The 144,179-nt window shown below is 43.7% G+C and overlaps 1 protein-coding gene, 1 long non-coding RNA gene and 1 pseudogene across 3 annotated transcripts; all 3 read left to right on the top strand.

The window, feature by feature from the left end:
- The first annotated feature begins 18,289 nt into the window (after positions 1-18,289).
- Positions 18,290-40,582, top strand: LOC110552108 (uncharacterized). Its single transcript, XR_009586794.1, has 3 exons — positions 18,290-18,562; positions 33,809-33,927; positions 35,203-40,582. It is a non-coding gene; the product is annotated as an uncharacterized LOC110552108 (long non-coding RNA).
- Positions 40,583-75,865: 35,283 nt separating this feature from the next.
- On the top strand, positions 75,866-86,566 carry LOC110552118 (large ribosomal subunit protein uL2-like; annotated as a pseudogene).
- Positions 86,567-108,527: 21,961 nt separating this feature from the next.
- On the top strand, positions 108,528-143,417 carry Adgrf1 (adhesion G protein-coupled receptor F1). Of its 2 annotated transcripts, XM_021643200.2 has the most exons (15): positions 108,528-108,659; positions 109,035-109,037; positions 111,418-111,475; positions 113,284-113,427; positions 114,799-114,972; positions 116,868-116,968; positions 118,649-118,707; positions 123,042-123,193; positions 125,647-125,810; positions 127,437-127,625; positions 129,687-131,060; positions 132,962-133,003; positions 134,181-134,240; positions 141,044-141,110; positions 143,286-143,417. In XM_021643200.2, exons 1-15 carry the CDS (start codon positions 108,591-108,593, stop codon positions 143,357-143,359), a joined length of 2,730 nt encoding a protein of 909 aa, XP_021498875.1. In that variant the 5' UTR covers positions 108,528-108,590; the 3' UTR covers positions 143,360-143,417. The 2 variants fall into 2 exon arrangements, with proteins under 2 accessions (XP_021498875.1, XP_060224921.1); XM_060368938.1 differs by lacking the exon at positions 109,035-109,037.
- Positions 143,418-144,179: the final 762 nt, after the last annotated feature.

Raw genomic sequence — 144,179 nt, 5'->3', positions numbered from 1 at the left:
CCACGACTGCTGAGTCCCTTTGTTTTTTGCTACAGCTGGGCTGTTTCTCATCCGTGAATCCCTTCTGTAGCTCTCTTTCTGTTCCACCTTTGTCTTCTAATCTTGTGATCTATATCCCCTGGCAAGCCACTGCTGGGGTTCTTTCTTAGGCCCACTCCCACACTCTCCCTTTGGATTTTCTGTGATGTTCAGTGTCCGCTCTTGAGGCAATGATGAACCTCCTTGAATTTTTTCCTCTCTTCTCTCACCTCTAATGATCCATAGACTTGACTTCCTACTCATTTGGGTTTCACGTCTCGCTCTCTCTTTTATACAGTTCAATTTGTATTTAGCATCCTAAGTGGGTGACCATAGACATGTCTTCTGAGCCCTTTTCAAAGTCTCTAGCAGAGATTGCATTGATCTTGCAGCAGGTAATCAGTTCTTGTTAAATCCACCCATGAATGAAACTCCTATGTATTTCCCAATCTTCTCTCTGCACCACTGACATGGAAATAACATAAACTATTCACAATTCCTGCAAAAGGGGAACTTCTACTAAGTACAAAATTTCCGAGATGTGAATTAGTAATCAGGGTCTGATGTAGCCCAACATTCCCAGAATCACCGCTTGGCGTTTCCACAAGGGTATGATTTTTTTTTTTTTTAAATATACAAATATGTGGGGCTTACAGGACAGGCAGAAAGGAAATATATTAGTTAATTTTCTATTGCTGTGATGAAACACCATGATCAAAGCAACTTACAGAAGAAAAAACTCACGTGGGATTATGGTACCAGAGGAGTAGAGACCATGACGTGGAATGGAGGCAGCAGCAGGCTGCAGGCAACTAGAGCAGGAAGTGAGGGCTGGCATCCCCAACCGCAAGCAAAGCAGGAAACAGAAAGAGTGTGAGGCATTAAATACCTCCCCAAACAGTGTCACCAAGTGGGGGCCACATATTCAAACATCGGAGCCTGTGCAGGACATACTCATGCAAACCGCCACGGAGAACTGTTTCATTCTGTACCTCGTCCCTGTGGATGAGGCTGACGAGTACCACTGTTTCCGCTCCCACACAGCGGGGCGGCCACAGATAATGTGGCCACACTCATTACCAGCTTGCCTTGTCTTCTGTGCCTCCCAGGACCACCTTCTCCCAGCCTGCAGTTTGCCCCTGTCCCTTGCTGTAAAACGGGGCTCTGTGGGGTTGGGCGCGGGTGAGGGTCTCACTGTGAATCAGGCTCAGTACTACGAGTGTCTCATCCTGAGTCACAGTGATCCTTCCTTGGCTCTCCTTCGCCCACGGTTGCAGGACTCACTGTATGGTGCCCATCCTCGCTTCGTCTTTCCAGAATATTCTCAGTCCTGCAGCCTCCAGCTGCCTTTGCCTTTCCTCCACATGCCTGCAGTGACAACTGCAGATGCCCCGGTGTTTTCCCACACCACCTCCCCTTGGGAAGACTCCGTCAAACCCAGCTCAGCCCCTGTAATTGAGACGAACCACTTAATTAACTGTAATTAGGTTCCCATCATTTCCAATAAATTTCTTTTCCAAAACACCACGCGGTGAGACACACAGCTTCCTATCAGTTGAAAACCTTCCTTTTTTTTCTTTTTCTTTTTTTCTATTTAGTTCCAGGAACTGAATTTACTCAGAGACGTCATTGCCCAACTTCATGTCCAAATGTTTTAGACTTAATCTTTTCAATCTGATGTGATGGGCTGCAGAACCAAGCCCCAGTTTCCCGTGTACTGAATGGAAGATGCTTTGTGAAAACAGCTTGCTTGGGCTCTGCCACAGTGGGAGAATTAGTAGCTGCACCTCATGGCCTCTACTTCTGGGATCAGGCCCTTTGCCACCAAGAGCTTTGCTGATTAGACTGGGCAACTTGAACTTGGAGATCTCAAACCGTTCATGGAAGCGTGCCATTTTGTCTCTTTAAAGCCAGGCAATGATGTCGGAATAATTTGGCCGTGAAATGACATTTAGCCCTCTGACTTACATAAGACAGAAAAGAAAACCAGGAGTTTCACGCTGCTGCTTTGGGGAGGACACATTCGTAAGAAATTATGGGAAAGAATAGTTCCATTTAGGAAGAATTTAAGTTTTTTGTTTTTTTTTAAACTCTGACACGTCATGCTTTAATATCAGTTATCCAATTTTCTTTGTGCTACTCTCAGAATTCTTTCTGAGAAATCAGCTTTAATCTTCTGCTTTGTTTCAAAGCCTGCACTAGATTAAACCTCTTTCTCTCTCTTTTGTTTCATTGGGGAGTGACTAATTAGCCAGCAGAAATCAAATTTAAAAACTAAACCTCTCTGCATACATCTTCTAAAGACCCCAGACCTGTGGATAGTATTCATGGCCTCCTACAGAGCCTTTGCCTCCCAGTGGGTTGTGTAGAGGGATGAAGGGCATTCAGGGCTGCATCAGCTTGAAGAGCAAGTTGGTTCCTTCCGGGAGAGACCGTACTGTTCTGAGGTTCAGAGTCTTGGAAAGAGGGTGAGAAATGTTCCCAGGCAGAGAACAAAGCGATGCGATAGGGGATACTGCTGATAACTGTAGAACTGAGGAATACACAGCTCCATCCAGGAATGCCTTCATTTCATTTTCTTTCTATTTATTGATTTATGTGTGTGTGTGTGGTATATATATATACATATATGGTATGTGCACACATACCATATATGTGTGTGACTGTATATTCATGTGTATAAATTAAAGTGTTCATGTTTTGTTCCACACATGTAGAGGTCAGAGGATAACCTTGGGTGTTGTGCATTGCCATTCATCTTTTTTTTTCTGTGTGTCTCTGTCTGTCTGTCTCTGACTCTGTCTCTGTCTCTGTCTCTCTCTCTCTCTCTCCCTCTTTCTCTCTTCCTGCTGTACACACCAGGCTAGTTTGCTGAGGACCTTCTGGGAATTCTCCTGTTTCTGCCTCCCCTATCACTGTGGAAACCTGGTGACACAGACAGGCCATTGCTGGCTTTGTGTGGGGTCTAGGGATGTGAGTTGGTGTCCTGATGTTTGCGTGGCAAGTGTTTCACCCACTGAGCCATTACCCCAGCCCATTTCACTTTAAAGAAGTGCCTGCAAGTCTGCTTCTGCTTCCCTGCTGAGCTTTCTACGGTGCACCCTCCTCCTGATGCAGGCTCTGGGATGTGTGATTAGGGCTCACCTAGCTAGTTCTGAAGGTCAGTTCACTACTCCTTCTTAGGAAGCATTCCAACCCAATGAATGGTTCTTTGTTTTCTGCCTTCTGTTTTCTTCCTACCTTTCCTTCGCCCTCTCCATCCCCCGCCCCCAACAGATTTTCTGTATTGAAAATGCTGATGTTTTTGCTACTTGGGGACAGCGCCCCCAACAGATTTTCTGTATTGAAAATGCTGATGTTTTTGCTGCTTGGGGACAGAGTACTTGCAGGACTGTGGTTCCAACTCCTCTCTGAATTTCTTCTCCAGATCTTTGCATTAAGTTCGGCAAGCATCTTTAGGGGCAAAGCCCGATGACTTACTGGAGAGAAAGGCCGCAATTCCTTAAAAGATGGTTAATGTCCACTCAAAGTTGGCGGTTTTTATTGTTTCAGCTGCAAAGCTTTAGAGCTTGTTAGGAGAAAGCAGCCAAGGCTATTGAGCCAATTTGACCTAGGTAACCTAAAGTAAATTTGGCTAATCAGAATTTGAACAGAGGCCCCAGAGGCCACACCAGGAAAGGAGATGACATCAGTACCTAACCCTTTGTTTCAGGACTCCGAGTCCTGGATTCTACTGTTCTCTGGGACACAGTTCAATCATAAACTGAGTCAAAAGGTTTCCCACTGCCTGGCAGTATAAGGCAATTAAACTATCGCAAGGCCATGGGGTGAACTAACTATCACAAAGGTCTGGAACAAGTAAACACAAACAGGTTGATAATACATGGGAAGAGCTCTCTAAAGGAGGTACTGGGATCTCTCCTTCCTGGAGGGTTTAGCTGAAGGGACAGGTTTGGAGGTATTCCCTAAATCCCACTAAAACCAGAAGACAGTTTGGCAATATGGATCGAAGACTTTAGCAAGCCATGAGTCACAGCTTCCCAGCAAAACTACTCAGCGGCTCTAAAGTTATTTTCTTTGTCTGTAAATAACAGGGTCTGAGGGAGGATTAAATGGTGCTTTGTAAAAGTGCCCGGCACAGGGCACATTCAGTAAATATTGCCAGGGATTTCAGAATAATGGTGATAATATTTCCCTTGTAAGAGGAAATAATGAGCACAAAGATATAGAAACAAAGATACCCTTTGTCGTATTTTTAAAAGTCATAGTGAAAGGTTAGAAGCAACTTGATATCCAGCAATAGGGAAGTGAAGAATAGGGTCGTCTGGTATTTATAGGTGCTAGATGATTAGATAGCCACGTAAAAGGACAAAAGGAAATACATATGTTATTGGCCAGCAAGATGGTCATGGGTTTTTGGTTTGTTTGTCTGTTTTAAAGACAGCTTTTCTCTGTGTAACCTGGCTGTCCTGGCTCTGTAGACCACACTGGCCTCAACTCAGAAATTCTCCTGCCTCTGCCTCCCCAGTGCTAGGGTTAAAGGTGTGCACCACCACTACTCAGCTATGAATTTTTAAAATATGGTTTTTTAAATTAATTCTTTGAGAATTTCAGACATGTGTTCGGTGTGCTTTGAGCGTATTCACCCTCTTCCTAACTCCTTTCAGACTCCCCCCACGTCCCCAGCTTTTACCAACTTTGTGTGCAGCGTAGTAACTTTTATATAATATACCAAGTCCAATTTGTACTGCCTGGGGAATTGTGTACAGGTCTGGAGCCAGGAACTGGAGTCTGGTTGACTTGCCAGGGGCCACACTCTTCAACAAAATGGACTCTCCCTGGTCAGACTTCCCCAACTGTCGATAGCTCCTCAGGGAGGCTTGGAGACTGGTGAACCCCGTTTCCCTCTAAGCAGGGACACTGACTTGGTCTTGGGCAGGCAGCCACAGCTGCCTGAGTACTGCGAGTGCCTGAGTACAGTGTGGGGGTGAGTAGACACCCCGTTTGTACCCGAGGGGTTCACAAATACTCATTCTCTGCACTTGGTCACGAGTTTCTAAACTTCAAAAACACCTGGAAAATATTAAATCCTTATTTTTCTTAAGTTTGTGCCTTTTTATTATTCAACACTTCCATTTTAATGTATATATATATACACATTATATATGGATATATATATATATATATATGTAGCTTTAAAAACCTGGAGATGAATTTGCAGCACTATGTCAACAAAACTGACCGTTCAAGGGAGAATTGGGAATTCTTTTTTTTTTTATTCTCTTCATTTAAACTATGCTAACAACAAAGGCAAACATCATGTAAAACAAAATTGTACTTATTTTTCAAATTTCTGGTTTTTTTGTTTCCTATTCTTTTCTTCAGGTCTGTGCTACAGAGCACCACAAACAGACACAATTCATTAAATAGTTGGCTAACAGCATTTTTTGAGTGTTGACTGTGGCCAAGGCCCCGGTCTAAAGCACTTGATGTACAGATAAGCTAGTTGGACAACAGTGTCCTTCAAAAGCTTAAATGTGGGGGCTGGAGAAATGGCCTAGCATTTAAGAGCACTGGCTGCTCTTGCAGAGAACCCAGGTTTGACTCCCAACACCCACACATTAGTTTACAGCCATCTGTAGTTCTAGGCCCAGGAGGTCTGACACCCTCATCTGGCCTCTGTGCGCATCAGGCACATATGGAATATGCAAACAAAAGCACATGTAATATTTTTTAACAGCTTAAATCTGAAGCTAGACAATATGGTCTTGAGATTCCAGGGTCAGGAGGATGGTGGTAACAGGTTCACCCCGGGCTACAGAGTAATATTCTCCTCTCTCTCTCTCATTTACTGACAACAACACACCACAGACACAAGAGAAGGAGAGCTATGCCCTCTTAACTGCTGATCACTCCCTCTCTGGTCCTCTAAGCACCTCTGCAGACTGACCTCCAGCGTCACCTATTTGGACAGAGGCTGCGTACCTGGCAAAGTTCACAGTCTGCTCAGAGGTCACCTGCCGTGTCAATATTGGTAATTTGCACTTCCGGGTGTGTCATTTCCAGACAGCAGCTTATCTACCCTTGAAGGGAAAGGGGCTGGGAGTGAAAGTGGGCTGAGGAAGAGACACAGGTGGAGGAGGCATCATGTTTCACAGCTTCCGGCCTCCACATAGCAGAGGGCAGGAATGTGGGCTGGGGTGGGCTGGAGCCCAGAATTGCCGCAGGCTCTCAAGTGGAGGTTAAGTAGAAAGCAGGGTCAGACTTCTCACGGTTTTCATTCTAGCTGGTTCTCCTAAGTCTGGAGACAAATGTTATGCTCTATCCTCTCCATTTTCTTTCCCTCTCCTCTGCCTCCCACCTCTGTAGTTCAGAAGCAAACTCATCTTTGAACGGTCATTTTACTGTGATCTCCGTCTTCAAGCTTGATCCTCCACACTCCATTTCATCCCCCAGTTGGGGACGTTCTCTGGGTTCTGACACTCCCATATCATGTCACATTTCTCTATGCTGTTCCTACGTGATGATTCATTCTTACTTTGTGCTGGAGCGTTCTACCTGTGTCACCAGAGCAGACGATCATTAAGGTCTGGTCTCTACCTGTGGGTCTTGGTATGGCTTTAAAATTCTATTCTATTCTGTTCTATTCTATACCTACTAGCAGCTAACAACTGTCTGTAATTCCATTTCCAGGGGACCCACTGACATGATCTGGCCTTTGTCAATACTGTACTCATGCAGTTCAGACATATGTACAGGCAAACACGTATACAGACACTATAATAAAATACAGAATTTGAAAAGATGTCCATTGGTCACATGGCCACTGTTTGGCTAACTTCAAGTGTTCAGTAAGTATCTGTTAGCGGAAGTAAGTGAATGACTAAGTGAAAGCTGGCTTCCCGCCGCTTGATCTCCTCCGGCTATCCACACAGATGGTCAAAAGAGGCAAACCAGATCCCCTTACATTGTGCTGACCCATTCCTGCTCTTCCCTCTGGGCCATCAGACTTGGGCAGAGGTGATGTCCTGGATCTGAAAAAAACTTGAGACACCGGGATTCAGTATTTAATTAAATAATAATAGAGGTTCGACTTGGTGATCAGACTGGCTGGGCCAGGTTGATGTTGTGATAATTGTATAATCCTCTTGTAGATAATCAAAATAGTCTTTGATTTCCTGAAGGAAGGGGAGAACAAGGAGAAAGAGAAATATGTATGGATGATAAATACTCCAGATACTGGCTGTTTACCAGTAAACCGAAGTCCATGTTTCACTCCATACTCCATAAAGTTGTTTCTCCCCAGACTCAACCATCTTTGAAGGCTCTGAACTCCAGCAGGGAGGTGGTTTTGAGCCTCTACCATGTCTATTTATAGAATAGAATACTAAATATATGAGAACTGCCATTATAATTGCTAAAGTATATTTTCTCACTTCCTATAACCAAAATAAACTTCACCCACTGTATGGGTTTTCTAATCCCTTCCTCATCCTTATTATTTCCACCACCCTTTCTTGTTTCCCTAGCAACTCTACACCATGGAGGGCAGGACAGAAGGCTAAAAGAGCAACAGTAAGCAAAGTGAGTAAGTGACAGCCTGGCGGGGGACTGCAAAGGGGTTAGCTCTGACTTCTTGAGTATTCCTCATTGTCTCTTCTAGTGTCCAGGGTTGTGAAGTCCTCACATCTATCTACAGTAAGCTGACAGAATGAACCCTGATAATATTTACATTTTTAGAAAGCTAGCCCAAAGAATAGGGCAAAGAGCTAAGACTATTCCTAAACCAGGAGATTTGACATAAATTATTTTTTAAGCAGTTTGTATTTGTTTTGTTTGTCTGTTTTTGTTATTTTAGGCACTATGCATTTGTATGCTGTTATTATCATTGTTTATTTCCTGCATTTTAGGAGTTCCAGCAAGAAGAGGCACCATTCAGAGAGAAGGTGGCAAATACCATCATCTAAAAAGGCCCGGTTCTAATATACCCCACCAAGGTGTGGTCTCCAATCAAAGAGAGCCGTTTAACCCCCTTTCAACCATTTTCTAACTCTGGAGAATGTTTTTCCTTTCTGGAACTTCTATTCTCATCAAGGCAGAATAAATTATAGGCTGCATACTTATGTAGTGCTACGTGGTGATTCACCTGTTTTGTTTCTTGACACGCAGGGTCTCACTATCTAGAGAAGGCTAGCTTTGAACTCACAGAGATGCACCTGCTTCTCTTAAGTGCTGGGAATTGAAAGTTGTACCCACTTGCCCGGCTTCATGTACTGATTTTTGATAATTACAAGGAAAGAAAGAAAGAAAGAAAGAAAGAAAGAAAGAAAGAAAGAAAGAAAGAAAGAAAGAAAGAAAGAGAAAAGCTTTTAGCTGTTTGGTATTTTGGTATCTGTTGTGCCCAGCACTGATCTAGGCTTTTGGAATACTTGAGCAAAGAGACGAGAATGCTGTGTCCTTTCTAGCTGGGTCTTCACCAGCAGCTGTATGGCTCAATGCGTATTTGGCCAGTTGCAAGTCTCACTGTTGATTTTGTGATAAAAACAAAAAGCAAAGCCCAGGAAGTTATTTGTAAAAAGATTATTCCTGACGCTTCTATGACTTACCTTATCATCTGTGTTTAAAGATTGGTGGGGACACACTGAGCTATTTGTACTTGGCCAGATCCCCAATTGTGAAAGCCGGGCTCTGGCTAGCCAGTTTTCCTCCTTCACCCTTTGCCAAGTGCTTGGTCCTGTAGACAATAATTTGTACCTTTTGGCCCCACCTATACTAAATACAAGTAAAGAGAAGAACATGTCATCTCAACATTTTCACTGACTCTGGAGGCATTGAAAGCTATTAAGAAATGTCTCAAGCAATCTGGACAACTCTATGCCTTGGTCACACAGTGGTCTCTTACTATCTAGCACTATTCACCCAAGAAGGGTGGAGGCGTGACACACTGCATCCTCTGAGCCTTGAGATGGAGGCTCTAAGATATTTGTCAATATTAAAAAAAAAAAAAAAACTGCTTCCTAACATTCTCTCCCCATTTCTTTAATGTGTGCATGCAGACACACACACACACACACACACACACGCATGCACGCACACGCACATGCAAAGCACACGCACATGCAAAGCACATGCACATGCAAAGCACACGCACATGCACACATGAGTGTCATTCCCCCAAAGGCCAAAAGATGGCATCGGACCTCCCTGGAGTGGGATTTGTAGATGGTTGTGAGCTACCCTTATGTAGGTGCTGAGAGCCTAATTCGGGTTCTCTGGAAGGGCAATACTCACTCTTAGCTGCTCAGTCATCTTTAAAAACTGTTTTTTGTTTGTTTATTTGTTATGTTTTATTTTCTCTTAGACAGAGTGCTGAGGCTTGCTGAGGAGGAGAGGCTATCTGGCTAGCAAGCCTCAGGAATGTAAGCAACACCAGGGCATCTGATTTCCCCTCTCTTTCTTTTTTCCCACGATGAAGTAAAGATGAGGATCATCACGGTCACTTCCTGCATTGTCCTGGGACAGAGGGACTCCCCCGTTATCCCTGCTCTGCTCTCAACCTTCTTATCCCAACGAAAGGAATGGACAGTTCCCTGCGTGCAGAGCTGTGCCACGCTTGTTGATCCTATTGCACAGAGAGCGAGAGGGGGCTAAGATGTTATCCATTTCCTGCATAAAAATAACCCCAGCGAGCTTCAAAGTGTTTGTCACTCAACCCAGAGAAACTACAAATGCTAACTACAGATCCTCAGAAGACAGACATATCCAGAGAGGACTTCCAATCACCTGTCCCACTCAGTAGCAATCCCAGAGGGAAGTTGTTTTTGTGTGTTTGTTTATTTTTCTCCTCAACCACGAGCTAGGCTTTTGTATTGTTCATTATGTTTTAGGTTGTGCTCTGCCTACCACACATAAGTGCAAAAGTGAATGAGCCTCTCCGTTCACTTCCCACAATACAAGAATTTCCCAAGCAAGGCAGGTACACCAAGCTCCTGATCATAGTGCCAAATCCCTTTCTGGGTGCTGCTTATTCTCCTTCAGATCTTCACAAGCCTCCCAGACACCACTCTGCCAGATCAGGTTGTTCAGGGGAGTTCTGCCCAACTCTGGTTCCCGCTGAGGCCCTACTTGACACTATTCGGTGTCGGGCAACACTTGACTCTTTTCTATCCGGGTCATTTGTGAAGAGCTTAAAAGGCTTCCTCTGAGGGGTTGCGGGGTTCTTAGGTTTGATCTGCCCCTTTTGGAAAAATGCTGCAGCTGCTGGACGTGGGGCAAGCCTTTGACTTCAGAGCTGTGTGTCTTGCCCTGTGTGTATGGAGCTACCCTTGCTCTCTCTCAGTTGTCTCACACTTGTATTGAATTTTCTCTTTGCCTAATCACCTGGGGAAAATTGCCCTCAACTTTTTTTTTTTTAATGTATTCCCTCAACTCTTTCTTTATTCTTTGCTTCATTTTCATTATTATTTTTTTTTCTCATTAAGGGAAACCAAAGAGCTGGCCGCGGTGGTGCACTCCTGTAATCCCAGCACTCTGGGAGGCAGACGCAGACAGATTTCTGTGAGTTCGAGGCCAGCCTGGTCTACAAAGTGAGTCCAGGACAGTCAACACCACACAGGAAAATCCTGTCTTAAAAAAACAAAAGGAAACCAAAGACTCACCTGTTTATTCATTTTCAGGCATAGTCCTTTGTGACTAAAGTATAATTAGGCTGTGTTCCCAAGAGCAAACTAACTGTTAGGGCTTCTGTCATCTTCCTCTTGTCTTGACTGGTCTGCTGGCAAAGTTTGAACTCTGACCCTAGAACGTGAGTGATTGCAGTTCCAGTGTTTACTGGTGAACTACTCCATTTGTTATTGGCTCAGCTTTCAGATTCCACAGCCCTCTAGTTTCCCTAACATAAAAACGTAAACATTATATGTATTTATGAAGCACCATATGGTGTTTCAATGGTATTTACACAGTTTGACCTCAGCTCGACCCTTGATCATTTTGGTACCCCCAAGTACAAAAGTGGAAGCTGCCCCTCTTTCAGTGGTCTTGACTGCGATAACAAAACGTCTCAGACTGGTACATTTGTGAAGAATAGAAATGGACACCGAGGATTCCAGGAGAGCCTCAGTAATATCAGTGAAGGAGAAAGGAACTTGTCCATGGTTTTTTGTCTGTTTTTGTTTTGTTTTTTTAAACTGGTTATTATGGGGAGGGGGTGTTTTCACTCTCAAAGGCATTGTTGATGCATTTCAGAGGCTACAGCTGCATTATAAGCACATCAGTGTGACGAGAGGGTGCCCTGCTCAGCCTTATTATAGCACTGGCATCCTACCCACTTTTTAGCTCCTGACATTCTTAGGAGCAGCAGCAGCAGCAACACGAGTGCCACTGAAGGAGGCCCAGTGTGGAGGGCTCTCTGCTCTCCTGACCACGACAGCCTGCACAGCTCCCATCTGTGGAGAATTCAATTAAGGTTCCATTTCTCCATGTCCTGACTGAGAACTATTACCCAGTAAAATATTACCAGTACACGTGGAAAAGGGAAACAAGGAAGAAGAGAACTCAACAGCACATAATCATATTGAGGGAATTGCACCCGTCAGAAGAAGACAAATGTCTTTTTTTTTTCGCCTCTTATTCGTGACTATAGATTTCATATAAACATAAAAATCATGTATGTATAAACAACATAATAGGAATTTATTCCTTAAAGCTCTGGAGGCCAGGAAGTCTAAGGTCAAAGTGTTAGCACAAGCAGTCAGTGTTTGGTTGGGCTGGCTAATGTTGGTTGTCAATTTAACACATGTGGGAAGAGGGAATCTCAGCTGACTCCATCAGATTGGCCTGTGAGCAAGTCTGTAGGGGCAGTTTCCTGCTAATTGATGGAGGAAGGCCCAGGGCACTGTGGACCATGCAATCCTCAGGAAGATAGGCCCGGGCTGTATAAGAAAAGTAGCTGAACAAGCCAAAAGGAACAAGTCAGTCAGCTAAGTGCCTCAGTGGTATTAAGTTCCTGCCTTGGCTTCTCTTGATGGACTATGAGCTCTTAAGATGAAATAAACCTTTTCCTCACAAGCTGCTTTTGGGTCATGGTCTTCATCACTGAAACAGGAAGCAAGTAAGAACCCAGCAAGTGTCAGTTCCTCATAAACGGCACAAGGTTCTGACATGGAAGAAGTCAACTGATAGAGCTGCGTTTGCTTAGGGAATTAGTCACATAGACGTCGTGGCCTAAGCTTCCAAACGCCCCCTAGTGATTAGGTCCCAGATCATGAATTTTGGAGAAACACTGATACTGGGCTTTGTCAAATAAAGTGTTAGTCTGCAGAGCAGATTTGGGCTGTTTTGCTGTTACTCAGAGCAGAAACTTACATCAACAACATGAATATAGATAGCTTCTTCTACGTGAGCGGTGTACTATATGGTGTGGTATAACTTTTCCGAGCTCCAACTAAATATACCTTGGGCTGGAGAAAGCCCTACAGGATCTCACTAGGGTCTTGCGCTTGCCCTCAACCTGCATGAAGTCAGATGAACCACTCACCCCTGTCTTGCAACCTGTAGGAGCTACAACTGGGATGCCATAGTTCGTGGTCTAGATGATAAAAAGGGATCTTATTAGAAGAGGGTTTTCATTTAAAAATATTTTCACATATTTTAAAAATTATGTACTTGAGTGTGCCTTAGTCAATGGCCTATCGTTGTGAAGAGACCCCATGACCTTGGCAATAATAATAATAGTAATAATAATAATAATAATAATAATAATAATAACAATAATAGTAAAACATTTAATTGGGGCTTGCTTACAGTGCAGAGCTTTAGTCCATTATCATTAGGGTGGGAAGCATGGTGACATGCAGGCAGACATGGTGATGGAGAGGAGCTGAGAGGTCTACATCTGGATCAGCAGGCAGCAGGAAGAGAGCAAAACACTGGGCCTGGCTTGAACATTTGAAACCCCAAAGCCCACCTCCAGTGACACACTTCCTCCAACAAGACCACACCTACTCCAACAAGGATACACCTCCTAATCCCTGTCAAGTAGCACTACTGCATTTTTGTGGGTGGATGCCCGTAAATCCAGAAAAGAAACAGAATTCCTTGGAGTTAGAGATACAAGCAGTTGTAGCCAACCATATTGGGTGCTGGGAACCAAACTCAGGACTTCCTCAAGAAGTATGTTCTAACAACTGAGCCGTTTTTCCAGCCCCAAGAGAGTTTTCATTTTTGTGAGAAAAATTGTTAGATTAAATTATGTTAATTACATTAAATGGCCATAGATTATTTATAAATAATATAAATCCTTACAAATTTGTAAAGAGAGCATGCCTGGGGTTGAAATAAATAGTTTCACAGGAGAAGAGGGTATTTCAATAGGAGACAATCACCATAAATCTTAGTTAAGAACCGAGTGCATTTGAATTTGTCAACAAGCTCCTGCTCAGTGAAATCAGCAGGAGAACCGTAGTTTAAGGTTATAATTAAAGAGTACATTTAAAACAGCAGGTTAGGTGTACAAAGAGGCTATGAGAATGCCAGAGCCCCACACAGCCTGTCCTTCGGTGAGACCTGAGAGTACACTGTATTGAAATGGCAAAGAGGCAGTGAGCATTGCATTTGTGACTACAGTATGAACCACGCAGGATAAAACTCCAAGTGAGGAGGGCTTTGTTTTTGGATCAAGCAGGCAAAGAGATGGAAGACCATGGCCAGTTGGGAAATGGAGAAAAGGCCAGAAAACTGGAAAGTCTGTAATTCTTCCTGAGCATACACAAGAAGAGATGTCACAGGGCAAAGTGCTACCCCTTAAATCAGAAAACAGATGGTGGGGGACTGGGAAAGTGACTCAAAGGACATACAACTCGATTGCAAGTTTGAGGGCCAGTTTGGATCCCCAGAACTTAGATAAACACGCAGGTAGGAGTGGGGACAACTGCCATCCTAGCACTTGTAGGGCAGAGACAGGGTGTCTCCGGGGCAAGTTCGTTAGCTGTTCCAGCCAGAATTGATGAGCTTCGGGTTCAGTGAGAGACCCTGGCTCAATTAGAAAAGTAGGGCTCATATGAAGAAGACATTAAGATACCTGTCTCCACACACATCCACAAATATGTGTGCCCCCCACATGCATTTGTGTCTACGCCCACATCTCTCTCTCACACACATGCATAAAGAGATGGAGAAAGAGAGAGACAGGTAGGGGTTAGATAATCCCAATATACCAGGACAGAAGCCTCCATGGCAGCTCCAGTAGGCAGCTGGGCAACCAAACGGCCTTCAGATCTTGCCAGGGAGGTCTGAGGAGGGCAGACTTAAACTCTAGTTGATAAATTGCTGGAGGCTGTGCTGACAGCTTCGTGGGTTGACCTCAGGGGACATACGGGGTTTCCACAGGTCTGTAAATATCGTTGTGTGTGTGTGTGTGTGTGTGTGTGTGTGTGTGTGTGTATGCGCACAGGTGACTTTGGAGGCCAGAAACAGCAGCACTCCTTAGAGAGGGAGTTACAGGAGACTGGTGTCCAACTTATGTGGGTGCCTGAAATAGAACTCTCATTCTCTGCAAGAGCAGTATGTATCCTAAACCACCAAGCCATCTCTCCTGCACATTTCTGTGGATTGTCCCTCTAGGATTTTAAACAGGTTCTCACAGTGAACTTTGGAGGAGTGTTCCCACATGTGTCTGCCAAGGTGAAGGGAAACGTTATCAATTGAAACGTTCTGATGTTAACAAGGACAGTTGTCAGGGAAACCACATAAACAGAGGCTAGCCTAGTGTGATTTTTACCAGTGTCTTACAGACCTACCAGAAGGGAAATCCCTGCCTCCAGCCCACTGTAGACATTCTGTCCCACTCAGAAGGGAAAACCTGAGGAAAACTTTCCCTAAAATTATTTTTATTCATATATATATATATATATATATATATATATATGATTTAAAAAGTTTACTGTCTGTTTTGTCTGCATGTGTATCTGCACCATGTGAGTTCAGTACCTGCAGAGGCCAGAAGGGGGCACCATGTCTCTGGGAACTGGAGTTGCAGAGAGTAGGGCACTGGCATGTGGATGCTAGGAATTGAAACCAGGTCCTCTGTAAGAGCAATCAGTGCTCTTAACTGTGGAGCCATCTCCCTAGCACCTTGAGGAGTACTTTCAAAGCTCACGTTCCAGAGGCACAGGCTCATTCAAAACTCAAGGCCTTATCATGGGACCCTAGAGCATGCCACCATCCTCAAACCTTGCCTCGCTAAAGGAAGGCCTGTTTTCAGGAATTTCCTTTGCCTCGGACCTCATGTTTGACTACCAGAATATTACATGGCATGCTAGAAGAGGGAGAAAAAAAATTATTACAGTTTGAAGAAATTGAACAAGTGTCAGAACCAGGTTCAGATGGACCAAGGATGCTGGAGTTATCAGGCCGGATTTAAAACTACAGTGATTTTAATATGACATTCTCCAGATCTGCCCACTGTCCAGAAAGGAAATCGGATGTCAGATGTATTTGTCCATTGATACATGTCTAGGCATTGTGCAATGTACCCATTGTGATGCAATGGGCACTGGTGTGAGGTGGGCCTCCCTCATATCTACCACGTGCAAACTTAGATGCCTTCAGGTATAAACAGCCAGACCACATGAGGCTTGCAATTTTTTAAGGAACATATCTGCTGACTGACATATTGGATGTATTAATTTACAGCCCAAGAAACAGTTTGTGACAGCCTTCCCTTCCATTGCTGGCTTTTAAGCATGTCTCTTTCCTGGTTTGTTTGGGTTTTTTTCGAGACAGTTCTCTGCATAGCCTTGGCTGTCCTGAACTCGCTTTGTAGAGCAGGCTGGCCTCTAACTCACAGATTTTTTTCGTATTGTTCTTTTCACTTCCATCACATTAATTCATGCCTTGGTCTTTATTATTGCCCTCAGCTTACTGATTTGGAGTTTGGCTTTTTCTTGATTCTCTAAGGCCTTGGGTACACCATTAAGTTATTTGTTTTTTATCACTCTGTTGTTTTTTTTTCCAATATAATTATAGCTCTAAAGGTCACTCTTATAATTGGTATTATTGTATCTCATAAGTTTTGGTATGTCTTGGCTTCATTTTCATCTGTTGTAGGAATTTTTATACTTCTCATTTCTTCAATGACCCATTTATCATTCAGCAGCATGTTATTCAATCTCCATGAGTTTGTACATTTTCTTACTGTTCATTACTAGTTCTATTTTACTGTAATCAAATAGAATACAAGAACTTATTTTGCTTTTATTGTATTTCCTAAGACTTGTTTTCTGTCCTAAATATATGGTTTGTTTTGGAGAAAATGTCCATGTGCTGTTGAGAATATCCTGTTGGATCAAATATTACTGTTTTACAAGATTGGGTGTGCAAATGTTTGAAATGTCCTTGATGAATTGTCTCTTGATCAATAAGAAGTAACTTAAAAAAAAAATCCTCTTCTGCCTTTGAAGTCAAGTTTTACTTGCTTGGAATGTCCTTTCCATTTTTACATCCTAATTCGTGTTTTCCAGTTAGTACATTCCTTGTTTGCAACAAATATATGTGCTTTGACTTTTATTTCAATGTGTTCTCCTGTGTCTTTTTTAAGGTTTATTTGTTATTTTAAACTATATGTATGTATGCAGATCTCTGTGTGGGTAGGGATACATGAGTGATGGTGTCTATGGAGGCTAGAGGCATTGTTCCTTAGAACAGGCAGTTATGTCCACCTGACACAGATGCTGAGAACCAAAGTTATGTCCCATGCAAGAGCATCCAGTACTTACCCATCTCTCCACCCTCAATTTTGGTCTTTTAATGATGTCTTCTAGATTTTTCATGTTCTTTTTATTCTTCCTGTCTATTATATTTTTATTGTGGTCTTCATTCATCTTATCCTCAATCTCTGATAGTCTATCTTCTACTTGATCCATTGTAGCAAGGAGACTTTGTACTGTGTCTGTTTGGTTGACTAAGCTTTTCCAAGTTTCAATTTGATTTTTCCAGTATTTCTATTTATTTATTCAATTTACCTTTCATATCCTGTATCATTTTTCTTATTTCCATTTCATTCAGGAAAATCTTAGCTACTTTTCTGTTGCTGTGGATAAAAACATCACGATGTAGGCAACTTACAAAAGAGACTTTATTTTAGCTTCCCATTCAGATAACAGAGGGAGAGCTGCAGGTAGGGAGGCATGGTGTTTGCAGAAAGCAGTTGAGAACTCACATCGTGAACCACAATCTACAGCAGACAGAACAAAGGAGAAGTGCTGGAAGCTCTTTTAATCTCAAAACCCTTCCTCAGTGATGCCTCCATCAAGGCCAAGCCACTTGAACCTCCCCAGACAGCACCAACTGAGGACGAAGTGATCAAATGACCAAGGCTTTGGGGGGGCATTTCTCATTCAGACCACCACAAACCCTCATTCAGGCGTTCATGTGTGTCTTCTCTGACCTCTTTGAACATTCTTACAACCATTTCTCTGACTTCTTCAGGATTTCACCTGCCATACTCTCATTAGAAGCCATTACTGTAGAAATGGCAGTTTGTTGGAGGGCTCACGCTGTCTTTTGTTGGTTTGTCTGTGTAATGTTTCTTGCTTCTGCATCTGGGATTGAGCTATTGGTTGGATTTGTTGAGATCATTGCTATTCTTTCAATTGAGGTATTTGCCTTGACCAGGCGGGCCTAAGATGCACCAGAGTTGAGGTGTAGCTCTTCCCTGCTAGACTAGGGGGAATCGCTCCGCACATGTGTTAAAGGTACATGACATGATCTTCAGCACCCCTCTTTCCAAAACACTATAATCCACAGTGAAAAAGGTTATCTCTTAGAAGGAAAAAACAAAACAAAACAAACAAACAAAAAAAACAGCTTTATTTTAGATATACACATAGCCTGAACTCTATCTAAGTCATCTCTCCCTGGATCAGGTTCATGGGCTGCATCTTACTCTATCAACAGCTTGCTACTATCTCCGCTCTTTTCTTGGGCTTCTTTAAAATTCCTCTGGGTTTCAGACTTGTGGCTTTATCCAGCCTCTGGCTCAAAGTTGTAACATTTTAACTTAATTGCCTTAGAGCCAAGCACATGTCATCTTGATGTCTTCAAGTTAAAGTTTACAAGGAAAGAATTCTAACAGTCAGCTCATTGTTATGCTGGATACAACTTCTGTGTTCACTATAACCCTAGGATTGGCCCTCTTGGGATCAGCGTTCCTCTAAGCCCACTGACTAGGGGCAGTAGAGCGAGTTGCTGGGTACAAAGTGTACTTCTTCAGTGTTATGGTTAGCATTGATTCAAAATGAATTTTCTCCTGAAACTAGAAAACACTGTTAAGGATTTCCCCCACAACTCCAACCTACTGGGAAGTATAGGTTAGTAATTAACCACAATGAGTCTTGAGTCCTGTCTCGGTCACTTGTCATCTATGTTGTCTTGGATAAACGACTTAATTTCTTAGACCTAATGCGGAAGCTGAGGCTGTTCAGTGTACTTACTCCTTGGATCGCAATATGATTAAGTGATCCATGAAATGCAAGATGACCAGCATATGGTAAGTACCCATAGAAAGCTCATCGTTAACTTTCCTTCTGCGTGGGAGAATTGGAGGCAGTTATGCCAGAGCACGGAGGATAGTCCATGGGCCAATTCATCCACATGCTTCTTTTTTCTCTTGTTTGTGGCTTTGCTTTATCCAGGACACCTTATTCCTAGGCCACTTTGTCCTCAGCCCTTCTATTTGCTTATATGGCTATTCTACATACAAGATATCTGTAGTGCTTCCTTGGGTCATGAGCACCAGACTGGTAACAGTTTTTCTATCTCTTTAACCTTCTTTCCCAGATCTTACACTTCCGTGTTTATCCCAAGTATTCTGCATCTTTTTCCTCTTCCAGTGGTAGGTCTCTTCTTCTTTTGTCCTCTTTCTTCCTCTTACCTGGAATACAGGGTAAACTACTGTGATGAGGACAGCCCAATATGCCATGGCTCAAAAGAGAGAGGTGTTTATTTTCTCTACGACCTTGAAATAGTTCAAGCAGAGACCCAAAGCTGGTGGAGTTTATCCCCAGAAGGCATTCTCAGAGTCATCTCTCTCCTGTCATTTTATTGTGCTCTCTCCTGGACAATTATAATTATCCATAGTCCCCTTGTTAAAACATGGTCCACATATTCTAGCCCACTGAGAGGGGAGAGGTGAAGTGGAGAGCAAACAAATCCCTTCAAAAATGTGTAATTTGGAAGCAGGAGTACCGGCCAAGACTCAGTCACAAGGCCATACTTTAGGGCAGGTGTGGATATGTGCTCATCCCAGACCAAGACTCGGAAGAGACCTAGAAGCAGCTGAAAAAGAAAGAGGTGGGCACTTCTTCTACAAACCCCAGGTCCATCTGTGGCATTCACAGGACATGGAATGGTTTCAGTGCCATGGTGAAAGTGCTCTTAATTCTCTCTGCCTGAAATGCTTTCCTTGGGCCTCCTCTTTATCCCCAAACAACACTTCTTCAGTATCATCTTCTTAACTTTAAAGGCAGAGTGGCACTGCATCTCCAAGCCTCCCATGGCACCTGTGAGTCCCCAGCTGATCATCTGCTTCTTCACTTCACTGTAGTGAGAAGGCCAATTTGTCTGTTAGCTCACTCTGCTGAGGGTTTCTTCAGAACAGGAACCTAGTCTTACTTGCCAATATACCCTTAGCACTTAGCTAAGTAGGAATGCAGAGATAAGATCCTGCTGCAGACAGATATCCAACAAAGGCAAAAATGGTAGTGAGGCATACGGCCAGACCAGCCTATATTAAGCCCTTTATGGGCTCTTTAAATGACCTAATTCACATGGCAAACTTAAAAGTAGACTTTTCTTTCACTTTGTTGTTAAAATATTTTTACATCTGTCTATCTATCTATCTATCTATCTATCTATCTATCTATCTATCTATCTATCTATCTATATCTGTCTGTCTGTCTATCTATCTATCTATCTATCTATCTATCTATCTATCTATCTATCTAGTATGGAAATGCAGCCAGGGAGTGAAGATAGAGGTTACAGAGCAACTTGCTGGAGTTGATTCTCTCCTTTGATCTTCTGGTCATGATGCTTTGTAGTAAACAGCTTTACCCAGCGAGCCAACTTACCAGCTTTCCTCTCTCACTGGGAAGTTAAGAAAAATTCTCTAGGGCACATGGCACTGGGATGCAGGCAACCCGGCCCAAAGTAGACTGATACTCACCGCATTAACCCACTTCTTCAGGGATGGCCCATGCTCAACTGGTCGAATGCTGAAACCTTGCCAAGAGGTCACTGCCTGAAATGGGCTCCACTCCCAGCCTTATGTTCTGAGTTTTGTGTTTTCGGTTTTCTCACTAATCTCAAAGCAAGTGGCCTCAGACACCCTTTCAGGGAAGAGGACCTTTGAAAAAGACCACTGGCCTGGAAAGGAAGATCATAGTGATGCACACATTGGTGTGTCAGCAAATCAAATCCTATGGTGGCACACAACCCTTTCCTCCCTTCTGCATGAACTTAGGCAGTACGGGTATATGTTAGGCTGGACATTGTAGAACTGGGGAATGGTTATTTATCTTTTAGGTCTGATTTCATAGTCAGGAATAAATCAAATTTAATTTACTTTTTACGATATATTAGCACTGCTCATGAAGTTTCATTGCTATCCCTGCTAGCTTTTCTAATCTCTAACTCAAAAAGCTTAACTTTTCCTTTTGTCCCTTTCATTGAATAGCAAATTCATAAGCACATTGCCCTGACACTCTGGACTTTCTCTCCCCCGACCCCTCTTTTTTTTGTGAGGATCTCTTTCCTCTCTTTTTTTTTTTTTTTTTAATTATTTTTTTTTTCAATGCAGTTTATTCAGGAACATTGAACAATCCTCGGACCCCGGGGAAAGCCAGCCCACAGCTTAAATAGCCTCTGGGTAGCCAACCCAGGCGTGCCACGGGGGCAATGCAGATAGGTCCACATACATGGAAGCAAGCCAGATCCTTGGCCTTAGCCAAATGTGGAGTTGTTCGTGACAGAGAGCACTCACCATCGGGAAGGTGGAAGGCGGAAACCAGCTCTATCTTTAAGGCATAGCATTCCGCAGCTCTCTACAGTTCCCCCTTTTTGTTTTAGACGCATCAGGCAAGAGTAGAGGTCTGATCTCTGATATTAGAAATAAATTGGGACTTTGTACAGATGTTCATTTAGGTGTCATCCACCCAAAGAGCATCAGACCCGTCCAATACCTTTTTCTCAGAGGCGGGACCTGGGGCATCAACCCGCATGCAATCAGACATGCTCTTCTCTGGGTCCAAAGCGGCTGACCCTGAGTGCAGTGCTTAGCCTCGCATCCTGAGCGTATCATTTTAGCTTTTTATGGTGTCCAACCATGCTTGGGGAGAATGTCCTGCTTCAATGGCTGTAAAGGCCTGAATGATCATGGCTGCATCACACTGTTGTGAGACTCTAATCTTGCATATATACCACAGGCAAACCAAGGAGACCAACACCAGAAGGCCTGCTAACGCTCCCATGCCCGCCCATTCCTTCAGATGATTCATGGCTGCAGCAATCCATGTTGATAATCCTGTGGCTAGTCCTGCGTCCACTCCGGTAGAATTTACTGTGACAATGGCCACTCTCAGCTGCTCCATCGTAGTATCGAATTCTCCAGTCCAATTACCTAAAATATAGCTCGACAATTGTTTAGACAGATTTGCAGCGCAGGAAAAATTCTCATGTTGTATGCTAGTGACACAAAGTCCAGCATACTTTCATTGACAGCCAGGTTGAGCGATTTGCCATAGGGTATCAATTTGCTCTTGCAAGAGGTCAATCCTCTGATTGAACACCATCAAGCTTCCTTTTAGTTGAGCATTAATTCCTTTATGTACAACTAAGGCATGAGCTACATTGGCTAAATGATTATTCAGGGTCTGAGCAGTGTGCCCAGTATGACTCATGGCTAATGCCCTGGTGGTAGCTCCAACAGCCGTCAATGAGATGGTAGTAACAATGGTGGCTGTAGTTCCAAGATCCCTTTTCTGTCTGAAGAGAGTCATAGCGTGAGGGGCATCAATGGGCATAGGCACCCAGTGAGGCATGCGAGTAACCAGGGCATACCTAACTTTACTAGCATTCCAGCATTGGGCAAAAAAGCAAGTATCATTACCACAATTACTTGGCTCTATCTGGCTAATAATAAATAAAAATGGGGGATATAGACAAACAGGTGTGGGCTTATAGGAAATATTATGAGAAGCCTTAACCCCTCGTTGGAACATCCTGCGTCAGTTCTAGAACTAGCAGTGGTGGTGTCCGAGGTCTGAGTAGGTTCAGGAGACCATTGCCCCCAGGGGCGAGACGTGCTCCATGCCAATTGACTAACTCCATGTTTTCCTCCAATTTTGAAAATTATTTAAGGTTCTTAAATTATTTTTTTCCCTTTTTTCTTAAATTTTTCATCAATTACACTTTATTCATTCTGCATCCCCCCATAAGCCCCTCCCTCCTCCCATCCCAATCCCACCCTCCCTCCTCCCTCTGCTTGCATGCTACTCCCCAAGTCCACTAATAGGGGATGTTCTCCTCTCCTTTCTGATCTTAGTCTGTCAGTTCACATCAAAAGTGGCTGTATTGTCCTCTACTGTGGCCTGGTAAGGCTGTTCCCCCCCCCCCCAGAGGGAGGTGATCAAAGAGCAGGCCAATCAGAGTATGTCAGAGGCAGTCCCTCTTCACATTACTATGTAACCCAATTGGACTCTGAACTGCCCTGGGCTACATCTGTGCAGGGGTTCTAGGTTATCTCCATGAATAGTCCTTGGTTGGAGTATGAGTCTCTGGGAGGTTCCCTATGTTCAAATTTTCTTGTTCTGTTGCTCTCCATGTGGAGACCCTGTCCTCTCCAGCTCTTACTATTTCCCAGTTCTTACCTAAAAGACCGTTCACTCTGCCCAACAGTTGCCCATCAGGCTCAGCATCTGCTTTGATAGTCTGAAGGGCAGAGGCTTTCAGAGGCCCTCTGTGGTAGGTTCCTAGGTTGTTTCCTGTTTTCTTCTTCTTCTGATGTCCATCCTCTTTGCCTTTCCGGATGGGGATTGGACATTTTAGTTAGGGTCCTCTCTCTTGCTTAGTTTCTTTAGATGCACAGGTTTTAGTGGGTTTGTCCTATGTTGTATGTCTATATGAGTGAGTATATACCATGTGTGTCTTTTTGCTTCTGAGACAACTCACTCAGGATGATCCTTTCCAGATCCCACCATTTACCTGCAAATTTCATGATTTCCTTATTTTTCATTGCTGAGTAATATTCCATTGTGTAGATGTACCACAATTTCTGCATCCATTCTTCAATTGAGGGGCATCTGGGTTGTTTCCAGCTTCTGGCTATTATAAATAAAGCTGCTACAAACATGGTTGAGCAAATGTCCTTTTTGTGTACTTGAGCCTCTTTTGGATATATGCCCAGTAGTGGTATGGCTGGATCTTGAGGAAGCGCTATTCCTAGTTGTCTGAGAAAGCGCCAGATTGATTTCCAGAGTGGTTGTACAAGTTTACATTCCCACCAGCAGTGGAGAAGGGTTCCCCTTTCTCCACAACCTCTCCAGCATGTGTTGTCACTTGAGTTTTTGATCTTGGCCATTCTCATGGGTGTAAGGTGAAATCTCAGGGTTGTTTTGATTTGCATTTCCCTAATGGCTAATGAGGTTGAGCATTTCTTTAAGTGCTTCTCTGCCATTCGGTATTCCTCTACAGAGAATTCTCTGTTTAGCTCTGTTCCCCATTTTTTAAGTGGATTACTTGGTTTGCTGCTTTTCAGCTTCTTTAGTTCTTTATATATACTGGATATGAGTCCTCTGTCAGATAAAGGGTTGGTGAAGATTCTTTCCCAATCTGTAGGTGGTCGTTTTGTTTTGATGACGGTGTCCTTTGCTTTACAGAAGCTTTTCAGTTTCATGAGGTCCCATTTATTGGTTGTTGCTCTTAGAGCCTGTGCTGTTGGTGTTCTGTTCAGGAAGTTTCCCCCTGTACCAATGAGTTCTAGGGTATTTCCCACTTTTTTTTCAAGCCGATTTAATGTGTCTGGTTTTATGTTGAGGTCTTTGATCCACTTGGACTTCAGTTTTGTGCAGGGTGACAAGTATGGATCTATTTTCATTTTTCTACATGTAGACATCCAGTTAGACCAGCACCATTTGTTGAAGATGCTATCTTTTTTCCATTGTATGGTTTTGGCGTCTTTGTCAAAGATCAGGTGTCCATAAGTGTGTGGGTTTATTTCTGGGTCCTCTGTTCGGTTCCATTGATCCACCATTCTGTTTCTATGCCAGTACCATGCAGTTTTTAAAACTGTTGCTCTATAGTACAACTTAAGATCAGGGATGGAGATACCTCCAGAAGATCTTTTATTGTAGAGGATTGTTTTAGCAATTCTGGGTTTCTTGTTATTCCATATGAAGTTGAGAATTTTCCTTTCCAGGTCTGTAAAGAATTGTGTTGGTAATTTGATGGGCATTGCATTGAATCTGTAGATTGCTTTTGGTAAGATGGCCATTTTTACTATGTTAATCCTATCAAGCCATGAGCATGGGAGATCTTTCCATCTTCTCATATCTTCTTCTAATTCTTTCTTCAGAGATTTGAAATTTTTTTCATACAAGTCTTTGACTTCCTTGGTTAGGGTTACTCCGAGGTACCTTATGTCATTTGTGGCTATTGTGAAGGGTGTTGTTTCCTTAATTTCTTTCTCAGCCCTTTTGTCTTTTGTATACAGGAGGGCTACTGATTTTTTTGAGTTAATTTTGTATCCTGCCACCTTGCTGAAGGTGTTTATCAGCTGTAGGAGTTCCCTGGTAGAGTTTTTGGGGTCACTCACGTATACTATCATATCATCTGCAAATAGTGATAATTTGACTTCTTCCTTTCCAATTTGTATCCCCTTGATCTCCTTCAACTGTCTTATTGCTCTAGCAAGGACTTCCAACACTATGTTGAAGAGATATGGAGAGAGTGGGCAGCCTTGTCTTGTCCCTGATTTCAGTGGGATTGCTTTAAGTTTCTCTCCATTCAGTTTGATGTTGGCTATAGGCTTGCTGTATATCACCTTTACTATGTTTAGATATGTGCCTTGTATCCCTGATCTCTCCAATACTTTGAACATGAATGGATGTTGAATTTTGTCAAAGGCTTTTTCAGCATCTAGGGAGATTATCATGTGGTTTTTTTCTTTCAGTTTGTTAATATGGTGGATCACATTGATGGATTTCCGTATATTGAACCACCCCTGCATACCTGGGATGAAGCCTACTTGGTCATAGTGGATAATATCTTTGATGTGTTCTTGGATTCGGTTTGCAAGTATTTTATTAAGTATTTTTGCATCAATGTTCATAAGGGAGATTGGCCGGAAATTCTCTTTCTTTGTTGAGTCTTTGTGAGGTTTAGGTACCAAGGTGACTGTGGCTTCATAGAATGAATTTGGTAATATTCCTTCTGTTTCTATTTTGTGGAATAGTTTGAAGAGAATTGGTGTTAGCTCTTCTTTGAAGGTCTGGTAGAATTCTGCGCTGAAGCCATCTGGTCCTGGGCTTTTTTTGGATGGGAGACTTTTGATGACCGCTTCTATTTCTTTGGGGGATATAGGTCTATTTAGTTGATTTACCTGGTCCTGGTTCAGCTTTGGTAAGTCAAATCGATCAAGAAAATTGTCCATTTCATTTAGATTTTCAAATTTTGTGGCATATAGACTTTTGAAGTAAGTCCTAATGATTGTTTGGATTTCCTCAGTGTCTGTAGTTATATCCCCCTTTTCATTTCTGATTTTGTTGATTTGGGTGGTGTCTTTCTGCCTTTTAGTTAGCCTGGCTAAGGGTTTGTCGATCTTGTTGATTTTCTCAAAGAACCAGCTCTTGGTTTCATTGATTCTTTGAATTGTTTTATTTGTTTCCAATTGATTGATTTCAGCCCTGAGTTTGATTATTTCCAGCCGTCTACTCCTTCTTGGTGTGTCTGCTTCTTCTTTTTCTAGGGTTTTTAAGTGAGCCATTAGGGTGCTTGAATAAGCTGTCTCGAATTTCTTCTTGAAGGCACTTAGTGCTATGAACTTTCCTCTTAGCACTGCTTTCATTGTGTCCCACAAGTTCGGGTATGTTGTGTCTTCATTTTCATTGATTTCTAGAAAGACTTTAATTTCTTTCTTTATTTCTTCCCTGACCCAGCTGTCATTTAGTAACAAGTTGTTCAGTTTCCATGTGTGTGTAGGCTTTTTGTTAGTTCTGTTATTGTTGAGGTCCAGCTTTATTCCATGGTGATCAGACAAGATACATGGGATTATTTCAATCTTCTTGTATCTGTTGAGGCTTGCTTTGTGACCCACTATGTGGTCTATTTTGGAGAAGGTTCCATGAGGTGCTGAGAAGAAGGTAAATTCTTTTGTGTTTGGGTGTAAAGTTCTGTAAATGTCTGTTAGGTCCATTTGATTCATGACCTCTGTCAGAGACATTGTTTCTTTGTTTAATTTCTGTTTGGTTGACCTGTCCTTTGTTGAGAGTGGGGTGTTGAAGTCTCCCACTATTAATGTGTGTGGATCTATATGTGCTTTAAATTTTATCAATGTTTCTTTCACAAATGTGGGTGCCCTTGTATTTGGGGCATAGATGTTCAGGATTGTGATGTCTTCCTGGTGGAATTTTCCCTTGATGAGTATGAAGTGTCCTTCCCCATCTCTTTTGATTAATTTTGGTTGAAAATCTATTTTATCAGATATTAGAATGGCTACTCCTGCTTGCTTCTTGGGTCCGTTTGCTTGGAAAGTCGTCTTCCAACCCTTTACCCTCAGGTAATGTCTATCTTTGTGTCTTAGATGTGTTTCTTGTATGCAACAGATTGCTGGGTTTTGTTTACGTATCCATTCTGTTAATCTGTGTCTTTTTATTGGAGAGTTGAGTCCATTGATGTTGAGAGAGATTAATGACCAGTGGCTGTTAGATCTCTTGATTTTGATGTTGGCTGTGGTCATCAGGTTGTGTGCTTGGTTGCTTTTTGTTTTACTGAAGTGAGGTTATTTATTTCCTGTGTTTTCTTGAATGTAGCTAGCTTTCTTGGGTTGTATTTTCCCTTCCAGTGTCTTCTGTAATGCTGGATTTGTTTGTAGGTATTGTTGAAATTTGTTTTTGTCATTGAATATCTTGTTTTCTCCATCTATGAGGACTGAGAGTTTTGCTGGGTATAGTAGCCTGGGCTGACATCTGTGTTCTCTTAGGGTCTGCATGATATCTGTCCAGGCCCTTCTGGCTTTCATAGTCTCTGTTGAAAAGTCAGGTGTGATTCTAATGGGTTTGCCATTATATGTTACTTGGCCTTTTTCCCTTGCAGCTTTTAGTATTTTTTCTTTGTTCTGTATACTTACTGTTTTGATTATTATGTGGCGGGAGGATTTTCTTTTCTGGTCAAATTTGCTGGGTGTTCTGTAGGCCTCATGTATTCTAATTGGCCTCTCCTTTAGCTTGGGGAAATTTTCTTCAATGATTTTGTTGAAAATATTTTCTGGGCCTTGGAGAAGGGAGTCTTCTTTTTCCTCTATACCTATTATTCTTAGGTTTTGTCTTTTCATATTGTCTTGCATTTCTTGGACGGTCTGTGTCAGGAATTTTTCAGATTTAACATTTTCTTTGACAGATACATTGATTTCTTCCATTGTATCTTCTACACCTGAGATTCTTTCTTCCATCTCTTGTAGTCTGTTGGTTATGCTTACCTCTGTAGTTCCTGTTTTCTTCCCTAGATTCTTCCTTTCCATTATTTCTTCCATTTGTGTTTTCTTTAATTTTTCCAATTCTATCTTCAGGTCTTGAGTTGTTTTGTTTACTTCCTTCACCTGTCTGATTGTACTTTCCTGTTTTTCTTTTAGTTCCTTCAACTCTGTTTCTTTCATTTCATTCAGTGTTTTAAGCATTTCCTTTCTAAAGGCCATAAACTGTTTGGCTGCAGCTTCCTCTATTTCTTTACGGATAGCAATATTCTGTTTGAGTTTATCTTCCTCTATGTCTTTACGAATCTTATTTGTTTCCTCTGTTATCATCTTCATGAGCATACTTGTTAGGTCATCTTCTTGGATTTCAGTTATGGTGGGGTGTCCAGGGCTACTTGCTCCTGGGTAACTGGGTTCTGGAGATGCCATATTGCTCTGTCTTTTGTTGCTTGAGCTTTTACGCTGGCCTCTACCCATTGTGTTATCTTAGGAGTTTGGGGTTATTTTCTGGTGGTTCCTGGGGATCCTGTGGTGGAGAGAATCCCCTTTGCAGAAAGCTGGATTTTTCTGAAGGATGTCTTCTCAGCTTTTTGGGTATAGTCCCTGGATGGCTGGTGTTTTTTCAGGAGTTGCTCACCTCAGGGATATAGACCTGAGTGGTAACTGTGGTCTTTGTTAGTCGAGAGGGTTCTCCTCTCACCCAGGGAAGTCCTGAGGGCAGCTGCCCTGTTTCTGGGTTTCTTGTTGCAAATTTAATGATCAGCTGCTGTGACCCAGTTGGACATCAGGCACGCCTCAACTGTTTGTGCTTGTGTCTGGAGCACAGCTGAGTGCTGGCGCCTCGGCCCCACTAGACTGCTAGACTTTTTCTAGGGAAGGATTGGGTGATTTAGATCAGTACAGTTTCCTTCCTTCCCCGTGGATTCTCTGGAGACATGGACTCCTAGTGTCTTTTTTTGCCCTGGTGCACACTGCTCAGTGTCCGCCAGCTGGCTGGCCACAGAAATTTGCCTGTGCCTGGAGCACAGCTGTGTGATGGCGGCTCAGTCTCTGCCAGCTGTCTGGTGCGCAGAAACTGCTGTGTCTGCCTTTGCGGCTTTTGGGAGCCTGAGTGCCTCCCTCAGATGGGTAATTTTCCGGGGACCTTTTCAGGTTGGGGGTGAGCTGAGTGCTCTGAGATCAGACCCGCCGTTTCTATCTCTGGCGGCGAATCAGGCGCGCAGGCAGGCAGGGCTCTGTGCCGGAACCTGGGTCCCCGGCTCTGGCTCCGGGCTGGCTCCTGGGGTGCCCGTGGAACCCGCCCGAGTCTTTTCCAGGGGATGTCTGGGTGACCTAAGGCCGGTCCCAATCGTTTCCTGTACCCTGGGGTTATCTCTCGACTGAAAATTCCAGTCTCTGATAGTGTGGTGCCCAAGGTTCAGTCTGGGACCGTGACCAGAGACACTGGCTTGTGGCTCTGGGCTGGGGCTGGGGCTGGCGGCCGGCAGCCAAGCGTCTGGCGGAACCGGGATCTCTTCCGCGGTTTAGCAGGGTGAGTTAAAAGCTGATTGAATCCCCCACCGTGGGGTATCCTCTCACCTGGGAAACACAATGACTGTGTTTTATGGCCGAGAGCTCTGATTGCTGTTCACTGTGCTGATCCTGCTGTGCTGCTGCTCAGAATGAGAGTCCTCCCGGCGCCACCATCTTGCCCCTCCCTCCTCTTTCCTCTCTTACAGTCAGCCTCAGTAGCCTAACATGCCTGCTTTCTTGGACCCTAATTAGAAAGGCTTGGCTTTCTCATTTCCACTCATCCACCCTTTTCCTCCAAGCAGCTGTCAAGCCTTATATCTTTTCTATTCTTTTCTTTCCTCTACCAAACACTAATAAAATAGTCTTTAAGCTCACCTCTGAGTTAGTTTTTAAATCTTTTATCAATGAGACCAAGAACCTGTCAAAGGAAATTCCAATCCTCCAGTAACTCTATCCTTATGTAAGCCTTTTAAAATACTAGGAACAAGATGGAAATAAGGCATAAGGTTATTGTGAAATTCAAATGCTGATTTCTATACCTTCCATATCTGGTTGTAATCCTTGAGACTCTCCTGTCTCAATGTTATGTAAACACTGCTTCCCAATTGTCCCCAAGTATGCCAATAAAACAGCTTACAGCCAATCACTGAGCAGGGGAGAGAATAGGGCTAGACTTCCTGCCAGTCAAGGGAGGAGGAAGTACAGGATTCAGCCAGGGGAGTTAACCTTGGGAGAGGTTGAAGTGAGATAAGGAGGGAAGCCAGAGCAGAAATTGCAGTTTGTATATAAGCTGGAAAGAAGCCATATTAATGTAGACTATTAAGAATATTAAGGTTAATAATGGAGTAGTAACTGCTCAGTTATTGTGTTGTGAAGCTTATTATTAAACAAGTTTAAAAGAGTCTTAATTATTTGTGTGATAACTGGGTTAAGAGAGAAACTGGGAAACAAACACTATTTTGTAAAAACAATATTAACACTTGGTGTCATTGGCTTATAATACCATCACTTGGGAAGTGAAAGAAGGAGGAACAGAAGTTTAAAGTCACCCTTTAGCTTAATAGTGAGCTCAAAGATAAACTAGGATGTATGGCACACTTTGTCTCAAAACACCAAAACAAACTAATAAACAAAAGCCAAAATTGTTAACCAACCATTAACAATACTCTATCAATGCTAGCTGGAAAGGGGAAACATTGTCTACATTACTGATACATTTGAATGTCTTATCACTCATACATTTCTGTGATATTTTCAATAGTTATAGGGCAACTTAACATCATAATCATATGAAGCTTAGAACAAAACCCACCAATTTTTTAAACATTCAGAACATGAAAAAATACAACTCCTCCAATGTAAATCTGTAATAGATAGATAATATATTGGGTGAACATTGATATGCTTGCAAAGCTTTTCCCTCAGCATGCTTAAAATCACAGTCTCAGTTACTCTGATCCCTTAGTTTGTGCTTAGTGAAAAACATGCTTATAAATGGGAACTTCTCCCTTAAATGTCACTTTAAGTACTCTGTGTTAAGACGCAGAATTACCTAATGATCCTAGCAAATCCAGTAGCTGTAATTCCTGAACTCAGGAGACTGAGACAGGCAGCTCTCCAGGAATCTGAGGTTTTCCTGGGCTACATATTTAGTTGAAGGCCAGGTTAGCCTACATAGAGAGTCTATGACCTAAAAAAAGAATCTTCCAATCAGAGCTTTAAAGGCCTGTGGAGTTTGACCACTAGCCGGCTAGCCCACAGTCAAAATCAATGCTTTGGAATCTAATCTCTTCTTTGAGTTTGAAACTTTTATCTACGCTACAAAGATACACCATTAAATCAAATAGAACCATAAGTAAAATGCTTTGTTTGTACACTTTTAATAGCATAAAATTTCTGTTAATAGTGAAATGTCTGCACATATAGCTTTGTAAACAAACAAATTTCATTTAGAGGACATTAGTATAATAGTTTACTTTCAGTTAGTTTTATCATGCTGTGCCTATTTTTTAAGTTGTTAATGAAGCATATATTAACATTATGACTCCAGTGGTTTGGATGAGAAATGTTTGAAGAAGTGATGTAGTGGTAATGGGAGAGGTACATCCCTGGGGATAGAACATGAGATTCTACAGTCACCCTACTTTCAGTTCATTCTCTGCTTCCTAGTTACAGTTGAAGTTAAAAACTTTCTGCTTCTCTCTCCTGACACCATGGCTGCCACTTGCTGTCCCACCTCCCCAGAACAATGGACGTATATCAGAGATCCCTCTCCAGTCATAACCCTTAAAGTTGCCCTGTTCATGGTATTTCATCACAGTAACCAAAAAATAACTAATACAGAAGTTGGCACCAGACAGTGGGCTATTGCTGTGAAGAAGCTGACTGCACTGGTCTTTGGAGAACTGTAATAATTTGGACTAGAAGAGTAGTTGAATGCTGTAAAGAGACTTTAAAGAACCATCTGAGTAGGAGCATGGATGACAGCTGTGCTGAGAGCAATGGGGGCGATAGGGGACAATATTGGCATCTGGGCTGGGACCCATTCATGTGTTGACAAAGAATCTGGCTGCCTTCTGACCATGTCCAGATGGTCAGAACCTTAATTTTATCTTGTCTGAAGTTAAACTAAAAAGCAGTGGACATTTTTGACAGAGGAAATAATGCTGGCTCCATGGTGTGGTTATTATTGATGACACTTATGCAGATTTAAAATGAAAGCGAGCGTGTGGAGCAGAAATAAATACAAAACATACAAGTCACAGAGAGAATGCGCACTAGGAAACTTAATGTTACCATTAAGATATGCACTGGAAGAAAGCTGCTAAAGAGATTCTGCCCGTAAGGAGAGACCTCAGGCTCCTAACTGGAATAGAGGGAAGAGTGCCTCAGGGTAAGGCCCTACCCAGATAAACTTCCAACTTGTTGAAAAACTTAAGTCATTTTTTTGTTCCTAGAAAGCAGTTGAATAAAATTATCACTGTTAATGTCATTCAAGGGACTAAGGTCCATCCCCAGCTGGCAGCTGAAATTGGTAGTGTCATCAGTATGTTTTTTGCAGTGGTTCTCAACCTGTGGGTCATGGCCTTGAATGACCCTTTCACAGGGGTTGCCTAAGAATCTGCATATCAGATATTTACATTGCAATTCCTAACAATCACAAATTCACAGTTATAAAGGAACAACAAAAATCATTTTATGGTTGGGGGTCTCCACAACATGAACAATTGTATTGAAGGGTTGTAGTACTAGGAAGGTTGAGAACCTCTGGTTTAGAGGCATGCAGCATGCAAGAGTGAAGAGCTTATAACTTCTTTCTCCTTAGTTTCAGAGAGCCACGGAAGTCAGGTAGCACATGGCAGGAGAGCCCCTGCATCAAAGCCTCAAGAAGGCAAGAGGCTGTGTAGCAAGTGAAACCTTGGTTTAGGTGGACTCCTTAAGATCCTAGAGATGCTAGAGCCAGTAGACATCTGGCAAGGAAAGCTGTGCCCAGGGAGAATAACTGTTATGCTCAGTTTCTGAGATCCCCCCCAAGACCACCAGGAATTGACTCCACTGCAAATATATGAGGATTTACTGTATACGAGCTCCAGCCTGGGTCGCAACAACTTCCTGCAGAATCAGGAAAGGAATCCTCCCCCCTTCCCCCTTGTCTAGGAGAACAAGGTTTTTAAAGGGAAAAAAAATGCAAACAGGGAGTTACATGCCTTGGTGTTACATGATTGGGTAAGAGAAATTGACGTTTGAAAAATGATTAGTTTACTTTAGGCTCCAAGACCACAAACAGTTCTGGCCTGGCCTTCTGGGCTGGGCTAGTTTCCTCGCAACTGTATCTTTAGTGGCCAGGGAGTGAATGCAGTAAGGCTGGTTCTTCCCCTCCGCAGGTGGCTGGACATGTCTCCACCTGGCTGACCTTTGTTCAGGCTTGTCCTTTAAACTTTAAACCAATACCCAAAATTCTTTGGTCTCTCATAACCAGCCAAGGAAAAAATGTATGTTACAGGTAGCAAAGTTGGAGGAACAAACCCATTGAAGCTCTTTGACACTAGGCATGGAGCTACAGGATTTGGTATTTTCCTGTCTGTTTTCTGGTCTTGATTTTATCCAGTACTTCACCACTATGCCCCCATTCCTTCCTTTTGCAGTGGTAATGTATATTCTGTGCCATTATAAGTTGGAAGTATGTAATTTGCCTTTTGATTTTTCAGGAAGTTAAAATTAAGAGATTGCCTTGAGTCTTGGAGCAGACTTTGGACTTTAAACAACACTGTGCTATAAAAGACAATGGAAACTTTTGAAGTTGGACTAACTACATTTTGCTTATGGGGTTAAGGGAATGGAATGAAGTGGCTTAAAAGGAAAATATCCCTTCTTGTCTTGAGTATTTGAAAACTTGGTCTCCAGCTGGCAATGCTGTTTAGGGAGGTTTAGAAGATGAGGTCTTACTGAAGGAAGGACACCCCAGTCCACTCACTGGGGTGGATTTTGAGAGAGTAAAGCTCACCCCACTTCAGTTTGCTCTTTGCTTCATGTTTGCAGTTAATGATGTGATCTCCCAGCTTCTGGATCCTGCCATCATAGCTGCTCCTTGCTGCCATGTGTCCCCTCCATGAAAGACTTTTATCCATCTGAAACCACAACCCAGAATAATCTTTTCTGTAAGTTACTCTGGTCATGGGGTTTTATCACAACCACAGAACAATAACTAATATAAAGACCCTGGAGAAGAGACCATTGGAGAAAGAGGAAAATGAAATGTTATCACAGTGGCTTTTGTTTGTCTTCAGTTCAACCCAATATTTAAATTGTTTGCATGTGTCTATGTAGTGTATAAATGCATGAATATATGTGTTTGTGTGTGGGTGTATACTCACCCATACAGATCCACGTGGAGGTCATAGATTGACATTAGGAGGTCACTCATTTTTTTTTCTCTCTACCATAGTTTTTTTTTTTTTGAGACAGAGTATCTTCCTGGCCCCTTACTGAACTTGAATCTTGTTGCTTGAGCTGTTCTGTCTGTTCCCTGAGTCCCTGAGACCCTTCAGTGCTGGGGTTACAGATGGACCCTGCAGTATCTGGCTTTTATGTGGGTCCTGGGGATCCGAACCCAGGTGCTCATGCTTGTGCAACAAGCCCCTTATCCACTGAACCAACACCTCAGTGTTCTTAATGAATGGTGGAGAGAAGTCTCAAGTGTTCTGTTTATTAATATACAAAGCTAAAAAGAATAGCTAAGAAGAAATCAGAGTCTATATTCTAACTGGGCTCAGTTAGATTAGCAAGCAGGTAAGGTCAACATGGTTATATCAAATATGGTTAAACTGGTTAGTCAGACAAGAATTAACATGAAAGAACCAAAGATATTGCATTGGTATAAGAAGCCTTTGAAAAAGGCAAACTGACATTTACTGACCAGGAAGGCAATACAAATCAGCTGTGATCTTTATACAGCTACAAAAAAAATTTTTTTTTCAATGTGTGGTTAGGTTCCACTAAATGAACAATGTGGTCAGTATAATATGGAATTTGCTGCACCAGATTGCATCTAGAAACTTTTCTAGTAGTCTAGATATTACATTTTCAGAGGGACTTGGATGAACTGAAGCATTCAGAGGGGAGTGAGTACTGAGTCCTTTGAGACCATCATGCTTGACGGATGCTTGATAGAACCAGGGTTGTTCTCCTAAAAAGGAGTTTTGGAGGAAAGTGTGCAAACTTATTCTCATGTACTGAGATCAGTTTCAAACTCAAAGATGACTTAGGAGAGAAAGCATCTCAGTTCTTTTCCAGTCACTTCTATAATGTCCTTTCCCTCTAGTTTTCGATAGAGATGGAAGAAAGTTGTCCTAGGCTACTTTTCATTGATGTGATAAACACCATAACCAAAAACAGCTTGGCAAAGAAATTATTTATTTGGTTTATATTTCCAGGTAGCAGTTCACCATAAGGAAACTCAGGACACCGTGGCAAGCAGGAACTGAAGCAGAGACTGAGAAGGAGCATTCCTTATTGGCTGGCTTCCTCTGGCTTACTCAGATGCTTTGCTTATATAACCCAGAACACCCGCCCAGGGGTAGTACCACCCACAGTGGGATGGATCCTCCCACAGAAACCTGAACCAAGAAGATGTCCCACAGACAGGGACAAAAGCAACCCAATATAACTCCTCAATTCATGTACCCTTTGGTCAGGTGACTCTAATTTAGGTCAAGATGACAAAAAAAAATATCTAAGCATTATACATATAAATACTCAATCATTTTTAGTGCTTTCTTGCTGGAAATCTTTCACATTCTTCTAGCTGTTTTCTGTGAAGATTTCTTCCTAGAAATCCCTTTCATGCCAAGTCTTTATAACTGATTATTTACTAAATGATGTTTATCCTTTCTGGATGCAAAACTAAGAGCTGAATAAATGCTCTCTACAATGTCTCCACGTCCTAGGAACCCATGAGCCCATTTTCTTGTCATCCCTCCATCCACTATAATCTTCTACTCTTTGACTTGATTATTCTGTTAGAGTCAACACACAGGTCATCAAGGTCTACACTCAGAGTGAACTTTAACTCATCTTCTCCTTCTTCCCTATGCTCATGAAGTCCTAGGATCTGAATTGCAACCATATTTTGTACATCACACAGTGGCCTAGCCATACTGAGGGATGTTGACTAGAATCTGGTGTTTCATGTCATGTGTTACAGTGCTGTGCTTCCACAAAAGCAAAGCAGAGATTCTACACATGTCACAGACACTGGGCAAAATCTAAGGAGTGATTCCTACCTTCTGACTGCATTCGAATATTCAACCCTTTAATCATTGAAAGCTCCTTGCTGGGAAAGGGCCTGAAAGATGTTCAAGAAATGCTAAATTTGAAATAATTAGAACCAAGTATAATGACAGGCAGATGAAAATATCACAATGTAAACCATTAACTTTGTATGTTAACAAAAAATTAATAATAAGAAGAAAGTAAATTTTGCAAAGCTTTGAATAGATCTCATAAATTGGTTATAGTTCTTAGGAGACAGGAAGATGACCTAGAATTTTCCACACTCTAAGAGATGTGCCTTGAGAAGCATTGTGTATCTCACATGAAATTGAAGGAGATGGAAATCAGACACGAAGCAAAATTCCTTGCTTTGCTGTTCTCGGTCCCCTGGGTTTTCAAGGCTCATGGTCAAAGTTTGAAGACTGAGAAATGAAGTGGAATGTCTGCAGTCCAGTTTATCCACATTGATGCTTAATCAGTTTCTAACATCTATATTGTGAAAACATTTTCTAGACTAAACTTGGGGGATGAGAGAGCAGCCAGAGTTCATTGTTCGCCTCATTGCTCCATCTAAGGGCTTAGGTGCATCAGAGAGCAATGGGTCAAGTAGAGGGTTACCTTCTGGTAACCAAGGTCTAAGTCTCTCCATTTCAGGTGATCTACCTTGACCATATCTCCCAACAGGTCATATTTCAACAGACCTGGTGCCCTTGGAAGCTTGTCCTGTGGTGCCTCTTCTGTGGTGTACAAAGAGTTCCTTGGCAGGCTTTCTCTGGGAACTTGAAGACATGTGTGACCAACTCATTGCTCCAAAATTCTGGTTTTAGGACATAGGGTCAAAGTTTGGGAGTCTGGGGACCTGGGTAGTGTTGTGAAACACAAACTTCAGTCTTATTCTCTTGCTATCGCCTCCGATTATCTGCTGCTGGGGCTCACTACGTAGGCCTGATGGAGGCAACTCCTCATCCCGTTTTTTGTTGCAGGGGTGTCTCAGAAGGTATGGAGCTGGCGGCCAGCTGCATCCAGAGATTCTCAGCATCTATTACAGAGTGTTCCTGGGCTGTGTCTTCATTTTGCAGGGCTTTCTCATAACTTTCAGTTCTAAGAGAGGCTGTTAATTGGGAGAAACTTGGCAGGACAGGATGTAAATATTTGCCTATTACATTGCTGGAGTCCTGGTTCTACAGGGTTGGGGCTTTGGAGGTGGACACTTGTGACAACAAAAACAATAAAAATACTAATTAAAATAAGGAAAACATTTGGAATGTGCTTTCCCAGGGTCCTGATGTATATAAGCTGCTTGCCATATTTATGTTATGAAATTCTTTGCAAAGATACTATAATAGGCTATACTCTAATTTGTTATTATTAACTTCATGTTTTTTTAATACAAAAATTTGATGCTTAGGCATGAGAATCCTTTCTACGGTCACACAGCTACACTATGGCGAAGGGTCAAAAGATAGGATCTTATGCTATCTTTCTTTCAATTACTGCTCTACTTAAAAGGTCTCTTGACATTGTCCTGGACCCTTAGCTGTGGCTCACCAGCTGTGTGTTAGGCACAAGATGCTTCAGATTTTTCTCATGCAATCAAAACCAGAAGTTTGAGAGTGAGTTGGGAGGTTGGGAGTAGAGGGAGTACAAATGATGTAAATACAGACTCGTGTGAAATTCTGCCACCCCACCACCAAAAAAAAAAAAAATCAAGTTATAAAAAAGAGAATCTCTCTCATCTCATAATTCATGGGAGAACATTTGAGGACATTAGAAAGAAAAAATTAGGAATGGTGGCTCATGCCTGTAATCAATTGCTGCCGTCAGGGGACTAAGGCAAAGAGTCGAAGACCTCCATAAGTATGCTGAGTATGTATAACCAATTTAGAAATTCCAATAGGGAGAGCAAGCAGCAGGTTGTAGGCTCTAAATTTTGAAAAAACAAAACAAACAAACAAAAAACAAACAAAAAACCCAAAACAACAACAACAACAAAAAAAGTGTGTGAAATAGGTAGGAAAGGAGGTCTCAGGATTCTGAAGGCTGGCCTCAACTGGTCCAAGACTGCTAACAGTTTACTGGGTTAGAAGAAGCTCTTCTAATTCCAGGCCCTGGAATGCAGGTAGAGCCTTAGAGAGAGCATTCACATTTGTAGCGTCTTTGTTTTTGTTCTAAGACAGGGTTTCAAGGCCCTCCCTGGCCTCGAAGGCTATTTAAGGGAAAATGACCCTGACCTCCTGACACTTTCCTATCCACTTCCCAAGTACTGGAATTCCAGGCATGTTCCATCTCCCCTGGTATTGAATTGGAGTCTTCTTTGTAATCTTTACAGCTCCACACTCCTGATCTGGTCACAAGGCAAAAACAAAGGGTATTGGTTGTGTTTCTGTCCATGAAAGAATTCCAATTGGAAAGAGCATGGTTATGGGAAACAAAGATAGGAAGGAAGACTGAGTTTGTGAACAAGAACTCCTGTAAAGAAGATGTATCTGCAGAGACTGGCACTGATTAGGACTTTAGTACTAAGGAGAGACTGGACCGCTGTGGGTCCAAAGGCTAGTAACCTTATCTTGGGTCCTTTCCTTGGCCCGTTCTGTATAGAACTAACAATTTGTGATGAGGAGACCTTTTAGAATCTATTAACTTAACAGACCAGAAGCTTCTACTCCTAACTAAAACTAAGAATCTTATCAGATACTCTCTTGGCCCTAGAGAAAAGCTGCCACATCTTGCTATAAGTGTCTTTTAAATGTACCCACCAGTGTATTGAAACTTGCCTTGATTTACGACTTTCTTATTGTTGTTGTTCTATGGAACTGTGAAACTGCTTGCATCTTGGAACGTGAAATTTGGGGTAGCCTAAATCTGTGTTCCTCATCCGTGGTCACTCAAAATGGCTCCAGAATAAACCATCTCTCATTCCCAGTAGGATAAGGCACAAGAGAAGCACAAAGAACTTGGTATCCAGCCCTTCGGCAATTGCCATTAGCATCCCTATGTGGGAGCAAGCAGAGGCAGGAACCAAGAGTAGAGGCTGAATTTTTCCTTTTTATCTATTTTGCTTATTTCTGAGCAACTTTCACCCCAGAGTCTAGACTTCAACAGGAAGATAGTTTTGGCATTTGATTGCCTTTCGTAGTTTGGGTTGTGAAATTTCCTGTGACAGACAGAACAACCCACCCTCTTCAATTTTTTTGCAGCTATAAACTTAATTCCACTTAAGAACAATTTTTTGAAAGCTCTTTTGTTTGATCTGTGGTAGAAAATTGTGGAAGTTTTTTGAGTTGAGAATAAAACTTTACTGTGACTTCAAAAGATATAATTAAGGGTGTGGGGCATAGTATTCTAACAAGCTTTGTCAAGCTGACACAGCTTAGAGATACCCGAGTGGAGAGCCTCTACTGGGGAATTGCCTAGATCAGAACAGCCTGTGACACGCCATCATCTTGATCATTAATTGACAATAGGAGAGTCCGGCTCACTATGGGAGGAAGGCACCATTCCCTAGGCAGGTGGTCTGGAACTCTATGAAAAGCTAGCTGAGTATAAGTCACTCTGCAAAACAGCTGGCAAGCAACATTCTCTCTGGTTCCTGCTGTGCTTCCTTGCCTCTGAGATCTTTGGTGAGGGTAATACTTTATGGAATAGAGAGCAGGTTGCCTTCAAGTTCCTGCCTTAACACCCTTAATGATGGACTGCGACTTGCAGTCACAAGCCAAAAAAACCTATTTTTTAGGTTGCTTTTGTTCAGAGTTTTTTTTTTTTATCACAGCAACAGAAATAAATCTAGAATATTATAGCAACACAAAGTAGGTAAAATTAGAAAAAGGGAAGGTGTATAAGCCTCAAAATGGCAAAAAATAAGGTTGTATTAGAGTAAGAGTCATGAGTTCAGTGTTGATGATCCATGGATTCATGTTTTTCAAACACCACTTAAAAAATGCAGTAGGAAATGATATAGTATATTGCATGTAAATAAACGGCATATTATTCCATGGACACTTCCCCCCAGTTATGGGCATTGTCAGCACACATGTATATCTGATGGACTTGCTAATGAAATTTAAAGTTATCCTCCTGGATTAAAATTTAAACGTTTCAAAGATGCTTCGTTGGCCATTGCAGTGTACAAACTAGTTTTCTTTTTTTTTTTTAATCTCATTTAGTAAACATTGGCAGCACAAAAATAACACCAGATATCTCTTGAGGAAATTTGTTGTAGTAGGATGCCGTTACGTTACATTGCGAGTGGTTTTTCCTTCCATCCCTTAACTCCCAGAACAATGACTCATGAGCCTCATTAAACATTATACAAATACCTAGGCCATATAGCTAGGCTCTTCTCTGACTAGGTCATAACTTAACAACCCATTCATACTAACCTACTTTCTGTCATATGGCTACCTGAGCTCAGGCACCATGCATCCATCTTCCTCACATCTTGCCAGATGAATCTTGCATGCCTGGCTCTATCCCAGAATCCTTTCTGCCTACTGGATGTTCCACCTTCTATGTCCTGCCTAAGCTACAGGTTATATAATATATATATGTATATATATATATATATTTTAATTGACAGGTGTTGCATCTGTAAAATACACAAGAAATTCCTTCTATAGTAATTACGGTCATAACATTTCCAGTACATGGACAACACACAAGATTGACCTCTGACCTCCATATGCATTTCTAGTTTAGCCAGAAAACAACCTTCATAATAATAATAGCAGCAGGGTGGAGGTGATTGCTCATATTTACAGCTCCCAAGGCAGAAAGATCAGGAGTTCAAGTTGGCTTTGTAGAAAATTCAGAGCCAATGTGGGCTATGTGGGATCCTATACCATAAAGCCATCTACAATCCCAACTATTACGTTTACAACCCAACCTCTATCCTGAAGGCTCAGGGGACATTGCAGAAGAGGGTTCAGAAAGCTCATAAAAACCACAGGACCACAATGTTTGCTGTGAGATAGTGTCTCCTAGACGTGACATGATTGCTGCTTCCATGAACTCTCAACAATATTGCTGCCTAAAAAAACCCGAACAATGACATCACCAGTTGATGTAACAGCATGGATGAAGGAAATCCTGTAAGGCTCCACCCCTAGATAAAGAATTATAGGACATTAATAGCTGCCGAGAAAGGGAGAATGAATATTCTCCAGGGACAAGTGCCCTGATAGGTTACCCAATCCCAAATGGTCAGCTCTAAACACATACATATGCAAAACACTAAGTAGCCTCAGTGAATTACGTATACATATGTACACACACATACTTAACAATATTTACAGAAGAAGGGGTCATGAGTTTGAGAGGGAATTAGGGGAGTCTGAGAGGAGGTGCCGTGGGGAAAGGGAAGGGTAGAAACAGTATTCAAAACTACACCACTAACAATGGAATCAAACCCCAAACCAAACAGCGATGATTGTTAGTGAAGGTTAATTGACCTAAAAGGCTTGGTGGACTGAGAAGCCCTGGACAGGAAAGTTGACTTTATGATGACACCTGTAGGCTGTTATGTTCTGGAAGCTTCTGATAAGATTAACATACCTCTCTGAGTGGTATCTGCTTCTTGGGAACTGCAAGGGAACCTTCCATCCCCAAAGTTTCCTCTTAAACCCCAAGAACCCCGTGCCACGTGCGCAGCGTCTCACTTCCACCAGGAGACTGTTACCCTTCAGCTGTTTTGATCAACAATTTGAAGAACCAGAACCAGTCTGCTCCTTTGGATGCTTGTTTTATTTCCAGGTCGACTGCATGGATCCTGATCTAACAGTCAGCTCTATTGAACACTGCCACAATCATGGATGCTCTGTGAGCACTATTAAGCCTTCTGGCCAACACAACTCTACACAGAGGCCTGTTTCCCGAGGAGACTGTGGAGGTTTCCTGAGGCTCCCCAGTGTATGGAACTCCAACACCTGACTGCCTGGTCCCAGAGCATTTCACCGCAGCTCTTCATCATTTTCCCTCTTGGAGAACTCCGTACCACACAGAACTGACGTCCTTTGGTGTCTAACTTTGTTGAAACATTGAATTTAGGGTTAGTGATGGGGTGGTAGGGTGTGGCCGTGCTGGAAGGTGGTGGGTAGACGGTATTTCCAGGACTCTGGGTATGGAGGGGGGAGGGGATAGTGGAGGCAGTCAGTGCCTCGTCTATACTTCAGGAGCCTAACCCTTCTGCCTCTTACAGATTCTGTCCCCAATCTTAATTTCTGAGGTGACTTCCTTTGCCTTTACCAGAGTTGTGAGGTCTCTGCTCTAAGCTCTTGTCTCCCAAGAATGCAGTTCCTAATCAGCCATGATGAACGATAAACACAAACAGAAACTCCACACTTGGGAGTCCCTGAAACTTCAAGGAATTTCTCTGGGTCAGAGATCAGCAATTTCCTTTTCTCTCCCCATGAAGGAACAGGTTGTAAATATTTCTGTCTTTTTGAAACACAGGGCCCTGGAACGAGCACGTGGGGCTTTGCTGTGAAAGGCAGGATCTCTGACATAGCATGGCTGGATTTGGCCTGTGGGTTGTGGCTTTCCAACCCTTCTTTCAAAGCCGGCAGCTGAGACTTCTGTATCAGCAGCAACAGAAGAGCATTGTGCTGTTTTAAAATTTCCTGTTCATCTCAAGTAAATTTTTTTTCTACTATGTGTTCTCACGCTCCAAAGCTATGAAAAGTTCTTGTCTGTCTCACTGAAATCTTTAGATGTTCCTTCCATCGATTTTGTTCTTTGGGTATGTAAAGAAGTGAGTTTACACTGTGCTAAGGCTCACCACTCACACAGGTGTTTTATCTCCCTCACACCTACCTTCATAGAACATACATTTACAGAAAACCTTTCTATAAATACATAATTTATCATAAAATGGTTGACTAGTCACATTACAATTACCAATTATGCTTGTTTTATTTTTTTGAGATGAAGTTTCTCTGCGTAGCCTTGGCCATCCTGGAACTTGCTCTGTACACCAGGCTGGCCTCAAACTCACAGAGATCCACTTGCCCCTGCCTCCTGAGTGCTGGGATTAAAGGTGTGCGCCACCACTCTGGCACGGTAGTTCTTTTCAATGCTCTTTTTGATGTGTGCATGCATTCAGAGGCCAGAGGCCAGTCGCCAGTCTCATGCGTTGTTTCTTAGGACACCATATACCTTTTTATTTTATTTTATTTTATTTTTTGAGAAGGGACCCAGAAATCACTGAGTGGAGGAGGTTGGTTGGACAGCGAGCCCCAGCAAGACTGTGTCACCTCAGCAGTGACACAGTATCAGAAGATGGCTTGTTTTATGTGGCTCCTAATACCTAACTGGGGCCCTCTGCCAGCAGAGTTATCTCTCTAGCCCTTAAAAATGTTAAAAATGTTTAAGAAATATTTTCCGAGCTGGGCAATGGTGGTGCATTCCTTAATCCCGGAACTCAGGATGCAGAGACAGAAAGATTTCGGAGTTTGAGGCCAGCCTAATCGCCATAGTGAATTCAAGGACAGCAAGGGCTACACAGAGAAACCCTTTCTCAACAAACAAACGAATAAATAAAAATCTAAAATTTGGGTAGAGAATGTGTACTAATTTTATCCTCAGGAAAAAATGAGAATAATCCTCCTTTCTGTGTTTTCTGTACTGGGAGGAGAAAGAATTTTGAGGAGCCTTGTGGGTTTGAGGAGAGGTGCTGGAAGAGAGATGGGTCTGGAATCTTCCCATACTGTTTTCTGAGGGAAGTTTGGGTGTACAAACTAGAAACACTTAATGATAGCATTGTGCTTCCTCTTCGGAGTTCCTCAAGGGAAAACACAGGGGTGGGAGCAGAAGTGTCAGGCTGACAAACGACCTTCCCATGTCCTGTGCTCACAAGAAAAAAAGATTGCTTGGAATATCTGAATGAAGGAAAATGAGATTTAAAAAGAACTCCTAGCTATCTATATATTCGTTTTATTTTTGTTTGTTTTTTTTTCTGTTAAAGAACTACTAATACTACTCCTTTTCCCTTAGCTCAGGCTGGTTTTAGCCTAATGTGCTAAGCCCCAAATCTGCATTTTCCAGGTTGTGAGAAATAGAAGAGAAGGAGGACCTGGGCTTCTTGGTGCATTTCAACCAATAGTTATTCTCTGCTTCCTCACAGAAGACCTCTGTTCATGAAACAGGCCAACCATAGATTAATTCAGAAATCCCATCCTTTGGAGCGTTGCCTACTCACTCTTTGGGAATATTATCTACTCTTCAGGAACGCTAACTACGCCTTGGGAAGACTATACCATGGGAGCACTATTTACCTTTTGGGAGTACAGTCTATCTCTTCAGAGCACTGCCTGTAGGAACATTATATACCCTTCATGGTCACGTTCTATCTTTTTGGAGTACTTTGCATCCTGAGAACACTGTCTATCTACTGGAGCTATCTATCTCAGCTTTTCGAACATTACCTCACACAGTGGTCTTCACCCTTGGCTGCACATGACCCTCACTGGGGAATCTCCTGGAAACTAGTGCTGCAGGCCCCCAGCCCCAACAACTGGCCTCAGATCTCAGGGGCAGAAGCTGAACATGATAGTTATCTTTAAAGCCAGTCAGGTGCATGCTAATACACAGTGGTGGCTAAGAATAGTCCAAAGGCAGAGGATCTACCAGTCATGACATGTCCACGTGCTGTGAGCTATGACAGGAATGCTTATTCTAGTCATGGCTAAGGAAGCAGAGCTCAGTCTTGCCTCTGGAAGGGATGTTCCCTGACAGAGTCACACTAGAAGGGATGCATGGGCTAAACCCCAAAGAACAAAGGTGGATAGTTGTTTACCAAGCAAGACAAAAGGGGGTGTGGCAGGGTAGCTTCCATCAAAGGAGTGAGCCATGATAAAGCAAGGTAGTGTGGAGTGTCAGGGTGGACCCTGAAACTGCGTTGGGAGGGATGGGCAGTTTTTCTGTCTGCTTGGGTGAACAAAACAAAACACCACAATGAGGTGACTCAAATACCACAAATCCATTATGTCATAGTTCTGGAGTTGGAATTTGTAGCTTAAGGTGTCTGGAAGGTTGGTCCTCTTGTGCAATGATGTTCTTGCTAAGTCTTCAGCCTTTCTGAAGCTACAGAAAGCTTCGGTGTCTTTAGTGGCCTGCTGGCATTTCTACCAGATGACCTTTATCATCTTCAACTCACTGTCCTAGTTTGCTTTCAGTTGCTTTATAAATAACCACCAAAAGCAATGTTTGGAGAAAAGGGTTTATTTCATCTTACACAGTCTATCAACTAGGGAAGTTAGAGCACTCACTCAAGGAACTTGGAGCAGAAACCATAGAGGAATGCTGTTTACTGGCTCACCCACAGCTTCAGGCTCAGCTAGCTTTCTTAAATAGCCTAGGCCCACCTTCCTACAATGCGCTGTGCCTTCCCATGTCACTCATCAATCTAGACAGTCTGTCACAGATGTGGTGTCTTAGTTACTACTGTTCTATTTCAGCGAACAGATACTACAACCAAGACAACTCTTATTAAAAAACAAACAACAGCAAGATTTGATTGTAGGCTTGCTTATAATTTCAGAGGTTACCATGATGGCATCATAGATGTATGCAGGCATGGTCGTGAAGCAGTGGTTGAGAGTTTTGCATCCTGATCCATAAGCAGCAAGAAAGAACCTGGGCCAGGCATTGGCTTTTGAAAACTTAAAGCCCACCTCAAGTGACACACTTCCTCCAACAAGGCCACACCTACGCCAATACAGCTACACCTCCTAATCCTTCTAATCCTTGCAAATAAAACCACTCTGTGGTGCATAATCATTCAAATATATGAGCCAATGGGAGCCAGTCTTATTCAAACCATCACATGTGGTTACAGAACAATCTGATCAAAGCAATTTTTCAACTGAGATTCTCTCTTCCTAGGTGACTATAGTATGCTGGCTAGTTTTATGTCAATTTGACACAAACTAGAGAGTTTTTTTTTTCTTTAATAACAGACCTCAATTTTCAAATAACAGACCTCAGCTGACAAAATGCTTCCATGATGGTGGCCTGAAGGCAAGTCTGTAGTGCATTTTCTTAATTGGTAATTGATGGACTTGTAGTCCTGCGTTGCATAGGAATTCTGGGTGAGCAAAGCTGCCTTCCTCAGTGGCTTTTGCTTCAGTTCCTGCCCTGACTTCCTGTGATGGTGGACTGTGATGTGAAAACTGTAACCTGAAATAAACATTTTCTTCCCAAAGTTGCTTTTGGTCATGATATCTTATTGCAGCAACAAAAAACCTTGACTAAGACATTCTATGTTGTGTCAAGTTGACAACCAAAACTAACCATGACAATCACCAAACCCAAAATAAGTTCCTCTGGACTGTAGATGTGTCCACTTGTATTTTAAACATTACTATTCTTGGCAAATCCCCTCCTTCCCGTCAGTGCACTTGGGCTAATTTTGGAGGCCACAATCCACGGTTTTTGGCTGCCTCTCCTGCATGAGAGAGTGGCTGGGACAATGGCTTACTTAAAGGCTGCCAGAGTATGAGAGACGGCAAGTGTATTGTCTTTGGGGATTTAGTGATCTGGGCTTTCATCAAGAGAACAGGTATGTAGTGGCTAAAGATGGCTCAGTCGTTATGAGTGCTTGCTGCTCTTTCAGAAGATGCAGGTTTGGTTTTCAGCACTCACATAAGATGGCTCATAACTTTCTGTAATGCCAGCTTCAGGGGACCTGACACCCTCTTTTGACCTCCATGGGCTCTTACATGCACATGGCACACTGACCTATACACAGACCCACATACGCACAAAGAGAAATATACAATTTTCCCTCTAAACACATTTTAACATTCTCCAGGAGGTCTCCCGAAGAGCCTAAGCACTGGAGACAGTGGGGACCCCTCTGAGCACAGCATGTTTTTGTGAACTCTTTAATGGGCTCCTATAAAAACTGGTGTTCCTTTGACCTTCTGACCGATCTGACTGAAAGCCCATGCCCCACAGGTCAATGAGCCAGGAAAGCCCCTTGAATGTCATACGGAAGAGGGTTGGAGTACGGTGAGAGTTGATTCTGACTCAGCTTCATAGCATTCAGAAAGTAACTTCACAGTCATGGAGAAAGGGGGTTCCCCAACCTGTTCCCTGGGGTGGGAGTGGGGCAGAAGACAACCTTGGTTGTCATTCCTCAAATATCTCAGATATCATCTACCTAGTTTTTTAACACAGACTCTCTCATTGGCCAGTTGCTCACTGATGTAAAAAAGATTGTTCTCCATCACTTCTGATTGGTTAATAAAAAGCTGAACAGCCTATGGTTGGGCAGGAGAGTTAGGGCAGAATTTTCGATGATCCCAGTGAGGGCGTCCTAGGTGGAAAGCAGAGAGAGGGGAAGTCGCCTTAAGGAGAACAGATGAACAAGGAGCAGTCAGAGCAAGACTAAGTGAGCAGGTAATGAGCCACATGGCTGGGAAGTAGTCTGGGCCAGCATTGACAATTTAGAATAGCTCAATATCTGCCCAGCTACAGGGCCTAAAGCTTTTAACAAATAAATATAAAGGTCTCCAGGTCATTATTTGGGAGCTTGGGTGGGCATTAGAAAGCCCTTAATTTTACCAGCTTGGCTCTCCAGAGAGCCTCAGAGACTCTCCCCTTTACCACCACACACCTGGGTTTGCTGTCTATTTTTTAAACGTGGGTTTGGGCGGTCAAACTTCCAAGAGCTTATGGATTAACCTAAGCCTGTTTCTTCACCTTCAGAGTAAGTTAGGCGATCTGACTTTAAAGGGCCTTTAAGCACTCCAATTCTGGTGTGTTTTTAAGGCCCGATTAAACCTCGGACCGAGAACATTCAATGGTCGAGCTGCCTGAAGTCGGCAGTCCAACCTGAAGCTGGTGTATTGACGACAGAAGAATGAACTGACTCCCTTTCTGCTGTTATTTTTTTCCCCCTCCACAGTCCCGCAGCCAGGGTTCCTCCCTGCTGTCTTTCTCCCCCTGATGTTTGTACAGGGAACTATACAGGCCGCAGATACCTGCCAGATGCAAGCAGCTTGCATCAGCTCAAGTTCTCAACAATTGAAATGAACAGTCTAAGGCTGTCGCCCCTTCTCAGCTGCTGTGGCCTCAAAGACAAACCTCCCCCACGGCAAAGGGGACTGTTTGCCAATTTGTGCAGACAGTCCGCTGTAGTTTTCCTTGGGAGTTCCACTGCTGTTTTCAGAGAGGGGCACATGTTGCGGAGGCTGGCCTTGAACTCCTGATATTCTTGCCCCCACAGGTATGCACCACCATGCCCAGCTTATTGTTCTTGTTGAATCAAACTATTTTGAGTCATTTGTTGGACGATGACTCTAGAAACGGGTGGAGCAGTGACTAAGAAAGGATTTCCTAGGGCCAACCAGATCTCCTGTCTGCTCTGAGAAGAATTTGTTTCTTCAGTTGCAGTTACCTTGTTTGACCATTGCTAAGGTAACCAAGCAGTGCTCATCACTTCGCTTCACTGCTGGAAGCATAGATTCTGAGAAAACAACAACAACAATAAAACTGTTCCAGGTTTTCTAAAGAGAAGCACAGCAATGAGAGGTCAAACAATGTGCTCAGAACACCGGAAGACCCGAGTTTGATCCCCGGCATCGATATAAAAACACAACAGATGCGGTAGTGTGCAGCTTGCCATCCCAAGCCAGAGACACTCTTCTCCTTGGGCACCTAAGTGTGAGCCTGTGGGTAACACTCCGATGCTTAGGCAGGGGATTCAGGAGAGACAGCATCTCTGAATCCTGGAATGAGCAGGAAACTTGAGAACCGCCGTGGTCACCTCGCTGTCCTGGGGCAGGAGTGCAAATACATTTAGTCAGTCGGGCTAATTTTAGAGATTGCAAGATCTGGCAATTCTGTGATTCCCTCAGAAGGGCACCGCAGGCCACCTCCGCCAGCCATTCTTTATTTCTTCATCCAGTCCAGGCGCCTTTGCTGAAGTTACAGACCCTCTAGTAAGCATCCAGTAATGCGGAGCGGTCCTCGGGTTTATTTTCGGAGTTGACCAGCACACACTTCTCAGTTTTATGTTCAGATCTTTGAAAACATTGTTTTTTTATACATTTAACAAATTATTGGTTTATTGCGGAGTCCTGGGATTTTCTTATTTTGTGCCATTTTTCCAGTTGAGTTCCCTCAAATGTGCCTCTCCAATGCTATATTTTATAGTAGGGGCTCACCGGCGCGTGCTTGTGATCCCAGGACCTGTGCGTCAAACGTGGGGGATTAGGAATGGGAGACCGTGCTGGGTTACAGGACAAGGTCTTATCTTAAAAAAAAAAAATAACTCCCAAACGAGGGGCTATGGAGATGAGTCAGCACTTAGGAATGTTTGCTACACAATTATGACTAGAGTTCCTGTCTCAGCACAGATATGGCGATCTAGATGTCTCATGTGGTTCTGCAACCCCAGCTCCCTGAGGAACAGAGAAATGAGGTGAGTAAAGAGAGAGAGAGAGAGAGAGAGAGAGAGAGAGAGAGAGAGAGAGAGAGAGAAGGAAGGACATGACTACTTCTAGCTATAATAGAGAAGACAGTTAATTGTAGATAAAAGAGAGAGCATAGCCAGAGGCAGCCTTCTGGGAGGATCGTGAGTGGATATGACCCTGAGCCAGGGAAAGGGGAGAGAGGGGAACAGGTGTAGGAGCTAAGAGAGCAAAACAGCTGGATTATATAGCTGAAGCACCTGTGGGGGAAGGGCAGCTTAAGTGTGTGTGTGTGTGTGTGTGTGTGTGTAGAGGGTGGGGTGTGCCAGCCACATCCTGTAATAGGTAGGGGCTGAGCTACCATATGCCCCAGGGTTTGAGACTGAACAGGAGGGTCACTGGGGCTTCCTAGCCAAGACAACACAAGCCCTAGAGTCAGGGAGAGAACTTGCCTCAAAAGAATGCCTAGAGAGTGATAGAGAAGGGTCTCTGAGATTCCCTTCTGGCCTGCCACCCCCAAACACAGGTGTGATTATGCAACGGAAGAGTTACGAAGTAGTATAAGCAGCAGGTCATGATTGGGAGCCAGGTATATTACATGAAAGCCCGGGTTATCAGCCGTTATGCGTTTTCCCGGGAAAACTCTTATCCTAGTCACTCTGGGTAACTTCTGGGTAACTTCAGGCTTGATTTCTTGTACAATATTTTATTAAATATTACATGTTTCCTCTTTATATCCAGGAGCCGCTTGGGCCTTGTCAAGAAACTCTGTTTTCTGCATTCATGCTTTGAGGATTAAGTACAGGGTTCCCCCCTCCCTTTTTTTCTATATTAAAAAAAAAAAGAAAAAGAAAGAAGAAGAAGAAGAAGAAGAAGAAGAAGAAGAAGAAGAAGAAGAAGAAGAAGAATGCAGCTAAGAACCATTGTGGCAGTTTGCTCTGGAATGAGGGTTTTTCCCAGGACATGGTTATTTTAATGTTAAGTCTAGGATGGATCCTGATGTAGCTGAAATGCCATGTTTTTAAAGCAGTCTAAATTTTATAATGAGAAAGCCAGACATTCTAGAACCACATTTTAAAAACATTAAATAAAAATTTAATACATTTTTAGAAAAAAATACACAAATGGTGAATAAAAACATTAAATATATCTTTCTTCATATCTTATGAACCTAGGACCTGGTTGCGATTATTCTCATGGTATCATAAAGAATAATTTTTGGCTCTTCCTTATGGCAATCTGAAGTACAGAAGTCACATGAAAAGACAGGAAATGGGAACTGGAAAATGATGGTTTGGTCCAGACAAGTGAGCGAGGCATCTGAAAATGACAAGTGATAAAGGCTGTCTCAACAAAGCCCAGGTCCTCATTTCCTTCAGTTTTAGTCCTAAGCGTGTGTCACTTGTCTCAACACAGATGGTGTTTATATCACTATGTTGCAAACTCTTATTTATGGTTTGTTTCCCTTGCTAGACAGAAAGATCACTGAGGACAGCATGCAGTGGTCTGGGGATTTAGAGCTGTTCCTATTCTGTGGTCCTAGCTCAGTGACTGTTTGAAAGCATCTTGGGCTACAGATGAGCTATGTTTTCTCCAGGTTTGTGTTTGAGCTTTCTAGATTTGGAACAGAATGTGGTTTTTGGAGCCATTTCTCAAGACGTCAGGTCCTCAAGTAGGCAAGGGGGAGGCATGACTCTTCACACTACAGTAGGGTTTCCTGTTCAGCAATTTCCAACCTCATCTGCCTCAGGTGCTCTCTCAGCTCTCCTCCCTCCATTGCTTCCCCAACTTCTTGATCTCATATAGCCTCAATTCATCCTTATTGTTTGACAGGATGTCAGATAAATATATATATATATATATATATATATTTGTGAGGAAGTAATTTTATTCAAATAAGTGATGAAGCTTCTGTAGAACACCCTCCAAGAGTTGGTGTCAGAACATGTGTCATGAAAAGTTGGTGAGAAGGGCCATGGGCCATACCTAACTTTACAATACGTTCCTGCTATGGGAAGCAAAGCATGTATTCCATGTCCAAAAGGATTCGTTCCACAGCTCGCTGTGACAGGATTAATGGCCGTTTCCAGGCATAGGTAAGGCTGAGGCATGCATGGTTGTATCATGTGCCTAAAGTCTGGACAGGAGGCAAGATCTCTGGAACTCTGAGACTGATGGCTTTGCCTAGCACGTGGTCCCGAAGCCTTGCAGCCTGCAAATGTCTGACTTCCAGGATGTCAGGCCTCTCTCATTTTTCTGATATTAACCACACACTAAGTGAGGAGTTTGGGGTTAGCTTCTAGCGAACGTCTCCCAGTGCCTGGAGACAGTGGCTGGGAAAGAAAAACACGACAAGCAGCATAAGGGACGGCTAGGGGTTTCTTGCTATCATTGGGGGAGAAGATACCCATTTCTAAGTGCTATTAAAGCCTGTGGTTAGATTTCACCAGTATAAATTATTCACGGAGAACTGCCGAGGGTTTTCCCTCCCTGCGGGGTGAACAGCTGGCATTCTGCAAGGCTCAGCCTTGAGAGTCTGGTGGGTTTTTTGAAGACCAGCGCCCTCTAGGGGTTGAAATGAGAAAAAACGAATCTATGTAATAAAAAAGGAAGAGTTTTTGCCCTTGCTTCCTCCTACCTAAGGACAAAAGCTGGGGGTCTTGGGAGAAAAAAAAATACTTCCTAGGGCTTACCCTGAATGTGAAGTGTCACGTGACCATGGGGATAGTGGCATTTGAGGCTGCTTAACTGTCTGGCCTCAGCAATAACACTTCACAGGGGGAGAATGTCCCATGGAAAGGTTTCCGGTGCATCTGGATAGCCAGGGTTACTTTCTGTGTTTTCTGTAGGGGATATGAGGAGCAAGAAGGCTCCAGACTAAGCTGAGTGTGGCACTGTGGGCCTGAAACATCTAGCACTTGGGAGGCTGAGGCAGGTGGATCACTGGGAGTTTGAGGCAAGCCTGGGCTGCATAGTAAATCCTACGATAGTCTAGGCTTCAGCGTGAGCTGCTGCCTCAAAATGAAAGATTTAAAGCTTGTCAAGAGGACACAGTGGGCCGTGGTGGTAAACGCCTTTAATCCCAGCACTTGGGAGGCAGAAACAGGAGGTTTTCCCTCAGTTTGAGGCTAGTTGGATCTGTATATCAAGTTCCAGGCCAGTCAGGGCTGCAAAGTGAAACCCTGTCCCCGAAGGATGAGGAAGAGGTGAAGCAAGAGAAAGAAGCAACATGAGAGGATGGCTGTATGGTTCCTGCTGAGGATCCCCGCAGGGGCTATGGAGGAAGTGGCCTATCATTTGTTAAGCACTCCCTCTATACAGGAGTCAGATTTATCTCACCGATTTCCTTAAGAAGAGGAATTCTGTCCCCTGGTTACTTTCAAGCCCTTGACTGAACTTACTGGTAAATTATCATGCGTCCCTGGTCTGTCACAGAAAGGGCAGCAATGGGGAAGAGGCGGCAGGGAGGAGATGAAGTGGTTGCTGTGACAAAGCCTGAGAAACTTCCTGCCCGTGGTTAACGCTGAGGACCCGGGAGAGGACCCGACAGGCTCAACGTCTCCTTTTAATTCTGCCTAATAGAGAATTCCTAAGCTTGGATTCACAGCGCGATCTATGGGGGCTTCGCTGCATCTTAGCATTTCTCAAACACCCGTTTGGGGAGCTGATTGTGTTCTGGAACCCCATTCATCTCGTTATATGTTCACAGTTCCAGCAGCTAGAACGTCACCCTTTTCCTGCCGCTGAGGTCTTGGCTTTGGTATTGAGGCAGATAGCCGTGGGCAGACCAACCGGGTTCTCTCCACCCACACCAAGACCGAGCTTGTTGGTTCAACTTCCAGCTGGTGGTATGTTTGCTGGCTTCCTCTGGAGGCATGAACCCTTTAGGGCCCTGGGAATTGTGGGCTAGTAGTTCTGTGCTAGTAGAGCATTCTTCAGTGGACCAGTGGCTTGTACCCCAGTAAGGACATCAGGTCTTGGGAGTTGGTATGGCCTTGAGCAAGATGCTCTAACATTCATTGTATGAACTCCATCTCAAGAGATACAAACTTCTGGGGTTCAGGAGTCTTTTGTCTCTTCCACTAGATCCTGGCACCTCGGAAGAGGTTTTGTAATCACGTCTCTCTGCTGGATCACAAACTGCTAACAAAGTCACCAACATCTCTCACAATGACTGTGGTCCAGAAGAAATTCAGGGGAGACCTTTCTGGGTGGGGGCTCAGTCCCAACAACGTTGTTATTGTGTCCTGGTCTTTGGAAGGCTTGGCTGGGGTATGGCTTCCCGGACTGCTTCATTACATGCCTGGTGATAGGAGAGATGTCATAGTGTGGCTCTTTGTGGAGCTGCTGAGGGTCCCTGTGGCCTTGCAGCCTATGTCCCTGAGGGTGAGTGATCTCAGGAATGCAGTCAGCAGCTGCAGTTACCTTTTCTGACCTGACCCCAGGAGCAGACTCTATCAACTGAACTGTCTCCTGCATGTGGCACGCACGTCAGTCCTGATTCAGCATGGATGCCAGGAAGGAATAAGGATCACCAGGGATAGTTCTGAAGCTGGGTTATTATGGGATTTTATGAATATTTTGTAACAGGTTTGGGGTGGGGTGCACTGAGATGGTTCAATGAATGAAAGTGCTTCTCATGTGAGCTTGATTGCTTGAATTCAGTCCTGAGAGCCCCCTGAAAACAAGAGAGAGAACCCCAAAACATAAGGTTGAAGAAAATAACTGATTCCTGAATATCATCCTATGATCTCCATATGTGTGCATGTAGACATTCAAGTACACACACACACACACACACACACACAAACACATACCAACACGCATACATACATACATACTAGCAAATAAAATAGGAAAAAGGAGGTTTTTAGGAACAAAATATATGGAACAACAGAACATTCAAATTGTACTGGGAAAGGCTATTGACTCTCAGGCTAGAGCTATTTAAAACAATTTTCTATTGTCTAATTCCCCATCATGCCATTTACCCCAGTAGCCAGTGGCCTGTACCCTTTAGGTCAATCATTTCACAGCCTGCAGTAAAGCTTTGCTCTGATGGAAACCCCTTAGCAACAGGTCCAGCAATCTGCAATTATAAAAACATCTTTGCTTCTCAGGAGGGACTCTGAGTCCTCAGGCAGCTGGCTCTCTGAGAGTTGGCGCAGAGTCAGGCCAGAGCTTGGTTGGAGTGTTGCTATAGGCAGCTGTTTTCTGGGGGGCAGGGTGTGGTTGTACAGAGGTACTCTTCGTTACACTCTGGGCAGGGGGATTCTGCTGGCCTGACAGTTACACGCTTGCTCTCTGGACAGGAAGATCCTACAGCTTGGTGGACAGATCTGTCCAAAACAAATATGCTTGGCGTGCCTCGAGCTCCTATTCAAGTTTCCCCTACAGAAATGAAATCATAAACAGAAAAACAGAGGATGCAGCACTGATCAAAAACAGAAAATGGAATGGTGAAATGGCATGGAGAGCCTTAGCAAGCAGCTATGGATATGACCCAGGATTTCTAGGCTTATCTTGTAGGAAAAAAAGTGTTTCTTTTTCACTTTCCTTTTATTTCTCTCTCTCTCTCTCTCTCTCTCTCTCTCTCTCTCTCTTTCTTTCTTTCTTTCTTCCTTTCTCTTTTTTTCTTTTCCTTCTTTTTTTCTTGTTATTTGGAAACAAATATCTGAACAGCATTATATGGTGTTTTATTACTCTAGTAGGTAATAGGGTTAAAATGTGTTATGACTACCTTTGAACTTTCTTGAAAGAACTCTCTGAAGTGACTAGTATCTGCCTCTGCCACTCTGCTGAAACATCACCGTATATAAGGAGTAGATTTTGCATCTGCTCCTTGGCATTATGTTTTTCCACATACTGGCCTGTGTGGTTGCTGATGGTTTACCCACCTGAAGCGTTAGCTCTGGCAGGCCTGAAGATTCACATTCATAATCCTGGACCTGGGAGGCTGAAGGAAGGAGGTTTCTTCAAGCTTGAGGCCAGCCTTGGCTATATGGTGAGTTCTAGGCCAACCTAAACTACCATGTGAGATTCTGTCTCAAAAAACAAAGTAAAAAAAACAAAAACAAAAACAAACGAATAAACAGTGGAGTCTATGCGAACGAATGGGCATTTTGGCTACTTCGATGTTTTTTACACCCACCTAAACCTAGAGAGAAAATGGATGCTATGTTTACTTAATAAATAACTGTAAAAAACAAAACAAAACAAACAAACAAGCAAAAACCTGTGCTGCAAGTCAGCTGTAGGGAGCTGAATCACTTCCCAAGTCTTTTGAGTCCAGATCTGACACACTTTTCATCATGCTGTCCTGCCTCTCTGCATCTTGCCCCAAAAGTTATGCTATTCAGAGGGCTGAGGCGGGTCACAGGTCCATTTCAGCCCGAGCTGCAGGGAAGTCCAAACCCAGCCCGTGGCAGTTAGCAAGCTACTGTGTCAGAATCAAAAGTGAAAATAGGGCTATGGATGTATCTCAGTGGTATATCCCTTGGCCAGCATGCATGAGGCTGTAGGTTCAGTTCTCAGTACAGCAAAGGAAAAGAAGAGCCAGATGCTTAGAGTTTAGAATTAACAAGGATTCCGAATTGCACCGTGGGGCAAGGAAAGCACTCAGATGATAGCCCGCGCCTTCTGATATTTCGTTACTCAGCTCGGTTTTTGCTGCCGTTGCCAAGCTAAATGTTTTGCTCCAGTGTGAGTTAATGCTGAGGTTAGCAGCTGCTCTTTCATCCTCGTGTGTGGCTCTTTGGCCTCTTAGTTAATGGGTGCAGAAGTGCACGGTGAGTGTCTCAATATGGTGTAAACTGCCCACCTTTGTCCATTCCACCTCCATTATCAATGTGACCACTGAAGCAATATCTTGGAAACAGTTTCACGAGGCTGCCAGGACTGCTCAGATGTGTTTATCTGAGTCTCTACCAGGCAAGGACTAATGTCTAAAGCTCTAAGCAAAACACCTGAGTCAGCACAGGGAGAGAGTCCCATGGGATGGCAGGAGGATCTCAGCTGCTTCCTGTTTTCATCAGTCCTGAGAGCTGAAAGCAAAGCTGCCCAGGATTCAGTAAACCCAGGCAGTATCTAGGAACTCCAGTTTGGGAAGCAGTAGCAACAACTCCCTTACAATCATTTGCTTCTTGAGCCAAGAATAACCCCACTATTTCACCAGGAGGTTGACCCTTACAAAACAGCACATTGCTGCAGATGGCGGCTTTGAAGCAGCTCAGGAGAAGTGTCCTGATATGACTGAGAAGAAGCATGTGTTAACATGCAAATAACTCATCATGCTCCTCCTGGGGACAGTTGGGAGCCTGTGTGTCCTCGGTGCCCACAGGTGGGTTTAACTACTCCACCTGAGGAAGTAGCCTGCCAGGACCTGTCTTTGTTTGGTACCACAGAAAAGCAAATGGAGCCACCTGCTAAAGCGCTTATGAACTTGTCAGTCAGGTAGAACGTAACCCCAAGACTTTTGCTTCCTGAGTATATCAGATCAAGTAGTTACCCAGAGGCATTGTCTCCATCATGTCTTCTGTTCCCATGTTATTTTATTATCAGGGAACGTAGCATAATGATTTCTGTAGAATCATCAGAAAGAACAAAGGCCCCAGAACATAAGTTCAAATCCCAGATCTGCTGTTTCCGGACTGTTAGGCCTTGAATGAGTTTCTTAACTGGTCCACAACGCCTTTTCAGATCTGTAAGCCAGGCACCATGGCAACCATCTCTTAGGATGAGGCTGAGTGTGAATAATGTCAATGCAGCAACTGAAGGGGCCTGACAGGACTAGGGTCTTCATATGTGACAGTGAGTGTTACTGCCAGTAACGGTATTGAGTGAGCACCCAGTGGGACAGCATTCTACCAGCCATGGCTCACTGGCGTGTGATGGAGAGGAGGCCGGGTATCCGTCCTAGTGAGTGACAGGGCTTGGACCTCTGCTGAACATGATGCTTTTGCTCACCCACTGTTTACTAAGTGAGATGTTACATTCAAATTTAATAGATCTTGGCTTTATGGGTATTTTTATTAAGTGCTGATTATATTTCTTTCTCACTTTCCTTTTTTAGATTGTGTTTGTGTATACGGCTGCGTGGGGGAATGCACATGTGAGTGAGGCATCTGCAAAGACCAGAAAACAGTGCACATGTTCCCTGGAACTAGAGTTATGGGTGGTTCTGGGCCTCCTGACACAGGAGCTGGGAAGCAAACTCAGGTCCTCTGGAAGAACAAGCATCAAGAGCTCTATGCCTCTGAGACTTCTTCCCAGGCTCACTGTGATGTTTTAAACACGGGAGTCAACTGTCAGAATCCAGGGAAAATAGGAAATAATCTCTGACACTGGGGGACTGAAAAATCTATTAGGGAATCTTGTGATCCTTTGGAACATCAGAATTGTCTCCCTAAAATAGACATAATGTTCTGCTTAAAATAAAAACAACATAACAGATTTAATGAGTATTTCATTTGGAGAAGCAGGAAGGAGAACAGAGGAAGACCCTAGAGTGTTGGGGAGATCAAATGAAATAGCGATTATCAAAGGAAACTGGACAATACAAACCACAGCTTGGATGATGAGAGGCTCTGTTGATGTTATTTTGGGGCTTTGTTATTGTCAGATGCTTCTGCTGCACTGAATGCGCTAGAGTGCTTTAGAGTGCTTTCACAGACAAGACTAACAGTCATCCACATCAGAAGGTTTTAAGCGGGTCTGGGGAGATGGCTCAGTTGGTAAAGGGCTTGCTGGGGGCCTGAGTTCAGATCCCCAGCACCCACGTGAAAATCCAGACACACAGCTACCATCAGTAACCCCAGGGCTCAGTATTGCTCTACCCATTCTCATAGATCGTGCAAATGAGTTTGCTGCCTCCCCACGACCCCCAGGGTAAAGGTGACAGAGAGCAGGCCAGAAGAAAAGGGAAGATTTTATTGTCCTTTGAGGACAAATGGAAGAATTTCATGCCTCCGAGTCATGCCTGATAGACTTAATCTTTGTGTTTGTAGTGCGTTGAAGTGCCTAGGACTCAGAAAGCATGCTGAAAACATTAGCTAAGTTAAACGTGTGGCTATTTTTAACCCTCAACTTTGCCCCTCCATTTTTCCATTACAGGAGACACCTGACCAATTGTGCTTTTGAAGACTCTAATTCTCATCTATCAAGGAGCTCCTAGACACTTACTCTCATAGAGGCAGATTTTTAAAAATAAATACAGTAGACAAAAAGTATTTTGTTTTGTTTGTTTGTATTTTAGAGACAGGGTACCATTCTGGAGCCCAGCAGGCCTGAAGTCACTATTCCCAGGCTGGCCTTGAACACGTGACAACTCCCCACCCCCTTTCAGCTTCCCGAGTGCTGGATAAAATGGTTTTTGTTGTTGTGTGTGTGTGTGTGTGTTTGTTTGTTTGTTTTAAAAACACACAATTACTGGGGCTGGAGAGACGGCTCAGAGGTTACCAGCACTTGCTGCTCTTGAAGAGGACCTTCATTCAGTTCCCAACGCCGGTCTGAGTAGCTCATACCTACCTGTAACTCCTTCTGAGCTCTCAGAGCACCTGCACCCACGTGGCAGACGCTTGAGCACGCACACACGCACACACGCACATGCACAAATCTCACAAAAGGAAAACGAATAGCCAAGAGCAGATGTGAACATCCCAAAAGACACCCTAGAGACATGAGCCCTCCCCTCTTCGTGAGAACAAGAAGGGGAAACAAAGTTGAATTCACAAGAGACAGCCCAGATTTAGAGACGCGCCCAAGACCAGGGACATGCAAACAAACAAACAAAAAGAGGCAGGGTAGCTGGAACAGGAGCATCTGCGATGTCTTAGGAACCAGAGCGTTTACAAGGAAGATGGTCCAGTGAGACTGAGGGAAAAAGAGTACCAGGTACAGCAGCTACCAGCAGCGCAGAGAGAGAATCCGGGTAAACTAGCGGCTAAGAGTGTTGCTAAGCACAAGCCAGAGACACCAGAGAAGGAATAGGGCAGAACATTTCTGCAGTTGCTTTTCAACCTAGCGTTTCCACACCTGCGATGCTGTGGTAGGAGCGGGAAATAGTTGCGTAACGGGGCTGCCGGTCAATCTGACTGTTCCAATACTCCTCCGGGTAAGATTTCCCAGTCAGCGTTGTGCATTTCAAAACCAGTAGTTCCGAAAGCGTGGAGGTGCCTGAGGGCTCCACTGTAGGCAAGCCACAAAATTTTGTTTAGACAAGGAATTGCAAAGAGCAAGAAGGTTTTAAGGGCACGGAGGATACTGGAACCCCAAACCACGCGTAAGCACATGGGAAACCCCTCCACAGAGCTTTCTAGAATTGCCATAGCTGACTCACTCCTCAAGGTAACAGAGTCTTGCCCTGTTTTGATTTCAAACCCATAAAAACTTAACCTCTTACAAAAAGAGATTATAACTTGGGAAAGAAATTCTTATTTGGGGCTCATTTGGGATTCAGGATTGAGATTTTTTTTTTTTAAAAAAAAGTAACAACGTGAATTTAAGGTTTCCCATGTTTAGTGTTTGTTTTTGTGTCTTAGGTATCCCAGCTTGACCTTGAATTTCCTTAGGTAGAGTTGAACATGACCTTGAAGTTTTCCCATCCTGCCTCCACCTGCAGAGTGCCGGGATTACAGCTGTGCACTGCCACACCTGGATTGTGCTGTGTTTGGGATTGTACTCAGGTCTTGTGCATGCTAGGCAAGCACTCTACCAACCAACCCACACCCTTAGCCCTTACCTGTTTACTGCAGAGGATGAAGAGGTATGTGGTGTGAGGGGTCAGGAAAGGACACCCACCCTTTCCCCAGGTACCATCCACAAGGAACCTCCAAGGGTTCAACTCTCTGAAAGATTCTTGGGCTGTCTTTAGGAGGTTCATGGATATTCTATTGGTTCATTACACTCTTGGACAATACTGATCAGTTTACCCTTCTGCTAAGGGACACATGAGAGAGAAAAGACTGTGTGCTTATATAGACTCTCATGTTTTGGGGAACAAAACATAAACCAGGCACACATTTAAGGATAGATTAAGAACAGCAGAAAATCAAAATAGTTTATTTTGTATATTTTGTATCCACAACAGCAGTATTTTTTATTTTTAAGAAGTCATAAGATGTATGATGAACAAAGCATCACAGTCTTACATAAATACAGGCTGCTGATGCTTGTTTCTGGTTGTGTGACAAGGCCAGCTGCTTCAGGTTACCCTGTTTCTGGGTATGTGTGGCCCCTGTGGCCCCCTGTGTATGAGGGCACCCTGTGAGATTTTATGATGCTGAGCTGATGAGCAACAAACTAGCTAGCACAGGGCTTCAAATAGAGGCGAGTTTTGTCATCATTTTGTATTGGTTTTGGCTCTTTGTTTTAACTGTCAATCTTTCACTTAGTATTTTTACTGGCTCAAAAATATGCGAGGATAAACCAGGTGTGGTAGCATACACTTGTAAACCCACATCTGGGAAGTTGAGACAGGAGGATTCAGAGTCTGAGGCTAGCCTGGATTATACAGCAAGAACTGGGCTGAAAACCAAACAATGGAACAATCCCTGGGGACTTTTCATCAAGGCCTATGGTACACACCCTTTATCCCTCTGCCTCAGCTTCCAACACGGCTCAAGTAATTTGCTCCAAGCAGGATACCGAGGTCATGGCAGACCAAGGAAAAGACAGAACTCCCTGTACTGACGGCTTGGCTTCCCAGAGGCTCTTTTGAGAAACAGGATGAGTTGATTTCATAGCTGAGGGTTTGAGAAACAGCCATCTGTACATCTCTAAGGGTAAGAACTAGGGACTAGGAAGACGTGAAGACTGGTGATAGAGTCCAGAGAGTGGAGAGAGCTTCCTCAACAAAGTCAGCTACTGGTCCTGTTGTCCCCGGGGGGCTGGTCCTGCTCCTATGCCTGGCTGTCCACAGGGCCTGGTTCTCCTTCTATGCTTGGCTGTGACTGGTACCTGGTCTCCCTCCTATCCCTGGCTGTATACAGGACCTGGCCACAATGTCTTTCTGAGCCTCAGGAAAAATGGAATGCTTGTCAGGTTTCATTGAGGTAGTATCTCTTCCCAAATAAATCTGGAGAAGTCACAGAAGTCAGGCTAAGCTGCTTGAACTGAAAGTGTTCTTCACTCTGGTGGTCTGGGGTTCCCAGGACATTCTACCTGCCCCAGGGTGATGCTTAGAAGACGGGGCTCTTGGGAGACAATGAGGTCCTCATGGTTGAGACTGGTGCTCTTCTAAAAGTGGCCTCAGCCTGGGAGAGAACCCCTTTCTCCTTCTATCACTTGAGGATACAGGAGGGAAGGGTTGCGAGAGCCAAGGCATCTTCATTAGACTCACTCCGCTTAATCCTGGACATCTCAGCCTCTGGAGCCATGAGAAATCAATTTCTGTTTGTAAGCTACCTTGCCCAAATGGACCAGGGGTGTGAAAGCAAGACCTTCACCTGTCCACCTTCTGCAGACCCTCCAACAAACACCCCAGTAGAAAAAAACACTGAATTAGGAATGATTGATGGCCACTCCAGTTTTGACATCCTGCTCAAGCTCGGGAGACCACTCTGCCTGTGCCAAATGTTGAAAACTTGACAATGAAATGTTTGCCCTTTTCAAGGAAAAACCAGAGGAGTCTCCAGCCTTTGGACTAAACTCTTGGGTGTGCCCTGTTCTGTTTCTGAGCCCTTCGAGCCTGCAGGGCCCATGGACTCAGCAGACACATCAACAGGGTTTAGTCAGCCTCGCTGTGGCCAGTGCAATTACACAGTGGTGTGAGGCATGCAGCCAGGATCTTAACATGAAGCAGGCACCCTGGGGAACATTGACAAATGACCGGGGGCTGTCTGCACATGGCTGGCCGCCAATGGCAGCCAGCTGGGCTCTTCTTCCTGATCTGTGTGACAGTTCCAGACTTATGAAACGCTTTAGGACTGGGGTAAATGAACTCTAGTGGTCTTCCAAACAACAGCTGAGCCTTCAGCCTCATCCCAGTTATGGCTCCTCTTACTCAACTATCAGCTCTTCAAGGGAAGAGCAGCCCACTTTTGGAAACTTAGATGGCAGGGGCACGGCTGGAGCTGTAGGCTCATCAGGGGCTGTGGGTTCTGACAGTTGGAACTGCATATCTACCTCACTAGCTCTGTGATTCTGGTTCAGGTTTCCAACCCTTCAGGACTTCAAGCTTTTTGGCTATTAGACAGAACTGAGGTGCAGGGTGAAGGAGTGAAGTTATAAAAGGGAATGTGTGGGTCAAAAACGTGGACTAGGTGCTCAACAAAGACCGTTTACTTTATTGTTTCTGGAATTTCCATCTCCTCAAAGAAATGGGTCAAGAGAAGTTTTCTGTTTAAGATATCTTTGGGGTTGTGTGTGTGTGTGTGTGTGTGTGTGTGTGTGTGTGTAATGTTCTTTCTTGCTAATTCTTTTTCAGGAATTAGTTCTTTGGAAATTCCATACAATGTGTTTTAAGCATATTCGCTCCTCCCCTAACTCTTCCCAGATCCACCCCCTTCCTTGCTCACCTAGCTTCGTGTCCTCTCTTCTCTTCTTTTAAACTGAGCAAGTCCTATCATGCTCCCAGATGTGTGGTCAACCTCCCAGGAGCCACACCCTTAACGAAAACTGACTTCTGCCCCAGCAACCATCAGTTGTGTGTTGTGCGTACATGTAAGTATGTTTACATGCAAGTAGGCCCACATGCACATGCATGTACACTTGTGGGCAAGTAAGAAGCAGGAATTGATATCAAGCGTCTTCCTTAATCTGTCTCCATTATTGAGGCAGGCTCTCTTACTGAACCCAGAGTTTACCAACTCAGGATAGTCACGCTAGCTGGATAGCTCCAGGGATCCTCTATTCCCAGTTCCTAAGTATTGGGTTACCAGTGGCCGCCAGATGTGTCTTGTTTCTGCATCAGTTCTGGAGATATGAATTGTGGTGCTCAATCACACACAGCAAGTACTTTTCTTTTTTTTAATCCACCAAGTCATCTCCCCATCCCAACATCAGGATATCTGAAATATTTTTATGCTTGATTAACAATGAGGTTCACAAAAACAGTGAGCTACATATTCCCCACAAAAAGCTAATTCCTATAAAATACAAATAGATCCTAAGTATGTATCATATATATGTATATATCTATATATACTTTGTAGATAGAACTTATACTGATGCACAAACACACACACACACACACACACACACACACACACACACACAATGGTGCTGAGCTTGTCTCCAGCACCCTGCACTTAAAGAGATCTAGTAGGGATGAGTACAGCTCAGTGACAGCACTTGCTTAGTGCACTATATTTTGCAAAGCTTTAGATTTCTAGTGCTTCAGATCTGCTAAAAATTTTTTTCTATTTCTTTCTTTTTTTTTCAGAGATCAACAATCCAACAGAAAAAAAAAATAAAGGAAAGTGTGGACAATTCTTGAAATAGAAAACACAAATAATCTTTTTGGTTATGTGTTTGTTTTAGGACAGCTTTGGCTGACTTGGAACTTGCTGTGTAGACCAGGCTGGCCTCAAAGTTGCAGAGATGCCCCTGCTTCTACTTTCCAAGGGTTGGGATTACAGGTGTGGTAGGTCAGCACAAGTGGCTCAACTGACTTTCCAACCTGTAAAATAATGCCCACAATCACTCTGAATGATGAATTAAACTGAACTCATACAAAATTGATGATTTTTAATCAATGTTTTCAAACATATGAGTTTGATGACACATCTTATTGGACTGGTTCTATGAAAGGAGTTAGCTTACGTGTGTGGAACATGTACCTACACCTGTGAATTCATATGGAAAGCTCTTCAGGTAAAATGACAAAGGCAAAAGAGTGAGTGAAAAGAATACGTGACGTGAGCATGCTTTGTGCTCATGAAGCACAGGGGATGGGGCTGTGTAGCTCAATTGGTGCAGTGTTTGCCTAGCATGCAGGGAGCCCTGTGTTCAATCCTAGAACCACACAAATCCAGCAGAGTGACACATGCCTGTAATTCCAGCACACAGTAGGTCTAATTTAAAATGCTTTTAGTGAAAGAAGGTCTATTTAAAAACAAAAAGATGGAGTTTGTCACACAGGCAGCTGACACTGACTTCTATAGCATGTACACATGTCTCAGCAGATGACAAGTAATAAAAGATTTTGAGAAGTCAACCATCTCCAAAGGACAATATTCCCGTTACTGCCCAGCCCACTCCCTATTGAATGTGCTGAACAAACTGGTCTTTTTTTTTTTTTTTTTTTCCAATGCAGTTTATTCAGGAACCTTGAACAATCATCTGACCCTGGGGAAAGCCAGCCCACAGCTTAAATAGCCTCTGGGTAGCCAACCCCAGCGTGCCACGTGGGCAATGCAGATAGGTCCACATACATGGAAGCAAGCCAGATCCTCAGCCTTAGCCAAATGTGGAGTTGTTCGTGACAGAGAGCACTCAAACAAACTGGTCTTAACAAGAAAAGATAACCACTTCATAACATGAAAAACTTTATTCCTATGATGCCTTCTTTTAATTGCTGCAATCCAGACTCGTACTGGGAGAGTAAGTAGTGTTTGCCAATGCCACATCCCAACCTGTGCATTGGTTTTGTGACATTTTTCCCAAATGGATATGCTTTTTTATAATATACTTGTTTATGAAAATGGTCATATTGTTTTTGAAAATAATAGAGTGGTCCCCGCTCTATCACCTTAGGGAGGGGTGGCTTCAGAATTGTATGGAAGGAGCTCAAAGGCCATAAACAAACTCTGGAGACTATGTCAAGGCTTGACTCGTAGAAGATTCTCTCTAGACAAATGCTGGGCTGAGGATGATGCTCAGCGGCACAGCTCCTGCTTGTAATGGGTGATACTGTCAACTTCACAGGCTCAAGAATCGCTTAGGAGATAAGAGTCTGTGAGGGATTATCTAGAATAGGTTAAATGAGGGGAGGGGAGGTCCATGATAAATGTGAATGTTTCCACAAGCTAGGGTCTTGGACTGAATAAAAAGGAAACCATTTGCTGAGCACAGCATTCATCTCTCTCTGTTTGGAGACTGTTGATGTAATATGACCAGCTGTCTTGCTGTCTTCTTATAAATGTCTCCCTGCCATGATGAACTGTAACCCCTAAAGCCATGAGCCAGAACAAACCCTTGCTTCCTCAAATTGCTTTTATTGAGCATTTGTTGCAACAAGGAGACAAAGGACTACTACAACTAGTATTCATTTGTCTCTCAGGTTCATCACTAACACTGGAAAAAGTTGAGGTTGTCTTTGTTAATGTACCAAACTTGTTAATGTCTATGCTAGTTGTTTTCTTGTTAACACAAGCTATAGCTATCTGGGAAGACAGAATTATGATGGAGAAAATGTCTCCATCAATCACCTGTGGGCAACTTTGTGGTGGCATTTTCTCAATTAATGATTGATACAGGAGGGTCCAAAACTTGGGCAAGATGGTCCTGGGTTATGTGAAAGCAGGCTGGGTGAGCCACAGGAAAGAAGCTAGTAAGCAGCATTCCTCTATGGTCTCTGCTTCAGCTCCTGCCTCTAGGTTTCTGTCTTGAGTTCCTTCCCTGACTTCGCTGAATAGTAAGTAGACTACAAGCTGTAAGATGATATAAATTCTCTCTTCCCCAAGTTGCTTTTGCTCATGATGTCTTATCATAGCAATAGAAAGAAAACTAGGACAGTGCCTAAAGGGGATTGTATTTTCCAGAGGTGAGCCCACAGTGTACCCTACCCTATACACTTTTCTACAATGTCATGTATTCCTCCTCTCACTGAGAAAATCTATTTTTACTCATAACTGCAATGGCTGAAGTGTGACACCCCCATATTCCTTCATGTGGTGAAGTCCCAATACCCAGTGGATCAGATTACAGCCTTATTTGAAGATAAGGTCTTTAAGATCATTCAATTAAAATGAATTATGAGAGTCTGTCTTTATTAATAAGGTAAGTGTTTTTATAAAGAAGGAGTGTCTATTCGACTAGATATCCATCTACTCAGAGAGATGGCCCTGCGAGACACAGTGAGAAAGTGGCCTGAGGAGACACTACACTGAGACCTTCATCTCAGACTTTCAGTCTCCAGAGCTGTAGAAAAAATAATTCTGTTTGCTTTAAGTACTTAGTCTAGCATGTTGTCATCTAGCCCCAATAGACAATCCAATGCTCGTCCCACTTCAAGTTGTCATAACAAAAATTAGTACTACAGATGGAGTGGCTTAAACGTTGGCATTTATTTCTCATATTTCTTAAGGCCGGAGAGACCAAGATCAGTGAGTCTGAATTCTTGTGAGAGACCTCATTCTGGTCTGTGAAGAATGTCTTCTCACTGTGTATGATATAAGAATGGAGGAGTGCAATGGATAACAGGAACTCGATGACTGGCTCTTTGGTCTCCCCACCCCCGAAGGGAGGAGCAGTCCTGTTAGGCCACAGAGGAGGGCTTTGCAGCCAGTCCTGAAGATACCTGATAAAACAGGATCAGATGAATGGGGAGGAGGTCCCCCCCATCAGTGGACTTGGAAAGGGGCACGGTGGAGATGAGGGAGGGAGGGAGGGAGGGACTGGGAGGGAATGAGGGATCGGGACACGGCTGGGATACAGAGTTAATAAAATGTAACTGATAAAAAAAAATAAAATTAAAAAAAAAAAGAATGGAGGAGGAGAGGGGAAGAGAGACAGGGAGAGAGAGAACAGTAGCTGTGCCAGTGGGCACTATCATGCTACAAGAACTTCACCTTTATCTAAACTTCACTCTGCCACCAATGCCCACCTCCAACTCCCATCACACTGGGAAACAGGTCTTCAGCATGTATATTTACAGGCCACAAGGATCCAATCTGTAGCCCTTCCCTTCGGCCCCTGCACCTCCAGGAATATCTCGACTAACAGTATAAGACAGGAGTAGTGTTCTGAGACTTCCAAGGCTAGCTCGTAAAAATTCTGAGCATTTTTTGCTGTTCTCTTGGGGTGACCATCTTGAAATCTAGAGCCACAAGGAAGCCAGGTAGCCTATTGAAGAAATCACGTAGTATGGGCATTTCTAGCTAATCATAGACCATCTGATAGAAACCTTCGAATTCATCTCACAGCTAGGCCAACCCCAGTTTTCTATATATACCATGTACTACAGAAACAAACAGTTTCAACTAAGCCTTGCTTAAGTTGTAGGAACACACATTATTGCCTTGGCCATGAAGTTTGGGGTGTATGACATAGCATTGTTGTCTCTTCACTGAGTCAGTGTCCTTTAATGTTGCGTTTTAGCAGTTTTTCAGAAAACCTCTCTGGGCTTATTGGAGTCTCCAGGTACTAGGGGAACCAGGGACAGTCTTCAGCCAACAGCTGCTTAGCATAAAACATGAGCTCTTGTATCAAGCTGAACCAACTCTGTGAAAAGCTGGGACTCTAGTCTGCCTCATGCAGTTAGGGTAAAGGTAGAAGCTGGGGTTGGCGGAGTGTATCTTTGTCTAGCTTCTTCTGAGCCCCGTGTGTTCTTCCAGGTCTCCTTTTCCCACATGTTCTCAGTTTGAGACATTCCTGTCTCAAACCCTGTGCCTGGGCATCTGACATAGAACAGATACAAATGAAAGTTATCAAGAAACGCTGGGAGAGAACTATTCGCCTTTGCCTTTTCTACCTTTTCTGATAGGAGATAAAGTGTTAATATTTTGATATGAGTGAAGTTATTTAATACTTGTAGAACACTGGCGGATTTCCCAGTACTTCCTGAGTGCTTGTCGGCTGTTGTTATGAGCCTATTTTATTATATTTTATTTTGTTTATTTTATGTAGCCCAGGCTGACCTTGAACTGTCAGCAATTCTCTTGCTCCACCCTCCTGAGTACTAGGATTTTTAAGCACGTATCACTGCAGGAAACTAGCCTAAGCTTTTTCTGTCTTGAACAATACCTGTTCACTGAGGAAATACTATGTGCCAGGTAATGTTTTAAGCATATTTCCTGTGTAATGGAATCCTTACCTCAATCACACCAAGGGTGGACTGTCGTTGCTAATGATGCCCCCAACTGTCAGTGAGTCTGACTCATGATCTGAGGAGTGCAGGCAAGCCACGGGGATGGAAGAGCCAGACACAGGCCTCCAGAGGACTTCACCCGTGGACTGCAGCTGTAGCCAGTCACTAAAGTGGGGTGGGGTGCTTACCAAACGCCATGATCCAATCCAGCTCTTATTCTCTCTAGTGTCCTGAGAATAATCCTGCTTACCCATTGCTTGGCAGCATTTTTCAGATAGTTGTTTGGGTGGGTTTGTTTGTTTTATCTAGTGGCACCCTCTCTTTTCTCTATTTGCCCAAAGCTGTTAAGGACTCGATTTAGCATTTGCCTCTCCAAAAAGATACATGCAGTGCAGGAACTGTCTCTGACATGAACTCAACAGCTAGCTCTTTGACTCCACTCTCCACCCCCCCTCCCCGTCCAGCTTCCGAGGGAGGAGCAGCTTTGCTAAGCCACAGAGGAGGACATTGCAGCCAGTCCTGAAGAGACCAGATAAGCTAGGGTCAGATGGAAGGATAGGAGGACCTCTCCCATCAGTGGACTTGGAGTAGGGCAGGGAGGAGATGAGGGAGGGAGGGTGGGATTGGGAGGGAATGAGGGAGGGGGCTACAGCTGGGATACAAAGTAAATAAACTGTAACTAATACAAAAAATTAAAATTTAATTAAAAAATATGTAATCTGGGAAAAAGCAAACAAAAAAAATAGAGAATGTGGGTACATTATGCACAATGTGTTCATAGAGATTTTGTCACTGAAAATTACTATAGGTGATGAATGGTAAAGTTGCTGTTTGACTCTAGTTCATAGCCAGTAAAATCACTGTGTGCTTAAAACTTGAAAATCAAATCAAACTGTGCATTGGTACATATAGAATAATCACTTCAGGATTTTATAGTCTAGGAAAATGACAGTGTGTTTAATAAATCTAATTTCCTAACTATTTCACACGAAACATTAACTATAAAAATGTGTTGTAAATTTTTATGATCTCTCTGCATAAAATTCCATCCTTGTTCCACAATTACACTGAATGTAAATAAAAACTTGAAAATAAATATATTTGAACAATAAAAAAAACAAAACAAAACAGAGATGCACAGTCCCACATTACCTTCGGAGATGTAATAACAGCCTGGATATCCACCAGTAGCCAAATGGGTGTCATAGTGTGTGTTCTTGTGTGCAGTGCCCTATTATTCTGTCTTAGGAAAGAGATCCCACAATATAAGAACACCCGAATGGACCGGAAAGTAACCCTCCCTAAGTGGGAAAAGTTATGCCCACGTGATTTTGTTTTCCAAGGTATCCGTAAGGTCGGGTTCATGAAAGCCGTGAAGGGACTCACGGTTGGCAAGGGGTTTCCTGGGGCAGCTGTTGAGTATGTGTGGTTTCAGTTATATAGGCGAGTAGGTTCTAGAGCTATGCAGTTGACATGGTGCCCCGAGATAATAATGCTTTATTGTGCGCTTAAAATATGTTCTGAGGAGCAGGCAATGGGCAAGATGATTCTGTGGGTAAAAGTGCTTGCTGCCCATAAGCCTGATGGTCGGAATCCACAGCTAAAGGAGAGAAGACACTCCATGAAATTGTCCTTTGAATTATACATGCTTGCTATGGCATGGGTACTTGTAGCCACGCAATAATAAATAATGCTAAAAAAAAAAATCAAAATATCTTGTTCTAACCTACACGATAAACACCATGACTAAAAGCATCTTTGGGGGAAGGGGGTTTATTTTGTCTTATGCTTTACAGTGCGCCATGGAAAGAAGCCACAGCAGGAACCTGCTGGCAAAAACTGACCTCAGAGGAATACTGCTTCCTGGTTTGTAGGGCCATCCACCTGGTGGTGGCATCACCCAGAGTGGCCTGAGCCCTCTCACATCCATCGAGAAAGGCCAAGGGACTCCAGTTTGCGTCAAGTTGTCAAAGCTGATCATCGAGGATATTAAGAGCACAGATCTTGTGTTATGCTTTTGCCGACAGTAAAAACTTTAAAACAGAGAAAAACTCAAATTCTGTTCCCATGCAGGTTTCCCTGTTTCTGCTGCTCTCAAGGTCTGTGGTGAGGGCCTGCTGTGTTTACTGGTAGCGTAAGTCATTTCTGCCACCCCCCAGTTTACCCGCCATCTGCTGGCTCTGACTCTCTTCTGTATTGGGGGCAGTCTGAATTATAAAGTAGCCGAGGTCCAGACCTAGTTTCTGTGGTTGCTGTTTATTGTGTGTTGCCTTGTCTTTTCCTTTGTTTATATTTAGCACATGCTGGGTTCATGGCAGAAACAGCCATAGAACTGGGCGCCGGGAAGACATCACAATGGGTAAGGGTGTTTGTTGTGCCAGCACAGAGGACCTACGATAGAATCTCAAGCATTCATGTGAAATAATGGGGTCTGTCCGTAACCTCAGTCTTGTGAGGAGAAAGAGGTAGATTTGGGGCTTCCTGGCTATCAGCCATGCTGTAGGCTCAGGGAGAGAGCCTGTCCCAAGAGATTAAGGTAGAGAATAATAGGACAGACACTAAGGTCCTCCCACGGTCGCCTCTGCACAACAGGCGTGTGTGGGCATGTCTGCCTACATGTGCGCATATCACATACCTATGACACACGCATGTGCACAAACCATACGCACGGCCCACACCCATTAAATATGCAGGACGGACTCTAGAACCATCTACCTGGAGGGCTTGGTTAGGTTTTGTGGCTTTGTTCTTTTTCAGAGGGGAAAAGACGGTTCCCCGTCAAAAGGAAACAGTCCCGTGTGAAACCTACGTGGAATGAGCCGATCATTTAAATTTTTGAGCTTGCTGCAGGGTCAGCCCTGTGTGTATTGTTGTCGTAATGCTGCCTGTGACCAAATGTCCTTGACTTGACCTTGTGGGAATATGTAAACCGTGGAACTCAAGGAGGGATGTCTGTGGGAGGAAGGACCATGTGATGTGCAGCAAATGCCATTTGCTAATTCCCTGGCCACAGAGTGATTTCTGGGAAGTGGCCGGAGGTGACTCCACAAACAGCTTCAGGCCCCTACAAAGACAAAACTTTTTTTTTTTTTAATGGGGGTGGCAAGCTGCCAGCAGGGCAGGAAATGGGAAGCAAGTGATCTGACTTTAGGTCCTGTTCTGCTCAGCTTTTTCTTGCTCCATTTTTCAACATGAAGCTGCTTCAGGAGCAGAAGACAAACTAAATGGATACAGATTTGCTGATTTGTGCTGGAACACCAAATTCATATTTGGCTGTAAATAAAAGCTGATTTTAAAAAATGAATTAAGGAAGCTGGCTCTGGTCACCAGCTCTTGGGAGACTCAGAGAGGAGGCACAGCATGAGTCTGAGGTTAACGTGGGCATCATAGTGACTTCCAGGCTAGCCTAGACTACAGAGTGAGACCATGTCTCAAACAAACAAACAATAATATATCAAACCAAATACATTCAGAAAAGCTGAGAGTGGAGGAGGTAAAAATGATGTAAATGCAGTGTGAAATTCTCAAATAAAACAGAACCCAGCCCATGTAAATAAAAGAAGAAGAAGAAAAAAGGAAGGGATAGAGAGGGATAGATGATAGATAGATAGACAGAGACAGGTGAAAGATAGATGGCTAGATGGACAGATAGACAGAAAGACAGACAGATGATACATCTATGTGTGGATGAGTAGATGGATGGATGGTTGGATGGATGGATGGATAAACAGTTGAACAGATAGATAGTAAACAGATAGATAGACAGACAGAGAGAAGCTAAAAGTGATGTCTCATGCCTGTAATCCAAACACTTGGGAAGCTGAGGCCAGACGATTGCTTCAGTTTGCAGCCAGTCCAGGCTGTTTTGTGCCAGACCAACAAACCCTATATAGCAAAAACCTGCATGTAAAACCAAACCAAACTGTAAATATATATATGTGTGTGTGTGTGTGTGTGTATGTGAATGTATATATACATATATATATATATACACACACACATATATGTATATATATATATATATATATATATATATATATACACACATTGAGGAGCTACTTTTCAGAGTATCACATCAATTGCTTTTTCAACAAGATCTGATTCCCCACCCCAATTTTATATTTGCAAACATACATAACGTATGTTGGTACTTATCCAAAGAAATGTATGTTTGTGTTTTTAAAATAAAAAAATAAAAAGACAATGAAAGGAGTGTGAGGTCCAATTCTCCTGGCATAGACCTTAGATTCCGGGGAAAGCCCAGCCTTGCTGACAGTGGAGGGTGTCCCCTCATGTTCCAGTTGGACCTCAAGGTTTCTGTGTGTGTGTGTGTGTGTGTGTGTGTGTGTGTGTGTGTGTGTCTTTAATTCAACAGAGAATAGGGCTCCTCCAGGCTGGGGTCACAGTAGGAACCAGAAATATTTGGGGCCCCACAGCTGTAGGAAGTGCACGCTCTTTCTTAATTTTGTTTCCTTAAGAAGAGAAGAAGAAACCCACACGTCTCTTTGAAGCCGGGTGGGACTGCTGGCACTGGGACCCTACAGAGAAAGCCTGTTGCTGGAATTTTGGTCTTACCATTTATTGTCCTTGGATTTAATGCCTGCTTCACACTTGGAATAAAGATTCATTCATTTCTGTGCCAAAAAATACAGAATCCTATTGTTTTCCTGCCCAAATTGTTCCAAGACCTTCATTTTCTTTCTCTCATTCCTCTGCCCTGAAGCTGTCAAACTCAGATAACCATCTCCATTGACCGCAGGATCTGGTCTCCGTAGAACTTTTTTTTTTTTTTTTTTTTTTTTTTTTTGCCAGCGTGCCTGGGATAGAACACACTCTTGTACAGGGCAGATCTGCTGCCCTCGGTTCAGAAACCTCACCCCTTATTAAACCTTCTGGGTTGCCAAGCCAGATTTACTGTAATTCCCCCACCCTGAGGACAGTTGTGTCACTTTAATAGGCAGGGTGACAGTGAGCCTCTGCTCTGTGCAGCCAGCCGGGTCCACAGAGGGAGATGAGCGAAGCTGTTCCACATGCTATGACATGTTTCATCCCAGAACACTCCCTGCTTAAGCCCAAGAATAAAGGCTGACTTAATTAAGTTGAACTCAGAAGTGTGAAAAAAATAATAGGCAGAAGGGATTCCAAGTAAGCTGGTTATCTCTTCCGAGTAAAACCACCCCCACCCCCCCACCCCCGGGAGTGGGGGAGGGCTACAGCCTAAAAAATTCCTTTTGTCTTTCTGACAGATTGCCCTCAGTCGCTTAGAGGATTGGTTTTCAGCCATGGAAATGGCCATGTTGGCTCTTTGACATTCTCCCTCCCTCATCTCCTGAATTCCCCAGGGGCCTGCCATGGCCACAGAGCCCTAGACTCCAGCTTCACAGGACATTAGACAAGTGTGCCACCCCAGACTGCTCTCCACCAGTTTTCTGACAGGGGCAACCTTTCACTTCTTGGACTCTTCAGCCAAACGTCTCCTCTAAGAATGTCCTTCAAGTCATTTAGGTTCCATCCTTTCCCTTTGCCTATGTCTTCATTCCTCCTATTTAAACAAAACAGAATGAAATAAAAATCAAAGCAATAAAAAAAATAGACTCTTTCCACTTTTCAAATACCTCTGTTCCTTCCCTCCCATTCCCTTCCCTTCCCTCCTTCCCCTTCCCTCCCTTTTCCCTCCCCTCCCATCATTTCTCTTCATTTTCTTCTTCCCTTTCCATTTTCTTTTTCTTGTTCCGTCCTTCTAGTTCCTCACATTCCGCAATACTAAAAAGCACCTACTAACCTCTGAAAGACCCAATCCCTGAATTCCTGCCACTCTGGAAAGAAAAGAAAGCTTTTCCTGAGAAACACCCTCTCTCCAGGTACAGCTGTCCCAGCACCGAGACCCATGGTAGATTCTTGTGGATTCCACACCCTGTCTTTACCACACTGCTTTGTTTTTTAATGAGTACATATTTAACATGTGTGTTGATGTGTATGTGTGTGCTTGTGCATGTGAGTGCATGCCAAAGCATGTGAGTGGCGGTCAGAGGACAGTTAGGAGAGCCAGGTCTCTCTCTCCACCATGTGGGTCCTAAAGATGGAGCTCAGGTCATCAGGCTTGCTGGCAAGCATATTTCCTCCCTGAGGCAACTTGCTGGCCTGGCCCCCACTGCTTATTTTCAGTTCAGCATTCATTAGTGTGAGGACTGAATACAAATTTCTCTAAGTGAAGGAACAGACTCACCATTCTCAGTCTTCCAGATGTAATTTACGAAGCCATCTGGCTTGCCTGGGTTCCCTGTCCTCACTCTCAGCTAGGGATTGAACCCATGGCTTCTTACATACTAGGCAGATGCTCTTCAAAGATCACTTAGGTTCATCATAACCGAGGCTTCAGAGTCCCTCATATGTACAATTACAGAGCACCTACTCTGTGTTGGGGAGTGTAAGAACATTTTGCTCCTCGGCTATGGAAAAGACTCAGGTAAGTGCTGTTGAGAAGGTTCAGTGGGTAAAACACTGGCCGCCAAGTCTAATGAACTAAGTTTGAACCCCTGAACCCACATGGTAAAAGAGATCTGTCCCCTGCAAATGGGTCTCTGACCCCCACATACGTGATGCAGCCTGTATGCTCAATAAAATAAAGAAATGGAAAAAGGTGGTGCGAAATCTTCTTATTGCACTTTACTATTTTAAACTGAAATAATTTATGATTAAATTTATGGTTCATGCTTTATTTTTTTTTACAAGCCCGAACCTCACTCTTGGATAACAGTGAGTGACCTTAGCGAACAGTGAGTCTCCTTAGATCCAACCTGGTAGGATATTGGCCAGAGTGGTAGAGGAAAGTAGCTGGTGCTGCTAATAGAATATTGGGTCTGTCTGGGCCCATCCTTCATGTTGTTCCATTTGATGCTTGTACCAATTGGCGAACAGAAGCCTTCTGTAAAAAAAAAAAAATTATTTATTCACTTTACATCATGATTGTAGCTTCCTCCTTCCACTCCTCCTTGTCCCTCCCTCCCTCTTCCGTCATCCCTCCTCACTTATTCTTCAGGTAAGGGGAGTCCCTTCCCCATCCCGGCTCATCAAGTTGAAACAGTAGTGAGCTGCATTCTCCCGTGGCCTGCGGAGGCAGGCCCTGAGGTTTGACTGCCTGGCCACACTTCCTGTGCATTCTTTGCTTCCTGACTACAGAGGCAATCTGACCAGCCACCTCATTCTCCTCACACCAAGCCTTCTCTGCTATATCCCCTTGAAATGCAAACCAAAACAAGCCCTACCTCCCCGAAATTGCTTCTTGTCAGACACTTTGTCACAGCAACAATAAGAGCAATGCGGTACTAAATTTGGGGCAAGCAGAAGAAGGGAGTAGAAAGGATGAAGGAGGAAGGAAAAGAAGAACGGATTTGGAAAGATGAAAGAGAAGGAAGAAGGAAGAGGAAGAAATGAGTCACGGTATCAGGAATGGAGATCACGGGGAAACAGCTGGCTGGAGCAATCTACCGATCTACCCAGCAGACCCTTCTGCAGGTACGACACTGAGTGCACACAGAGCACAGATTAGCTTCATGGAACTTTTGTGAGAAGCAGGAAATGTACCTCTTTAGGGAGGCTGCTGCACACTGTGTGGTAGAGACCGTATTCTGTATGCAGTGACCCTACCGACCGCTCCATGGACAGCTGCCCTCCTGCTGAGTGCTGGACAAAGAGGAGGGCTTTGCGTTGCCAGTTGCTCTCCACCCAGAGGAGAACCTGACTACTGACAGGTTTTCCCCTGGTCACTGATTGGATTTGGGGTTCCTTGATCAAAATCTCTTTTTCTTTAGCCAAGAGAAGTCTCTGGTCCCCTATGTCTATTTCCCAATCTTCCCGGGGATTAGTTGAAGGATAGAGAGAAACTGGCCTTGCCTCCCATCACCCTTCCCCGTGGCAGGAAGTCCAAAAGGCAGGGCAGTCCAGGCCTCACTAGCTCTTTCCTTTGAGACAGTGGCCAGGAGGACGGGTGGGAGTCGAAGCAGGAAGGGGGACTAATGTTGTTTAAGACTGCTTGGCACAGCGGGTAAAGGCCTCCAGGCCTCTGGAGGAGGATAGCACAGAAAAGGACAGACAGAGCCAAGCTTCAATCATTTCTCATCAGCGTTTCCATCAGCAAGCCCTGGGCACCGCCTGGTTGGCAGCCTGGATGCTGGTAGCATTTGGCTCACGGCCCAATTAGAGAGAGGCTCCAGATTTTGGAGGGGGTGGAGGGAAGCAAGAACAACATGTCCTGTTCACTCAGAGGGTATGGAGGCCTCTGCTGCGGCCAAGTATGCAGGTCACCTGGTTTCAGGGTGATACACCCGCCCACACCAGGCCACAGGTGCCAGCAGGATGCCAAGTCAGCAGCTGGAAGAGGATCTCTCGGAGATCTGCTGCGGCTTTCCATCCCAGCTAGGGAAACAGCACCCACTCCTGTCGTAGAACGAGGTCCTCCAAGGCTCAAGGCCACTACCGTCACACATCAGAACAACCGAGATTAATTGCCAAAGCCCCTCAAGACAGAGCCCGGTCCTATTCCCGGACAGAAGGGGAATGTGGACGGTCATGTGACCTTGTGTGGTAACGGGGTCTAGAGAATGTGAGGTTACTCCATTTCTTCCGCTGTGGGGCAGACATCGCTGTGCTCCACAGCGGATGTGCACGGTCACGTGGCCTCACCTGGGATTCCCGCCGCCGCTTCCTACACTTCTTTTTCAGCTGTGTGTAATTCTGTCTGAGTTGCCTGTGGTCTGCTGCTCTTGTGTGGTAACGGGGTGTAGAGAATGTGAGTGACTCCATTTATTCCGCTCTGGGGCAGACATCGTTCATGCTTGGGTGAGACTGTCTAGGGGTGGCTGCACTGGGCTCACCCTCAAATGCTTTGTAATTTAAGCCCAGAAACTCACTGACTTGCTAGGTTGGACTTTTATGGGATTGCTATTTTGATTCATTTTGGGTGCCCTTTTTGGTGTGAGTAGACACTTGTTCCAAAGTCCCCAGGGGAAAAAAACAACAACAACTCATTTTATAGATAGAACAATGGAGGCCTGGCCTCACCTCAAGCTATGTAGCTAGACACTTAGATACGGGGAGGGGTAAAATGGAAGCCCAGATGGGTTCCTTCAGGGGTCACTCTGGCCAGCATGAGTAGCACCAGGCTGATTTTCCTCTCCTCCCCTCCACCCCACAGCCCACACCTACCACCCCCTCTTATTCAGGTGTTGCCAGAGTCTGTCTAGGTAAGCCTGTCATCCAAGGGTGAAGTGTGCTGGGTTCCCAGAAGCTGGAGTAGTTAGGCAAAGTTTACAAAGGAAGAGAACTCCCACTCAGGCCTTAAGTCTTTGCAACATAATGTCTCAGAATTTGAGGAAATGGACAGAGTGTGTTAGGCACTCTAGGAAACGGCCTTTTTCTTTTGTGAATGTTTATTTTATTTAAATGTGTGTATGCCGTCCATGGCTGTTTACACCTGTGCTCACGTGGACGGAGACAGGAAGAGGGTGTCATATCCCTGAGCTGGGGTTACAGTTAGGCTGCGCCATGGGTGCTAGGTTCAAAACTCCGGTTCTCACGATTAAGCAGCAAACAATCTTAACCACCGAGCCATCACTCCAGCCTGGAAATGGTGATTTATATATGCTTGGTGGTGGTGAATCACTGTCCATATCATCTCATCTAATTGTGCGTGTGTGCATGTGTGCGTGTGAAGGCCGGAAGCTGGTGCTGGGTGCCTTGCTCAATCACTCCCCACCTTATTGTTTTGGGATAAGCTCTCATTGAGCCTGGAGCTCAGCATTTCCACCAGCCTTTGTGCTCAGCAAGCCCACAGGACCTTCCGTGTCTGCCGCTGCTGTGACAGACTCTTTACGTGGGATCTGGGGATGCTGACTCAGGTTCCCATGTGTGTTCAGTAAGCGCCTCACTCACTGTGCTACCTTCCCAGCACTCACCGGTCTAGTCTTGGCAGTGACTCAGGTTCATGGGGATGGAAGGCCATGCTAAGCGGTACCAGCTGGTGAACGGGATGGAATTCAAACCTTGCAATTTTCCTCAGTCTTAGCTGCTGTGTGACAGGTCCCCATGCCTTAGCACTATTGATGACGTGTTAGAGCCATTGAGGCATCATCCTGACCTAAGAGCTCAGGGTGTACACTTGAACACCTGCCAAAATGAATACGAAGTCCTAATCCACCGAAGTCCATAGTTCTGGAAGAGTCCCTAAATGTTCTAACCTTGCTTTTTGGCTTCTGTAGTTCCACTTCTGGCTAACTGTGCTCACTAACAGAGGTGTGTGAACCCAGTGCTTAAAATCTGAGAAAGGCTCAGGAGTACACTCTGGCTCTGAACACCCGGTTTTCATTCGATGACCAGTTAATAAAGATTTTTTATTGGCTTAAACTCCTGTCTGAGTGGTCTTCTCTGGAAGCTACTGCATAACATCTGTTGTGCATTGTTTCTTATGGTGACACAGAAAAGAAAGAGTGCTCTGAGAAGAAATGGGGTGTGGAACTGAATTGGCTGAAATTCATTTCCTGTGGAGAGAAATTCGGTGTTTCTTGGGCATCTATTGGTATACTTAAAAAACAACAACTCTTATTTACATTTCTTATATCTCTTTCTCCCTACTCCACTCCAATCCTTTCCAACACCCCAGTACTGGGTAGGAGAAAGAAAGGGTTAGAGGAGAGGGGGCACACGCAGTTCCCTTAGCTGCTTCCTGCTGGTTAGGGTCGTTGGGTTATTTAGAGTCAGTCTAATCCTTGTTTCAGGAGATCCCCAACTTCTCGCCTCACTGCATCAACAGCAAGAGCAGCCTCAGGGGAAAGCAGCAGCCTTGTCCTCCCTCGGAGCTCCTCCACACTCTCTGGGCCCTGGCATTTATTCTCTCTGCAGAGTCCTCAGATTTAAACTATCTGCTGCTGGCAAAGAGCTCCTCTCAGGGCCCTCACGAGGCAAACAGTTTGCTGCCGTGGAGTATCTGAATCAGTCCCACATCCCACACCTGGGATTAAAACAAAAACATGTTTCTAGCACAACAGGCATCTGCTGATCTACAGCCATTCCAGCATGCTATAGAAAACGAAGCTGTAACGCTATACATGGGCTCTCTCACGGCGGTTTCACAGGATATGCTGTTGGAGCGCTCAGTAGGCTAATGAAATGGCCTGTATGGGTACGCTATTCAGGTCCAGTTCCTGTGACAGTAGGAAAGGCTGCTATACCATCATTGTTTGCATGCCCACGGCTTTCGCTAATTTTAATGCTCCTGAGAGTAAGAATTGCTTTTGTTTAGCTAAAATTTCTCCAGTTCCACCATGCTCCATGCCAGCTGTCAAGCGAAGTTAATTAAATTAAATAAAATCTATTTTCTGCTTTATAATTTTAATAGGATTACAAAGAACTTACACTTGAGAACTCTATTGCATTCTTCTCAAAAGGTTTAACTCTCTCACTTTAAAAAATGTCTTTTTTATGTGTATGTGTGCAGTACATGTGGAGGCCAGAAGAGGGCATCAAATCCTATAGAGTTGGTGATACAGGTGGTTGTCAGATGCCATTTGGGTGCTGGGAATGGGACCCAGGTCCTCTGTAAGAGCAGCAAGTGCTCTTAGCTACCGAACCATTGCCAGAGCACCCCAAACTCATCTTAATAATCTAAAATAATGATTTAAGTTTATATCCTGAGGCTCCCAACAAAAACCATGGAGGTGCATTTCTTTTGCCACTAGACCCAGAAATACTAGTTTTACAGTGTTGCATAAATGAGGGACTGCCATCTTTTGAAATGCCCTAAGACTTAGTGTAAAGCTTGCTTTATGCACATTTAGGGACACACAATTTCTAAGTTCAAAACATACACATCACACCATGATTTGAGGATAAATGAAGAATTCATAAGCCCAAGTGGACAGATTTCTTACTCACTGTATGACCACGGGTGACCTGGCCAATATTCCAAAGCTTTATTCTCATCATTTGTAACGTGGGAGCAGAAACAGAAGCCACCACAGGTGTTTTCTTGTGAAGTTTAGTGAAGACTGTACATGTCAATTCCCTCGTGAATGTTCCGTGCGTGAATGTTAAGTTGGGAGGTGAAATGAACTAGCAGATGGACCTCAGTTATTTCTATTCAAAGGCTGTTTGTGCCTCCAAGGAAGGAGTGGTTAGCAAAGAGGGGCGGGGGAGGAAGGGTATTTGTTGTGGACTAGCAGCTGAAAGAGCCCTTCAGAAAGTCCCATGAGTCAGTCCCTCAGGTGGGGGTTGGGGAGCCTATGCAGGCATTTTTACACATGGAGGGAACTGCACCCTTCTTACCACAGAGGAGGGAGGACCTCCAGAAATGTCACATTTTTTTACAAAGTGCAGTTTTTCTTGGTTTTTTTTTTTTAGACTTAGTAACCTGCTTTTTAAATATCATGAACACATCTATGTACATATATGATACACACACACACACACACACACACACATATATATATACACACACACACACACACAGGCACATACATGCATGATGCATGTTTGGGATTTGAACTCATAATTGCACAGCACGCTCTCTTACTAGTCCCTCTCCCCAGCCCCTTTCCTTCCTTAAAACAAACAAACAAACAAACAAACAAACTTTGCAATGTAGCCTGACCTCGACCAGAAATCTCTTAACTAGCCTAGGCTACCTTTTAATTTCAGTTACTCCTGCCTCTGCCTCTAGACATCTGGAATTACTGGCTTGTGCCACCTCACCCAGTGATACCTAATCATAACAGCGTCCCAAGGACAGAAGACATCAGTAACTCCAGTGTATTCCCTAAGTGGTTATGCTAACGGGAGGCCTTGATGTCCTCAGGGACATCAAGTCACAGAAAACAAGTAATGGTGTGTGTTGTTGAGGCTGAAGGATCTGCTGATGGTGACTGCTTTAGGTAGCCACAACTGGTGAAGACAAAAGGACTTAGCATTGGCTCTTCACGCCATGAGGCAAATCAACCAGCAACTGCAAAGTCATGGGAGTTATAGGAGCTACAGATAGCTAAGGTGATTGAAGACCATTGACAAAGAGTAGCAGACTCCTGCCCCATTGGTGACCTCTGTCTATTGCCTTATTCTTCCTTGATTTTCTTCTGTTTCTGGCTGCCTAAATAGATGGGTCTCCAGAAATCAGTACATTTAACATCTAACCTTATCAGAGGAGTATGAAAAATCTGGATTCTCAAACTGTAGACCTTTGAGCTGGCTAGTTGCAGGGTGACTGAGCTTGGTGAAATGGTTAATCTCACCAATGTGCAACGTGATGTGTCACAGAGTATCTAGATCTTCAGCCAAACATCATTCAAGCTATCTCCAGGAAGGACTTTTGAGTGACATTTCAGTGATGAGACTGACATTTGAACTGGGAGGCTGAGAAAACTCTACTTGGATTTTGACAGAGGTAGACCTCCTCTAATCAGCTGGCCTAGGCAGAACAAGGGGTCCAGCCTTCTCTCAAAGATAAACTCTGCCATCTAACTGCTAGAGCAGAGAGATCAAGTCTGAAGTGTTGGCTTTCCTTGCCAGAGCTGCAACGACATCATTATCACTCGAGTTCTCAGGCCTTCTAACTCCATTTGTAATGACACAGCACTGTCCTGAGCCTCCAGTATGCTTTCTGTAGACCACGAGACGTCTTAACTTCACAAGAACACAAGCTGACTTTTTATAACAAATATATGACTTCTCTCTGTGTGTCTCTGTCTCTGTCTCTCTATCCCTCTCTCTCCCTGGTTCTGAGAAACCCTAATGTGCTTGCAAAATTAGACATGCTTTTATGTGGCCAAGTTAGCATGCCTTAGCATTTGATGGGCCACTGTAGTCCTCTTTTCCACAATTAATTGCATACACCCTCATCCCTGGCCTGCTGCCTAATTGTGAGCAGATGTGCAAGGGCATCAAGAAAGAGAATTTGAATTCCTTAAAGATAAGCTTATGCCTCCACAAAAGATCCCCATCGTTTTATGGGTTTTAGTTTAAAGGTTTTGTTAAAGAATCTTATCCGTGACAAACTGCAGATAGTTAGCTGACCAGCACAGGTGTGAGACTATGTGGGCCAAGCCTTACCAATGAGGGTCTATAAAATGTGCAAATAAAGCACTGGGCTCGTGGACAGTCTTCTCGGAAGAGTGAAAAATTGATGCTACATCAGATTAAAGGACGTGATCCGAGAGAAGTTAGATTAATTTATGTGCGATGCTGCTGTAAACTGAAAACAATGTAAGTTTGGGCGCAGGTTAAAGGGGGACACATGACCGCGCCATGCTGGCATAGTCAGAGGCACAGGAGAGTCCTCATGAGACCTTGCAGTCCCTGGAAGTCATACCATCCAGCCAATTGGCTATCTTCCCATGTCAACTCACACAGTAACAACCCCCCCCCCCCCGCCTTCCAGGTGATTTAAGATTCCGTCAACTTGACCGAACTAGCCACCGTACCTACTGATGGCCATTTGTTTTTTGTCTTGTTTTTGCTAAGGATGAATGAATGAACACGGCATACAAATCTTTGTGAAGACGTATCGTTTTCCTCTCCGTTGGGTAAAAACCTTAAAATAATGAGCAGTCGATCACATGACAGGTATCTATTGACTGTATTTTTAAAAACTGCCCACCCCTCTTCTCAAGTGGTTGTTCTGTTTGCCAATGCTATCAACAATGTTATGAACACTCTACTTGCCCTTGCCAGTACTTAACATTGTTAATGTAGCAGCTCTGGTCTGCATAAGTAGATGAGCATGCTGCATGATCAAGCATCTGTTACACACACACACACACACACACACACACACACACACACACGGGAGGGGGTGCTCCTCAACGTGCAATGTGATTGTGTCTTGAATTATACCCATCAAAATTTGAAAATATCATTAAGTTGGACATGTCTTTAGTACAGCCACCAAAGGCCATAGCTGAGCGCAGTCTGTCTTAGCCTTACATCAGTCCAAAGCTGGCCAAAGTCATCCGACGTGAACCCCATTTTAGAGGAAAGAACTGACTTTCTCCTGTAATCTGTTGGATACTCTACTGGTGAAATGTCTGTGTTGGGTCACAGGAGCCCCACCTCAGGACTGGATCAATCACAAGCTCTTTCACTTTTTGCCCCCTCTCCTCTCTATGCGGTGCACCCATCACAGCGCAGCAAGAGGGACCTCAATAGAGAGGGCTCACTCAGTTGAAGACTTCCTGCCTCAAATGATTCCCCCTGCCTGAGTCTTGTTCTTGTTTTTGAGAATGCATCTCAAGTAGGACCCAGCGTAGCCTTGCAATCCTGGACCCCCATCTCCATCTCCTAAGTGCTGAGATTGTAGATGTATCCCATCACACCCACCTCTCAGCTTTATAAATTCCAGGGTCTCTGGCATTCCGTTACAACATCATAAGTTGAACTAACATACCAAATCATCATTGCTTTTAATATACTTATTATATAACAGCTCGTCTCTGTTCTGGTTTCCAAGAACAAATTTCTATGTCTTTTGTTGACCAGATCAGAAATAAATGTCAAATGTCAGATTTCCCTTGTGGCAGCTCATGTCCACTCTTGGTAGCTTATTTATTTATTTATTTATTTTTTTAATTTTGTTTGTCTGCTTAAGCCAGGTTACATGGTAATAACAATTTCAAATTGCTAATTGATTAGATTTAGTGTGTCTGTTTTTATGTTAAGGTCTTTGATCCACTTGGACTTTAGTTTTATGCAGGGTGATAACTATGGATCTATTTGCATTTTTCTGTATGTAGGCATCCAGTTAGACCAGCACCATTTGTTGAAGATGCTGTCTTTTATCCATTGTATGTTTTTAGCTTCCATTGTATGGTTTTGCTGGAAATCAAGGGTCTGTAGGTGTGGGGGTTTATTGCTAGGTCTTCAATTCAATTCCATTGATCAACCTGGCTGCTTTTATGCCAATATCAGGGGTTTTTCATTACTATTGCTCTATAGTCCAGTTTGAAATCAGGGATGGCGAAGCCTCCAGAAGTTCTTTTATTGAACAGAATTGTTTTAGCTATCCTGGGTTTTTTATTTTTCCATATGAAGTTAAGAATCGCTCTTTCCAGGTTTGTAAAGAACTGTGTTGGAATTTTGATGGGAACTGCATTGAATCTATAGCTTGTTTTTGGGAAGGGCCTTTTTCACTATGTTAATCTTACTGATACATGCATGGGAGATCATTCCATCTTTTGATATCTTCAATTTCTTTCTTCAGAGACTTAAAGTTTTTGTCATACAGGTCTTTCACCTGCTTGGTTAGAGTTACACCAAGGTACTTTATATTTTTTGTGGCTGTTGTTTCCCTAATTCCTTTCTCATTCCATTTATCATCTGTATAAAGGAGAGCTACTGAATTTTTTTTTTTTAGTTAATTTTGTATCCAGCCGCCTTGCTGAAGGTTTTTAATCAGCGGTAGGAGTTCTCTGGTAGAATTTTGGGGGCCAAGTATGTATACTATCATATCACCTGCAAATATCAAAGCATTGAATAGGTAAGCAACCAAAATAGGTTTATGTCCTTCATGTATAATATATTATAAACAGACAGTCCACCATATCTGCTGATGGGCTTCTTTCTCCTGTCATAATGCCTGCCACTTGCTGCTGTGTCTTCCTGTAATGATGGACTCTTTTTTCCCCCCAAAACTGAAACTGTAAACCCCAAATAAACTGCTTCTTCCTTTGGTCATGATGTTTGTCACAGCAGCAAAAAAGTAACTAATAAGAGACATATCTGGAGAAGATGATGCTCCGAAGAACCTTTGCTGTTTTGGGAAGAACGTGAAAGACTTTAGACTTTGCTGAGCGGCATGGCTCTATTGAGGGCATCGTAAAGGACATCCTTCATGACCCTAGCCTTGGTGCTCCCTTCATGGAAGTGGTCTTTTGTGATCCCTGTCCATTTAAGAAGCAGGCAGAGCTGTTCACTGTCACAGAGGGAGTCCAAACTGTACGATTTGTGTACTGCGTCAAGAAGGCCCAACTGAATATGGGCAAATGGGTATCATTCCAGTGGGTACTACCGTGTGTTGTCTGGAGGAGAAGCCTGGGGACAGGAGCAAGCCTCCAGGAACTATGCTACAGTCATCTCCTACAACCCAGAAACCAGGAAGACCCAGGCTGCCTTCAGGTTCCAAGAAAGCCATTTCCTCAGCCGGCGGAGCTGTGGTCAGTGTGGTGGCTGACGGCAGAAGAAATGAGAAACCTATCTCAAAGGCTGGCAGTGCCTGCTGCAAATACAAGGCAAAGAGGAACCACTGGCCACATGTCCCGGTGTGGCCATGAATCCCTTGGGACATTCCCTTCGAGGTGGTAACCACCAGTACATTGGCAAACCCTTCACTACCCGAAGGGATGCCCTTGCTGCGGGGAAAGTGGGTCTCATTGCTGCCCACTGGACTGGGCGACATGGATCCAAAACTAGAGCTTGGGAGCTAATAAAGTGTGTCCTTTGGTGTGCGCCCGTGCGCATGCACACACACACACACACACACACACACACACACACGAGCTGTCTAATCTGAAAGCCAGCCTTGCTGAAAGCAAGAAGACTCTGTAGGCCCGAAAAGAACGTTAGCAACTGGGCTAAAGGTTATTCATGAACTAGTTTGGAAAAAAAAAAAAAAAAAAAAAACAAAAACAAAATCTAGCTGCCTTCTGCCCATGTCCTGAGAACCTACATGCAGGAAAAAAAAAATGTAATGGACCAGTTCTTCTGGCTAAAGAAATTCCAAGACTGTATAATGTTGGCATGACAGCACAGTTATTTTTTTGGTATGTGTGTGCAGGTCTACAATTTTAAAGAGGAAAATAGGACAGAAAGAAATACAAAATGTGCCATTTGGAAAGAGAAAGAGAGAAAAGAAATAAAAGAGCACTAAGAAGTTTAATGTTGTAACCAAGGCACGTGCTGGAAGAGAGGCTGACGTTGTTAAGGGGACAGCACCATGAAGGAATGGCCTCCAGATCTACATGCATTGTGAGAAACGGGAAGGGTCCTAGACTCTCACCTAGAATAAGGCGTCTTTCTCTTAGAAAACAAGTGAATAAAACCAGCGCTGCCAATGTGACCCAAGTGGGCAGCGTCCATCTCCAGCTGGAAGCTGAACTTGCAGGTGTCATGTAAGTAGAGCTAGCTTTAGAGGTAGGCAGGATAAAAGGGTTAAATGGTCGTAGTTCTTCCTCTGTGGTTTCAGAGCTCTGCTAAGGCAAGGTACTGTGTGTCAGGGGAATCCATGAAGGCCCTGTAGGACAGAAGGAGCTGGTAGGCCATTGTGTGAACTTGTGAAAGCGAAGCCTGGGTTTTATTAGAGACCCCTGGATGTTTGAGATGCCCGAGCCATCAGCTATCTTCCTGCATATGGTGAGTAGAACCAGCCTAAGAGACAAATGTCTGTTGCAGACAGCAAGCTGGTACAGCCATCTAAGCCTGGGCAGGGAAGGACAGGATTTGGACTTTGTCCTTTTGAGTCCTACATTTCTTCTCTATGCTTGCAGGTCTCTCTTTTGGAATAGTATTGTATATTTGGGGCCATTATATGTTAGAAGTATGTAATTTTGCTTTTCGATTTTACAGAGGGTTGTGATTAAGAGATTGCCAGGAGTCTCGGAAGGGACTTTGGACTTTTAATCAGTGATGAAGATGTTAAAAACTATGGGGACTTTTGAAGCAGAGCTAGGCGCATTTTGCGTTATGTTATGGCTGTAGGCCCGTGGGGGCCTGAAAGTGGAATGTGATGGTTTGAATGAGAACTGTCCCCCATAGACCCAGGCATTTGAACACTTGGTCTTCAGCTGGTGATGCTGTTTGGAGACGGGGGAATTACATCAGGCTTTGGGAGTCTAAAGGGTCAGCCATATCCATTTTGCTCCCTCTGCCTGTGTTTGTGGTTGAGCATGCCTTCTCCCAGACTCCTGCTCGTGCCATCATGCCTGTCACTTGCTGCTATGCCTCTCCTCTATGATGACTTTAGCCTCCCCAAATACACTTCTTCCTTTGGTCATGGTGGTTTTGTTTTTGTTTAAATCTCAGCAACAGCAAGGGAACTGACACGTAGCGGTCGTGTGCTTTCTTCTACACAGCCACAGTTTATATTTTGTGCTTTAAAATCGAATCCAGATAAAGTTAATTTTTATGTATATAGTGAGGGAGGAATGAGCATTCACACCATGTCTGACTGGCAAAGAGGATACTTCATATGTTGAGACATGGCGCTCTGTGAAACTTTGGTTGCAGTGACTATGCTTTTGTGATTTTGAGTTCTGTATCCCACCTCCCTGAAACACACCAGCATCCACTGAACTGCAGAAAATTATTGGCTGTTAGGGAAGAGCCTTAGGAAGAACATTTCTGCCCCGCTTAACTGAATGTCACCGTGTGGGAATATGGAAGGAGAATGATTGGATATTTCAGTTTTCTAAATGAATGGGAAATCTGGGTTTTCGTGTGAAATCCCATGGCGTTTAAGCATTGGCAACCACTTCCAAGTTATAAAAACACGGCACCGTCCAAACAAAACACATCTGCAGGCCAGATGAGGCCTGCAGGGTGCCAGCTTGAGGTCTCTGGTTTAGACATTTCTTCCTCTTATCCTCTACGATTCGTTTATGTGCCTCTTCCACAGTCTTCCCTGGTATAAGGAGGTCAGCCCTCATCACTGTGGAGTGCAGCTGACTGCTGATGGCCTAATTTCCCACCATGGTATAAGGTCGTTGGAGGTAGCAATTACAGAGTTTGTTTTTAAATCCAGGGGCTTTCAGATCATGTCTTGTACCTAGTAACATTTAATGTGACTGTGTATTGGAGAAATAAATGAAGGAGTGAGCAAACTGTGCCATATACAGACTACACAGCAGGAGAGTAAACAAGATAACTCTGGCCCACAGTTTCCTGCTGGACTACTGGCCTGCCCTCAGACCCCTCCACACCCACACCCGTTAGGTACTGGCAGCTGTACACCATGATGGCACAGGTGGCGTCATCGACTGCAGTGCGAACCATCACCACTAGATGGAGACCTTTGCTTGAGTTCAGACATCCTGAAATTCTGAGGTCACACTGAGGCTAGCCAGCTAGAAGACAGTAGTGAGAACCCTTGTCTTAATCTTGGCCACACCTCCTCCAGATGTTTGTCCTCCTGAGAACAAACACACAAGCGTAAGCCTCAATGCCAGCGAAGGTGCCCGCAGGTGCATCAGGCTCGTTTTGTTCAAGGAGAGCTTTGGGAATGTTCCTGGTCTTATCTGTGTTAGTCTCTAACTCAGCAAACTTTCAGTCTTGTTTATTTTACTTCGCTCTTTCATGCTAGGCTGGGGAAGAAATGCGTCTTATGAGAAAGGCCTGGCCTCCAGAGTCTTCTGGCCAAAAGTAGGTTTCTTAAGCCAGGCATGGTGGTGCACGCCTGTAATACCAGCACTCGGGGAAGCAGAGGCAGGCGGATCTCTGAGTTCCAGGCCAGCCTGGTCTACAAAGCAAGTTCCAGGACAGCCAAGGCTACACAGAGAAACCCTGTCTGGACAAACCAAAACACCAAAAACCAAAAAAGAAAAAAGAAAGAAAAAATTAGGTTTCTTGTAAACTGGTGCAGGATGAACCTGTCCTGGGGGCAGTTTTAACCCTCATGAGAATTGCTTTTCGCAGGAGATCACAGGGACTGTGTGCTAACACCGAGGGTGTGCCATTTGTGTGACCTTAGGAGGATTTTTGAGCTTGGAGAAGTGGGCTGTTTGGTTCTATGTGAGTTCCGACCTAAAGACACTCAGGGGCCTGGAAGGTCGCCCAGACGGTAGAGTGCTTGATGTACAACACTGAAGACCTGAGTTCGGTTCCCTAGCTTCTACATTCTACGCCTGTGCTCCTCTGTGACCCCAGTGCTCGCAGGCAGAGACAGGGTTCCTGGAACCCCAGTGGCCTTCCAGTCCATCCCAGATCAGTGAGTTCTAGGTTTGGAGAGACACCTCGTATAAACAAATTAACAAACAAAGTCACCCGAGATTGACCTCTGACCTTCACATAGAGTCACACATGGGTATACACGCATATCACACACACACACACACCCCAGAGGCAGACTGAGGGAGGAAATGATGCATTTACTCCGTAGTTCTTAACTTTCTTCCCAAGCCTATCTGTGGTGTGTGAACACTTGACATTCTCACCGGATGAACAGAGATGGCGTCTTGTCTAGGCCTTGGATTTAGTAACCCATGAAGCCTACGTGCCGAGTGAAACGGCAAGTGGATTCCGTCAGCTGTGCATCATGATAACAGTCCTCTACCTCCTCTGCACCTGGCTTTACAACCGCCTCTTCCTCGGTTACTCAGCATGGCCTGGATGTTTGTTTCTGCTTGTGATCCTTGTTTGAATGCAGGTTAACGGAGTGGACTTTTCAGTCAGGCAGTGTTGGATTCCTGGTATATCATTTACTCAATTGCTCTGTGCCTCAACTTCCTCATCTTAGAATGGGAACAATAGTGGGGACTGCCCCGCTTCCCCTGGAGGGGTTGCTAAAAGTATGAAAGTCACGGAGACTGCCCAGAACAATATTTGGTATATAGTAAGTTCTTGGTGAGTCTCGGTGGCTGAGCGTATGTCTCGACTCCTCTCTAAGATGCTCTTCCCTGTCAGCTCCCGTACTTGTAATTAGTGTGTTCTCTCTGGTATGATAGAGGTTCCCATCGTTTTGTGACCTTGTCCTCTATTTATGTATTTTTTTTCCCCATGATCCTCTTGCCCTTACCTCCTAAACGCTGAGATCATAAGCATGTACCACCACAGTGGCCCTGAATATTCTTGGTGTTAATGTTATATACAAACCGTACCACTCCGTTCCCCTAAAAGGGTATATCAGAAATTACATTACCCAAGGCTTAAGGCAATGGCTCTCAACCTTCCTGATGCTGTGACCCTTTAATACGGTTCCTCATCTTGTGGTGACCCCAACCATGAAGTAATTTCCCTGCTACTTTTTAAAATTTGCTACTGTTATGAACATAACCTAAACTTCTGACATGCAGGATATCTGCTATGTGATCCCACGTGAGGTCTGTGACCCACAGGTTAATAAACACTGGCTGAAGGCTCGTCCTGAAATCCTCAGTCATCCCCACCTAGCTAATCCTGACTCTAGCAGTGAATGGTAAAGAGTCTGGTCTGAGTCTTCCCTTATCCTGGGGATTCATGGATTATTTTTTTTTTCATGCTCTTCTAACAAGTCCTAAAGTCCTGAATTAGTCATTCTTCTCATTGTTTTGACAAAATACCAGAGAAAAGCAATTCCAGAGAGCAAGTGGAGAGACGGTCATTAGTGAAGAGCCGTGGCAGCTCTTGCAAAGAGCAGTTCAGAACTCCTGCAAAGTTCAGTTCCCAGCACCCACACAGGGGCTCACAGCCTCCTTCTGGCCGTCTCCAGCACTGCACACAAATGGGGTACTTACACACATGCAGGCAAACACTCATATCCATCAAATCAAAAAGAAATAAGTCCTTTAAAACTACACATAAAATAATAAATATAACAGCATAAAAAATTTTGTTGATTTAGTTAGTCATTTACTCTGAGACAAGATCACACGTGCCCCAGGCGGATATCAAATTTACTACTGTAGTGTAGATGACCTTGAATTTCTGGGCCTCCTGAGGGCTGAGCTCACCAGAGAGCATCACCACACCCTGTTCAGCCCTGTACTTTTCTGGGAGACCACGCACAAAGTGTACAGACTGACAGTGCCAGTCAGCGGAGGAAGAGCTTGAAGCTCTTCCTTACCTTTGGCCTTTCTTTCCGTATTCCTCTTGCATGTGTGGAAGGTGAATCTATGAGGTATAGAACACAGGAATACGTATTTAGCTTGCTTTTTGAACACAGGTGAGCAGGCACCTCTGCTTCGGTCAGGTGTGTTATTTTAGGTTCTCGGCTCTGCCTCCATCCGTTTGCCTGGCTTTGAACTCACAATGGCGAGACCTATGGCAGTCATATGGCCACCCCCACACCACTTCCTTCTGTTTCGTCCTTTGTGGGTGTCTAAGTTACGGCCCACAACCTAACCAGGAAGTACTGAGGAATCCAGCTTCATGTATTAACTGGCTTTTATGAGGAAACTGGAAGGAATAAACAAATGGCTTATTAGTGAGTCATCAGTTTTGAAAAACAAATGCACCTTATTTCTGAAATAACCTAAATATCGGACACAGCATGACCCCCCCCCTTTATTTTGGATTTGAGATTAAAAACCATCTAGTATGTTTAGTGGTTCAGAGTCACATCTTACTGTTCCCAAACCAATGCAGTCATGAGATTCTCCAAAAACCACTGCTTGTCTCACTGTCTAGAATCCTCTAACATGCTTTTGGTCTAATAAAAAAAAATGCTAGAGCTTTTATTAGTACTGACAGCCATGTGCTTATCCTTAAGAAATGGCTGAGCTCAACAAAGTAAAGATGAGTGAGGGACCTTCCCTCTGAGCCTCTATCATATTTATATCTAGCTCCTTATAAACAGACCATTCTGTCTGTCCTTCCATTGCTTCCTCATCCCCTCCACAACTGCTGTCCAACCTGACAGCCATCGCCACTGTCCTGCCCAAATAACCTCTAGGCTGCCAGCTTCTTTTTGTTTACTTCTGTATGTACATTTTTGCTTTAGAAGGTCTTCATATGTAGCCCTGGCTGGCTTGGAACTCACTATGTAGCTGGTCATCAAAGGTATACAATCCCCCTGCCTCATCCTCCAGTGTGCCTCGCCATACCCGGCCAGCCCCAGTTCCTGAGCTTCTTGCAGTGAAAATGCCAGTGACTTCTGTGTTTCCACAAGCAGTGCATTTTAGCAGCAAAAGGAATACCATCTCTAACCCTCGACTGGTGGGTATGGGATGAATGGCATAGCAAGATATATTTCTAGCAGTTCTCAGCCATTTTTACTGAGTAGACATTTGGTGCCCCTTACAACTGGTTGGTTTAGATGGGCAGAGTTCTGCAGGGAGGGCAGGAAAAGAGAATGAAATTACCTCAATTCAGTTGGGAGATAAGTTTTCTTTCTCCAAGACCGTGGGCAGACAAGGGGATGGTTCTTAGCACCCTAAAATAATGGGTGTTCTCAGATGGTCTCTATTCTCCTGCTGAGTATCATATTGTGTCAGATCTAGACTGGCTGGTGAAAGATTATGACATGGATTAAGTGGTCCTGCCGTGTAGAAAACGAGAACCGAGCTGAGATTGTACCTCTCAACCCTCATGGTCTTTAGTAAGAAATTAGGTGGACTCCAATGTTGAAAACATGTTTCAAGGATGTTTCCACGGAAACGCACTATACCTAAGACTAGTACCTTTCCTAAGGTGGACACTTCCTTCACTCTGAAAAGAACTATATACCTCAGTAGATGAAAGGTATAAACCTTTCCCGTCTGTTCACAGATCTTAGGGAGTTCAGTCCCTAGAATCAAGTTTTGAATTTATAAAGAGTAATAGTCACTCTGGTTTATCATTTGCATGATTTTGACATTGTCTTTTAAATTTTCACTTATTTAGCCTTTGTTTGTTTGTTAGTTTATTGAGGTCAGATCTCACTCAATGGCACAGGCTAGCCTGAAACTTACCATATACCTAAGAAGGACCCTAAACTTCTCGTCCTCCTGCTTCTACCTTCCAAGTGTGATGATTATGTGGTTTATGTGCACAGCCATGGTTTATGTGGTACTGGGGACAGAGCCATTATAGAGCCAACACACACACACACACACACACACACACACATTGTATGTTTACTTATATATGTGTATGTGTGTGGAGGGGTGAGCTCTCACTCTGTAGCCCCGGCTGGCTTGCAGTCTAGAGCCTAGGGTGGCCTTGAACTCATAGCAATCCTCCTGCTTTAGCATTTCACATACTGAGATTATAGATGTTAACTAACACACCTGACTAAACTTTTCCTTTTCAATAGTTTATCTCTAACTTCCCACTTTACGGTTCTTTATTTTTACCCAACACTATTCCATTCTTGTATTGGAACTGTAAACTACCTCAAGTCATTTGCAGAATTTGCATACTTAAAAGGAGCAAAATAAAATGAGGAAGTTCACTGAACTCAGGGACATATTTTCCTTTCTGTGAAGTATCATATTTTTGTCCCCAGAATGTTATCTGCATAATTTACATGTGGCTGTTAGCATCTGTAGTTATTTGATTACAAAGCAATTAATGAGTCAGGAGGTTCATCAGTGTGTGAGCCGACCCTTCATAGTTTTTAAACTGGATGAAACCTTAGCTAGAAACCTGATCCTTGCTAAATATTATTCACCGTCAGCATGTTCCTGCTGCCCCATCTTGCTGGTGTCCATGCTTTTCCATGAGGTGGTCTGGGGGCCCTTCATCTGGGATGAAGACAGCATGGGGATTCTTTAGCCTTCAGTGGGAAGACTGGAAAAGGGAAGCATCTTACCCTCCCACAGACCCACCTGCTTCTCCTCCATGGATTTCAGCAGGGAGGGCTGCATTCCTTCAGCTTTATGGAGTATGACCCAGGCTGTCCAGAGGCTGGTCAGAAGCACCTAGGGAGTGGCATTTGGTAGGGTCCTGATCTGCATGCCCAAGAGCACATTTGTCTGCTTCATAGCTAATGATCTCATCCTTTCATCTCTGGGGTGGCAGAAACAGTAAGTCTTTGGTCTCTGGGCTGCTTGTCTTACCAGCTCTGATGTTGGTGCTGGGAGGGAGGCGGGAAGGAGGGAGAGCAGGAAAGTGTCTTTGCTTTCCTTCTGCAGGGGGTGTGTCCCGGCGTTTGCCAGCAGAGGCAGCGACCTGGCCTGAGCTGGTGATATAGCAGTAGACCTGATATAGCAGCAGTACCTGCCAGTACTGCCCTGGGTCCCCTCCGTGCTCACTGCCCTCTTCCAACAGTGCCAGTGGTTGGGGAGCCTTGGAGAAAGGCTCGGCTGTGCTGTGAAGACAGGAGTCCCAGGTAAGCTAACAAGCTGTGGTTGGGTTCCTTAGGCTCCTTGGTTAAGCTGTGCTTTACTCTACGGGGAATGTTCTGATTTCAACATCTCATTTCCTGAAAAGATAAACAAGGAAGAGAGTTGTGGAAGCACCTGTTGGAAACAGTAGGGCTCTGTCTTTTCCTGTCTGTGTAGCTTGAGATTTTTCTAGGTCTCAATTGCTAGGTTTTCCCCATGAAAGCCAAGGGTTCTCTCCGGGACAGGGCAGGCCTATTCCTAGGTTCCTGGGATGTTCAGCTGGCTGGAATATGACAGCTTCATCCAGGGAGCCTGTTAAAAATGGCAGCCGTTGAACTGTATATAACTAGCAATGTGGCAGACACCCTTAAAACCCAATCATGCTTGAGAAGGTTAAAGTGGGTTATTTACTGGGTTGGCTTTTTCAAGATAAGTCTCGTGTAGCCCAGGCTGGCCCCAAACTCTCTATGTAACCCAGGCTGGCTCTGAACTCCTTATCTTCTTGCCTCCTTCAAAGCGCTGGGATCACAAATTTGTGCCACCACAAGTGGCTGAAACAATTAAGTTCATTTCCACTGGAGGATGAGTTTATTGAAAGCTTGCCTAAGCCAGTGTAAACCTGAAAGTTATATTCCAATTGAACTCCCTCATTGACCACCAGAGAAGAATTCACAATTGTTTCCCCTTGGTTTTTTTCCCCAAATAAATATAAGACGACACACCATGCTTTACCATAGTTTTATTTTCAGTGAACATTTTCACTTACAACTGAGCTTGGTGGCCAAGTCTATGATCCCAGCACTTGAGAGGTGGCAGAAAGATCAGAAGTTCAAGGTCATTCTCAGCTTTTCAGAGAGTTTGAGGCCAGCCTGAACTACATGAGACCCTTTCTTAACCGCAACAGCAACCTTACGTGAACCTGATATTTTGTGTCACCACAAAATATATATAAAAAAAAATCACCACAAAAGTTCCTGAAGGAAGTATAAACAGAAGGTCAAGGGGCTGGTCGCATGGCTCAGCAGATAAATGACATGGCTCAGATATGTGGTGGGAGTTGGATTCCTGGAGCCCACAAAAAGGTGGAAGGAGAAAAAACCGACTGAATAAAGTTGTCCTCTGACCTCTACACATCCACATGGCACTCACATGTCCCCTTGTATCATACAGACACACTCACATGCATAATTCATAATAATAATAGTTGAATGGAAGGTCAAGGTGGGAGGAGATTTGGAGAAGTGCCTTGTTTTTTTTCATGGCAATTTCCATTAAGATAAACTTGATAATCATGCGCACGCGATCACGCGTGCGCACGCACACACACACATTCACACACATTCACAGAGGTTGGAGATTACAGAAGAGAAAATAGCAAACACACATTCTACAATCAGTCATGACACTAGCATAAGCCTTTTGTTAATTTCTAATTTCATTATAAAAACCCTACTAATCACCCAACCATGGCTGAAATGAAAATCTATCTCTCTGACAGGGATGGCCAAGCAAGTAATGAAGCCTTGACTAAGGTGCTTGGCAATTCTTGTGAGAGACGGAGTCTTGCTTCATGATGCGGTATCCGCGGGGAATAAAACTGAAGGCAGGAAGATGTGTGTATGCTGAGCCCTGTAAATTTGTTATGAACATTTGTGTCGCTCACGAGTTGATGTGACGCTTCCCTGGAAGCCAGATATGCATTACTTCTTCCAGAAGGCAATAGATGTCTTAAAACAGTGTTGGCCTCCCTATTCCAAAAACTTCCCTTGCTAGACTGAGGGATGGTATGTGCTTGCATGTGTGTATGTGTGCGTATGTGCATAGTATTATCTGTCTTCTGCTGTCCTTTACACCTCAATTTAAAGACTGCAAATGCACTCTGAGACAAGAAAAACAAATGCACACATCCATTAAACAAAAATATGAGTAGCTGCTCTATCTATCCTGTCCTATCTATCTATCTATCTATCTATCTATCTATCTATCTATCTATCTATCTTTGAGACAGGGTCTCTCTCTGCAGCCCAGGCTGGTCTTAAGCTCAGTATTCTTCTGCCTCTGCCTCCTGAGTATTGTGGGTGACAACATGCCTAGCAGTGAATAACTTTGGCATTTTGGTTGTGAGCAAAAAAGAAACAGAATAATCAAAGCGATACAGGGCATCTGGGGTCATGGGAGTGGAAGGTATGTGCATCACAAGGTAAGGAACTCAGGCTAGAGGGACGGCAACTGCAGGACAAACGTCACCCAACTCACAGTTCTACTTACGGCCACACCTCATGGAATCATGTGGAAACCACCCGGCATACTTGCAATGTTCAAAATAGCTCACGTGGTTCTCTTCATAACTTCCTTTCACAGGGCCTTGTCTATAGCTATGAAGGGAAAACAGTGTCCCAAATACCTTAGGATTTTTGCCTGGGCCGTCTCGCTCGAGAAGCAGTCATCACATGATGTCAAGGTAGCCACAGTTCTTTGTTGAGTAGAAGTATGATCTTCATGGCTGTGAAAATTGTTTTGGACCATGATTGGTTAGAGCGGAAGGTCCACAGCATTATGGCCTCAAGCATATACTTGACCATGCCCAGCCTTACTGAGAGTCTGTGACTAGCACATTCCCAAGATGGGAAGAGAGAGCTCCTCCCCACAGCCTCCCCAGCCAGTCAGATATATGTCAGAATCTCCTGTTCTTTATTTCATTATTTTATTTTATGAGCATGGGTGTTCTGTCTGCATGTATGCAAGTACACCACATATATGCCTGGTGCCCACAGGAGGCAAAGAAGGACATCAGATTGCCTGGAACTGGAGTTACAGATGGCTGTGAGCCACTATCTGTGTCCTGAGTATTGAGCTTGGGTCCTTTGCAAGAGGAGCAAGTGCTTTTAACTCTTGAGCCGTCTCTGTAGCTCCTTCAGGTTTGTATTCCAAGGATGATAGAAGAATGGGCTCTGGGATGTTCAGAATGAAAATTTATAGGAGTTAATGTTAGAAGTAGAAAATAGGCATGTCATACGCATGTCATACAAACACACAGAACTTAATTCCATGCCCTGGGCCCCTGTCAGCAAACAGAGCATGTTGGCATGACTTGATATTCTAGAAGGATCTTTAGGACTCACAAGCCAGTCAACGTAGCCTACTTTGTGAGAGACCCTGTCTCAAAAAAAATTGGACAGCGCTTGAGATGTAATGTTTACAGCTGACCTCTGACCTCCATACGCAGGTGCACATGTACACACAGAGACAGACCCATGCATACACACAAAATGGCAGTAGGGATGTTGTGTCATCTGGTAAAGTTTACCAATACAAGAAATTTCTCGCATGTAGGACATTGGATAGAAAATGAGACAAGGTGGACAGAAGTGAGATGAACACACAGCCCTAAAATGCAAACGAGTCCTGTTGTGAAAGGTTGTCAGGCCCCGGGAAGGGGTGGGAGGTGTCCTCATTACACAGGCCAGTTTTTCAATCTCCAGAACCTCGGGGACCAGGAGTTTGTTTGTTTTTTGAGTTTTTGTTTTAAGTAAGTTTTAAAAGGGGGGCTTTAAAGGCTTTGACAAAATCTCTGTATTGTTTGCTTCTTTTTCTCAGGGGATGAACTACTTAAACTGTGCTCATGGGACTTGTGTTACTGTTTAGGCATAACAGTAAACTATCTACCATGTGTCTATCATGAATCAGTTTGTCTCAGCGGAATAGGGTCACAGCTGCACCATGCTGGATGGAGGGAGCTTGTGTTGAGCAGAGTATGCTCTTCTGAGAAAACCTTTCATGTTCGTGTTTGTATCATGGTTCTGCTTAACCTGGCCAAAGTAGCTCAATGGTTCTCTCTCTGTGTCTCTCTTTCTCTGTGTCTGTCTGTCTGTCTGTCTGTCTGTCTCTCTCTGTATGTGTGTGGCGGGGACAGCTCCATATGTAGACCAGTCTATCCTCCAGCTTGCAGAAATCCTTCTTCCTCATTACTGGGATTATAGGCGTGTGTGCCACCATGCATTATCTGTGTTAAGATGCTTATTATTATATTTCTCAGAGATGTAATACTCTTATATGTTCCATAACTATTTAAAAAGAAACAATGTAAACATTAGTAGAATTAAAATCATTCTCAGAATGTTATTATATGAAAATGTAAACGTTAAAGTTAATAAGGCATTATCAAGGTAGTTTTGATAAGGAGCTGTTTAGACAAGTAATGATGTTGGCATAGCCAACCTCAATTAATCTTTGAAGAAATAAAAATTAATCTTAATTTTACATGGAAACCTAAAATAACACCAGGACATAAAATTCCAATGCATTAAACTTATAGTGATAAAAGTATTAGAGAAAACATAGGAGAAGTGTTTTTATAATCTCTTTATAGGAAAAAAATTAGTATACCCCAAGTTCAAAGTGCACAGTGCAATAGGAATGCTGTGTCATCTACTTGATAGAAAAGGGTGATTTCATGACTATTTCAAGCTTTCAAACAAACAAAAAGAAGAAGGGCCTAAAAAATGAATGACAAATTGGGAGCCAATATTTCTGGCATAAGCAACCAAGAGCTTTATGAAGAGTCTCAATGCCGGTCTTCCGAGAAATTTCAGAAATCTGATAGGAAAGTTGAGATCGTGGCTTAAGAAAAAAGTAGCTAGTAAACAATATGGACAGTAATTGATCTTATTAATAATTAAGGACCTCAAAATTCAAGAAGGGAAATTTAAAAATAAAAATCACTTGTCAGTTTATCTGCATTGAAAAGAGGTTGGTGGCCATTCACTTTTGAGGGAATTAAAAACAAAACAAAACAAAACAAAACTTAATTTCACATGAAAATTTAAAATAACTCCAGAACTAAACATTCAAATGTGTTAAAATCATAATAATAAAAGCATCAGAAGAAAACAGGAGAAAAAAACGGGTCACAGAGACCGCAGCTCTGTCTCTTATGAAAAACGGGGTGGTGATCTGGAGGGTTATTAAGCTGCATGTATCAGATTCAGAGTATGTGATCCTTTTGGAGCAGTGCTTTTACCCTAACCTGGAAAAGGCCTGGCTGGCCTGGGAATTGGGTGTTTGGGAGGATGCTCCAAAAGAGGCTCCTTCCTCCAGAAGGAGCCCTGGAGGAAAGATAGTTGGAAATGCCAGGTAGCTCCTGATTCTGTGCACAGCCTGGATGTGGGCTTCTGCATGTGGGTGGATGCCGTTAGCACTCTCAGGCTCGCTATTACACCTGGCAGAGATTTGATGTCTAGAATAACCACTCAGAAGACTTGTCTGAAAACCTTGCTTTTTCCCTTAAGAACATTGTGATGAAGACACTCTTCGTTTGTACAAGACAGAGTGTTAGTATGAGATGAGAGGTAGATGCCTCAAATTGCTTGTGCTGGACGTGGTGATACAATCCAGTAATCCCAGCAGAGACAGGGGGAGCGGGAGTTAGAGGCCTCGTCTCAGAGCAAAGAAAGTAAATAAGTGTCTCAGTCAGGAGAAATTTGCAGCAGCTCTAATCTGACTGCTTACAGGAGAAGATCCTGCACAACCCACTCTGCAGCTCCTTCCCAGCAGGCCCAGCTTTCTGTCCTTGTAAACCAGAAAGAAACTGGCCACAAGCTTCTTAATCTCCTCTCCACACTTGAGACACTGTTCCTGGGATGATTACTGAGAAACATGTAGGCTTCCTTTTCCTGAACAAGGGTACTTGTTTGTAAGGGACGCAGATGGCGATCAAATTACAGTCCTGAGTTATTAAACACCAAGAAATGAAATCTGACTCATAGTCCAAGGGAGAGGGGATTTAAGGTAGTAGGGATACATTACCCAAAGATATCAATATACGTGGAAGCATTTTGTAAATTAGGGTTTTTCTTTGTGCATGGATGTGTGTGTGTGTGTGTGTGTGTGTGTGTGTGTGTGTGTGTGTGTGTGAAAGAGAAAGAGAGAGAGAGGTATGCACATGCCATAACACAGGAGTTTAGGACAACCTCAGGTAACAGTCCCTCCCCTCTGTCCTGTTTGAGACAGGCCCCTTGTTTTCTGTCATGCACACCAGGCTAGCTGTGCTGCCAGAGCCCTGAGCTTCTCCTGTCTCTGCCCCTCACCTCCCCATAGGCATCACAGAATCACAGATGCTATACTATGCATCCAACTCTCATATATGGGTCTGTGGATTTGAACTCAGGTCCTCAGACTTGTGCACTGAAACTTCTCCCCAGCCCCAGTCATAGTTACTCTTATTTCTTCTGAGTGCCGTTCAGCTAAGTTTTCTTCAAAGCAAGGCAATCCAGGAGGAAGCCCAGCCTCTCTAGGCTTTGCCTGTTATGGTTCAACAATGTTTCATGAGGGAAACGAGACATAGGCCTGACCTGCGGATTCCAGGAAGGTTGAAACCTTGACTGAAAGAAAGAAATTGGCCACAAGATTTCTGATCTTCCTGTAAGGACTTGACGTAACTCACACTGTATAAAGCAGTAGAGAAAAATCTTAGTTACAACTGGTTCAAAGGGCTCCAAGCTACCAGGCTTGTAGCCAGGCCTTTCACAATGTAACTAAGCTGGATATATTTTCCCAGGGAAATAAACCCTAGCAGGATTCTAGGTGACACTCTGGGTGATGTGCTAAAAACAAGGAACCATCCTGAATGATGCTTTTCTAAGACACAAAGCACAGACAGGCAGCTAGAAAAACAGTACTGTCACTGAGAAGGAGCAGACAAGGTTGGGTTGGGCTGAAATGACCAGCAATAAGAATGCTGTCCAGGCTAATCAAGGGCAAAGCACATGGAGGCTGCTACAGAACCAGCTTTGTACCAGCTCAGCTTTGGAATAGAAAGGACTCAGCCTAACTAGGGGCACACACTGACTCCCAAAGATGCAGCTATTCAGTGCAACATAGGCAATCATAATAAACAGGGGTCCTGGACGTAGAGGCTCCTCAGCCCCTCCCTCTCCAGGTGTCTGCAAAAGTGGGTTTCATCATAGCTTCTAGGAGTCTTTTTTTTTTTCCTTCTGTGTATATTGTATTCAGTGTACATGAATTTTGTGGGTGTGCATGGCCTGTGCACATGTATGGAAGCCAAAGGTTGACTTATGATGTCTTCCTCTATTGAGTTGCATCTTATGATTTTTTTTTTAAATTCAGTCTTTCACTGAATCTAGAGCTCGCTGATTGGCTAGACTGCCAAGCAAGTTCCAGGGATCCTCCTATCTCTGTCCCTCTGGTGTTAGGGCTACAGGCACACTTGACCTTCCCTGACGTTTTACTTAGGTACTAGGGATCCAAACTCCAGTCTTCACACTAGCATAGCAAGCGCTTTAACCACCGAGGCATCTTTTCATTCTCTGCGAGTCCACATAGTTATATTGTTAACAGCCAGTGCATTTCACAGTGCTTAGGAAACTGCCAGCCCTCTTCACAGTGGTTGAATAAATCAAAGTTTGTCCGATTGATAGAATGTTCACGGAGAAGAGGCAACTGAGATGAATAATTCTTTGGGTCCTTCAAGACTTAGAATTGTCAAAAAAAAAAATCAATCTCTTTTCCCAACTGAGGCTAAGGCTTAGTTTTCAGTGAGTTCTCAGTCCATCTCAAAAGACGCTCAGGCAGTAGTGACCTGCTCGAGGAGAAAAGCAGCCCATTGAATGTCTTCAGTACTTGCAGGCTCTGTGGTGGAAAGACACACAGAATGTGAATGCGAGTGGCTGTGAGTTGACCCGTGTTACCCCTCACAGCAGAGGTGGGTGCTGACTCTAGGGAACCTGTCGCACTTCACAGGACCTTACGGGTAAGCAGCACACCCAGGACTGGTCTGACGCACCCAGGTCTCTTCCACGTCATGTTAAAATACAAAGTATGTGCTTAAAGTTTTAGTCTGCAGTGCTTGGGGCACCGGGGATGTAGCTCAGTCCGTAGAGTGCTTGCCGAGCATGCATGAGGTCCCGGGTTCAATCCTGAGCCCTGACTGAAATGGGTAGGACACTGTATGGCTGTGATCACAGCCCATGGGTGGTAGAGGCAGGAGAATTAGGATTTCAAGGCTTGGCTGCACAGTGTGCTGCAGGAGAACCTCTCTCGAAAAAAACAACCACAAACGGAGACCTTTTGCTGTATCTAACGTAACTGTACGCCCACTGAAATTTTAGATAATTTTAAGATATTGCTTCTCCAAAGAAAATTTGGTCAACTCTCCAAATATTTTTTTTGGCCTTCTCTGTGTTCTTCCTCCCCTTTCCCCATTCCTTCTATTACATCTGCCCACTTCAGGAGAAACAAGGAATCTAAAAGAAATGCAGCCCAGGGGATTCCCATGCAAAGATACCTCCCACGAAAGTGTTTCTCCAAATTCACCTACTGAGAAGCGAAATACAGCTGAGTTTGTTCACATCCTCTGCCTAATTCTGACTGAGCCTTAATTCTGAGTCCTCTGTGGAGCTCCGCTCTGCCATCCCCATGTGTATACACCTGTGGGCTTGCCATTTTAAGACAGAGAGGAGGGAGATCATTCTAATGGGGAGTGCTTCTTTTTGTAGAGGAAGAGGCATAAACGTGGAGGGCAGAAAAGCAGTCCAATGTTCAGTGGTACCTAAGGTTAGATTGTTGCTTAAAACGCTGGAGAGTATCTTGTGAGCAGCTTCAGGTCGGCACCCTCTGTTGCCGTAAATAATGGATATTCAGAGTCCACAAACACGTAACTGAAAGAACATGGAGACAATGTGCCGCCGGCTCCAGAGGCACAACAGCAAATCTTAGTAATTGTTTGTGGTTACATAAAGGACAGGGATTATCAGAACTGAGTTCACTTGAATGAATTCAAGGAAGTGGGGGGCGGGCACATCCCCCATTGTGGTTAAGCGGTTAAGCCTTTCCACAGGCGGCAATGCCAACACAGCTGTTGGCCAGGCATTAGCTGCCCCCAGAGTGAAATGGGATGTAAACACCCATGATCTAGTGGCAAGGACAACTCATTTGTGGAATTACATAAAGTTTCTTCTTCTTCTTCTTCTTCTTCTTCTTCTTCTTCTTCTTCTTCTTCTTCTTCTTCTTCTCCTCCTCCTCCTCCTCCTCCTCCTTGGATCGTTCTTGCTTAGAAGAAAATGGATGAAAATGCCATGAGGTTTATATCTAAGAAAGCAAAGTTAAGCAGGATGCGTGGTTCACACCTACATATACACTTTGCTAGGACAAAGCAGCCCAGGCCAAGAAATTATGTGCTGCTAAGAAATTATGCCATGCAAGAGTTCCAGTGCAAGAGATTTATTGGGGGAAGGGAGAGCGAAAGGCTGTCTCAGAATGGGGACATGAAGGAGAGAGAGACCTATGAGCAGAGAATGAACAAGACAGAGAATGAGGGAGAGGGAATGTACAAATGAGACAGAGAGGAACCAGGAGAGAGGGCGGATAGAAAAGATAGGGAACGGGAGAGAAATCTGGGGTGGCTGGAGAGCCCGTGGTGTACCTGGCAGCTGTGGGTGATGACATAAGCTGCCACTAGGTTCCCGAGGGCAGACAGGTAGAAAGGCCTGATTGCTGACACACTTGCTTTCTTTGTGTTGAGGGTCCTCCTCTGAGTGAGGTCATTCAGTTCCTGGAAAATTGCCATGAGCCAAAATGAATCTTTGCTTACTGAAGCTGTTTTTGTCAGATATTTTTGTCATAGCCGTGAGAACACTGACTGATAAAGCAGGACCCCCAACACAGAAGCAGGCTAAGTGCAGAGAAAATTTCCCCCCTAGGCTGGACATCATCCACCTAGAAGTACATCCACCTGGATGTGAGCATTGCCGAGCTCCTCTAATAATATCCATAGGTAGCTAGGCTGGATCTTTCTAAGATTTAACAGGCTTTGAAAAAACCTCTGATCTCCGAAGAGTGCCAAAATGTTCCTCTTCTAGTCTCAGTCTTTCCCCTCTGTTTCTCCTCTGCTGCTTCTTTGTTTTCTCTTCTTTCTTTATGATGCATCTATCTATTCACGGTCAGCCTACGGACCAACAAAAATCTCCACTGAGCATCAGTGATAACCCTTTCTGGAAAATCCAAGAGGCAGTCCTGAATAGGAGAGAGTGGAACAAGGAAGTGAGGGAGAAGACTTCCTTAAGAAGCCCAGAGCTGTCACCCAGGCTTGCATTTGCAGCCTCAGGCTGAGCATGGTAGAGTTTTTAGCAGGAGAGAGTGGAGAGTTGTGGGGCAATCACCTGAAGGCAGGTGTTTCAGTTAATACTAGTCCTTGGCACACAGAGAGGACAGATAGTGCACACACACACACACACACACACACACACACAGACACTGGAATCTTATTTGTCAGCTCCAGGATTACAAGCCACAGGCAAAACAATGCCTAGGAATCCAGAGGAAAAGAATCTTCCTGGAAGTGGAGAAAAAGAGGGAAGGGTGTTAGAAAGCCACGCCTCCCCTTGCTAAGTGGCTGTACTCCATGAAGGCACTGGAATATTGACTTAGCCACGCTTGGCAACTTAACAGTAAGACTGAAATAAGATAAACAAAAAGAAAATATCCAAGGCAATCCTAGTGTGGTAATGCATACCTGTAATCTCAGAAATTCAGAAGCTGAGGCAGGAGGATCAGGCGGTCACGCTCAGAATCACCTAGAGAGAAAGCCTCAGTTGAGGCATTGTCTGACTAAGGCGGTGAGATGCATGATGAATGTAGGCTTTCCCCCTCAGTGGCTTTTTGTTAGAGTATTTTAGCATAGTAACAGAGGAGAAACTAGCGCGCGCGCACACACACACACACACACACACACACGAGGTGGGGTAGGAAGAGAATGTCCAAAGTGCAACAGTGCAACTCAGAAAATAATTTAATTACTTTGTGTGTATCAATGTACATATATACATATATAAAATAAAACAGCCATGCATTCAATCAATGTGGAAATATATGTGCCTACCCTGAACATATGCAAACATATTCTTGTCATCATTTCCTAAGCAATAGACTATATCTATTCTCATAGCACTTACATCATACTGTGTTCACGTGATCTTGAAACGACTTGGAGTCTATGGGAAGATGTCAGTTGAAGTCAGCTATTTTACCACAGTCAACCTTCCTAATGCTGTGACCCTTTCATATGGTTCCTCGTGTTGTGGCCACCCGCAAACATAAAATTATTTCTGTTGCTGCTTCATAACTGTAATTTTGCTACTGTTATGAATTGCAAGGTAAATCTCTGAAATGCATGATATCTGGTATGTGACCCCTGTGAAAGAGTCATTCAACGCCCCCCCCCCCCCGCTGGGTCTCAACACGGAGGTTGAGAACCACTGTTCTACAGTTCTATATGAGGGACTTGTGCAGATATTGGTATGTTCAGTGGCCCTGGACCAACCCACAGATAATGACACAGAAGGTCAAGTGTGTGTGTGTGTGTGTGTGTGTGTTATTTATTTCCGTAGGAAAAAAAATGAAATACTCTTCCTCAGAGACAAACACCCATTAGCTCTGGAGAACGTTACACTCAGCCAGAAGCAGACAGGCTATCGTGGTTTGAATAGGCATAGTCCCGTAGATTCATGTGTTTGAATGCTTGGCCCTTAGGAAGTGGCACTATTAGGAGAGATGGCCTTGCAGGAGGAAGTGTGTCACTGTAGGGGTAAGCTTTGAGGTCTCCTACTCTCAAGCTCCATTGAGTATGGAATCGAGTCTCCTTCTGGTTGACTGTGGATCAAAGACATAGAACTCCAGCAACTTGTCTGCCTGCAGGCTGCCAGGCTTTCTGCAGTGATGATAATAGAATGAGCCTATGAAACTGTAAGCCAGCCCCAATTAAATGCTTTTCTTTATGGTCATGGTGTCTTATCACAGCAATAAAACCCTAACTAAAGACACAGGCCTTAGAGCAGATAAGCCAAGACCTAAAAGAACGATTGAAGGGGCTAGAGAGATGGCTCACCAGTTGAGAGTACTAGCTGCCCTTCCAGAGAACCAGGTTCAAATCCCAGCACCCACACAGCAGTTCACAACTCTCCCTAACTCCAGTTCCAGGGAATCTAGCACCCTCACACATTCTGCACATACATATATGCAGGCAAAACACCAATGCACATAAAATAAAAATAAATAAATCTTAAGTAGAAGAGGGGAGGAGGATGAAATGAAGAAGGAAAAGGAGGAGCAGGAGGAGGAGGAGGAGGAGGAGGAGGAGGAGGAGAAGAAGAAGAAGAAGAAGAAGAAGAAGAAGAAGAAGAAGAAGAAGAAGAAGAAGAAGAAGAAGCAGCAGCAGCTATGGCAGTGGTGACACACACCTTTAATCCTAGAAGTTGGGAGGCAGAGGCAGGTAGATCTCTGAGTTTGAGCCCAGCCTGGTCTACAGAGTGATTTCCAGGACAGCCAGGGCTACACAGAGAAACCCTGTCTCATAAAACAAACAAACAAACAAACAAAGAAACAAACAAACAAAGATTGAAGCACAGGTTACCATCTGCAGACTCATATAGCTAAAAATCTACCAGGAATCTTTTGCAAACAAGAAGTTGACATATAAGAGGACCATTCATTCACCCAAGAGGGAAGGTCATACAGACACCATGTGTCCCAGTCTTCCTTAGAAGGCCTCGGAAAACCAGACATGAGTATAGTAGTCCTCCCCCATCCCTGATGCATTTCTCTTTAGGTCAGAGGGCAGCATCTGGTGGGTGTGGCAGTGTGCACATGAAGATTAAAGTTCTTCAAGAAGCAAGGTAAGTCTGCTGGGGAGAGCCCCACTCTGTTTTCCTTTCCTCTTTCTCTCTCTCTCTCTTTCTTTCTTTCTTTCTTTCTTTCTTTCTTTCTTTCTTTCTTTCTTTCTTTCTTTCTTTCTTTCTTTCTTTCTGTGTAAAAGAATGTTGAAAGGCTGTGGAGGAATAGTCCTTTACACTCTGTCACTGATGTCCAGTGAAAACTTTTCAAAATAATGGATGTCTTCTGTGCAGTGGTACTTAACGTGGTAGCCGCTAGCCACTTGTGGCTTGTAGCTTGTGCACCCCAGAAATGTGTCCAGTGGCTTGGGGTGCATCCCAGTTGATAGAGTCTTTGTAGCCTGGGTGAAACACCAGGCTTGAGCCCTAAACCAAATTTACTAGGCTAGGTGACATATGTTTGTACTCCTAGCCACTTGGGATGTACAGCTAGGAGAATGAGAAGTTTAAAGCCATCCTTAGCTGAAAGTGAGTTTGAGGACAGCCCTGGCTACATAATATCATATCTCAAAAATACAAGAAAAAAAAAAAACAATACAGTTAAAGCAATTGAGAAACTGATTTTGTGTGTGTGTGTGTGTGTGTGTGTGTATGTGTGCGTATGTATATATGTTACTGTGGGTTGAATGCATGCAGGCTAGGCAAGTGTTTTACCACTAAGCTATAGCCTTCATTTGAGAAACTGAATTCTAAGTATAATTTTAATTAAGATTAAAAATGTAGAGTCCTCATGTGCCTGGTAGCTCAGACAGAACAAGTTAGGATGACTTTTCTTTGACACCAAATAACATGGATATAAAAGATTAATTTGGTGATCATGTCTGCATTACTTACTTTTCTGCTGCTGTGATAAAGTACTATGATCAAAAGAAACCAAAGAAAGAATGTGTTTTAGGTTTCTGTCCAGAGAGAAAGTCCTGAATGGCGAGGGAGGTAGGGCAGCAGGTAGAGGGAGCAGTAGCCTGAGAGATCGTATCTTCAAACACAGACTCGAAGCAGAGACTGGAACTGGAAGTGAGGTGATGCTGTGAACTCCCAAAGCCTGCCCCTACCCAAGATGTGCCAACAAGGCTTTACCTCCTAAGGTTTCCACAGCCTCCCCAAACAGAACCACCTGCCGGGGACCAAGTGTACAAATACCAGAGCCTATGAGGGACATTTTTCATTTAAATTATCACAATGTCTATGTGCTGAGTTCTGTGTAAATTACTTAAGATAAATAGAAACTTGAGAACAATTTGTTGCTAACCGCATCAGTTAACTAGAAGAGAGCTTTTTTTTTTGTTGTTGTTGTTGTCTCTAAGTTTAGGCACTCCAAATACATCTTTACCGTTTGTGCTTTTTAGAGCCCTTGGTTATTTCAATGTGGCAAAAATAAAGCAGTAAAATTTAAGGGGCTGCTGCTGAATGGACCTGGTTACAGTCTTGGCTTACAATATTTGTTTCAGTGTGCAGCCTCCTGGGTGACTAGACACAGGGTGTCTATGTTCAGTCCAGAGAGGAGAGAAGGAGCTGCTGGATATGAAAGTTGGACTGCTGTGGCTCGTCCCTCTTTTCACTCTCACTGAGGGCACCAGTGGCTTCCTGCAGGTGAGTTGGTACGTTGTTGGTGGTTGGTCTGGTGGTATGTATTCTAATGCTAACCACTGGTCCCTAATATCTAATTGTACAGCTCAGAGGGGCACATTCTCAGGTACACAAAGTGACATTGTATAAACATTGCTTGCCAATATTCTCTGAGTGGTTAAATAAGGTAGCTAGAAGCCTGTAACTGGGCAGAAGAGAAGTAGGTGGAGCTTAGGCTCCCAGGCTTAAGGTCAGATGGGAACCACGAGGAGAGAGAGAGAGAAGCAGGAGAGGAAGGCAGTAAGAAGGAAGTCACCATGGGGCAGTATGGACTATGAGCATGTTGCCATGAGAGCTGGCCTGATGGAACAGAAGCAGCCCAGATGAGAGCAATTACAGCAAGTAACTTGGGGTGTGTAGCTGGAAAACAGCACAAAAGCTTAGAGGCTTGATGTCTGCTCAGTTATGGTGCCATAAAGCTTTTTATTAATCTAAAAGGTCTAGCTGGCATAGAGCAGACTTCTAGAGTATTATGTCCCTTCCACTACAGTGCAGGTCCTGTTTCTCTTGGCAGCATCTCTCCTCTCCACATTCCTGGTACTTTCAGAATCGATAATGCCCCAGGCAACTAAGATACAGAGATTGGCGAACTGGCACCAGAAGTCCTGGGCTCTTGCCCTGGTCCTTGCCAGCATTCACTGTGAGGTCTTCCATAAGTTATATTTTATCACTTCGAAGTGCAGATGACTGCATTACAAATGAGGTTCAACGATAAAAATTTAACCATCTCAGAGATTTGTTCTAATTCGACACAGTCTGTGCTGTGGCCTATTGGGCACAGAAAAGCCATGTGGGAGGGCACTACCAACCCCCAGGCCGTCTCTGTCGTTTCCACTCCCCGCTTTTTCTTTGGCACTGTTGCTTACTAGAGGCTCTCATGCAACCTGGGCTAGCCTCAGACTCACTGTGTAGCTGACGCTGGCTTTGAACTGCTGATCTTCCTGCCTCTATGTTCTAAGTTTGAGGATTATAGGTGTGTGCCATCCTGCTGTTGTTTTATGTTTTTGTGACAGGGTCTTGCCGTATAGTCTCTGGCATGGAACTCTTTGTGTAGACCAGGTTAGCCTCAAACTTGCAGCGAACTTCCCGCCTCTGTCTTTCAAGTGCCAGTGTACTAACTTTTCTTGTTTTTTGTTTTTTTTTTTTTTACTATTTGTGTACGTTTGTTATAAATTTGTGACTATGTATGTTTGCATGTGTGTGGACACACATGTGTGAGAATGTGTCCTTTTCCACTTTATTGACAAAGGGTCTCTTAAGCCCAAAGGTCAGAGTTATGATGATTCTTGCTGGATAGCTTACTTTGGGGACTCTATCTCCACTTTTCAAGACTGGAACTGGAGGCAGGCTACTTTGCCTACTTCATACCTACATAGATTCTGGGGATCCAAACTCTGCTCAGTCCTTACCCTTGCTTAGAAAGTGCTTTACCAACTGAGCCGTCACTAGAGCCATGGGCTACTCACTTTCCTGATGCTTTTATCTAAGATCTCGGCTTGAATGTTTTCTACTCACTGATGTTTCCCAAAAGTGTATTTTCATCTGGATGCTCCACCCTGAACTCCTCACACATGGACCCACCATCCATTTGGGCACTTGTACTCCTCAATCAATGGGTCCCAAACTGAACCCCTACATTTTTCTTACTAAATCTACTTTTCTTTCCCTGTGACACCACTCTGTTTCCACAGGGATAAAAATGATGCCATGCTTGAGTCTTGCCATGTTGCACGTTCAAACCACTTTTGAAACTTATCTTTAAATGACATCCAGAAATCAGACACATCTAACGTCTTCTGCTGTCTCATATTCCATCTCCGGCTTCATTATCTCGCTCCTATATTACCTCTGTAACCGCGGAAGTGCCTTCACTGCTTCTGTGCTTGGCCATTCTCAACATGGCTTCAGGATTAAGGCTTCTGTAAAGTAATTCAGAGAGAATCTTTCTTTTGTTCCCCCTGTTCAAACTCTGCATAACTCACTGGGGTTAAAACTAACACCAGGCCTACGGAGCTGACTCACTAGAGAAGAGCTCTTGCTCTGCAAAGCGTGAAGACCAAAACTGGATCCCCAGCATGCGCTTAAAGATTCTGGGCATGGCTGCCACCCCAGTTCTGTAGGATGGAGACAGGCAGACACTGAGCCAGGCATTCTAGCCAACACAGCAACAAGCTCCATCACTGGGAGGAACTCTGTCTCCAAGGAATAAACTAAAGAACGATAGAGGAAGACACCCAGTAGCTTCCTCTGGTGCTCTCATGTGCACAGAGGTGCACTCACTAATATACCCATGTACTTGGAAAACACAAACACACATACACTCACATACACACTCCACAGCAACACTTCCCTCCCCACCAAAAGTTAAAGTCGTTCTGTGTTCTGATAGACGTACATGACCTACCTCCGTGGACTCTGGGCTCCACCTCCCGCTCTTCTCTTTTCTTCCACTCCTTCATGCTCTCCAATTCCCTAGCTCTCTCTTCACAGCTGGGCACACTCACAGCACTGAGCCTGCACACATGCTGCCCCTGCCTCCCACATAGCTTTTCCTGCAGGTGTTATCACCTGTTCCAGGTCTTTCCTCAAAACAGTATTCACGAGGCCTTTCTTGGCCACCCCCCACCATCCTTGGGTCAGATATTAGATCAGCAATTTCAGGTCTTCTGGGAAACTAACGAGTTTGCAGGTTATTTTTTTTTTAAATTTTTTTTTTTAACAGAAAAATGATGACAACAGAACAAAAGGAAATGCCAGTGTGGTTGAGAAAAAGCATCCAGGTAAGACTATATACTGACTATATAAGACTATATAAGACTATATAAGAGATATACTGGTACACTGGACATAGATACCCAGAGAACAGAGTTCCTACCTCAGCAATGGCCAGCTGGCCTTAGGCACACTAGGAAATTATCCACAGTTGTAAAGTAAGGATAATAGTAATTCTTAAGAGCAACGCAGTTTTGAGGATTAAACACACAACATATTAGTTGCCGTGGCCAAATGCCTTAGCAAAGCACTGCAAGGGAGGGACGGCTTATTTGGGTTCCTGATTTAAGAGGCCATGCAGTCCGCCGTGGCAGGAAGGAGTGGCAGCTGGAGTGTGAGGCCACTGGCCACACTGAGTTCCCATTCAGGAAGCTCCGGGGAGAAGGCTTGCTCTCTCTCTTTTTTCCTTTCAATTAGCTCAGGGAATGGTGCGATCTGCACGCAGGGTGGGTTTTCTCTTCCCACTCAAACCTCTCTGGACACTCTTTCAAACAGACATCCAGAGGTGTGTCTCCTAGTGACTACAAACACAGGCAAGCTGACAATGGAGATGAGCACCTTGCCCCATACCCACGACAGGAGTCTGTTCTGGTTTTGTTTTGTTTTATTTTGTTTTTGGCACCTCCCTGCTAGGAATATAGTTAACGGTCAGAGCTCTGACCTTGGGGGGTGGGTCCTGGAGTGTATTTTAGTACACAGGTCTGACATTTGAAGCAATGAAAGTATTTCCTCATGAAGATGTTGATTTGCAGATGATTGCTAGGTTCTAGGGCCAGTCCACAAAGCCTTTCTGACCTGAAATGCTTTTAAATACACTTACTTGGCATATGCCCATGTGCTAGCCATAGCATAAAACATATCTTCATGCAAGACTACTGGAAAATGAAACAAAATTTTCAACATGGAATGCTTTAGATAAGATCTCCCCAAGATTAACAATGAGAATAAAAATATAGCAAGGATTTATTTATTAATTGCTCTGCCATTATGCTAGCCTATATTTAGTTCTATTATATGAATTAAACCCTCACACTTACCCTATGACTGTTTATTTTAAAGACAGTGAAACTGGCTCCAGAGCTAGGGGCTGTAAGATAGGATTAAAATCAGGCTATCTGGCTTTGGCACCATTAACTCCTGAGAAAGTAACCATGGTTACATTTACCCTGTTCCCCATTTTTGCTGGGTGCTCCTAAGGCCTGTGGGAACTGTGGGCAAGACTTGAACCTGGTCAGTCTGGCTGTAGAGCTGGCATGTTCAAAGGCTCGAGGTAAGATTGGGCCTGGTGTGAAATCCGAGGACACCTACTATGGAAGGCTTGCCTTTGGGGGAGAGAAAAGAGAATTCTTCATTTATAGAAATAGGTAGCTGGAGGTAAGTGTGCACAGATGCGAGCTCAGGTCTACTTGTGCTTTGCTTTTGGATTTGAAGCAAATCCTCAAACTCCCACCAATTAATGGAATAAAACCAAACCAAAACAACAACAAGAAAAACCAAGTTCTTTGGAAAGGATGAACTTGGGGATTTTAATGATACTTCAAGGACACCAAAGCTGGGGTAGAGAGGAAGAGTGAGTAGATATTCAAGCCTGTTTCCCCCTTGAGTCTAGGGTAGGACAGAGAGTGTGGGAAGAGGGACAAGAGATATATATGAGGCATGTATGAGACACATCTGCTGGTCACATGTTAATGTCTGGATGTGCAGACTGTAGCAATGAGTATTAGGGACAGTCCAGGAGCTCTGAGCAGGACGTGATGACTGCTAACTCGTCTTCCCTGCAGACAGCTACCTTCTAATAACCCCTCTCTACCTCCAGTCCAGGAGTATGAGCTGCTTCTTCAGATGACTTACAGAGATCCGGAGGAGAAGAAAAAATTGAAGAACTTTCTGCGGCGCTTGAAATCTTCATCACAGCACTTACCTGGGCCCAGCGAAGTCATCAGAGTGAAGGCCACCACATGTAAATTAGCTTTCCCGGGACTGGGCCTGTAAATGGGGAGAGGGGCAGGCCAGTCAGGGTAGGTAGGTTGTGCTGTGAAAAAAGATCAGCTCTGTGGCATCAAGAACTAGTGTTTCTTCTCCGTGTAACATGTCCACTGCATGTTGGCAAGAGGGCTGTGCCTGTGGTCATCCTTCAGGTACCAACTGATGGGAGAGATTCTATTTCAAATGTATTCCTTCTGAGCAGCAAATAAATGAAATCCTGGAGACCTCACACAGGCAATGAAATGACATTCTTTGGCTGAGAACAAACAGACATTAATTCCAGTCCTATTTTATTGGCCAGAATTTATTCTTTGTCTCACTCTAGCCTCATGATGCCAGGATATGAAATCCCACTGTGTGCCCTGAAGATAGCAAAAAATATTTGGTAACTCAAACCATGAAAGTGGTTTCCAGGGAAGATTAATGACTTGGTTAAAACTGTGAATATTAAAATGTACAGATCCCAACCAGCAGCAGGAGCAGGGAACTGAATAGAAATGCAAATTCTTTGGTCTGTTCCAGACTGGTTGATCAGATACTCTGGGAGGAGATGCTTCTTGGTAGGATTTAACAAGCACCCACTACACAGTTTCATGTGTGTTTCTCAAACATATCCCTGACCATTCCGGCTTCACCTCTCTGTTAAGAAGGAAGAACTTTTGGTTCTTGTACTGTTGGGTCCAGTACAAAATCCCAAACACACAACATTGACTGGTAGATGCTTTTATCATGTGCCTCTAAGTCATTCAGCCTTTGTAAAATTTTAAAACATTTATATTTTTAAGTGTGTAAGTATTTTGCCTGCATGTATATGTGTGTACTGTGTGCATGCTTGGTACATGAGGAGGCCAGAGGAAGGTTTCAGATCCCCTGGAACTGAATGCCTGTGAGATACCGTGTGGGTGCCAGAAACCAATCCCAGGTCCCCTGAAGAGTAGCAAGTGCTCTTAAACCCTGAGCAGCATCTCCAGCCCTGCTGTGTGCAGTGCTGATAGGTGGATGGGTGGGGACTCAGATGAGGCAGTGGTCAAATGCCCTTTAAACCCCTTCAATAACCCTATGCTGTGCCTATGCTATTCTGCCTTTTCCTTCCATCACAGTGGATACCTGAGAGAGCCATAGCCTTGTTTTGGATGCCAAGCCCAGTTGTTTGGGTTTTATGTTTGTTAGGATTTTCACACCGGCCTATGAAGTTGGACATTTCCGTATCTTAAGCTCATTGCCATCCTTCCAGCTTCTGCTGAGAAATCCTCAGTGCAGATTGCAAGTCGGCACCAAGGACTGAGCAGAAGTCGGTTTAGAAGGCAGACCTGAGAGCATGTTCTATTTCTTTTTCTCTGTGCAGACTGCAGAAGCCTACAGGGGTCCCTGGAGTGTGCCTGTGAAGACAGCTACATGTGGTTTCCTCCCTCCTGCCTCGATCCCCAGAACTGCTACCTTCACAAAACTGGACCCCTCCCAAGCTGCAATTGCCCTCTCAGGAGCCTCAGCCAGAGCACTAGTTTCTGTGAGAGAGGAAGTAAGTGCCTCTTGGCTAGGGTGCTCTCATGCCAGCATACCACAGACATGTACTGTACTCTTTGATGCTGAGGGGCAGTGATGAGTTGGAGGTGCCCTGCTAGCTTTGTGAAGGCTTCCTAAATGCAGCAGACCCCAAGCCAGTGAAGGCTTCCTAAATGCAGCAGACCCCAAGCCACAAGACAGTGTTTGGATGCTAGGTGCATGCAGCTCTGCTCTGCAGTTGCGAGATTCTGTTGAGATCTAGAAAGATGCACTGAAATCCAAGTGGACAACTTGGTGAGCCTGAACGTCTTCCTTCTCCCTTTCTCTTCTTTACCAGCATCACTTCTAGATGTGTGAATACAAGAAGAACACTTGGTGACTATATTGAAAGGAATGTTCTAGATTGCAACAAACATATTCAGAGCTACACACACACACACACACACACACACACACACACACACACACACACACTGTATATAACCTAAGAAACCAGGGGCTTAAGAAACCACTGTTCACTTAAGTTTCTGTTTTTCAAGGGATGAGATAAGTCTACTGACTTGGACTCCGGACCTCAATGGGCTTTAAGACAATTTCCCCTAGCTGAGTGTAGTAGTTCATGCTTGTAGCTCTAACACTCAGGAGACAGAGGCAAGAGAATTGCTCTGAGTTTGAGGCCAGCTTGGGCTACATAGTGAGTTCCAGGACTGTCTAGGCTATAGCTTGAGACACTGTCTGCAAAGAAGGAAGAAGAATTAAGAGGAGTAGGAGGAGGAGCTTCCTCAAAGTCTACTCTAGTGATCTTGTAGCTCTGGGTTTTAGATCTGAGGGAAAATTGAGGGCATACCTGGTTCACCTTCCCAGGACCACAGCAGTTCACATGATAGCAATCACGTATCTATAAGGATCATCTTCATGTTCAATTCCAGAGGAAACCCTCAGAGAGGCCACAAAGCATTTGTCTTGCTATATGTCAATTATCAGGCTAGTGGGAGAGGCTAGGTTGTAATATAAGAAAGAAAAGAAGGAAATTTCTTCAACAAATGACAATGAAAGTCAACATTTTGGAAGAAGGTCTATTTCTGAGACATCTACAAGAAATAGAAAGAAGACTCAGCCAAGCACTGTGCTCAGGAGCAGCTTCCCACAGTACTGGTGAGACAGGTATAGGCAGGTGGAGAAAGCAGGGTTGGAAAACAGAAGTAGAAAGAATTTTCCATTTGGGGACCAGAGTAGGGTATCCAGAACAGCTAATGATTAGGTCTGGACTGAAGAATGCTCAGGAGTTGTCGACAGAGAGACCAACCCCATGCAGATAAACACTAGCTCCGAGCTAGGAAGCCCAGGGCTTTTAAGAGTTAGCAAACAGTGCTTTAAAATTGTGCTGTGGCTAGGGAGAGGTCTCGGTCAACACAGTGCTTGGGGTGCAGGCTTAAAGACCTGAGTGTAGATGGTGTTAGCTGGCCACAGTGGCTCATGCCTGTACTCTCAAAGCTGGGGAGGCCGAGGTTCAGGATCTATGGGCTCTCAGCTAATCTATCTGAACGGCTGAGTTCCAGGTTCCAGTGAGAGACTCTGTCTCAAAAAAATATGGTAGAGAATAATTGAGAAAGATACCAGACATCCCGTCTCCATGTTCACACATACATACATGCACACACATGCACACACACACTCAGCCCCCCCCCCCCACAGTGTTTGAGAGACTTGTCAGATGGATTTCATGACTGTTGGTTTTCACCACTGAACACTCTGGTCTTTCTTTTCTTTATTATTTTAAATAAATATATTTTATGAAGATAAATAGAAATGCCAAGATTTCAGAATTGTACTTTCATAACTGCATGCTTCTGATAAAATCAAGAAGTAAATTTATTTTATCTAAAAACTTTCTGCCCCTATTTCTCATAGAGGTTTGGGGCACTTTTGAAATTGATAAACAATTTCCCAGAGACCTTTGGAACTCATTGTCTGCTGTATACGCCAACTACAGAACTGAAATTGAAAATCAGGTGAGTACAGATTTTCTTTTCTGTAAGGATCTTCTTTCTAACCACACGTTCAGATGCTTTTCAGTTTAGAACATGCATTAAGTACATATTTTATATGTGTACATATAGGTATATAAAGGGATACCCATGTGGTTGCTGTGTGTATATGTGGGAAACAGAGAAAAACAGACTCAAATGTTGTGTTTTCTTTTTCCCTCTAACCCCCTCCCACCCTTTTTATTTTTATTTTCCTTTTAGACAGGGATTTCTTTGGCCCAGGGCTCACCAATTCATCTGGACTGGCTGGCTAGTAAATCAGTATGATCTGCCTCTTTCCTCCTCCCCAGCGCTGAGATCATAGACAAAAATCACATCCAGATTTTTTTTTTTTTAATATGGGTCTTGGGGCTCAAACTTGAGTCTTTGTGCAAGACAAATGCTTTACTGACTGAACTATTACTCTAGCTAGCTTCTTCATAACATATTTTTGTAGATATATGTAATTTTAAATTGTGTGTGTGAGTATGTATCTGTGTGTGTGTAACTACACGCATGTATAAGAGCGTGTGTCCACAGAGCCCAGAAGAGGCCATCAGATCCCCTGGCTGTGAGTCACTCAGCATGGATGTTGGGAGCATGCTCCTAACTATTAAGCAAACTGTTTGGTCCCTTATACATATTTAATTTCTTCCTTCTGTTGCATTCCTACAGAGCCGCGATTTGCTCTGTCCACAGTTGACATTCCTTGAGCATTTTCCTGAGCTGTTTTCAGTTGACCACTCAGTTGTCTTCCACTTGGTTTTGCTTACTTGTTTGAATACCATGCTAAGGATTCTAGGCTGTTTTATGGTTTTTAGTTACTCGTAATAAACACCATGATTTAAGCTCAATTGTCAGCCTCTTAATTTGTTCTGCAAAGGAGCAACTCTTAGAAGCTGATGAGAGTTACTGAACAAACTTGACTTCACAGCAAAGTCATGCAAGAACAAGCCCAGTCAGTGTGCCTGTGTTGAGGAACATAGACCCGGGTACATTGACCTCAAGACAAAGTCACATAAGAACAGACCAGTCACTGGGCCTACGTTGAGGACCAAAACACAGATGTGGGTACATTTATTGTATTGTTTAGTATCTTAGCCCCCCCATCCTAAAATGTTTATTATTTCACCATCACCACCCCCTCTCTCTGTGTGCACGTGTGAAGGCTAGACATAGCTAGCAAGCACTTTCTAGTTAAAAAGATGTCTACACCTCGTTATTATTTTGAGACAAGGTCTCCCATTGGACTCACCAACTCGGTAGATGGATTGACCAGCAAGCTCCAGGATTTGCCTGTCACTGCCTCTCAGCACTGTGGTTACTGATGTACATGGCTATATACCCCACTTACATGAGTGCTAGGAAGCTAGAACACAACTCCTCGTGTCACTGGCAATCACTTTACTGACAGAGCTATCTGAGCACGGAGCCAGGTTCTGATCATTCATGCTTTCTTGCATCCTCAAACATAAACAGTATGCGTGTACTGTCAGTTGTTATTTTAACTGTGTTTGTTATGACATATAACTTCTTCCCATGGTCCCTTGTTCCTTTGCTCATCTGTTACCGATTTATTTATTGTTGGCATCTGTATTTTGCTCCGATGACTTTTTGATGTGTGAGGACCAAGACTGAATCACTGTCCTTTGTTTTCTCTCTAAGCTTAAAGAAGCATACAGAGGAATCCATGGTTTTGAGTCAGTTAAGGTCACCCAGTTTCGGTAAGTCACATCCGGTCTTGGGAGGGCAGCTCTAGCCTTGAGCACTGGTCCAGCGAATGGCCAGCACTATTCCTGCAGGTCTTGACAGAGTTCTAAAGTCAATGCTAGAGAGATAGCATAATCAGTAAGTGTACACCTTGCAATCTTGAGGTCTGAAGTCTGACTCCAGAACCCACAGAATAATGCCTGGCATGGTAGGGCACGTACGTAATCCCAGTGCTGGGAGGTAGAGAGAGGCTATCCCTGGGGTTTACTGGCCAGCAAGACTCACCTAATGAGTCTTGGGAAGTGAGATCCAGGGAAGTGAGAGATCTTGTCCCAAAAGAAGTAGATGACATTCCTTTTTTTTTTTTGATCGAATCTCTACCTAATTTCTTTTTTTAAATGTCAGAACAGAATTTATTTTCTTTTTTTAAAAATTTTTCCCATTTTTTATTTTAATTTTTATTAATTACACTTCATTCATTTTGTATCCCCTTGTGGCCCCCCTCTCCTTCCCTTCCAATCCCAACCTCCCTCCCCCTTCTCCACACATGCCCCTCCCCAAGTCCACTGATAGGGGAGGTCTTCCTCTCCTTCCTTCTGATCCTAGCCTATCAGGTCTCATCAGGAGTAGCTGCACTGTCTTCCTGTGTGGCCTGGTAAGGCTGCTCCCCGCTCAGGGGGAGGTGATCAAAGAGCAGGCCAATCAGTTCCTGTCAGACATGTCAGAGACAGTCCCTGTTCCCATTACAATGGAACCCACTTGGACACTGAACTGCCATGGGCTACGTCTGTGCAGGGGTTCTAGGTTATCTCCATGCATGGTCCTTGGTTGGCGTATCAGTCTCAGAAAAGACCCCTGTGCCCAGAGATGGCATTCCTAGTGACACCTGAGGTTATTCTCTGGCCTTCACATGTAATTGCAAACATGAATGTGCACATGACTACACATATACACTCATGCATGGAAGGACACACACACACATTTAAAGAGAACTGTAAACAAGTGGGCATAAGGAGCTTGAGAGGAAGGGGAAAGCCATGGTGTCCAGGTTCAGGAAGGGGTGAGGGGTAGCGTGGGGATGTGGGTGTGGAGAGGTGAACACCGTCTACCACAGCAGACATGGTGTTGTGTAATTTGGAGTCAGGATGGGAACCGGGCATAGAATATCTCTCTGGGCAGGTATCAAGTACAGGCTGTGGTTCAAAACTCAGAAGTCATTGTCTACAGCCAATAAGGAGATATTTAGTAAATCAGCCTTTTGTTTAAGATTCAATTTAAAGTGACGTGGCGTTGAGCATGTGTGCATTGATGGCCAGCTACTTGTAGTCTACTTGCCGGAGGAAGCAGCTTCGAGGTCAAAGAACTTGACTCATTGTTTTTTCCATGGTTAACTTCAAACTAGTCATGGGGAATTTTCAACAACACTTGCTATAAATGTGTTCTTGTTTCATGAAGTCATTTAAAAATTCCCACAGGAGTAGTTTTCTTTAGAAGAGCACTGTCTCCCTTTTCTTACTTTGAATCTGTATAATGGATCATTTTTCTGTTTTTTTTTCTTTTCTATTCTTTTTCTTTTCTTTTCTTGCCTTTGCTCTCAGTGAACTACTAGATGAAACTGAGATCCAGTTCCAACATTTTTTACATTCAGAAAAAAAATGAAAAAGCCAGCCAGGCGTGATAGTGCGTGCTTGCAATCCTTGTGAAGTGGAGGCAGGAGGATTGCCGTTATTTCATGACTGACTTAGAGTACAAAGCGAATTCAAGGTTAGCTTGGGTTACACAGGGAGACCTTGTCTCAAAACAAGACAAACAATAGGTGGGAAAACAGTTGGCAATTGGTACAGGGTGAGCCAGATCAAGGCAAAACCATCAAGAGTTGTACTTGGGAGCTCCAGAAGTTCTCATCAGCTACCAATTTCCTAACCTGGCTTCTCTTTGTGTCTCAACTCTTTTTTTTTTAATTGGACGTAGACTGTATTCTCATACTTATATCCTGATTATACTTTTCTCTCCCTTTACATCTCCCCATTCAATGTGGGCGGCTGGGGGTTGGAAGGAGGTGGGGCTGGAGAGATGGCTCAGCTGGAGAGATGGCTCAGCTGTAAAGAATACATCCTGATCTTCTGGAGGACTTGAGCTTGGTACCCAGCACCCATCTCAGCTGGTTCACAGCCACGTGGAACTCTACCCCCCTGGGGTGTGGCCTCCCTGGCACCTGCACTCATGTGTAGGTACCCCTCCCACCAACACACTGGTATACGTAACAAAAAAACGATAAGCATTTTAATTTTTTATTTCATGCTTTATCTTAAGATATTTGGAACTAGCTGTTTAATGAAAGAAAAATATAACACTGAGAGAGGGTAGCTGGGCATGGCTCACCCCTGGAGTCTCAGCACTTAGGGAACAGAGGCAGGAGGATTGCGGCAAGTTCCAAGCCAGCCCGAGTTTCATAGTGAATTGCAGCCAGCCTGGCCTGTAGAGTGAGATCCTGTAAGGGTAACACGGCTCTGGTGTCAACATGTGTATCTCACATTTGCTGCCTTCAGGAACCATCAGTGAACCTGCAGTTTCCACTGTGTCACCAGAGTGTGACCTCTCCCCTGAACTCTGAATATAAGCCACCAACCTGACATTTCTGCTTGCTCCTCCAGCGAGCATGTCTAACACATGTCCTTCACCACTCCCTCAGCCCGCCCACTCCCGGCCAGCCACCTTCTCCACTTTCTTCTCACCCGTTCTTCCAGTCGCTGGACTCAAACTGTGAGCCATACTCTACTCTCAGTTACTTTCTGAGGTGTAAGAAACACATCATGCTGGACACAGATGCTCCAGTTCTGAGGGTTCAGATCTGACCAACTGCACATAGTCCGTCCCACCCAGACAGAGCGGCTCCAGGACTTCCTGTTCCTCTAGTTCCTTTCCAGCCAATCTCTATGGCTACCACACTCTCCACCAGAAGCAGCCACTGGGTCTGATTTCTACTTCCCTAGGCTGGTTTAACCTGCTCAAGAATATCATATAAATGGAAGGTTGATATTATTATTATTATTATTATTATTATTATTATTATTATTATTGTCATTATTACCTGGCCTCTATCACTTAGCACAAAGTACATGCAGTTTATTCCTGTTTTTCTCAGCAGCTGTTTCACCCTTTTATTGCCCAGTAGATTCCACTGTGTAAATACACTAATATTGTTCCCATTCTGTGCAGCTATTCTTAACTGGTTTCTTTCTTTTACATCCTGAAGCTGCTCTCCCAGCAAGTCCATTGAATATAACCTCCACTGAAATATTTCCACATAAACGGTTATCCAACTAGTTCAAGCCAAACCACCTCTTTCTTAGTTCATCTTCCTGCTTCCTCTTTGCCCTCTTTCAGCTTGTTTCCCTGTATCACTTCCTCTGCATTACTTCCTGCCTTTTTTCTCTCCCTTACTGAACTAGTCTAGTCACTCTGGTCTTTCATGTTGTCAAACTCACTGGCTGTCCCAGAACTTTTATAGACTCTTGCATGCTATCTAATATGCTTCTTATCACTGGTCCTTGTTTTGTTGTCTACACTGGCTAGTTTTACAACTTTTAATTGAGAAAAATGTCCCCATAGGATTTGCCTGTACACAAGTCTATAGTACATTTTAAAAATTAACAATTGATACCACTGTGGGCAGTGCCATCCGTAGGCAGGTGGTTCTGGGTGTTATAAGGAGGTAGGCAGAGCAAGCCATGGGCAACAAGCCAGTAGGCCCCTCTTCTGTGGCTTCAGCTTCAGTTCCTGCCTCTAGGTTCCTGCCCCATTTGAGTTCCTGCCCTGACAGACTGAGTTTCCTCAGTGATGGACTTTTTACTTGGAAGGGTAAACAAAAGAAAACCCTCTCTTTCCCAAGTTGCTTTTGGTCATGGTGGCTTACCACAGCAACGGTAGCCCTAACTAAGACATTGTTATATGGGCATGCTTTAAAAAACAGGGATGGTTTTCAGAGAAACCTTCTCCACACACCCACATACAATGTGAGGCACTTACTTCTGCCTTTACGACATTTAACATTTAGAAGTATGTGTATGTACATGTTTGCAATGATGCATATGGATGTGTGTGTGCATGCAAATCAATATGAATATACGCATGCATGGATACAAGTGTACGTGTGCATGTGCGTATGCATTTATGTGTATGAAGATAAGTGTGTGTGTGTGTGTGTGTCGGTTGCTTCCTTCTCAAGCCCATGAAAGCAGAGCTTGTTTTTTCCTATAGTCTCCATGCTGTGCCTTTACAGACTTGTCCTGAGAGACTAAATGAGGAGACAGTGAATCTCTACTTTCTTCCTGTATTCTCACTGCAGAGAAGGAAGCATCGTTGTTGGCTATGAAGTGACTGGCTCCATTAGCACAGCTGAGCTCCTGTCTGCCATTGAACAGGAGGCTGAAAAGGCCCAGGAAGCCCTGGGAAGGCAGTTTACAATCAAAGAAGGCTCTTTCAGAGTGTTCAGGAAAGGTAATGCTCCCGTCTTTGCTTCAATCTCTCATCAGTCATGCATGGTGTCCTCAGAAAGTAGATTGCAGGTGCCTATTTCTAAGAGAATTGTTCCAAAACCTACTTCCGGTTGTAACTGGCAGCTTTCCCTTCACCACCATTCAAGCTCAATCCCAGCTGACTCTAATTACTAATTGGAGATCTGAGCATCTCAGGTAAACATTCTGGAACTCTGGCCTCACTACAGGCTGTGATGGAAGTGACTCAGTCATGCTTTATGGTACACACACTGGAAAGCCTTGGAGCTGACAGTAGTTTTAAATCACCACACAAAGACCCAAGGCAAAAATGTGCACACGACCTTAGTTATTTACCTCTGGGTGAGGTGAAGCACCCTGATCAGAACAACTTAGGGGAGAGAGGGTCTATTTGCTCCATGATTCCAGGTTGCAGTCCATCTTTGTGGGAAGTCAGGCAGCAGGAAGTTGAAACAGCTACTCATGTTCACTGTCAAAGATCAGGATCCAGTCCATGAGACGACAGCACCCACATTCAGGGTGGGTCTTCCTACCTTGGTTAACCAACCCAGTTAAGGAAATCTACCACAGATCTGCCCACACACCGTCCTAATCTAGACAAGCCCTCATTTAGACTCCCCTCCAGGTACACTGGAGTCAAGTTGGTGTTGATTTCCCTCCCCTCCCCTCCCCTCCCCTCCCCTCCCCTCCCCTCCCCTTCCCTTCCCTTCCCTTCTCTTCTCCCCTCTCCCTTCCCTTCCTCTCCCTTCCCCTCCCCTGCCCTCCTCTTCCCCTCCCTTCCCCTCCCCTGCCCTCCTCTTCTCTTCTCTTCTCTTCTCTTCTCTTCTCTTCTCTTCTCTTCTCTTCTCTTCTCTTCTCTTCTCTTCTCTTCTCTTCTCTGTCTCTTCTCATCTTGCCTCTTCTCTTTTCCTCTGCTCCCTTTGCTGTCCTCTCCAATCTTCTTCTCTTTCCTTCCTTCCTTCCTTTTTCATTTTTTGAGAGAGAGTTTCTCTCTTTAGCCAAGACTGGCTTCCAATCTCCAATCCACCACCCCTATCTTTCTGAGTCCTGGGATTATGGATGTTCACCTCTATGCCTGATATTAAATTTTTTAATTAGACACATAAAGGTGCATATTTATGGACATTTATAATGTACTGTTTTGAGAGTTGCTGATATTATGTAATGATGTAATTAGTATGCCTATCACCTCAAATATTCATGATTCATGCAATAGAAATAGTCAACATCCTCTTTCGAGCTATCTTGGAATATGCACTACCTTCAGCCCTGAAAAGGATGATTCTTGTTACCTCTGGCACTATGGATGAGTCTAGAGGACATTATGTTAAACGAAATAAGCCAGAGAGATCAACACTGTATGATCTCACTTGTGTATAGAGTTCAAAAGAATCTATTGATCTCACAGAAGCTGAGAAATGATGTGAGGTTCCCAGTGGTTGTAGAGGGTATAGAAAAAGATGAGTAATGGAGAGGGTAGGTCTACAAGAAATATCAGATGCAAATCAGGAGGTCTGCAGTTAGCAATGAATGTAGTGATCTCATTTTACTTTTTAAATTCAGCCTCAGGCATCTCCTGTCACAATCTCTGTCAGTGGCTGCCAACAAAAATCACTCAGCAAACATTCACATACTATTTGATATGTCTAGATACTTAGAACAGGACAATGAGGAAATCAAAATTCCAGGCCTTGAGGATCTGGCTTCCAGTGATACCCTCTACTAGTTCCAGTTACAGGAGAATATATTATTAAGGGTCATTGGTGATTGCAGTGGAAGCAGCTTTGAAATAAGTACATGCCAGGAAGAATCAGGCCCCAGTGACAATCACCCATCTTCCAATCACATTATTATTCTTTGCTCTTTAGCATCTTCAAGATTATCAAGTATTTTCTCCCTCCCACACATGCGTTTGTGTGATAAGCACAAGTGTGTGTGTGTGTGTGTGTGTGTGTGTGTGTGTGCGCGCGCGCGCGCGCGCGCGCGCACGCATTTGTATATACAGAAGCTGAAGGTTGAGGTCAGTTGTCTTCCTCAGTTGCTTTCCATCTTACACGTCAAGGCAGGCTCTCTTTCTGAATCTGGAGATCGTCATTTCCAGAAAAATTGGCTAGCCAGCTTGATGTGAGAATTTTCTGTTCTGCCTCCTGAATGCTGGTGGGATTGCAGGTGGGCTACTGTGCCCACTTGGCTCTCGTGGGTTCTGAGGATCTCTACTCCGATACTCATGCTTGCATGGCAGGGGCTGAAGCCTGAGTCATTTCCCTGCCTTCTCTTAAGTGATTACACTTTGCCTACTGTCACTTAATACTAAGCAGTAATTGCTTATATACCTTTGGAACCACTTAAACACTGCTTTTATTTTTTATTTTTATTTTTTGGTCAGATGCTGGAATGCTCTGGAGTAACTTTCCCCCTGTATTTGTGATTTTCCAGCTCAGTGTAACAGCATCTCCTTTGGATTTGGGTCTGAGAATGATGAATACAGGCTACCTTGTAGCAGTGGCTTCACTGGAAACATCACAGTCAGGTGCCAGTCCTCCGGGTGGAAGATCATTGAGGAGTCCTGCGTGCTCTCTGAACTGGAAGAGCTGAACAAGGTGACATACTTTTAGGGACTTGGCACTTTGGATTTCACAGTGGTCATCTCCCAGAGATTGTGGCTACATAGAGGGTCAAATATGACTGTATCATTGGACAGAGTGCAAAAGTATGAGGCCTCTGCTGGGCTTTGGTTAACCGGGCATTGTAAGTATGACAGGCAGAGTCAGAAAAATATCGAAGTTGATGGTTTTGTCTTAGTAGGGTGAAGTTACTCGATGCTATAGAAATGATGGATGGTAAAGCTCCAGCTAAACTGCATTTGGAAATCCAGAAGACCTTGGAGCTGACCATTAAAGGAAAGCATGAATTAGGGCAATATACTTTATATAAGTGAGAATGTATAAGTATCTTCAATTGGAATAATGAGTGGATGGGGGTGACCTTAAAAGCTATCTGGTCTACCAACCACATAATGGTAGTAGTAGTAACAACAACAACAATAATAATGTACACACACACACACACACACTCAGAAAACAAAAGACTAAGCAACCAGGTCCAACTGGTAACAGTAATACTGCTCTGGAAACAAAGCACTTGATTCCTAGCCCAATGTTATAGTTTCCATTCTAGCTTTGTATACAAAAGAAAAAGAAAGAAAGAGAAAGAGAGAGGGAGAAAGGGAGGGAGGGAGGGAGGGAGGGAGGGAGGGAGGAAGGAAGGAAGGAAGGAAGGAAGGAAGGAAGGAAGGAAGGAAAAGAAAAGAAAAGAGATAAATTGTCAAGAACAGGAGAATTCAAATCACTGGCAAAAAAGGCCTCCAGACTGGCTCAGGCACTACTCTTGTTCAGACATCCATATTGAGCAGAACTTCCATCCCAGCCAGAGATCTTCCCCTCAGGATAGAGAACCTTAAAGAGGACTACCTGTTGAAGCACCACAAAATAGTCACCTCTCCCTTTCTGCCCTCTTTGTCCTGGATTCTGAACATGGCAACAGTTGGAACTAGTTGATTCCAGGATGTGAGGACCACAGGGAGCAGTGCCAACAGCTATGATGAGCAAGGAGGTTGGGATCTGGGATACCGGGCCAACTTGTGTTGACAGAAGCAAACATTCCTGCTCGCTGCTTTCCATTTACCCTTGCCTAGCAGAAGCAGATGGTGGCTGAGAGGAAGAAGTGAGATTCTAAACCCGGTGACACAGTGGGGACTGACCCAGGCCCAGTAGTCAAATCGGCACATGTGTCCATATATCTTCTCATCCTGTACAGGAAGTACATGATTGGTACTGGCAGAGCTCAGTACTGGCAGTATCACTCCTTGCCAAGTCACCAAATCTCACCAATCATCCGTTTTTCTATAACTGTGATTATGATGCATTTGAAAACATCCTTCAGAGATTTTTTTTTTTGTGATCCAGTTTCTTTAGTGCTAAAATATCAGTAATAAACACTGCTTCCTTCAAAGAGTGTTTAAGATGCTCAATCAACAAAGTACTGTTATGTGTTAAGCTCAGTGTCTAGAATATAAAAATGACTGAACCGCATTCATTTTTGTTGGCCCTGATACCCTGCACTGTTTGGTCTGTAGTCAAGACATCTGATTTAAGTCTAATGATGTGCAAACATTTCTGTTTTTTTCCCTAGAATGTAATCTTTTTTTTTTTTTTTTTAATTTTTAGATGTTCAGTATGATTTCAGGCACAATCACAGAGGAAGACGTGTCATCTTTGGTACAGAATCTTTCCACCATCCTTCAGCAAAATCCATCTACCACGGCCGGGAATCTGGCTTCAGTGGTGTCACTTCTGAGCAATATTTCATCCCTGTCACAGGCAAACTCTTTTACAGTGTCTAATTTGACACTGAAGGTATGCTGTTTCTATGCTCAAAGGGCTGACTTTATTTATTTATTTATTTATTGATAGCTTATTTTATCTAGATTTTTGGAGACTATGTCTTACCATATAGTTTTGGCTGGCCTGGCATGCAATATATAGGCCAGGATAGCCTTGAACTCCCAGAAACCATCCTGAGTGCTGGGATTACAGACAGGTGCCACAACACCCATATTGAAGGTCTCACTTCAAATGCTCCATCTTGTAAGTGGTGTAATAAGAGCCTGGATGATGGGAAACTCTTGAGAAAAACAGAGAAGCCATTTAACAGTGCTCATGTGAGCTTCATTGGCTTTTGCACAGTGTACAAAGAACTCATAGGACTTGGACCGTAGCTCAGTAATAGAGTGTTGGCATGACAAGTGCTGGGCCGAAGGTTCAATACTAAGGATGGTATCTAGGGAGAGAAGAAATAAAATACTAATGCTCATGTTCAATAGTGCAAAAACTTACCCCTTCCTTTAAGCCTGAACCTTCACAAGCAGCCTGTTCATGGGCAGATTTCAATTTAGTCTGTCTAGCCCATGAGTTCATTATATACAGTGAACAATTTAAGAACAACTTTCTCTTGGCTGGTTTAGTTTAGATATTTAAATTTTGACTTAAAATGACAGGATAATATTTGATCACTATAAGAATGGCCGTGCAACTAATATTCTTTCTTCAACAGAGTCTCACTGGGGATACGAACTACTCTTAAGGTCAGGCCTCATGCCCTGTAGTAAATATGGCCAACACAAAAATGGCATTTTTTGTCTCATAATGATTTGTCAAGCCTTTTTTGCTTTTTCTTACAGGTCCGTTGAGTACATGCTGTGATTTCCAATTTCACGTATTTTGTCCTATTCTGGTTTATTTGCCTTTATTTTTATATTATTATTATTATTTAGATGTCTTTTTTTTAATGAGAGGAATAAAGAGTGTGGATTTGGGTGGCAGTGCAGGTTGTGGGAGACTGGGGGGGGAAACAGTAATTAGAATATATTTTATGAAAAAAAATCTATTTTCAATTAAAAAAAAAAAGAAATAGCAATGCAGAATCTGGTGCCACAGGCCTGTAACTCTAGCACCGGAGAGACTGTGATAGAAGATTGTGAATTTGAAGCCAAACTTGAGTCCTCTGAAAAAGCACAAAGTACTCTCTGCATTAGAGACATCTCCCCAGCCAGCCATCGAAAACTGCTCTATTTTTAAGGATTGCTGTTGAATATTCTTATGTAGTAAACAACAGTAAAAACCCTTGAATTCAAATTTGAGCATCCATGGCCTGAATTGTCAAGTTTAGTTTTTCAATCCAAAGTAGCTTTTTTGTTGTTCAGACACTGTATTCTGATTACAGTTTTCCCTCCCTCTGCTCCTCCCAGGTCTCTTCTCCCATCTGGACCCACACTTCCTGTCTCTCATTAGAAAAGAACAGGCTTCTAAGAGACAATAATAAAATTAAATTAAATATAAGGAGATAAAACAAAATCAAATTCTAATGTTAGCTAAAGAAGCAAAATGGGGGAAGCTGTTGAAAGCCATGCTTCTGTCCTTGTGCAGTAACACAGTCATCCTTCCCATCTCAGAGCTAAAGGAATGCACACCTGTGTGTTACGGGATGCTTATTCATCCGCGCTGAAGTAAAACCTCACTGTGATTGCAGATGACTCTAGTCCCAACTTAAGAAAAAAGTATTTGTCGTGTGGCAGGGGGTGTGGTGGGGGACACTGCACCATGCCACAGCATGTGTATGGAGACCAGAGTACAACCTAAGGGAATTGGCTCTCCTCTTCAATCATATGGGTTCTGGGAATTGAACTCAGGCCACAGGGATTGGCAGGAGGCACCTTTATCCACCGAGGTCCCTTACCATCTTGACTGAAACACTTCTACTATATGGAGTGACAGAACTGAATGTAATTCATGAGTTTTACCATTATGCTCAGTTCACCTGTCCTATGACTATTTTCCTTATACTTAACACAAGCAGCCTTCCAATCTCGGCTTCCCTGTCTCAGAAGACCTAAACTGACTTTGACTCTTATGTTTCAGGAGGTCATCAACATAGCCAATCGTATTCTGAACTCAACCTCCATAACTAACTGGACAATATTATTAAAAAAAGAAAAGGATGCCAGCTCCCAGCTACTGGAAACATTGGGAGACATCAGCACTCTTATACCTTCCACTGCTCTGCCTCTTAATTTTTCTCAAAAATTCATTGACTGGAAAGGGATTCCAGTGACCCAAATCCATATCACACAGGGTTACAACTATCAGATTGAAATGATACAACAAAATGCCTCTCTCCCCATCCGAGGCCACGTACTCATTGAACCAGACCAATTTCAGAAATCCCATCCAAAGACGATTATCAGCATGGCGTCACTCACCTTTGGGGACATTCTACCCATTACCCACAGAGGAAATGCACGGGTCAATGGGCCAGTGATATCCACACTTATCCCAAACTATTCCATCAATGAAATTTTCCTTAACTTTTCCAAGATCAAGGGAAACCTGAGCCAGCCTCATTGTGTGTTTTGGGATTTTGGTCACTTGCAGTGGAGCAATGCAGGCTGCCAGCTAGTTAATGAGACTCCAGACACAGTACTGTGCCGATGTACTCACCTGACCTCCTTCTCCATGCTCATGTCACCCTTTGTTCCCTCTTCAGTTGTCCCTGCGGTAAAATGGATCACATACATAGGGCTGGGCATCTCCATTGCAAGTCTAATCTTATGCCTGATAGTTGAGTGTCTGTTTTGGAAGCAGACCAAGAAAAGCCAAACCTCATACACGCGCAACATCTGCCTGGTGAACATCGCCCTGTCGCTCTTGATTGCTGATGTTTGGTTTATCATCGCCGCCACTGTGGACACCTCTGTCATCCCTTCTGGAGTCTGTGTAGCTGCGGTGTTCTTTACCCACTTTTTCTACCTTGCCTTATTCTTCTGGATGCTTGTCCTCGGCATGCTGCTGGCTTATCGCATCGTCCTCGTGTTCCATCATATGGCCTTGATCACCATGATGGCTATTGGGTTCTGCCTGGGCTATGGGTGCCCTCTCCTTATAGCCATCATCACCATTGCTGTCACCCAACCTAGCAATAGCTACAGAAGGAACAACGTGTGTTGGCTTAATTGGTCTGATGAGAGCAAACCTCTTTTGGCATTTGTCATTCCTGCGCTGACTATCGTGGCTGTGAACTTGGTTGTGGTGCTGCTGGTACTCAGAAAGCTTTGGAGGCCAGCAATTGGAGAGAGAATGAATCAGGACGACAAGACCACTGCCATCCGCATGGGAAAGAGCCTCCTCGTGCTGACCCCGCTGCTAGGGCTCACCTGGGGTTTTGGCATAGGGACTATGGTGGACAGCCAGAATCTGGCTTGGCATGTTCTTTTTGCTTTCCTCAATGCATTCCAGGTAAGGACAATAAGCATAACGCATTATGTACTAATGTCATTGGAATAAGTTTAGAGAACTAGGGTTGGGGGATGAAGATGGCCTCATCTCCTTGGCTCCAACAAATCTAGTTCACAGAGTGTATGTATATGAGAAGACAAGCCCATCCATTTATCACAGCAGTTCACATTATGCTGAAGTAGAATTCTGGACTTCCCCGGTAACCCACTGCAGGCCTTAAATCTATGAGTGTTAATATAACCAAGACTTATCTCTCTTGAGGTTGACTCAGTCCTCACGCTCATGCACAAATCTCCAACAAAGCAGAGAAATAGAAATAACTCAAAAGTACTTGTTGACCTTGACGTTATTAAAGTCCCTGGAATTTAATAAACAGAGGCCAGAAACATGGCACCAACTGCCAGATTTTCTTAGAACACAGCCATGCTTTTTAATGTATAGAGGGCCTATCGCTCTTTTCTCTCCAACAGCAGAAGAGCTGAAACAGATAGTACGTATTTTGCAAAGCACCAAAGACTTACAATCTAGTCTTTACAGACACACACACACAAGCTTGTTGACCTTTAGTATTAAGGGTAGCTTTTATATTCCATGGTCAGAAAGGGTTCAGAGTAAATGGAAAAAAAGAATCCTTAAGTTTTGATGAATCTAGAAGAAAGTCTTCAATCACGGTTTATTGCAGGTAAGGCCAGACCGCCTAGGACAATGAAGCATGGAAACGGTAGTCTAATGATTGAGTTCGTTCTGGAGTCAAGTGTGTTTACTCTTAAATACCAACTGTGCACATAATCTCTCCATCCCTGGTTCTCTCAGCTGTTGAGTGGGACCGCAGTAATATTTACAGAGCAATTTTGAGGATTACAAGAGATAATTTAGGTGCCTGGCACAGAGCCTCATACTCAACAAATGCTTAGAGTTTCCTAAAGCCATTGCACCAGTCCATTCACTTAGCAGTAAACACTCAGGCAGTTCTATGGATGTACTCATAGAGAGCATGCATTTAATGGAGGCAAGTCTGAGAGCTCTCGGAAGGACTGGTTTGTGAGCAGTGTGGTTTTTTTGTTTTGTTTTTCAAGATAGGGTTTCTCTGTGTTGCCTTGGCTGGCTGGCCTCAAACTCACAGAGATACGGCTGCCTCTGCCTCCCCCAGTGCTGGGATTACAGGCATGCACCACTGCCCCAGCATGAGCAGTAAGTGATTTGATAGGTACAAATGAAAGGTTCTGTGACTGGGGGGAAGAAAGCCTTTGTCAGGATTTTCCAGGAGTCATACTTGAAGAGAAGGTTACTTACAGAGGCCACCTTTCTCCTCCTGGCCATTGTAGGCTGAACCTCAGTATCTGTTGTCATCAGAAGCACGCAATGGATATTTATTAAATACTTGGTCTAAAGAAAGGCTAAGATAGCACAGCCATTGGAAGCTATGTGGGGTTTTGGATGACACTGCAGCAGATGATAAATTTCCACATGAGTTTACAGCTCCATCCGTTCAGTCATTTGCCAATGAATACACTCATGAAAGACAGTATGTTAGCACTTTGTGATGGGCTGGCACCACTGAGTTCACACTACTCTTGTCTTTTAGAAGCCTATAGTCCGGCTGGAGGCCAGACAAGAAAATAAGTTCAAGGTGATCATTTAGTGTGTGCTTGTCACCCTGGCATTCGGGGTAGAGGTAGAAGAATAATCATGAGTTTGAGACCAGCCTGGCCTAGTTAGCAAGTCTCAGGCTAGGCTGGGTTGTAGAATGAGTCCTTACCTCCCAAAGGGGGGGGAAATTAACATTAAAATATTAGGTGAGCATGATAGAATTGTACCATGTATACAGATGATTTCTTGTCTGAAAAAAGAAAACAGTACGATATCTACAATTTACTCTTTGCTTTTGGTTCTTGTTAAAGGGATTTTTCATCTTCTGTTTTGGAATTCTCTTGGATAATAAGGTATGTGTATATTGACTTCTTCCTTCATTCCCTACTACAGGCATAAAAAAAAAAAAAAAAAAAAAAAAAAACCTTTCCCTTCAGTTCCAAGGCCTTTGTTTATATGTCTGATGGATACTTAGGTAATAAAATTTTTACAGTTTTACAAAAGACAGACTCATTCAGAAGTCAGCTAAGTGATCCCTGCTGATGAAGTCACCTGGATGCAATCACAAGTGAAGTGACCATCACAGAAAGAAAAAAAGGGGGGTGGGTAAAAGGCTTTTTACACTTCATCTTTCTAAGCCCGGTGTGGTGTGGCGGAACATATCTACAATCCCAGTACTCAGAAAGCTGAGACAGGAGGATCACAAGTTCCAGACCATTTTGTGGTACACAGAAAGTTTCAGACCAGCTGAGGATCTGTCTCAAAAGCAAGCCAGCAAAATCGCTTTCTATTTTGCCCTCTGAGGGGATGAAATCCATTTTGTGCCTTGAATTTCTTCACTCGTTTATTCAAAATACGCAGAAAGAATGTAATTTTTGCATTTCTAATCTATCAAATGTTAAGTGGTTTCTCTGTTAAATAAAATTACCAAATGAAAGACTATTAGTTTCAGTGGAAGATAAATAGAAAAAAAATTATAAAGAACCATGTTCCATTTTTTCTCCTAAGCAGCAAGTAATTATGTCAATAGATAAAGACAGTAATTGATGTTTTAGCAAGAAGACAAAAAGATTTTATTATTAGGGCTGTAGTTGCTCTTGCAGAGGAATGGTTTTGGCTCCCAGAGCCCACATGGTGACTAACAGCAATCTGTGACTCCCATTCCAAGGGTTCCAAATGTCTCTGTGGGCCTTTATAAGCACCAGGCATACACAAGGTATATAGACTTCCATGAAGGCAAAAACACTTATATATGTAAAATAAAATAATAAAATAAATATATATTAAGAATAGAAAAGAGATTCTTGTTAACTCATTTGCCACATATTGCCACCCATTACAGACAGACAATTTCTTTACAGTTGTTCTTTTGGAAGAGAGAACAGTCTATCAGCTATTTATGCTAATGGTCTAGAAGTGTCGCTTCAAAGCGATGTTGCTAAGTAACAATTTCAAAGGTACTTTTTTCTAAGAATGTTGATGCCTGATCATTTGTGTCTCTTCACCATTTCTTTTAAATTCCCCTGACAGCTAAGACAACTTCTGTCCAACAAGCTGACTCCCTTAAGCTCATGGAAGCAAACATCAAAGGTAATTGACCTTCAACTCAGATATGTAAAGTAGTAGTTTCGTATTTTCCCCTCTATGTCACCTGCGGCAAGCTCATTTATAGAAGGCCCTTGTTTTTCCAACATCAACACTTGGTATGGTGCCTGGCTAGGGTTGGTGTCTAAACAAAGAGCTACCGAGTAAGGAGGGCCTGGGCAAATGCATATGAAGGCTTAAAACCCACAAGATCGATGGCGGCCTGTCAGGCCTGCTGGAGATGCAGCCCTATGCCGACATCTCCAACTGGGAGCAGGCCAGGGTGTTCAGAGACAGCTTCTGCTTCACGTTAAGGTGGTATTCTTGTCATAGCCTGCAGGAAAGAATCTCAAGGTGAGTCAGGATGAAGCAAGATGAGAGTTTAGTAAGAAAACATGCTAATACAGAGTTAAGCATTGGCGTTAAGAAGCGGGGAGCTGGAAGAGGACAGTGACACACAGTAGGGCAGCTTCTCAAGTGAGGAGCTGTCTCTCTCTCTCTTTCTTTTTTTCAAACAAGATAGTGTGAGATGTCCTATATAGCTGAGATTAAAAACAAGTAAAAATGTTTAAAGGAATCCTGAGTGTACATAGGGCACAGAGAGGGGACCACATGTTTTGCCTGTAACATCACTCATAACCTTATTCACAAGTCTTTGATTCCCAGCAGGTAGGGGCAGGGAGCTCCCTTCTCTTCCCAGGCCTGCTTATTCCTGCGTCCCCCTCACTGCCTTCTTTGCTTTGAGTGGATGATGCTGATAGTCTCAGCATTTAGCTCTGCACACCCGAACCTGAGGAGTTTGCACAGACAGGAGGGGGTGCGGTGGGGTAGGGTGGGGGTGGGGTTCTGTTTCATTCTTTCTACAAAAATACCTATGAGGACAGAGTGCTATAGCACAACACCCACATATGCATTTTTTACTTTCAATGTTAGTTTACATTTTTGTCTTTCAGTAAGACGTAGAGGATTTTTCAGAAGGAGTGCTTAAAGTAGAGATATCTGTATTTGATTATTAAAAAAAAGAAAGCCAACCCACTTAACTGTATACAAACTTAGATGAGTGTTCAGAGACATTACAAGAAACAGTAGGCTTTTAAAATAAAATAAAGCACGGTGGTGGTACCCAGCTGTGGTGGCTTGAATAAAAATAGCCCCTGTAGTCTCATATATTTGAATGCTTAGTCACTAGGGAGTGAGACTATTTAGGTTTAGAAGGACTGGGAGGTGTGGCCTTACTGGAGGAGGGGTGTCACTGGGGGTGGGCTTCAAGGTCTCAAAAGCCCATGCCAGGCCCAGTCCATCTGTCTGCCTATCTCTAGTATCATGTTTGCCTGGCTGCTTCCATGCCCCCTGCCCTAATAACGGATTAACTCTCTGAAACTGTAAGCAAGACCCCAATTCCATGCTTTTCTTTATAAGAATTGCCTTCATCACGGGGTCCCTTCACAGCAGTAGAACAGTAACTAAGATAACAGTGATAACCCCAACGTTAAGAGAGGTGCAGACGAGAAGATCAGGAGTTCAAGGCTAGGTCTTGAAACATAAGGAGTTTGCTCTATTTTGGGCAAGACAAAATGAAAACCAAAACTAACGATAACAACAATAATAAAAAATCAAAACAATGGGCTGGGGAGGTGGCTCAGTGGTTAAGAGCACTTGCTGTTCTTCCTGGGGTCCTGAGTTCAGTCCCATTAGAGCAACTCATAACCGTCTGTGACTCCAGCCCCAGGTCATCTGACACACTCTTTCGGCCTTTGTGGGCATTCACAAATAAGTGACATGCCCACACACATAAACAAAAAATTAAAAATAAAATAAAGCACAACTCAATGAGGAAAGCACCCTGGGGCTTCCTGGATCTTCATTTCACAGTAGAAAGTGCTGCTATGAATGTAAGTGGTCCATCTTGGTCACTGTACTTTGACTCCTACCCCACTGGCTGGGGGTCTTAGGAAAGTTCCGTGGTGGCTCTAAGAAGTTCTTACAGTCTGTGGTTTTAATATTGTGTCTTGAACTCAAACCCTTGGGACCAGAAGGTGTGAAGCTTATGTTATTGTGTAGTCTCAGGAAAAGGAGGAAGTTACAGAAAAGAATGCACATCAGTGAATAAAACGAGGCCGGGCACTCCCTGCCCTTCAGAGCAGGAAGTCAGTAATTTCCTCATTAAAAAAAACCAAAGACAGAAAAACATCCCTAACTGAAATACAATAAAGCAAAAGCTCAAACGCCGGCAGCTTTTCTCCCTGCTTCTGACACATCATGTTAGTGCTCTTTAGATGTGCAGGTGGTCCCTGAACAGCAATGGTCACCGAGGGCCCGTTTCTCCTGCAACCATGGCCCCTCCCCAGTTTAATTCAAACTAGGTGGTAAAAATTAGATTTTCTTTTGGTTGTCTGGTTAAATGATTTGATTGTCTCAGTTTCACTTCCTGTTTCTGTGATTAAAATATCAGGGAAAAGGCAAATTAAGAAAGGGCTAGTGTGGCTTACATTTCCAGGTCATTTGTTTCACTGAAGTCATGGAGGCAGGAGTCTGAAGAGCACACACAGAGAGAGAGAGAGAGACAGAGACAGACAGAGAGAGACAGAGACAGAGGAAGAGACAGAGAAAGACACGAAGAGAGAGAGCAAGAGTGAGAGCGAGCATGCACATAGGCTTTGCTCAGCTCACCTCCTCTTGCACAGTTCAGGATACTGAACTGACCATCAAAGGATGTTCATCAATTAACATAATTAAGATTATCCTACACAGGCATTCGTTTGTGTCAATCTAAGGTAGACAATTCTACCTTGAGACTCTCTTCTCAGGGAATTCTGGATGTCAAGCCAGTAATTGAAGCTAACCAACGCAGTGGTTGTCTCTGTCTCTGTCTGCCTCTCCATCTCTCCCTCCCTCCCTCCCTCTCTTCCTCTCCATTTGCTGAGGGAATTTGAATGAAAAAAAAATCCAAGTACCCAGATTATGGATTATTAGAAACTAAAGAAGAGATAGGGGGTGGAGAAAATGGCTCAGTGGTTAAGATCTCATACTGTTCTTAGAGAGAATCCAGTTCAGTTCCCAGCCCTCACACTGGTAGTTCACAAATGCCTTCATCCCAACTCTAGTGAGTTCGATGCATTGGCTGGCTTCTGTAAACATTGCATGCTTGTACACATATGTACAGTCATATCCATGTATGTATTGTTGAAAACAAGAAGGAAAGATATGATCGCTGTTACTATCGAGGAGCTTGTAAGTTAAAAAAAAAAACAAAAACATGAGAAAGGAAAGGTACAAGGTATGAATACAGGATGACCAAGAGCAGTGTGCTTGTGAAAATTGTGGGATTTTAACAGAAAATGAGTGAAGATAACAGAAGCAAGAGGATTCCCCAGGAGACCTACTCAGAAGCAAAATATGGCGACCTATTTTCTTGACACAAGATCTGTCTGACTGAGGGAACATGAGCATGAGCAACAGGTCCAGGTTGGAGTTATAGAGACTTCACTGACAGAGGGCAAAGGGGTGACGAGGTAGAGATCTCTAAAACGACACTGAAGATGTAAGATATGGCAGAAGGGATGGAAGAGGAAGCCAGCAAGGTCCTCAGCAAGGTCCATCCATTCTGTTCATTGAACTGTTTGCTTGGGAGATGGTGATTGCCGAATCTGTATCTTCCTTCTTGGTTTAGCTTCCATGTCATATGGAATGAGAATGGGAATGGAAATTGTTCCCTCTAATATTCCTAACACCCGAACAGTGTCTAGCAAAGAAAACCTCTCAATATGAGTGAATGAATAAATATTAACAAAGAGAAAAGAATGTTAAGTATCTTAAAACTTACATTTCCTAATAATTGCTTGTTCTTTGTTTGAAACATTTTATTTCAATTTAATAATTGAGTCCTATCGATCTATCTCTATCTATCTATTTTATCTATCATATACATTGTATATCTATCTATCTTTTTATATCTATCTATCTATGTACCTTTTTATTTATGGAGATAGAGTTTCTCTGTGTAGCCCTGTTTGTCCTGGAACTTGCTTTGTAGGCTAGGTTGGCCATGAACTCATATAGACCTACTTGCTGCTGCTTCCCAAGTGCTGGGACTAAAAGGTACATGCCACCACACTGGGATTCAGTTTTAATTTTTAAAAAATGGTTATTTTTATTGCATATGTATGAGTGTTTTGCCAACATGTATGTATATACACTGTGCGCATGCCTGATGTTCACAAAGGCCATAAGTGGGCAGTGTGTCTCCTACAAATGGACTTACAAATCTTTGTGAGCCACCTTTAGGTCCTGAGAGCTGAACCCAGTTTCTCTGGAGGAAAAGCAAGTGCTCTCAACTGCTGTACCATCTCTCCCTACACATAATTGCATTTCCAAGTTATAATCTTCATAATCTTGATTATTCACAGAACTGAATGCTAAGTTGTACAAAAGGAAGGCAAATCTGTGCCAGGGATTATTTTTACATCGAATATTAGGTTTTTTTTCTTTAGTCCTTCTAGGAGCAAATATACAAATCAAGAGTGTATAAACATGGACATAAAAAGGGATAGTGTTTCCTTCAAAGCCATTTTCCAGCTGGTTGTTGGAAGTTGTAAAGATACAGAAACACCAAATTCATTTGGAAATAAACTCAGGCATATGCTAAAAAAAACAGATTAAGGAATAAATGAGAATTATTCTATATTTCTAAAAAAGAATCATGTATTATAAATACGGGATAAAAGGCTGTTATCGACATCAAGAGTCATGATATGAGACATAGAATACAGGCAGACTTTGTTGAGGAATAATACAGGGCACCCTCAAGCATGAGAGTGGAGAATGGCTAGAGAGATCACTGCGGGAGACCACACTCTTGTAGGGTGAGAATGGACAATAGACAGAGAGACCATTGCTGGAAAAAAAAAAAACTTTCATGGGATAAGAATAGACAATGGCCAGAGGGACCATAATGTAGTGCTTAACCATTTGAAAGTGAAGGGTATACCACAGTCAAATGGATCACTGTGTCAGTGGTCACTATATGCTTGGGCAGATTTTACTGTTCCATAAAGTTGCTAGGACAGATAGCTTTCCAGCAGGACATCTTCTTGTCTGAGGATTATAAAAGATAAGATGAAAGAGTATGAAGTGACTGGCAAGCCTAGTTTGCTCTTTGATCGTGCAGCAATTGGATATTTCAGTGCATGTCTTTAATCTCATCTCAGCGTTCCGTAGACAGAGGCAGGAGGATCTCTGTGAGTTCCAGGCTATAGAGAGCTGCAGTGAGACTCGGTCTCAAAATCCAAATCAAACCAAAACAATACCACAGAACACCAAAATCACACACTAAAATGGATTAAAAGGAGTAATAGAAAAATTGAAATAAGTCTATAAAAATACCTGTGTTTTCTTAAGGGGAAAATATCCTCCCTTGATGATCCATAATAAAGGTATCTCCACCTTTTCCTTGGTTTCATCTGTAGCTAATTTTTTATGTCTATAAAATTTTGGAGCAAATGGTGGTGGTGCATGCCTTTAATCTCAGCACTTGAGAGGCAGGGGTAGGTGGATCTTTGTGAGTTTGAGGCCAGCCTGCAGTGAATTCCAGGACAGCCAAAGCTACACACAAAGAATCCCTATCTCGAGAAACAAACCAACAAACAAAACCCAACAGCAATAATAAATAAAGGACTAGTAATTTTAATGTTTTTTTTTTCCTTCTTAATTTTGATTCCTTAAATAACTGCAATAACAGGAATACAGAAAGTCTTTATAACCAGTTCCCAGACTGGTTATAAAGGAGGGACCAAACCTTAATTATGGAACTCCACTTTTAAGGTTGAAGCCTGACATTTCTGCATAGTCTTGAGCTCAGTCTAAGGAAAGCTCCCTTTTCTTGGCAGGGTTCTCTCTCCACCTGATCTGGATAACCCCAGATACTGTAAGGAGCATCATAGAGCCCTCAGGGAAGATTACAGACTAGACCTTTTCCTGATAAGAAAACTGGTCCAGAAAGTAGATGGAAATTCCTGGAAATGCCCCACCCTGCTAAGGAGATCTTAGTTTTTTAGTAGTGACCTTCAATTGTACTTGTAGATTTTTGCCCACCCATAGGATAATTAAGTCCTATGTTCTTGTGATAGGATTGTACTACTACATGGAAATTGAGGCACTGCACCACTACATCAAGCATCCCTAGCATCCCCAACCCCAGTAAATCAAACGCATTCACCCTTGAAACCCCTCCCACTGCCCAAGGTTTATAAATCCCTGGCTTCAAATAAACATGCTAGATGTGTTTATGCGAGCTACGTGCTACCATCAGCTTTCTGCTAGGGTTGCCAGGACTCCCCTCCTTCCTGGAGAATCACTGCAGGACACCTGAACTTGGCTGCTATTCAGGCAGCCATCCTCCAGGGCCTCCTCCATGAGGACCTCCGGGCACTTGATTGGCCATGTGGGCTTTGGACCTGCCCTCTGGCCAGTTTTCAGCCTCTGTCATGCTTAGCACACCAGCTTAACCAAGAGCTGTAACACTTTGGTATCACCATAGGCTTTGGAACACCGTAGGAGTTTCTACTGCCCCCACCAATCTTATTCTAAAAGAGTTAATTAGCTGTAACACCCTGGGAAAATTCTTTCCATACCCCGGCCTTGCCACAAAGCAACTCTAGCTGTTCCCAAGATCTGGGACCTTTGATTCCATTCTCCAACTGCATGCCTCCTTCCTGGCCCTTGCCAAATGAAGAACAACATTTAATAACCTTCATGTATGCTAATGTTCATTAGCTACCTAATATAAACTATTTTGTTGTTCTTTTGTGCAGCAAAACTCCTCAGATACAGGCACCAAGCCTAAATGCTTAAGGACTTTCAACATACTACAGCACAGAGGTGAGTTCTAATATAGCCAAAGAATGTAAAAGGTAAGAAGGGAGATTATGAATGCAAAGAGAATCCAGTAGTAATTATTAAAAGATGGCAGCAGCAGATGGCCATGCATCCAAGTTCCTCTGAATTGTGCTTAAGGCTGATTAAGCAATACTGAGGATTTAGTGTTAATACGCATACACACCTGCACCCATACACACATGCACACACACAATATATATACACACATACCTACACACATACATATACATACATAAACACATAATACATACATGCACGCACGTGCACACACAAAGCTCGTGCACACACAAAGCATGCACGCACACACAAAGCACGCATGCGCGTGCACACACACACACACACACACACACACACACCACACCTGTAGCATTGATCATCAAGTCCCTGGGGTTAAGGAGTATGTTTAGACCAGCCCCACCTATATCCTTACTGGAGAGTCACTTATGCTAGCTCCTGAGTAGAGGGCATGGGATGATGTGCTTATGTTCAATGATGAACACTTATGATTTTCTAAACTAACTTGGGGGAGGGAGGGATGATGCCTCACTCTTGAGAAAGTACTATTCCCTCCTGCATTTATATATTGGTGACTACTGGAAATTTAAACATTACAGAGTCACAGTACTCTTGGAGGAAAAGTGGACCATGGAGAAAGAAGAGAAAAATACATTGTTAAGTTGTAGTCATACCTACTAGTCCTGGTCCCATTTTAGATTAGATCATAGCATCATTATTAATCCATTTTGTATTGCATCAAAACTATTTAAATTACAGCTGTAGATTGCCACGTTCTAATTGGAACGTCTATATTATTCCTCCAACTCCACTCAGAGCTCAGGGATCACCATGGGAGACAGGGCAGAATGATTGTAAGAATCAGATATCATGGATATCAATCACAAAACAGTATTTTCTGGACATGGTGGAGTTATTGTAAACATAAACTCACAGTACCTGTGACTGCGTACATAAGACCTACACAAAATCAATACAGCCAAACTTCCAACTTAGACAGGAAAAGGATTTACAATGTCAAATCCCTAGCTGAAGAGCTATTAGCCAATAATGACTGGGAAGGAGAGTCCAGCTTTCTTAGAGATGTGGTTCCCTGAAAGGCTGCCCCTATTTGTTACTTTTCAATTTCGGTGACAAAATATGATGACCAAGGAAACCACAGAAAAGTTTATTTGCACTTATGGGTACAGAGGGTTAGAGTCCATGATGGCAGTGGCAGGAACTGGATGCTGAGAGTAGAAGCTGAGGGCCCACATCTTGAACCACAATCAGAAAGCAGAGAGAGAGAGAGAGAGAGAGAGAGAGAGAGAGAGAGAGAGCCAGAATGGCCTGAATCTTGAAATTCTCAAAGCCCAGTGACACACTTCCTCCAATAAGGCTACACCTAATCCTCCCTACACAACAAGACCAGCTGGGAACCAGTGTTCAAATGCCAGAACCTATGGGGGACATTCTCATTCAAACCACCATGCTCTGCTACTCATACCCAGTAGACGGTCCTACCCCGCCGCACATGCAGAGAGTACCCAATGAACCCAGCGGGTTTTAAGTCAGGGCACATGAAACTGATAGGGGAGATTGGATGAGAGGGGCAAATTGAAGAGTGGGACTGGGGAGGATTTGCTAAAAATACATTATATGCACGAATAAAATTCTCAAAACAAAACAAAAGTGGTTTTTTTTTAAATATTTAAATTCGAAATTACAGTTCAAGCCCTGGAAAATGTGCCTTGCCCAGCCCCTTGCTTCCTGTTTTCTCTGCCGCCAACCACATAGCGCTTTGAATTCCACCTTTCCAGACACTTGCTCGCCATCAGTTGGGGAAAAGATAGACAACTCCCAAGGCTCTTTTCCTGCAAGCCATGCATTGAGTTGAAGTTTATGTTCTCTCATTTCTTAGCAGTAACTGAAAAACATTGCATTTCTCATCTCCAGGGGTAGATGGCTGACATATGCAAGTTTCCATAGTATCTGTGAAGGTCTGTCCCTCTTAGTCAACCAAGCATGTTCTGTCGTTTTCTTTATTAACATCCTAGAATTAGCCCCAGTTTTAAGATATTCCTTGGGCTTTTTGGCATTTTGCTTTATACTAGAATCAAGAATAGCAGCAATGACTTACCTCATCTTCTTTTCTCCCTTCAGGCATGTATGCACTTTCTCATACTGGAGATTCATCCAATGACATCACGTTAACCCAGTTTTTATCAACCGAATAAAGCCATGAGTCATAATCAAGGGTTAATTTTTCTTTGCGCAACATGTCATTCAGAGCCACATGACAGCAAAGACATGTACAAAGCCAGATGAGATTTTGTGGTTTAGGTGTCTGAGGATAAAACCGGTTACTTTGGCGTTGGAGAGATGGCTGAGTGGTTAAGAGCACTTGCTGCTCTTGCAGAGGAACTGGGCTCAGTTCCCAGCCCCACGTGGTGGATCACAACCATCTGTTCCAGGGGATCTGCTGCCCTCTTCTGACTTCTGTGAGCACCACACACACGGTACATAGACATAGATGCAGGGAAAACACCCATTCAAAGAATAAAATAAATAAATATTTAAAATTTTTTTTAATTACACTTTATTCACTTTGTATTCCCCCATAAGCCCTTCCCCCCTCCCCTCCTGATCCCACCCTCCCTCTCCCTTCTTCATGAATGCCCCTCCCCAAGTCCACTGATAAGGGAGGTCCCCCTCTCCTTCCCTCTGATCTTAGTCTATCAGATCTCATCAGGAGTGGCTGCATTGTCATCTTCTGTGGCCTGGTAAGGCTGCTCTCCCCTCAGGGGGAGGTGATCAAAGAGCAGGCCAATCAGATTATGTCAGAGGCAGTCCTTCTTCCCATTACTATGTAACCCACTTGGACACTAAACTGCCGTGGGCTACATCTGTGCAGGGGTTCTAGGTTATCTCCATGCCTGGTACTTGGTTGAAGTATGAGTCTCTGGGAAGACCCCTGTGTTCAAATTTTCTGGTTCTGTTGCTCTCCTTGTTGAGTTCCTGTCCTCTCCAGATCTTACTGTTTCCCACTTCTTACAT

This window comes from Meriones unguiculatus, chromosome 16 (genome assembly GCF_030254825.1).
Source record: "Meriones unguiculatus strain TT.TT164.6M chromosome 16, Bangor_MerUng_6.1, whole genome shotgun sequence".
Lineage (NCBI taxonomy): Eukaryota > Metazoa > Chordata > Mammalia > Rodentia > Muridae > Meriones > Meriones unguiculatus.
The sequence above is the reverse complement of the archived record's forward strand: the minus strand, read 5'-3'. Positions and strand labels throughout refer to the sequence as shown.

Coding starts and splice junctions, on each gene's coding strand:
- Adgrf1 (XM_021643200.2), top strand. CDS start 108,591: ATGAAAGTTGGACTGCTGTGGCTCGTCCCTCTTTTCACTCTCACTGAG. Junction 118,708..123,041: donor GTTAAGGTCACCCAGTTTCG/GTAAGTCACATC, acceptor TTCTCACTGCAG/AGAAGGAAGCATCGTTGTTG. Junction 125,811..127,436: donor AACTGGAAGAGCTGAACAAG/GTGACATACTTT, acceptor TTTAATTTTTAG/ATGTTCAGTATGATTTCAGG.